Source organism: Sinohyriopsis cumingii, unplaced genomic scaffold (genome assembly GCF_028554795.1).
Source record: "Sinohyriopsis cumingii isolate HCF-2022 unplaced genomic scaffold, ASM2855479v2 utg003054l, whole genome shotgun sequence".
NCBI classification, from domain to species: Eukaryota; Metazoa; Mollusca; class Bivalvia; order Unionida; family Unionidae; genus Sinohyriopsis; species Sinohyriopsis cumingii.
Genome location: NW_028316380.1, coordinates 47,578 through 177,414, shown reverse-complemented (window position 1 = coordinate 177,414; position 129,837 = coordinate 47,578). Strand labels below are relative to the sequence as shown.

The window sequence follows — 129,837 nt, the reverse complement described above, 5'->3', positions numbered from 1 at the left end:
AAAATCAATAGCTTTCATTCCTAGTTGTTTGCAATCGCTATTGCTTTTGGGCTATCCTTCTAAATAGACCTTGAACAACACAACCGATTTCATCTCCGTAAGTTGCTTTATAGTTCGGTAGTCGTGAATTAACTACTCTAACCATGATTGGTCCACGTTGAGCAGCGTGTATAATCATTTTATTTATTACTTATTTGTCTAATCACTGTGATAATCATCAGCAATTTTATCAATGAAAGAACGATAAACATTCATATCCATAATACCATTAGTAAATAATCTTCGACAAATATCAGATATTTCTTTAATGATTTCCGGCGAATTATTTCCAGCACGTTTTCCTCCAGTCAGAATTTCTAATCTATCTACGTCAAAAAGAATATTGTTAGGACAAGCAATAAGGCCGCTTCCTTGAGTAGAAAACCATTCCCTGTAACACCGGGAGGATCTTCTTCTTCAGCATGTTTTGCAGCTGATAGTAGTGATTCAAATACATCTTCTTTTTGTATTTTTACTTCACGCTTAAAATCAAGGAAATGCGAGTCATTATCTTTGACAAGTTTATTATCAGATATGGAATATGTATCTTTAACCCAATCATCTTCACTCTTCCAATAATCAATATATCTGGGTTTTACATGCCTTTCTATTTGACTATATCCCCGCGAGGCAGTTTTTACTAATTCATCGTATCTTAAATTCGAGATACTGTTAAAACGTAAATTTATTTTTAATATCAATTATTTCTGACTGTTTTTCTTTAGGAGATTGTGGTTGTTTATGTTGTGGCCGAGGAATTCGTAACCCTGGAGAATGTGGCTGGTTTTGTTCGCGTTCTATTTGTTGCTGCGGTTGAGGAAGTCCAAAAGAAGGTTCTTGCTGGGTAGGTTGTGGTGGGGAAGGGTTTTGTTGAGAAAGTTGTTCCCTTGTGTTATCATAAAGTCTTTTTATTTCACTAACAAAATTTCTATATTTTAGGTCATCGTCTCTAGCTTGTTTTTTGTTGTAATATATGCGATATACCCACTTAACGAAATTATCATCGTTTACAGCAGCATATTTTGGTTTTAAAAATCTACTTTTATCAAAAAGAGCATCAAGAGTCAGCCAAGGCATATCTTTCTGTTTAATTTCTTTAAGTTGTTCAATAACACCTTCCCTAATTTTTTTAATCAATTCAACATTTTCTTTTTCTACTTTAGGTTTGGGTGCAAGGTCTTCCCTTATTTTACTAAGACCTTCAAGTATTTCTTCACCTTTGTCCGGAGGAGGAGGAGACTGAGCAGCAACTATTGCGGCTGGAAGTTCTTTTAAAAGTTTTTGTTGTTTTCTTAGTATATTTAGCAGTCTGTTCTAACGTTGGACGAAGACTTTTAGTAACTGCTGCAGCTTTTTCAGTTGCTTCTGTAATAGGTTTAAATAATTGTTTCTTATCTTTGGCAAAATCTACCTGAGATTCTTAACGTTCCTGAAGTTTTCATCTAACAGAATCACTCACGAAGAGGAAGAAATTTTTTGATTGCTTCTAATCTTTCTCGAGCTAATCTGCTGTATAAGACTAAGTACCTGGTGTCATTTATTAATATAATAATGATCTAATTATAGCAGGAGAGAGGGTGCGACCTCGATAAAACGTCCGGTGGGTAAACGAAAACACACATACAAATTTAGAAAAACACAAACGACACAAGATAAAGTAACAGAAAATCTAACCCAATTAGAGAAATTCTCGGTTTTAGTTAGAGACTTCAGTTAGTGACCTTATTTTTTTTTTGCATGAGGTTTTAGTTTTCAAAATAACGTTTCAGCAAAATGTCTGTTCACCCTCTCTGCTGCTTTACCACTTGTGTAGAGGCAAAACCTTATCGATCTCTGTAGGATGTAAGGTGAAAGGTCAAGATCACAGAAGGTGATATTGTGATTCTGCTATCTCCGTTTTAACTACAATATTAATATCATTTATATCCGCCCGTCATGAGCAGTATATTGTGATGCTTGTGCAGCTAACCATCGGATCCATCTATCATTCCCGCACAGTAATTCATCTTCTCTACTACCTACCGCTAACAACGTTTGCAAATAGCTAGCACATTGGGTAAAGAAGAAAATGTATAAATTTTCTGTCAACAATTCGACGTTCAAAGTCATTCTGACTACATGCTTTTAGTACATATTACTATATAAATAACAAATATTATATATACAATGACTCAAATAAGGAATCAGTGCAAGTGGTTGATGATAGGGTCTTCAGCTCCTTGTAACAAATCTAGCGTAAATGAATTCTGCGGGCAGCATTTGCAAAGCGTGCGTCGAGGAAGTCTTGGTCCAAAGCCTTGTTTACGGTGTGGTGTTGGAGTTAGAAGGAAAACGCAGTTGTGTGTGCAATGTTGTGGTAAAAGATATAGAGAACTATAGCGGTATTATGATAAAAAATAACAACCCCGACTCTGTCAAGGACTCTGCTCTTGACAAAACTATAAGAAACCCTGAAGATTATATAGCTAGATTTGAAGACAAATTATAATTTAGACAAAAAATATTATATATAATGCAGCAAAAAGAATTTGTCAGGCATCCTATCATCAAGAATTATGAAGTATCTCGTGATGGTGTAATCCGACATTGTCAGCGGAAAAGGCCAGTTGGTGTTGTTAATAACACTGATTATCTATTGTTCACCGCCGAAAAGGGGAAAAATTATCTCTCTCATAAATTTATATACGAATTTTCTTTGGGGTGTTCATAGATGGTCTTGTGATCGATCATATTGACTCGGATAAAAAAATTCTTTGAATAACTCACAAGCTTTTATACAGAGCAAGAATTCTGCACGTGGTAATACTGGAAAATGCAGAACAGTTACAAAGAAGACAGTTAGATCTGTAAATATTGAGACGGCGAAGAAATAATATTTCAGTCAATGTATGCAGCTGGCAAGTATTTCAGTATTAACCTCCGCGCGGTGCAATATGTTGCAGATAAATACAAAAATCGGCCTTTTCGCAGAAGAATGAACAATGGATTTCGTTTTACTATGTTCCAATAGTGAATAGTATTAGATACGGACAACGTCCTTGATAAAAAATCTACAGAGATAACTCCGTCAGGCTAAGTTTTTTCCGGTAGATTAATTAAGCAGTTATCTCGTTTGTTACTCAGTAAATATTTTTTCATGTTATTGTAGCAGTCGCGATCATACAATTTAAATGTCTACGTGATAATTGATAGAAAAATGTTCTTCAGTAATCTAGAGGATGCGTTTTACACAATTGTATTATATCACATGGTTGATAAATATAATTTAAAGATATATTATATACTATATAATGAACTATGAAAATATCAATGATATTATTTCTGCAATACAAAAATTAGAAAAAGACGGCATAAAAATATCTGATGAACTAAATCCTGAAAAAATTATATCTGATTTTGAAATATTATAGGAACGTAAATACGAAGGTGGATACACACTACCATCAGAATACAAGTTTGTGAAGCGAATTCAGAATTCCGTGTTTCAATCGTTGGCTACAGTAAAAGAAACTGAAGTGAGGGAATTCATCGCTCTCTCGCAATAGAAAAAAATAGATTAGAATTGTCTCGTGAATATGAGGTAAAAAGACAATCAAAACAGGCATAAGACAATTAAGAAAAATTATGTCAAAACTGTCAGTGGTAATGAAAATGAAAGTTAGAGTCATTCGTGGAAATGGAAGTGAAAGTATGTCAGATTTTAGTCTTTTTTCACTAGTCGATTTGTCAGTAAAAAAATATCCACCCCAATAACTTTATCAAGGACGGGATTATTATTTATTTTTTAATGTTTTTAATGTGTATCACGCGTCAGTGGCATTTTTAAAGTATGTGCTGTTCTTTTTGTCCTTGATAAGGGGAGACAACACTTTACGATTAAAAATCCTCGAAAATTGTAGATTTTTAAGATTAAAAATTATTAAGATTTCACTTATAAATTCAGACTCAGAGTCTCTCCACGAAGATCAATCAAATTATTGCTGTGGTCAGTTAGTTTGAAATTTATTCTTGATAATAACGGATTATGACATCGTAGATAGACCGAATTGATGGGTTCTTGTACAGTGAGAGATTCAGGTGTAAAAGTATACAGAATATATCCTTGCTGCGCCTGATTTGATATTTCTGTGTTTGTCTGATAGCTGCCATCAATTACGTCACAGACAAGATTGACCGCGATCACAGAGGTTATATTTACAATTCCCGGAGAAATATGACGGCCTTGTCCGTGTTGTCCATTGTTGTATCTGAGAAAGTTATCCTGCTGCGGTGTTATCATTCTCTGTTCAGCGAGTATTTTAGGGAAATATTCATCGATGATATCGTTGACGGATTTTTTTAACTCATCTGCGTTATATCCAGGAAAATTAAAATTCGGTAGATCAGCTTCAGTTATTGTATGTTCATCGAGAAAATATTGTTTGTACTGACTACGGGACTTGATTACCGTTTGTACAATGCTTTGAACATTTTTAAAGTCAAATACAATTTGATTTAATATTTCTGTTTGTATAATGATTCCATCCTTCGCATTTGTCAGGTCAAAAAGATACTCGGTGAATAATTGGCGTAATTGTTTTCGTTGCGTTTCATGTTCACTATTAATATCATCAAAGGTGATCCTTATGTCTTTCTCAATATACGGCCTTTTTGGTGTTCCATACAACCACCATATTTCACTAAAGTGAGGTTGTAATACACCATCTCCGGATTAGCTTCTATAACTTTCCACAACGGATTGTTTTGGTAATTTAGAGTATAACTCCAGTACGAGTAATTCGCTGAAGTAAAATCACCCCGCGTTGATTCTAGTATTGGTGCAGGAAGTGGTGGAACAACTAAGGCCATCCTAGCACTGATCTGATCGATGACTGATAGATATCAACGGCGTAATCCGGACAAATTATTTATATCGTGGCGGACAGTGTGGTTCGTGTACTGTTATGGCTATCTTGGATTCTTTCCCGGTGATATTTTTTATTCTACGCTGAAATTCATCATTGATTTGTTCGATTTGATAGCTTCCCGTGGGTATTCCAACAACTACCCAGTCGGGTGTACCACTTTTTTTTTTATTATTTGCAAATATCAACAAATTATTCGATTGTAGACCGCCGAATGATCTTGACCTGATATTTGGCCAACTGTAGTATACTCGCAACTGCGCAAGGACGATTTCTTTTACTGGAATCGCAGTTGGAAAATTAGTACTTAATTCAAGGTTGGCTGAGCTTACTGACATCATCGTGGTTTTCAGCGGACTTGTATTTGAGACTATCTGCTGAATTAGTTCTATCATTATTTAAATTTCCATTTTTCAAATGGCGGTTTTCTAAATCAATTACTTCATTGTATGTCTTAACCATTATATCAAATTCAGAATCTGATATCGTCCTATCGTCAAGGCATGATGATATCAACGACAACAATGTAGCGATGGTAGCCGATGATGAAACATATATCGTTGCTACTGCTACCGTTAATGGGTGTAAGCGCTGATAACACTAACCCGGTGGACGGAACGAGTGTGGATACAGAGTATACAATAACATGAATGACGCGTCTTCGGTATTTTTTTGCTTTCGTTGTATACTTGTCAACGATGGTTTTTAGTGCTGTTTGACATTCACGTACTTGATCATATCTAAATGTTTGAACGTCCATTATATTTTACACGGTAACCAATTGAGGCGTTTCAGCAACAAATTCCAGACACCACCAGCAAGATGTTGCGGTTAATTTCTTATCAGGTGCTTCCAGTATAAATGTTTCTTCATCTCCGCTATTTAACACAATAGACACAATTCCGGAAAACTTATCGGTTGAATGATGCCACTGATATGTAATGTATATAATAAATTTTGCAGCGCTGAGCACAGACAACCTTTATACACCAGTGACTTCCGCGGTATGTTTGATCGTATTATTTTGCTGTGACCATGTTGATAATCCCGATGACACTGTGTATACTATATTGGCAATTTGTTTGTGGGGAATTTTAAACAGATTCATTTAGTTAACGATATCAGGAATTCCACTTACGACATCTTCTAGTATCTTTTTTTATCGTTTCAATGCTCGTCTTGACATCAGAGAACTTCACGTCAGCGGTCAACGGGGTGCCAAAGAAATCATCTGCGATTTCATTAAGTTTTTTAAAGTTTCTACGGAGATTTGTAAACGTAATTACGTGAACATCATACTCGGCCCGCAACGTGGATAATTTACCATCAACGATGCTGTAGTTAACGTCTACATATTTTTTCTTGCGGCATCTTCGTCGGATGTTGGATCTCTTAGCACGACTATTTTATTTCCGTTCATGCTGAGTTCACCTGTCATTGTTTCGTCGGTATTCTTCAAACGATTAGCAACGCTTCGTACAATTTCATTTCTGATTTTCGATATGGATATACTTGAGTCTTTGATTTTTCCGTCGCTGGTAAAGACAGGAATGTTATCCGTGGTAACACCGAGAACTCTGCGAACTATATCACTCCATTTGTTATTACTCGTTTTTAAAACGCCGTATTTATCCTGAAAAACAACAACTTCATCTTGGTCAACTCCAGCCACGTTCATAATATCAGCGAGTTCATCCTTTGTCATGTATTTTGACAGATCTATTTCGTCGAATTCTTTTTTACTCGCGGTAATATCACCGAGGAATCTTCTGTAAATATCTACCATTATTCATAAACGACGCACTTGTATAATTATACGCAACTTTGTGACGTGGTAATGATGGCGTCGCTGATATAGCAAAGTGTACAGCAATTGCTTCACGACCGCATATTGGTGGATCGGTTAATTGTTGTGTTGGTAGTGTTGAGTACCAGGGTTTACGTGAAGCGGTGTGATATAGTTGATAAATTCCTGCGGTGGAGCTAACCGTATGAGTCAAAATAAATGATTCCACGAGGATCAATTGCGTATGCTACCCAGTGTGTTCCATGTCCAGTGCTGTTATCGAGATTAATAATACCCGTCTCGGTACTGTTTAGTCGTTGCGGTAACTGATCGCGCATAAAAACACCTGTGGAGTTTTTTACTTTTAGCTGCTTAGCAGCATCAAGTAAACCAAAATTTGACATAGATGCAAAACCGCTGGTTTTCAACGAAGTATTCCTGGAAGTCTCAGACACTTTTCCTCGAGGATAAGTTTCTGGAAGTATTAAGCCCTGTCCCGTTGTTTTTTTTTAATGTCATTCCAGCAGCTGTTCCAACAGCACCTAACGCGGCCTCTTTTTGAACAGCTGGAGCTGCAGCAGCTATCAGTTCTGGTATTGCCGCGAGGAGTGGAAATATACAACTGGTCTTAACTGCGTCGCTGATGGCTCCAGCGGAAAGTTCAAGTCGTATTCCAGTTCTGGATAGTTTGGCTTTATCGAGATGTTTAAGTTGACGCGTTGTCAACGATAGATTATTTTGACCGCCTGGAATCTGACTGTTTTAGCGTTATTGTGGTTCCTGTTTTTTTACTGACGCGGATTGTAGTTTTTTAATCTGGCCAGGAGTCAGACTGACACTAACATGATGGTAAGACATTTATGATTATACTGTATTTTTAAATCACACATTTTCAACTCGTGTGTCAACGATTTTCATTCTGCCACCAGCGCCTTCAAGCAACATTTCTTTGTCACTGAATATATCCGCGATTGCTCTAGCACCAGCACCAATAGCTCGTATACGAGCTCGGAAGTGTATATCAACGACAGATTGCCTGAATAAATCAAGATGTTCAAGCGAAAAGTAATAAATCAGATACAGTGTTGTAAAATCGTGCTAAGATATCTGTAAACCAGTATAGATGTTTTGAACACGTCCCATATACGACATTAATCGATGATATGCACGTGCAACATGATTCTGCTCAAAATTCAGCAGTATTTCTTCAGATGGTTCTTGATGTCGGGTTATCCTTAAAGCAACTTCAGAAACTCCAAGTGCGTCAAATACCATTGGATTTCCTCATTGCTTGTCTACTCTTGCATTTGCCTGAAGCGCGATAAATATATGTCGAGGTGCCGTCACTCCCTGCTGTGATGATATTTGCCATGTAAACATCCCAGCGGCGTTAACGGGGTCACTATCTGTGGTAATTGTAAACCATGATAACATCGATTTACCACCTGTGTTCATGAAAGAAAGTAATCACTGTTCTTCAGCAAGCGATGAAGTCATTGCTGGCATCCACAGTGACATATTTGCTAGTGTTACTTTACCATCATCAACTTCAGCAGGATGCCATATCGCATCGTTGTCAGTGGACTTTCTAACAAGTACTACTGTGTGTTTAGCGCCGAATATAACCTTTCTAACATCTCTGCAAAATCCAAAAATATCAGTCAGTGGAATTGCGCATGAAAACTCATCGGCTTTTAACATTGCTCGACGTGCAGCAAAACCAAGTTGAATTCTGAATTAACACTTATGACCACAGGCCCTACATCTGCATCATCGGCGGGGGCACTGTGCTTGTTTGGTCGTTTTATAGTATATTGATTACCATTAGGGAAGTCAGCTGTGTCTTTTGCAAACATTATTGTTGGACCGGACGATTTCGTATAGTCGTCGGAGTATCTTGCAAGACCAAGTATCGTCGTGGCAACATCGACATTTTCAAGACATGATTCAATATCCTTTCCATCAGTCGAGTATGTGGCTCTGTTAAATAATGCCATTATGCCATTGTTAACAAAACCAACTTGATCGTTATCTCCGTATGCTGTATCATCTGCTTTTGTGAGTATGCCTTCAACTTCGATAAATGCTACAAAAGATAGGAAATATCTACTTGTATCCTGAACTTGTAATTCAATTCTTCCCCTTGCGTTTGGTGTGCGTGCATCATAAGAATAATACTGATAATCATGTACAGACTCGTCTTTGGGAACTGGTGCGTCCTTGTTAAATGCTGTGTCGGATATGCGCTTGAACATTTTTATTATAGTTGTTATCGTCTAACACGAAGACCACTTCCCGCTATCAAACTTGCAGTTATATTTTTTTTCTATTTCTTTGGCGGAAGGTACACCAGCCAACTCTGCTAGTTTTTGATTTGCGGCTTGATTTATTACTTTACTGACATTTGCGGGCATAATTTCAGTGCTGGGTAAGTTTACTGGTGGTTGTGCTTGAACCACTTGCGGTGAACCTCCTTGACGTTTACGTATTAATCGTGCTATTCTGTCTTTGATTGCCGAAAACGCCTTACCAACGTTGCTGATTGCACCAGGAGCTTTTTCACGAATAACGTCGATAACTTTCATTGATAATTGTTTCGCGATTTGTGCTGCTTTGGGAGCCATCCTTGCAAATAATCATTGAACAACATCGACAAGTCCATCCCCGTAATACGCGCTATAAACAGGTAATCGTGAGTTTACTACTCTGACCATCTTGGGTCTGCGGTGAGAGTCATGTATGATCATCTTATTTGTTAGTTATTCGTTTAATCGCTGTAGTAGCCGTCCGCGATTTCATCAATGAGAGATCGATAAACATTAATATCCATGATACCGCCTTGAAATAATCGTCGACAAATATCAGCTGCTTCATTAAAATATTCTACTGAATTGTTACCGGCTCGTTTCCCTTTTATAAGAATTCTAGTCGTTGCACGTCATCGAGAGTATTGTTAGGACATGGAGTAAGACCACTTCCTCGAGTAATAAAACCATTTCCTGTAGGTGCATCGTGAAATTCTCCTTCTTCTTCAGCTGGATAGTACATTTCTTCTTCTTGTTGCAGAGGTGGAGGAAGTTGATAGGAAGGCTCTTGATGTGGAGTTTTTCGTCCTTGTTTTCTTTTTGTCGTTGTTGCTTTTGTTGTCGTTGTTGTTCTTGTTTCCGGCACCATTCCTTTCGTTGCATTTCATCATATCGGTCTACTCCTGTTATATACGTTTTATAATACACGACCTGTTTGTCTATCTGATTAACATTCTGGTTTATTTTATACACCCAATCCATCCATGTGGTGCGACTTACACCTTTAACGTGTTCTAATAATAACTTGCAGCAGCAAACGCACCAGGTTTGATTATATCATCAGGTTTCACTAGTTGAAATTTTTTATTGTTTCTATACCGCCTTCAGTAAATTTCTCCGTGAAACCAATTCTCATTACCTTTTTTTGGTTCTTCAAGTTGAGGAGGTGGTTGAGGTGGAGGTTGAGGTGGAAGTTGAGCTGCAGCTTTATCAGCTGGAAGATCTCGTAAAATCTTTTTTTTTTTAGTTCTTTCTGCTGTTTTTTTCAGTAGCCGTTACTATTTTTGCAGTATACTTTGTGATAGGCTTAAATAATTGTTCTGTACCTTCTGAATATTCAGTTTGGTATTATTGACGCGCTTGTAGTTTTTGTTTAACAGCATCTCTCAACGGAAGATATTTCTTAATCGCTTCTAGTCGTTCTCGAGCTATTCTAGCTGTGTAAGATTCCTGCGCTGGTGGCATTATTTGTTATATTTTTATTTTAATTAACAGCGGCAATGAGGGTGTTGTCTCGCCCCACACAGTCACTGCCACGATTTTTCTTTTGCGATTTTCAGGAAGACTTATTCTTGAGATTCGAGAGTGAGTCAGTTAGAATTTTTGCGATTTTCAGAGGAAGGCTTATTTTGCGATTTGACAGATAAGTCAATTAGAGGCTGTTCACCCTCTCTGCTGCTACACCCATACAGGATGAACCCTCTCAAACAGGAATACTTGAAAAAAATCAATATTTGCTCGAGAATGATTTTTTAGACCCCATATAAAACTTTCTTTATGTGCACTGATTAAGGGAAGACGAATAGTGTGACAGATTCATTTCCATTACCAAGAATCGATGACTATATTGAAAAGATCGGAAATGCCAAGTATGTCACGAAATTTGACCTTCTGAAAGGATTTTGGCAAATTCCACTAACGGAAAGGGGAAAGGAAATTTCGGCATTCGTGACTCCAGATGGACTTTACCAATATAAAGTAATGCCGTTTGGGATGAAAGGTTTGCCAAGTACTTTTCAATGTCTCGTGGATATGATTACATTTGGTCTAGACAATTGTGGTGCTTACATCGATGATGTAAAACGACACATGGAAATAACATTTAGCAACAATTCGGAAATTATTTGACAGACTCACAGATGCAAGTTTGACAATTTATCCAAAAGTGAGTTCTGTCGTGCTAGTGTAATTTTTATAGGACACAACGTGCGACATGGACAAGTTAAACCAATAGATGCTAAGGTCAAGGCTATCTCTGAATTCCCTGTGCCTGATAATAAAAAGCAACTGATGCGATTTTTAGGTATGGCCGGATACTATCGGAAATATTGTTCCAATTTTTCTATTATTGCTGAACCATTGACGAATTTATTGAGTAAGAAAAACAAGTTCCATTGGACTGAAACATGTCAGGAGTCTTTTGATAAGTTAAAAGCCATACATAAAAGCGCGCCAGTTCTTACAGCTCCAAATTTCAGCCAATCATTTAAACTGTCTGTTGATGCACGTGTTGTTGGGGTTGGAGCAGTTTTGATTCAAGAAGACTAAAATAGCATTGATCATCTAGTGTGCTATTGTTTCTAAGAAATTAAATAAGCACCATAAATACCTAATAATAGAAACACTGTTTCTATTTTTGACTTAGTTGCCCACCTTGATTCAGAAATCACCGAGAGAAGTAAACAACTTTTGATTTTTATTTTATTCTCGGAGTAAAATGATTGGTTTTTATCAAGGTCATACTGCGAGTACGTGATTTTATTTGTAAACAGACTCTATTTTGCAATTCTGGGTTTTCCAAAATTGCGCAGTATTCAGGTTTTATACCGATGTCTATAGAGAAATTAATTAGTTGGTTTTTTACACTGGAAGTGTTTGTGACCAGTTTGGAGTTGTATTTTAATTTTTATTCAGAGCATTTGGATTCTATAAGATTATTTTTTTCCGGGAAATAGTTGAGTGTTCATACATAATTCTTGGACAAAGACATTTATTTAAATTTTATTCGGAAATTCTAAAGCCGGAATATTATTGTTTGTGAATCAGCAAAGAACTGTAGACTTTTGAACACCACACTGACTTTAGTATACGTCATCGCCTTCCATTTTGCATTTTTCGTCGGGACTAGAACTTGAATTCATTAAAACATTTCATTACTAGGACTTCTAAAATTTAATTCGTGGATTATTCTTGGATTATTTTCGGATTTGATTCTTTAAACAGCAAGTTCTTTTTTTTCATTTTTACAGTGCTTTTCCAGGGAAATAAATTATTTGCTAAATTTTTCAAAGCTTGTTGTTTTCACTCTTTCTTTTGTTACTGTTGATTAAAGCCTAAACACGTAACATAAGATTTGTTACAATACTGATTGAAAAGCATGTTTAGATCTGATCAAACTATTTGACATTTTAATAATAACAAAACCTGAAGCAGCCTGCTCAGTTTGAATTGACTAAATTACCTTTGTCATAGAACTGGACAAGTTATACGAATCCGGAAGGGACGCAGTTATCAACCAAGCATTGATGCACATGGAATTGGGTCACAATTAATACTTCCAGTTCAGTACCCACGAATGTAGTTCTAGTCTATTTTTAGAACATTTTTTCCTCTCTCATTTTGGTGGTGATAGAAGAGTTTTATTTATGCAATTTTGGTAGGGATTTAAAGGTAACTGTTTATTCTTGATAATATGAGCTCAGAGTGTTGTTGTCTGTGTGTATTTCGGCGACAGTGCACAGTGAGTAATAAGGCCTTGGTGATGATCCGGAAGTGAAATCTGTGTTCTGTTTATATGCTGCTATGTTGACAGTCCAGCATCTCAAAAAAGAGCAGGTCAACCTTTGACGAGAACTTCACCGTGCAGTCATCTTTGAAGGTATTTTAGATTAACATATGATTTATATTGATTGTCACACAGTGGAAAGGTCAGTACTGAGAAACAAATGCAGAGAACTTATAGTAAAATTAATTGTGTTCTATGTCCACATGGGGCCCAAGAGTATGATGTACATTGATACTTCCATGCCCCCTCCCCCAAACACAACAGACACTTTTATACGTATATTATGTGTATCTGAACAGTTCTTTATGAATTTGCAACACAATTTCATATTTGATTCAAACGTATGATGTATATTCTAAATTATTTAATTTGCATTTTATTTCTTTGAAATAACCAATGCCTTCCAATCCGATGTTTTTCAAACAAAATAAGTATGTTATGCTACACAGACAAATAAGAATTAGGGTACATTAAAATTAATTATTTTAGTTAATTGGTCTTTAGACTTTCAAGATGAAATTAATATTACATAATTATACTGAACGTATCTGGTTTATTGCACCTAGAGGTAAGTGATTTTGTGACAAATATTGTGAACTGATGATAAGATAGATGGAGCTGATTTAGTAGGATTCTTGGTATCCAATCGAATTCTTTTTCCATAAAAGTATTACATGTTTTTAATTTTAAAAAAACAAAGAAGAAGAAAAACGTGACAATCGCAAGCAAAATGACCCGCCGCAGTTTTAAACACGAACCAAATTAGAAAAAGAATCGTCTCTAGGTAAATTGCATTCTGTTGCAAGAATAATAACAATATAATGCGAATGCCAGTAAAATAAAACATTTTCTTTCTTATCCCCATTTTATGTACTGACTAGAGAAAATAATTACTAAACTCTGTCGGGAAGAGGCAAATGAAGTGCCATGTTTTCCGCATCAATCCAACTTTCGAATGTTGAGAGAGAGAGAGAGAGAGAGAGAGAGAGAGACAGACAGACAGACAGAGAGAAAGACACAGAGAGAGACTTGAAAATATGTTCAGAAAATGCTTCCTGAAACATGCTGTTTGATTGGCCAACTTTTGCACAAGTCCCAGCCGTACACGTTTGTCATGGCTTTGTCAATAGATTTATCTCTTTGCATATTCATCCACAGCGTTATTTCATTTAATTCGTTGGGACATAGATAACACAACGTGGCGGATATGAAACTTAACATTACAGCATGTCATACCCATTTTATTAAAATGGAGTCATATCTATTCGATCATGTTCCATTTTACATTAAACTAGGCCAAATAGTCAGACGATTCACACAACAGTTGAAAAATGCCGGTACTTATCAAAGTATTCGTCCAAAGAAATACTTACATGATGCAACAAACATAATATTTCTTTTAAGACAACCAACTGTCTCCCTAACTCTCAATCCCCTATGTGGGTGAGCCCTTGTCTTATTACGATTTGTGCTGCTATTGCAGACTCAAATTATATATTTTAAACCAATATTAATAATTATCATAAGTATTTAAGATAATCTACATGTTATTACATTTCCATTTATATTGTGTATTACACAGATAATCTATGTAGTCATAATGTTATTTGTCATTTTTTTGGTTAATGTTTATTGAAGGATCCGTAGGCCTAACGGCATCTTCTTCCCCTACTCACACAGGGGCTGGTATCGTAGCTTACAATTGACCTGTCATACATGTACTATATAATAACTAATAATAGTTATTATAGGCTATAGTACTTGTATGACAGGTCATTTGTAAGCAACGATACGAGTCCCTGTGTACTCACACACCCAACCTCGTCCTCACAGTAACAATCACCAACCTATCCCAGATATTTTTAAGTGATTCAATTTTTGTTTAAAGCAAATAATAATAATAATAATAATAATAACGCAACTCTGAATATAACCAATATGCATATCAAGACATTGGCTAGTATTAATAACTTATTTTCAGGGTCCATATTTGTCTTCACTATTAAAATGCAGGAGAGAGAGAGAGAGAGAGAGAGAGAGAGAGAGAGAGAGATTCGTTCTAAGGCTAAGGGAAATACATGTACCAGGCTGAGTCGAAATCTGCTAGCAGAACTAAGTTATCTGAACATTAAACTCATGGGCAACAACTCTGATTTCAGGAACGGTGACCTTGACATTGAAACGTGAATAGACATTGTAAAAAATAACAATTTAAGTAACAAATAAATAAAAACCTAATTCAGCTCATAGTTGCAGCATAAATGCTCCTATTAAAAGAAACAACTTCCAACATTCATTTTTTTTTACATATGATATCCAGCAAAATGGCTACGTTTCGTGTATGAAAAGAATGCACGTTCTAGCTGCATTTTGCTTAATACATTTTGTCTATCTGATCTATATAAAAAACAATGTTTTTTATGGTGCAACATATTATATGTATGTTCAATGACTGGATCATACACGGCAACGCCATTTCTCGGCAAGATATGATATATATGGCAGCCAATATAACTGGTGGAGGAAGAAGCCGGAAAACGGGGTAAAAACCACTGGAAGGTAATGGCAGCTTTCTCACATGCCCACATTGGCCAGGCCCGAGACTTGAACCCACGCTGATAGAGGTGAGATAACAGTGATCAGTGCCCGAGAAGGATTGAGTAGGGGGCTTTAAAACTTACGAAATATAAAATGCAGCAGCCTAATGTTAAGCAGTCTGCATTCCAAATGAATTACCATTTTGAACGTCATCGTACACAGGGCCAGCCCTTGGATGTGCGGAGCCCAAGGCAGCAAGCGATGAGCTCGGGGCCCCAAGCAAACAAACCGCATTGCTGAGTTGAATTTCTGAAAGCGAGGGGCCCAAGCTGGCAGCCTCGTTCGCCTTGCCCTAGGGCCGGCCCTGATCGTACACTAATAATAATTTATAAAATCATAAGCCGAACGAAGGGTCACATGAAAATAAATCCTGATGTGGGAACTGTAATATTTTACAAAAATGTACTAAGCGATGGGGAGTCGATAAGAACACATACGGTAATCCTCACCTGACACGGTTATCTGAAAGCAAACAGGTGTGATATATATGAAGGACTCCGCAAAGGAACGATATCTTTGATAGAGAACTTCCCTGCAGTGGTTATCGTCAGACACACCGGGATGGCATCTATTCCTCCGCCCATCAAAGAACCCGAGATCAAATATACCCAGGTAACAATTTATTTTTTAAACCTTAGAAATAAGTGCATTTTCAACACGTCCAAATCCATTGTTCCATGCTTTCTGTTAGGCCTTGCTGGAACCCGTCTAATGTGGAGTAGAAGCGACTACATAAATGAACTACGGGGTACAAATCAAACTGAGTAGGAAGGGAACTAAATCATGTGGGATGGTTACTTAAAATGATCGAAATAAAAGTCAACATTATCGAATCTACGAAGTCTAATTAACAAAAAATGTTCGACAGCAGGACATACTACAAACCCATACAGCCCCCACCCCAGCCGAAGTGTCATACACTAAAAACCCGCAACTATCTTGGTGGGCGTTTTGAACTGGAAATATCACCTGTTATCAAGTACGATTGGGAGCCTAGCGGAACAAGGGTGAGGGTGGGGAGATGGGATCCAGGATATTTTTCTAACTTTTTCCCCAAAATATATATAATTAGTTCTTTTTTTTCCCCTCTAAAAAATCAGATGAAGAGTATTTTTTTTCTGGAAGCTGATTGGAAACCTGCCCCACCCTCCGAAAAAAGAAGGGTTGGTCCGTTAGAGACGCACGTGTCAGACCCCTGGTTTTAGTTTCTGCGCTTGGGTCAGGTTTTCGGCACATTGTATACATCCTGTTATAAATGTGCTCGGAATGATGAATCTTGGTGGGAGGATGTAGATCGAGAAGTACTATACTGAGGGTTACTTTAACCCATTTTTCACGCCTCATTGACTTTGTTTAATTTTGTGCTTGATTTATTTTCTGAAGATCAAGGCAGAATGGTGCAACTTAGGGATAAGGGCCAGCATTATGAATAATGTACCTTCATCGTAAAAGTAGGTCACTGTGACCCATATTTCATGCTTCACTGACGTTGGTTTCATTTTGTTTAAAGTTTATATTCCAGCATTATTTATGATATAATCATCAAACTACATGATTGTATGATTTTGTATTAGTATCAAGGTCACTGACAGATTCCACGTTTATTGGCTGAGATTAACTGTCTGTATTTAGCTCAGGACCAAATAATAAAAAAATTACTTTTCTATCTATTAAACCTAGAGTCACGAAACTTTTTGATTAGATGAATGCTCATGACAATACAAAAAGTAGGTCACTGTGATCTATATTTCAGGTTTTGCTGACGAGTCTAAGTTGTTTTTAAACTGTTTATGCCTAAATAATGAAATACGATGATAATGTCTGTTAGTACCAGTTAGTTACTTTGAGATACATATACCATGTTACATGCTTAGTTTAAGATTTATGCGTTTAGTTCATGGTCAAAAATTTGCTTTCTACATACAAACTATCCTATCTAGAACCATGACACTTGATAAGCAATAATGATTCGTTTGAGAAGTATGTCATTATTACGTTCACAGACTTAGGTTATAATTTTATGTTTGATTTTAATTTATCAGGCACTGTTCGTACCTGAATAGTGCGATTGGTGGTCAAATGCATCTCTATTAGTAGGGGCCCCGAGTGGCCGAGTGGTCTAAAGCGCTCTCCGTTACGGATCACTGCCATCTCACCTCTGTCTGCGGCGGTTCGAGTCTAGGATTCAGCCAATGTGGGTATGTGAGAAAGCTTGCCAGTAGCTTCTCGTGGGTCGGTGGTTCTTTCTGGGGTTTTCCCGGGTTCTTCCTCCACCATTAATACTGGCCGCCATGTATAGCCTATCATGTGCTGAAAAATGGCGTTAAGCCCCAAAACAACAACAACAACAACAACATCTCTATTAGTACCACACCCTGCAACACAAGAAGCTACTCGCAGCCTATAATTTATGTTTTACGAACCTTCAGGGCCGGATTAAGCCATTCCAAGGCCCTGAGTACTGAAAATATTATGGTGCCCACACACCCACCCACCCCGCCCTTCCTACAAAATGCGAAAGTCAAACAAAAAAAAAATATTAAAAGCTAAAAAGGTGGAAAAATACCAGTGTTGCCACCATTTCCAAATCAAAATACTCGTACGTGCAGATCGATATGGTCATATACAATTTATTCATTTGTATCATCAACAACTTTTTTTCTTCTTCTGGTGCCCCTGTTGGGTTGGTGCCCCAAACACGTGCTTAGTGTGCTTAATAGGTAATCCGGCCCTGCTGGCTTTGAATAAGATTGCGTTTAGTTCATAACCATACGAGTCTTTAGCATGACATATGCATACTAGCCTAACTAGAATAATAAAACTTAGGGGATGCATTATGACAAGTACTATGGCAAAAAGGGTCTGTGAAATACTTCATGATCCAATGACTTTCTTGAAATTATGTGTATACGATTTATTGCATTTATTGGATGCTGTCTCTGGATCATGAACTTGATAACTGGACACATCTCTATTAGTACTACTCACATGACTGTATGCTTTGGTAACAAAGGTTAAGTTTTTTATTTGCATGTAGGTCATAATTACATCGATTTTACATGCAATACATATTTTTTAGCGTGCACAGAAGTACCTTTCTGAACAGAGTAGATGGAAGAAGTAATAAATTTTGATTATTCAATGGTCAAATGACCATATTATTGACAGTAGATTATACTCTGTCCCGAAGTACCATCAGCAGATTAAATGGAGTTTGTACACGAGGATGAATATTGGAATTAGGTAAATAAACGAGGCATATTATTTATGTGATACCTTGAGTGAAGGGCTAATTAATGTAATTACTGATGCATGTATTCAGGGCCTGATTAAGGCCTTCAGGGGCCGTACGCACTGAAAATATTATGGTACCCCACCCCCTTCCTACAAAACGTGAAGCTTAAAAAAATATTAAAAGCTAAATGGTCGAAATGGTCATATATAATTCATTCAATGTATCATCAACAATTAATTTGAATTTGTTCTGGTGCCCCTGTTGGGCTGGTGCCCTAAGCGGATGCTTAGTTTGCTTACTGGGTAATCTATCACTGGTTGTGTTGTAGGCTATCACATTAAAGATACACGAAGCATGTGACTTTCACCCAGTAAAAAGTGGACAATAGTAATATCTGCTGAAGAATATTTGATAAACAATGTTTGTTTTTTAAAAATTTATTTTCACCAACTTAATAAAGTATCTCTACTCTCTACTTTCATGGCAAAGAAAATATTCTTTGTATTGTAATATTTCAATTACGCCTATGTGTGTGTGTGTATGTATGTATGTATGTATGTATGTATGTATGTATGTACGTACGTACGTACGTAGGCAAGCAGGCATGGATGGATGGATGTGTGTGTGTGTGTATAGTGGCGGAGTGGTCTAAGTCGTTCCTCTTTAGAGATCACTGACACCACATCTGTTCGTGTGGGGCAGCTCAGGTGACCTAAAGGTGGTTAGAGCGACCGCCTCGGATAATGAAGGTCGCGTGTACCAACACCGGCCGAGTCATACCAACGACTTATACAAATGATACTAGCAGCTACCTCATGGCGCTCGGCATTAACAGGGTAGTGTTTTGACTGGTTACAGAATAATGTGACTGGGTGGAACATGACGCTACATGTCTGCGGCATGATGCCCTATGATGATAAACTGCATCACTGCAATCATCGTAGCAATATGGCTCCCATTGATAAAGCTACGTTAAAATACAATCTCTCTCTCTCTCTCTCTCTCTCTCTCTCTCTCTCTCTCTCTCAATGTTACTTTAGTTTGTCTGTCTGCCTGATTTGGGTTTTTAACATAGCTTTAACAAATTTTCAGTCATGTCGCTACGATGTCTGCAGTGACAGTTTATAGTGATGTCTAGCCATGCCGCATACATATAGCATGATGTCCCACCCAGTCACATTATCCTCAAACCAGGCCGTCCAGTCCTAGCACTAAACTCTTAATGCTGAGCGCCTAGCGAGGCAGCTGTAAGTACCAGTTTATAAGTCTTTGGTATGACTCGGCCTGGGTTCAAACTCGCGACGTCACGCATCCGAGGCGGACGCTCTAACCACTAGGCCACCTGAGCGGTCACTTTTGTTTCAATTTATTTTCTGCGGGATAATTAATATTTACATTGGAGACGATCAAGCTTAGTAGCCGTTAGCTAAAATCGAACTAAATGATTTATATAAGTTGTTTTTATATCGCAATCCATTTTCCTGTCTTTTGACTATTTATCACTTTTAAAAACCACCAATAATCGAAAATATTACATCAAACAAATGATACATCCAACAATTATTTGTTAAAATTTCCATCGATCGTGTTTATAAACTCATGTTTGATTTCATCGGCGAGTAATGCTCCCATGGTATACCTATGCAAACACAGTGATATTAAAAATTCAATAACCGTAAATTTGTGAGTGCTGATGATCAAACCTATGTTTATCAGTATAAGTGCAACCTGGTTGACCGCTTGTATGCAGAGGAAACCGTATGAACCGTAGCATGGATCTACATGTGTTTGAAACATGACAAAGAGTTAGGTGTTAATTTTAGTAATCAGTGTTCCAAACTCAAGTCTGTTAAAGGACTGAAAAATCATCAATAAAACGATGTCTCTATTTTTTTTCTTCAGTTACAACTAAAATAAGCTATCAAAAGATTCTTTTTATTAAAATCTAACTTTCATTATCAACCAATCCTGGTCAGGCAAACCACTGTATACTCTATTTTCGTCCATTTCCAGACTAGTTCCTATTTTTCATGCCATTAGTACCGTGAGTCATGCAACATCTGGACTTGGGTCACAAATATTTCTCCTATTATAGTCTCTACATTTGTTTCTCAGATCTGAACTTTCCACTGTGTGCAAATTATAATAAACCATATGTTAATCGAAAATAACCTCCAGAGATGAATTCATGGTGAAGTTCTTATGGGTTATCCGGCATTTCTTGGACAGGCTGGACTGTAAAAAAAAATCAAAAAAAATCACAGATTTCACTTCCAGATCACCATTACTGCTTCATTACTCACTCTGCACTGTCGCCAAAATACACTTAGACAACTAAATCATAATACCAAATTCTAAATAATAAACAATTGCCTTTAAACCAATACCAATAATGCCTAAATCTAACTCTTGTATCACCATCAAAAGTGAGAGGAAAAATGTTCGAGAACTAGACTGGGGTTACATTTGTGGGTACTGAACCGGAAGTAATACATGTGACCGCGTCCATCTACTCCAGTTGATGTTTTTTTCTTTTATACAACTTGAAACAGTTGTCAAGCTAGCCTCTCCCCAATGTAAAAAACTTAATGCTACTTTATGTTTCTTTCTAACACTTCTGTGGTGCTAGATATAAAAAAAAAACAGAAGTATCGTGATTCAAAATAAAATCCCCCCCCCCCCAATAAATTATCGGTCCTTCACACTCCTGGTAATCTGCTTGTGTTCGGTGTGTGGCAGATTTACCTCTACCAGTCCTGATTCTGAGCCATTTTATTATACTTCACTTCGTTGTAACTATCTATGTACAACCATTAAAAGACAATTTTGCTCAGAAGGGTAGATTTTGTAGCAAGACGACATTAGCGAAACCATTGAAATCCAACAGAACCTGTCATTAATGTCTGAAATAGATTCATTGCGTAGCCGTGAATGCTGATGGTCTGTTATAGATCGGACTAAGCTGTCTTATTAAATACTAGTTCATCACCAAGTAAAAGTACTGTAGTCACCTAATGCTTTAATATGTTGTCATCGTAATACTTGCAACTGAAAGGGAGATGACGAAAATTGCATACTATAGCCTCACTTGATGCATAGCACCATTGATATTGAACGGCGGCGAGATAGTGTCACGAAATGTTTGTGTTTTTATATTTCGTTTAAGCAAGCAATTTACTGTTTAAACAATTCAATATATTGTTTACAGGAAATAATATCTTATCTAAACAAAATATGTTCTATTGTACCTGATGAAGCCGTGCGTGTGAATAAATCCATAAATATGTATGAAATATTTTACAAGGCAATGGACGTGCCAGCCTCTCGCTAAACAGATCAGATATTTCTAAAACTTATTTGCCCACCACGAGACTGCTCTTACTTTTGTCAAAGCTGATAATGTCTATTGATATGTCACATTAAGCATTTAATTTTGGGGCATATCTTCCTGGCAAATTAAGCGTCTTGTACCATATTTTCTGAGTATATTTTCTCCCTTGCTGATTTTCAACTTAAGACTGGACTGATAGCATGTTTTGAACAAGAGGACGATATTTATTTTAATGCAAAATTTAACTTTCAAATGTCACCAAAAGTCAACCAAAATTTTACCTCAGTAATGGTCATGGTTGTCGTCCGTTCTGATAAAGGTTTGCATTTAAACGATATCCCATTCTTGATTTAAAACAAATGATTATGGTTATAAATTTCGTCAGTAAAATGTATCACAATCAGACAACGCAGCGCGTATCTACTAACATAGGCTTAATTTTAACTCAGAATGACTTAGACGTGTCTATTGTTAAAATTCAAAAACTTTTTGGTATCAACATTGATCAACATCTACATGGAATTGATCACATATGAGCAGTGGTAGTCAAAATAATATGTATGTTAAAATTGCGGTCGAGACTTCTACTTCCCCAATCACTTTAATTTAATATATATATATATATATATATATATATATATATATATATATATATATATATATATATATATATATATATATATATATATATATATATATATATATATATATATATATATCTTACCACTGATTGTCTACGGCTGTACCATATGGGGAAAAAAAATCCAATTATAATCTGTCCAGAATCGATAAACTCCAGAAAAGGTCAGACCGAACATTACTGAAATTTCCTTTTATGACTCCCTCAAATGTTTCGTTTTCACGTCTGCAATAGCTAACCATAAAAAAAAGGTATTCATTATATTAAAGGAATCATAGCATATGAGTCTTTGACCGATCTTTCTCCAGATTATATATGTAATCTAATTGAACTAAGATCATCAAATGCTGAGCGTAATCTCCAGTCGACGACTAAGAACGATCTCTAGATTCCGTGGCAGAAAATCGACCATTACAAAAGTTCATTCACTTGTATCAGCATCTACTGTATGAAATTCTTTACTCCTGAGGATATGTAAGTCGAATTCCTTGCTTCTTTTAAAATATCATTAAAGGAATTATTTCCTGACCAGCTTGAATAACTTAGTATAACCTCTGAACAGAAAACTTTATCATTATATCCATAAATAATATGTCCGGGTCTTATACGATGTGTGTGTGTGTATATATATATATATATATATATATATATATATATATATATATATATATATATATATATATATATATATATATATATATATATATATATATATATATACGACTTAGCTTGTGCTGAAATGTATGTGCCTGTGTTATATAGAATATTATTCATATATACATATGTTTCCAGTGCCGGATTAAGCTAGTGCAGGGCCTGTAACATATCCTATAAAGGGGCCATAAATTTTTAAAAATAAACATAAATATTAAAACACATAAATTTTTAACTTGCAAGGTAAAGTAATTGTATTTTGTTCATTTGATATACAGCCAGATAATACGACAAATATGTCTGACATTTCAGCAATAGTATTATTTACATGTAGGTAATCGATAGCTTGAAAGCATTTTGTGCGGGACCCTTGAAACTGCAGGGCCCGTAGCATATGCTCCTTTGGCTACTAGGATAATCCGGCACTGAATGTTTCTCAGTATAGTCACACATACTCAGTCATGTTAAATATGTATGAATGAGTGTGCAACGATACCTGAATATGTGTATGATTTATGATTTATAATAATAATCATCATCATAATAATAATAATAATAATAATAATAATAATAATAATAATAATAATTATTATTATTATTATTATTATTATTATTATTATTGGTGATTCGTACAGGACATTCAGATTAACTGAAATCAAAATGGATGCATCCTAAACTAATGGCTCTACACAATCTAAGAATGTTTTTGAAAGTACAACATTTTCCACACATTTATAAGAGGGTTGAGGGCATCAAACTTCCTAAATAGTCTTTAAAATGTTGTATGTATCGGTTACAACAGTAAAATTGATGTTCTGTGGATTTTCCACCAGCAGGAAATCTCCGAATCTGTAGACGGCGAATAAACAACATACTCAGAAATCGTAACCGTAATTCCCAAGCAAAACGTAACCAGAGGTGATGACAACCACCAGCAACTACGCTTGCGAAAACTCGGCACATTTTAATCCCAGATTCAGAGGAAAAAGAATAACAATGATGGCTTCCTTATTTCGGCCGACTTTGTAAAGAAACAAGAAATCGGCACACTTAAAAGAATCCAAAGTCCGTTTCTGGGATTAGCTTGCTTTGTAATAAAATTACCTTTGTATTTGATATCTTGTCGGTCAGTTTAAGCTATGAGTTTATTGCTCGTTGCCAGTTGTGTTTATTCGCCACGCGGGCTTCAATTTGTTTGCCATATATAATCATAATTGATACAAACGGGCATTGATATTTGCTTAGTCAATATTATACTCAGCAATAACTTGCTTTAATAATACTTTTGTAACCCATGCTAGCGAAAAGATCATTATTTGCACTCACAGTGAATGCATTTTCAAATAATGATGTTTATTTGTGAGATACCGTCCTATAGTTAACCTTAATACAATGCAGTCTTGATCATGTTGAACCTTATAACGTATCATGCGTGAATGACGGGTGCCTTCAAACAGCTGGGTGATATTCCCGTCTCATTTACGATTTTGTAATCCGACGTAAGCGTTACACGCCACAGTAAGGATGCATACTCAAGCCGGCATCAGCTACATATACATAGTTCGTGGATATAATTCTTTCTTAAATAAATTTCGCATGATGAAAAAAAGAAGGAATAAATGATAACAATGCAAGGTTGGTTTCTTGCTTTTTAAAATAATTTATTTTGCTTATCTATTGTATTGTACCGTGCCGGGGGAGGGGGGATTCTCGGTGGCGAAGAAATGAATGTCTCATTTCTTTAATTCTTTTTGGAAACCTTGGTTCAGAAATGCGGTGCCTTTGTCGGTTTGCCATCGAAATGGGTGACGACCACTTTGTTTCAACACCAGTTTGAGGGCTCGCCCTAATTCACAGCTGCATTTGGAAGTCAATGGTACGACCCAGGCAAATTTGTAAAAGACGTCGATGACGAAAAACAACTATTTGTAGCCACGATTGTTGGTGGCCAAATGAGAGACATCGGCTAAATCGGCTTGCCGTTGATGATCGATGCCCTCCACTCGGGCGCGACTTCTGGAAAAAGTTTGTCGCATGGGTTTGTGTAAAGTGTACGTCGCTTGTTCTTGTACCCATCGTTGTACTTGAGGTAAACGGAGACATTTCAGACGGGTTTTGGGAGCACGATACAATTTCTGAACTCTTCCGTAACCTGCAGGATGGCCTGGATCATAGTAAATGCTGGATAATACCTTCTCCATTTTTAATAAGTCATCCACTCTTCGCTGATGGTACTTTGGATTGAGTGAAATGGTGTTTTGGAAACGGCTTTACGTTTCCGATGTGCTACTGTAGTAAATGTCGAGGGAAGTGGTGGATGTGGTTATGGGATGGCTTCTTTTTCACTTTCCATTCTTTCTTTGTGTTTTTTGCCGGAGGAGGAGTGGACATCATCTTTTTAACCCAAGCTATAAGTTCTTCTCGTTGGGAGTAGGGGAAGGGGTCAACAAGGACACTGAAATCTTACTAGGAATGGGAATTGCTGACGGTGTTTGAAGACTTATTGTACCTCTTATTCCTCAGGCATTCGTGGCACTACGTCTGTCTTGACCGCGGAGGGTGGTGACTGGTGGTGGTGGCGAAGATGGACTTTTCGTCAGGGTTTTAAAATCTTTCAGATTTGGCAGAGCTGTTTCGTCTAGAGCTATCTGGTGAAAGAGTTGCAACCTTTGCAACAGCTGACCGTACCTTTCAATTTTTCTGTTTCGGACAAATCGTTGTGATCCATTAGCGATTGCAATCCGTGTTGTAACTGGGACCTCTCTGTCGAATGAGGATTGGGAGGCAAATGAGGGTTAGTTTGTACTTGCCAACGATGGTATTCCATCAATCGTTTGTAAGGCAATAAAGGCAGTTTTCGTCCTTCCATCGGATTTCAATGGTCACGTCTGAGATCTTTTGCTCAAGAGGTCCTTTTTATCTTCTTGATCCTTTATTTTTATCTTGCTCCCATGAGTCCTCCCAGCATTGTTCTCATTACTGGTTTCAGCATGGGTCCTAACAACATGAGCAAAATTCATACGCGTTGTACCAACATCCTCTTCTTTTGACGGATGTGTATTTTCTTTTGGACCATTTGGTGAAGAACGTGTCCATGCTTGGCTAAGCATTCGTTCTGATGTGGAGACAAAGGTATCGTATCTTTCAAGACATTCTGGCAAGATTCACGCATAGTATCTACGACGTCTTTGGAGGCTGTTAGAATGAGATGTTTTCGCATGGGTGAAGGAGCTTTAGTCAGGATAGACAACATGTCTCAGTGTTTGGCTAAACGAGGAGTTAGTCCTTTCCTTTTCTTTCCTTTTTTAGCCAGAGAGTGGTGTGAACTTCTTTTAGCGGACATCTTTGGGTGTTCAGGATCACAAAAACACTGATCCCCATCCTTTACCGCTGGTCTTGTTTATACTGGAATTCGTCGCCACCGATTGTCTTTACGACGAATTACCTTGATGACAGGCATCACACGTCGTGGAGGTGTTCGCAACGGATTAAATCGGGACAGTTCTTGATTGGACAAATCCAATAAACCCTGTAACGTGTCCGATCTCTCTTGGACTTTAATTTTGGTGGCAGATACTTTGTGAGCAGCAGGCACTTCAGCTAAAGAGGAGGAGGGTGTCATCGCTAGAGGAAAAGATCTTGGAGACGCGGGTTGCCAGTGTTTGATCAAATGAGGAAAATCTGGTGTAAATTGGGCTTGGCTGGCATCACTAGCAACGGAGAAGTGGAAGAACCTTAGACTACAGCTGGAGACGCGATAACCTTCGCTGTATGTCGTGGCCTCTTGCGGAGAGAAGCCGTTTTCTGTGGTCTTTTTTTGGGTGGGTGCTTTTCTTTCTCTTTTTCTTTAGGCTTATCTTTTTGTGTTGCTGTGACCTTGTCTTGACACCACCGCTCTTTTTCTTCTTCTGAGTGTGTTTGGCTTTCTTGGAAGTGGCTTTTTTCTTGGGGAGGACTTCAGGGACATTGGGAGCGAATGATGAAACCTCCTAGAGAATCGCTACATCCAGGTTCAAAGTGATTTGCTTTTCATTTTGAATGTCGATGCGGAGATCGGCCAGTTGCGTCAAGGCTACTTTGTTTCTCTCAAAAAAGCGTTTGGTTTGATGTGGAATGTGAATGATGCCTTGCAGTAATGACGTGCTGTCACCGTAAACCATCGTAAGACTTCTTTGAGACTGGCTACTAAGAAAAGAACACGTATTTGTGAATTTTTTTCGCGACTGATGCCGTACAAGGCACGAATCAATTTGACGGGAAGATGAGACTGAAGGGACGTCATGTTGACGCTGTGAGACAAACACAAAGTGTCCGAGGTTTTTATAGATTTTTTTGTTGTTGATGTTAAGTCGACGAAGGGGCGTGTACACGACATGACCTTCGTCTTGGAACCACTTGTGAAACAAATGGGTACGAAAAAGCAAATAATCTGGGTTATTAGGTTTTAAATCCACGAGTAAATAGGCGTGTGGGTTTGAGTAGCATCGTTGTGCGCATGAGTCAGACAAGGCGTTCCTAACTGTTTGGCTAAGACTTGCACTTGCGATTTATCTTTAGGGCTTTTAAACAATACCACTTAATGAGCATTGAGACTGATGGTGCGATGGGCTTTACTTTGTTGAAATAAATTTTGAGTTGTGTAAATGACACTGGCATTACGATGATGTCCTTGTGTGCGTAAACAACTGTTTAATTTCTTCGTCTTCTCCTAACATGTCGGCGAAGATGACCAGATGGGTTTGACTGGGGTCAGACGACGATCCCGTCGTCTTCGCCAGGAATGTCTTCCACAAACATAATGAAATCGCCTTGACTTTCTCGCAAGAGATTTACGCCGATTACAACTCTTTTCAACACCACACGATCCGTTGAAGTTGACGATCGATCAAATGATTATGTTTATATTCGATCAAACGTTTGACAAATTCGGTTTTGCCTGAACCGCTAGGTCCGGCAATTAACATGTTAAAGGGATGGCGAAAATAAAAGGGCTCCCAACTAGCACAATCGAAGTGTTCGTGGATGACTTTGGAGGCGGAGAAAGAGGGAGCAGAGACAGCAGAGATAGCCATAGTGCAGGGACTGCCACTTTTGACACGAAGACAGACAAGATACGAATTTTATACTTTTTTTTAGCACATTTCACCTTTCCCTTCTCTGTGATTAGTATATTTATTTATTTTTTCTTCTTCCTGTGTGTGGATAGTAGATAATGGGTTTGTATACATGCGCGTACGTTTGGTGTGGATAGTAGTGTGTGAATAGTAGAGTGTGTGTTTGTATGCGTGCAAGCACGTTTGTGTGGATATTATATTTGTGGTTTATTTTCTTCCCTTCTTCCCATGTGTGGATAGTAGATTTTGGGGTTTGTGTGCGTGCGTGTACGTTTATAATGATAGTAGATATTGATTTTTTTATTGTAAATATTGGGGTATTTTTTATGGTAGATATTGAGTTTTTTTAACCTTCGCTTCTGTGTGGATAGTATATTTGGGGTAAGTTTTTTTCTCTTCCTGTGTTTGTGTGTGTGCATGTGTGTATTTGTTATTTGTATGCGTTCGCGTACTTAGTGTGTATAGCTGATGTTTTTTTTTTCTCCTTCCTTTTTGTGTGGATAGTATATTTAGGGTTTGTTTTTTTCCTCTTCCCTTGTTGTGTGTGTGTTTGTGTGTGTGTGTGTATATGCGCCCGTATGTTTGTGTCTTTATGTATTGTCCTTGTTTGTCTCTATAAAACTCCCTTTATCTCTATCAAATACAATTCACCTACCTACTTACCTACCTAGAGTAGCGTGTATTCAGGTCATCTACTTGCAACACTGTTGCTATTATTCCATAGTGTTCAGTACAGTGACGTCATTGAAGCTGGAAATTTTGAGACTATCCATATAGACTTGGGTTTTTCCACAGGTATATCTATAAATATATACTATGGTTTTTAAACGGGAACGTCACACAAGTTGAGGCTATAAATAGATAGTGGATTTCCCCAAAGGACTTTCCCACAAGTTGTACCTATAAATAGATAGTGGGATTTCATATTAATTTCAACAAGTTATATCTATAAATAGATACATGGGTGTTTATCCACGATCGTCACACAAGTTGATACTATAAATAGTTACAAGGTTTATCTATTTTAGTCTAAACAAATGTAACCTAATGTTCGGGAATATGTTTAGTCTCCTTTAAATTCTGGGACAATTTCGTCATTTTAGCGTTACTTTTAGTAACGTCCATTTTGGCGTAAGTCTTTTCCTTGATTATAGCTATTTATAGCATCATTACAATTATGCAAAGTTTAAGTTTATTTGTTAGGAGTATTAGTGAACAGTGTGAAATAGTTTTGAGATATTTTCATCCCGTGTATTTTGAATTTTTATGATTTTCTCATCTTGTGTTTGTTATATTAACACCGCCAACATAATTTCAGGTCAAGGTAATGCTTTATATATAAATCTCAGGCTTGTACTAGTTAGTATATGCCTGTTTCTGTCTCTGTTGTGTTTGTCCCATCCATGTTCAAGTCCCTTGGTGTTCATCAATCTATGTCTATATGTTGTCTATGTCTATATCTCTTTTGTATTTGTCTTTCCCCAGAGTAGCGCGTATTCAGGTCAGCCCCTTACTACATCATTACCACGTCAGTACCCTGACGTCACCTCTCATGTTCCATTCATATTGTCCCTATACAATAGTCCCACTTTCCTTTGACGCTGTACGGGTCCAATATTCCAAATGTTCAATTCCCATTGAGGCTAGAGTTGCCCAATGTCATCTGAAAAGTCTTGAGACTAGAGTTGCCCAGGGGGTCTGTAATGTGTTTTCCCATTGAGGCTAGGGTACCCCATTTAACTACTCACGTTTGAACAATATATGTGGCCAGTGACCTCTAAGTATTTGTCCTTTGCTCATGTACACAGGTTTACTGCTTGTTATGCATATACTACCCTGCCAAGGCCAGGACACTGACGTTGATGTGCATCTGTCAGTACCAAGCTCTTATAACAAGAGGGTCACTGTGACATGTATTATATCTTGTACTAGCTTGGATAACTTACATTGAGCTTGGAATGATCACATGAGATTTTTGTATGCTATGTGCATATTATGATACCTTGGATAATTCAAATTCATTACATCCTTAATTGCAAAATGAGACCGCTCCGGTGGCCTAAATGGTTGGAACGTCCGCCTCGGATGCGGGAGGTCGCAGGTTCATACCGAGTCATACCAAACAAAGATTTTTTTAAAAAAAACATGGTACTAGCAGATTTAAGAGGTTAGTTTTAGGCTGGTGTCAGGATAATGTGACTGGGTGAAAAATGATCCTACATGTCTGAGGCATGATGCCCCATTGCTAGACTTCACTATAAACTGCCACACTGCAGACATCGTGGTGATATGACCAAAACTACGTTAAAACTCTTAGTCACACACACACACGCAAAACGAAATGTGACCTATATTTTCTATTCATTATAGCATCAAGGTCGCACGACCTACGCTACGAGATAATCCCTTGGTATTTAAGTTTAGAAATGTCTTATAACAAGACAAAGAGTGCAGTCATTCTTTATTTACAAATATATATATATATATATATATATATATATATATATATATATATATATATATATATATATATATATATATATATATATATATATATATATATATGTGTGTGTGTGTGTGTGTGTGTGTGTGTGTGTGTGTGTGTGTGTTCGTTTTTTACTTATATATGTTTGCCTTTTCTTACTACAGTGATAGAATTTCAAAGACCGGTGGATATAGTGAACATAGTGAACACACACACACACACACAGAGGGTAACCGTAGAATTAATTTCAGTTGGGGGTGGGCATGTAGTGGTCACCTGTTAAGTTTTACGGGTGTAGGCCAAAAGTTGTTTACAGGTGAAATCCGGGTCATTGGGGTTGGAGTGGGTACTTGCCAACCCACCCCACTTGCCTCTATGTGCGGGCACACATGCATCCACATACTCACACACACACACACACACACACTCTCTCTCTCTCTCATTCTTTAACAAAAAACAAGTTAACATGGGCGCCCACAAATAAGGGCAAGAGGGTGGGATTTCACCTCTAAACATGTTTTGGCCTACAGCCGTAATACGTAATAGCAGACCATTACATATTCCCCCCACCCCCACGTTTGAAAATAATTATACGGTCGCCCCTGCATGATATACAAGATATAAGGAACAAATACTGTCTTTTTCGTCCAAATCATGGGGCAAAAAGTATGTATGTATGTATGTATGTATGTATGTATGTATGTATGAATGTATGTATAGGCCAAAAGATGTTTAGAGGTGAAATCCCGGGGATTGGGGTTGGAGTGGGCACTTACCAACCCCACCCCACTTGCCTCTATGTCCGGGCACCCATGACTTCACTCTCTCTCTCTCTTAGTCTCTAACAAAAAAAAAAGTTAACATGGGTGCCCGCAAATAGGAACAAGAGGGTGGGAGTTCACCTCTAAACATGCTTTGGCCTACAGCCGTAATACGTAATTTCAGACCACTACATATCCCCCCCCCCCCCCGAAAATAATTCTGCGGTCGCCCCTGCATGGTATACAAGATATAAGGAACAAATACTGTCTTCTTTTTCGTCCAAATCATGGGGCAAAAGGTATGTATGTATGTATGTATGTATGTATGTATGTATGTATGTATGTATGTATATGTGTATGTATAGGCCAAAAGATGTTTAGAGGTGAAATGAGGGGATTGGGTTGCAGTGGGCACTTGCCAACCACACTCCACTTGCCTCTATGTGCGGGCACCCATGCACTCCCTCTTTCTCTCTGTCTCTCTCTCTCTGTCTCTCTCCCTCTCTCTCTTATTCTTTAACAAAAAAACAAGTTAACATGGGCGCCCGCATATAGGGGCAAGACGGTGGGATTTCACCTCTAAAAATGTTTTGGCCTACAGCCGTAATAGCAGACCACTACATGTCACGTTTACCCCGACCCAGAGTAGCCCAGCTTGAAACATGTATAATCAAGGTAATTCTGACAAGCCATTGTTTGATGTTAAACATTGCCGAAGGCTAGCACTAATCCCTTACGTAAGATTGCCGTGGCTAGAAGTGGAGAGCCAGACCTAGGAGCTGCGAGGCCGCCAGATAGCCAATTATCACCTGGATGTGGAAATGTTTGTCCAGATCAAAAGAAGTTGCCTGAAGAAGTGGGAGTGTCTTAACTTTTTCCCTGCAGACAGATAGCCAGGTTGAACTGGCCGCTAAGACGATTGGACAGGGTCACAGCGCCACCCAATCAGAATCGAGATAGGGGAGAGACCCTGATTTGGGTAGAATAATATCTCCGCGTCTTGCGGCAAGAATTAGTTCGCTAAGAGAAATTACCCAGAGGAGGTTAGCGTAACTCCGAATAGCCATTCTTTATTGGCGGGAAAATCTTAGAACAGGAAATTCTAAGTACAGACAGCTTCAAATAAGGGAGCTTTGAGGGACAGACCAGTTACAGTTTGGTCCCGTAGTCTCAGACAGAGAGACGGAGGAAAGGAGAAGAAAGGAGAGAAGTCAGGAGAAGTTGAAGTCTAGGAGGAAAAGGAGAGAGAAGGGAGGAAGAGGAAATTGGAAGCGAAATTGGAGGAGGAGATAGTCGAGAGGGAAACGGAGTCGAAGGGGGTGTTGGAGGAACGGAAGGAAGGAAGGAATTAGCGGGAAACAAAGAGATGAGTAGACGCAAGGACAGGGGAAAATCGAACTCACACTGTAAATCACGGGATGAATTAGGCTGTCACTTGGTCGAGGGAAAGACGGGTGATTGAGGGTTTATCGTTTTAAATTGTCGAATTAATTAAATTGTTATTAATTGAATTTCATCTTCGTGTTCTCTATAATTTAGCCGTCGGCATTGCTGACTGGGGACTCAGAGCCGTAAATCTACCTCGTCACTAATTTAACTTTCTAACCCCACGAGCCAGGGGGGAACTTTCATCATAATTTAATTAATATATATTGGAAGAACCCCACCCCAATGCGTGCAAACGTCACAGTGGGCGCTTCGTCCGGGATTTGAATTACACATACATATTATTTTACGACCTAAAGTTTATTTGTTAGGAGTATTAGTGAACAGTGTGAAATAGTTTTGAGATATTTTCATCCCGTGTATTTTGAATTTTTATGATTTTCTCATCTTGTGTTTGTTATATTTGATATTTGCATGTTTGGTAGATCTTTAATTACTTGCAGTAATTGTGAAGCAAATATCGAGGAAATATCTTACCTGAACGAAATTAGTTGCTGTCGACAGGTAAGAATTTGGCTGGGAACTTGTAATATCTGTCCATTGTTAGTAAGGTCGAGACAAGGTATCACTTCCTATTAGTATAACAATATGGCTACAGAAAGGCAAATGATCAAGGAGTACCGTGCCATGGGTTCGGAAAATCTCGGATACGAGGGAGATCGCCTGGCAGCATTTGGAAGAAAGAATCAAGGAATGGAAGGCAGAAAAAGCAGCGGACCGAGAGCAAGAGCTGGCCAAGATAGCAGCTAACCGAGAGCTGGAGCTGGCCAAGATAGCAGCGGACCGAGAAACCCAGAAAGAGCTTGAGCTGGCCAGACTCGCTCACGCTCTCGAAATGGAAAAGGTAAGGGTAGCAGTTAGGGACGACGCCAGTACGAGTTCTGGAGGGACCGGACGACCTTTCATCGACCACTGAATGGTCCAGATAAATATGCCGCGGTTCAACGATAAGGAGGAGTCTATCGACGATTTTCTAGTGCAGTTTGAGAAACTCGCTCACGCTCATAAAATTCCTGAGCAACATTGGGCGATTAATGTCTCAGCCTTTTTGCAAGGTGCAGCTCGTGAAGTCTACCACGGCTTAGCTACAGACGATGCTGACGACTATAATGCGCTCAAGAAGGCCCTTCTTTGCCATTATCGGCTGACCGCCGAAACGTACCGTAAACTTTTTCGGGACTCAACGAAAAAGGCAACGGAGACCCACTCTCAATTCCGCAATCGTGTTCGTGGGTTATTTGAGAAGTGGATGAAGATGGCCGAAGTCGAACGATCGTACGACGGGCTACGCGAGGTTATACTCAAGGAACATGTCCTGAGTACTTACCGTCGCGAGTTGACAGTCTTTCTAGCAGAGAGAGAGCACCGGACGCTCGAAGAGATCGCTAGCATCTCGGAGCGATACAAGCAGGCATACTTGAAGAGTGGAGGATCCGGGGGTGCGGACCGACCCCGACCCACTGAGTCACGCCGTGTGGTTAAGGTAGAGTCGGTTGTCCGTAACCGTCAGGGCGACGGGAGGGCCGGAGGGGGATCTACAGGTAAGGGTGCCAACCATAGACCTGGACAGGCCTCACCCACGAAAGCGGGACTTGCAGGTCGGCGAGGGCCGCCAACGTGTTACAACTGCAAGCGCCCGGGGCATATTGCCAGGGACTGTCCCAAGGGCAGGCAGACCCAGGTGAATGCCGTCGCTAGGAAGGAGTGCGAGCCGGAGGCAAGCTGTAAACCAGCAAACCTTGCGTCTGCTACTGTCAACGGAGAATGTGCCACCATCTTGTATGACACTGGGTGTAGCGTCCCAGCCCTTGTCGACAAGAAGTACGTTAAGCCCGAGGATTACACAGGGGAGGTAATCGAAGTTCAGTACGCGAACGGCACTCGTGACTCATTGTCAGTGGCTGTCATTGACCTCGATTCACCGTACGTGAAGGGGAAAATTGAAACTGCGTGCTTAGATGGTCTATCACATGAAGTCATACTGGGATGTCTTTATGTGTTGCCACAACCGAACCCCGAAACCTGCACACCGATGCCGGTGAGTGCTGTGGAAACCAGGTCCAAGAGTCGACAGACGAAAGCGAGGCCGATGAAAGTTATATCGACGCAGGTAACGTTCTTCCGGCCGAGTTGAGGAAGCTGTAACAGGAAGACGCAACTCTGGCGCAGTTGCACAAACACGCTGCAGCAGGAATAGAGAAAAAAACTCCGAATGGCGCGGTGAAGTTCGCGTACAAGAAAGGGATCTTGTATCGCCACGCCAGGACTGGTAACGAACGCTTTAAGCAAGTCGTCGTGCCAAAGGAGAAGCGAGGTGAAGTGTTGAAACTCGCGCACGAGAGTCTCATGGGTGGACACATGGTAATTGCCAAGACGCGTGACCGTCTTGTCAAAGAATTCTACTGGCCAGGGGTCCAGGGAGACGTTAAGCGGTTCTGCCTCTCCTGTGACAAGTGTCAGAGAATGGCACCGAAAACGGATCATCGACCCGTCCCCTTCGGGAGTACGCCCCTTATCGATGAACCATTTAGGTGTGTCGCGATGGATTTGATCGGACCGATAAAACCCGCATCGTCGCACGGAAATCGGTATATTTTAACGGTCGTAGATTACGCTACGCGCTATCCGGAGGCCGTCGCGTTGCGTAATATTGATTCGGAAACCGTCGCGGAAGCGCTGTTTGGTATTTGGTCAAGAGTCGGAGTACCCGACGAGATCCTGACCGATCAAGGGACGCAATTCATGAGTCGTGTGATGGCGGAGGTGAACCGACTGATGTTAATTAAGCACCTCACGACTACACCGTATCACCCCCAATGTAACGGACTGGTCGAACGGTTTAACGGGACCCTAAAGAACACGCTCAAGAAGCTGTGCGAAGGCCGCCTCAAGGATTGGGATCGGTATATTCCTGCCATGCTTTTCGCATACCGGGAAGTACCACAAGCGAATTTAGGGTTCTCTCCCTTTGAACTCTTGTACGGGAGGACCGTACGTGGCCCAATCGCCGTACTGAGACAACTGTGGACAGACGATCACGCTCTGGAGGAGGTACGCACTACCTACCAGTACGTCGTGGACTTGCGCAACAAACTGGAGGAAGTTTGTTCCCTCGCACATGAGAACCTCAAGCGAGTGAAGGCGCGTCAGGCGAAGAATTACAACAAGCGCGCAAAACCATGCCAGTATGAAGTAGGGGACAAGGTGTTGTTGTTGTTACCCCAAGAACACAACAAGTTGCAAGTTTCCTGTAGAGGTCCGTACGTTGTCACCGAGAAGGTCGGAGGTCAAACATATCGGATACGGTTACCAACGAAGGAGAAATTGTACCATGCTAATCTCCTCAAGAGATACCGGGAAAGAGAGACAGTCAGCGATTTTGTTATCGCCACGATAGTCACCGAGGACGTCGAAGGCGATGTGGAAGGTGCCAACACTATCCCGAGCTGTCCGTTAACGAGGGCTGAGACACCCTCAGACGTGGAGTGCGACCCCATGTTGACTACGGTACAGCGGGAAGAGATTGATACGTTGCTGGCCGGGTATTCCGATGTGCTTACGGAAATACCGGGAGAACGTCGCTTGTCGAGTTCGGGTTAAAGCTGGTGGACGACCTGCCAGTCCAGCGGAAACCCTACCCCTTGCCCCATGCAAAACGACAAGTCGTAAGGGAGGAGATCGAGCAGATGATTGCTCTGGGAGTAATCGAACCCGCCGACTCTCCGTACAGCTCTCCGGTAGTCCTAGTGCAGAAGAAGGACGGCACCCATCGGTTTTATGTCGACTACTAGAAGCTAAATCAGGTAACAGAATTTCAAGTCGAAATGCTACCTGACCCGGAACATATTTTCGCTTCTGTCTCGAAAGCGAAATATTTCTCCAAGCTGGATTTGTCCAAAGGCTATTGGCAAATTCCGGTAAGGGAGGAGGATAGGGCAAAGCTCGCTTTTGCTGCTCCCGACGGGACCTACCAATGGTTCGTCATGCCGTTCGGGGTACAGAACGCTCCCAGCATCTTTACTAGGATAATGCGGAAGTTGTTAGAACCCTTGCGCGATAGGGGTGTCCACAACTTCATGGATGACCTCTTGTTAGCCACAGAGACGTGGGGTGATCACCTCACTCTGTTAGCTGACGTTTTGGAGCGGCTACGTCAGGCGGGATTGACAGCTCGCCCTTCCAAATGTCACCTTGGGTTCCGGACATTGGACTATTTGGGACATACCCTGAGCCAAGGCACGCTGTCCCCAGAGAAGTCGAAGGTGGAACAGCTGAGAAACGCTGCACGGCCCACCACGAAAACTGAGGTGAGGTCATTCCTGGGATTGGCCAGGTATTACCGGAGGTATGTGGCCAATTTCAGCGCGATTGCGGGGCCGTTGTCTGACCTAACCAAGAAACGGGCCCCGAGTAAGGTTATTTGGACAGATGCGTGTGAACATGCTTTCCAAACGCTGAAGGATAGACTTATATCCGACGCAGTTGTCCGTCTACCGGATCTGGCAAAAGACTTCGTTCTTCGCACCGACGCATGTGACACGGGACTGGGAGCAGTACTACTGAAGGAGCACGATGAGACGCTTTTTCCTGTCGCGTACGGCAGTCGGAAGTTGTCTGCTGCCGAGAAGAACTACTCCGTATCGGAGAGAGAATGCCTCGGAATCGTGTTCGGAATATCACGGTTCTATCGGTACTTATACGGGTGGAAGTTCATATTGGAGACCGACCACCAACCACTCGCCTATCTCGCGCAGACGAAATTGTCGAATGGACGATTGATGCGATGGTCGCTGTTCTTACAGCAGTACCAGATGCAGATCAGATACGTGAAAGGAACTGAGAACGTAGGAGCCGATTTCATGAGCAGGAGCGCTGAAATGGTATAGATCGCTGTGTTTATAAATATATTCATGTTCGTACTCAATGTGTAGTGTCGCGATGATTTTGTTCTTTATTTAGTGTACTAATGCCTTTGCATTTGAAATAATTTTGAGGGAATAAAATCCCGATTTTATTCTCAAGCGTGGGGGTGGGGTGGGGGTGTCACGTTTACCCCGACCCAGAGTAGCCCAGTTTGAAACATGTATAATCAAGGTAATTCTGACAAGCCATTGTTTGATGTTAAACATTGCCGAAGGCTAACACTAATCCCTTACGTAAGATTGCCGTGGTTAGAAGTGGAGAGAAAGACCTAGGAGCTGCGAGGCCGCCAGATAGCCAATTATCACCTAGATGTGGAAACGTTTGTCCAGATCAAAAGAAGTTGCCCGAAGAAGTGGGAGTGTCTTAACTTTTTTCCTGCAGACAGACAGCCAGGTTGAACTGGCCGCTAAGACGATTGGACAGGGTCACAGCGCCACCCAATCAGAATCGAGATAGGGGAGAGACCCTGATTTGGGTAGAATAATATCTCCGCGTCTTGCGGCAAGAATTAGTTCGCTAAGAGAAATTACCCAGAGGAGGTTAGCGTAACTCCGAATAGCCATTCGTTATTGGCGGGAAAATCTTGGAACAGGAAATTCTAAGTACAGACAGCTTCAAATAAGGGAGCTTTGAGGGACAGACCAGTTACAGTTTGGTCCCGTAGTCTCAGACAGAGAGACGGAGGAAAGGAGAAGAAAGGAGAGAAGTCAGGAGAAGTTGAAGTCTAGGAGGAAAAGGAGAGAGAAGGGAGGAAGAGGAAATTGGAAGCGAAATTGGAGGAGGAGATAGTCGAGAGGGAAACGGAGTCGAAGGGGGTGTTGGAGGAACGGAAGGAAGGAAGGAATTAGCGGGAAAGAAAGAGATGAGTAGACGCAAGGACAGGGGAAAATCGAACTCACACTGTAAATCACGGGATGAATTAGGCTGTCACTTGGTCGAGGGAAAGACGGGTGATTGAGGGTTTATCGTTTTTAATTGTCCAGTTAATTAAATTGTTATTAATTGGATTTCATCTTCATGTTCTCTATAATTTAGCCGTCGGCATTGCTTACTGGGGACTCAGAGCTGTAAATCTACCTCGTCACTAATTTAACTTTCTAACCCCACGAGCCAAGGGGGAACTTTCATCATAATTTAATTAATATATATTGGAAGAACCCCACCCCAATGCGTGCAAACGTCACACCCCCCTTCAAAATAATTCTGCGGTCGCCCCTGCATGATATACAAGATATAAGGAACAAATACTGTATTCTTTTTCGTCCAAATCATGGGGGAAAAAGTATGTATGTATGTATGTATGGGCGAAAAGGTGTTTAGAGGTGAAATCCGGGGAATTGGGGTTGAAGTGGACACTTGCCAACCACACCCCACTTGCCTCTATATGCGGGCACCCATGCACTCCCTCTCTCTCTCTCTGTGTATATCTCTATCTTATTCTTTAACAAAAAACAAGTTAACATGGGCGCCCGCAAATAGGGGCAAGATGATGGGATTTCACCTCTAAACATGTTTTGGCCTACAGCCGTAATACGTAATAGCAGACCACTACATACCCCCCCCCCTTGAAAATAAGTATGCGGTCGCCCCTGCATGATATACAAGATATAAGGAACAAATACTGTCTTTTTCGTCCAAATCATGGGGCAAAAAGTATGTATGTATGTATGTATGTATGTATGTATGTATGTATAGGCCAAAATATGTTTAGAGGTGAAATCCGGTGGATTGGGGTTGGAGTGGGCACTTGCCAACCCCACCCCCACTTGCCTCTGTGCGGACACCCATGCACTCTCTCTCTCTCTCTCTCTCTTATTATTCTTTAACAAAAAAAAACAAGTTAACATGGGCGCCGGCAAATAGGGGCAAGAGGGTGGGATTTCACCGCTAAACGTGTTTTGGCATACAGCCGTAATACGTAATGGCAGACCACTACATATCCCCCTCCCCCTTGAAAATAATTATGCGGTCGTCCCTGCATGATATACAAGATATAAGGAACAAATACTGTCTTCTTTTTCGTCTAAATCATGGGGCAAAAAGTATGTATGTATAGGATGCCTCCCACCTCTGATATTGTGCCATTTTTTAAAATTCTTTCTTTTATATTAGTGACTGAATTTTTGAAAGGCATATGATTTCTCCTACGCTTAAAGGGAGGTGTAAAACTGGTTCATGACTGGTTGTTAAACTCGACAGTGTATTCTTGTTCTGGAAAATATACGGTAAAGGACAGCCTTGATTCACTAACATTATTTGTCTACTGACTGCAAGCTACAGCGCTGCAGCGCTCCGAAGGGTTGATAGATATATATCACTGTAGCTGCAACGTGGCTCTTAGCTGATTCCTGCTCGGGTTTATCTGCCAGAACATCAAGATGTCCTCCATTCCTCAGCCGATCAAAAACCCTGAGATTAAATACACACAGGTAACAGTTGACGGTCGTAAGAGATTTTATGCCGACTCGTCGAAATGGCTCTCTTTTCTAACGTTTTACGAATTTGAGATTGGGTAACATTTAGTCATCCAGGGAATTGATGTGCATTTGATTAATTTAGAACCATTTTGACTAGGAGTTTTTCAATTAAAGAAAAAATAGTATCATGCGTGAACTTTCTAATATACCACACAACAACCCGCCGCCACAGGGGCTCGTATCGTGCTTACAATTTACCTGTCATACATGTATGTATGACAGGTCAAGTGTAAGCAACGATACGAGCCCCTTTGCACGCCTCGTGAAGAACGAGATCATTCAGACGACACGTAAGGGGCCGACCATTTATATTTTCTGTTGATTTCTTTTAGGTTTGGGGGTGGTAAAGGGAATTAGGGCACCCAAGTAGCGTAATATACATATATTTAATTATATACATTATATTAGTTGAAAAAAAATTAATTAAATTGAGGTAAAGGATAAACAAGGCCAGATTCAAAAGCCAACTCATGGATGCTGACGACTAAATCTGTGTTCTTAAAGTAATCACCGTCCATCCGGGGTCGTCCCACCTAGGGTACCCGGATACACCACTGTCGAAACAAAACGATATAATATATGTTTATGAAACTTGCTATGGTACCGACCGTTTAATTTTGGGGGCTTATGGAGGCCAGAAATTTTGCACAGGGGATGCCTGTAGACTTTGAGATCAAAGACCACAGTTTAATTACGGGAAGAAGAAAAATGGTTACAAGAAAATTAAAATTCTTCAGCAGCGACACGTGCCAAACTTTGTACAGGTCATGAACATGGGGTAAGGTTTGGTTTCGTGCTTTACATCACAGCAGCACAAGTACGGGTAGGTTATTTAGTGCTGTGGCAATTAGTGTTACCCATGGACACACTATGATAGCCAACCCACGCTGATCTGATCGTAGGATCAGAATGCTCACCCTTAAGGTCGTGAGTCTGGTTGGCTGACCACAGAGCTACTGCATCTCCACATGGGGTATAGAAAAAGCTAATTGATTCTGAGATCGAATGATTCAAAGGCAGTGTTGCTTTTACTGAAATAAAAATGGATTGTGCATAATAAATTTGTTCTAGACCATGTACATTGAGCAAAGTTTGTGCTTGCAGTTAGATATGGAAGAGACCGATTGATTAGGGGGTAGAAAACGTCAAGGTCACTTTTGGTCAAAGAATTTTGGGTTTTGGGGAATAATTTTTGTTCTATAGTTAGTTCTTTGACCAAAATTTGTGGATGGCTTGCATGCGGTGTAATAAAGAAGCCTATAGACTATGGGGTAGAAAGGTCAGCAGTCATGATCAGAGTAAATCTTATAATAAAAAAATAGCCTCAGCACATTCAGTTTTATTCAGAATTACATACCTTGCCCATTAGTCCAAGTCATTGAGACTACATGGTCACTAATCCCCAGTCAATTGTGTCCTACTGTGAGTTCCATTAAGGAGTCTGTTATACTGTGGCAGGTAGATAATGAGCCATTGTGGCTTGTTGGTCCCTCTCACCCAATAATTATACATTGGGCAGGTAGATAATGGACCATTCACTGTATTCTTGTTTCACTGGAGGCATGTTGGTCTTTCTCACTATGTAATTTATACATCAGGCTGGCAGATAATGGGGCGTTCACTGTATGGCTTGTTGGTCTCTCTCACCATATAATTTATACCTCAGGCTGGCAGATAATGGGGCATTCACTGTATGGCTTGCTGGTCTCTCTCACCATATAATTTATACATCAGGCTGGCAGATAATGGGGCATTCACTGTATGGCTTGCTGGTCTCTCTCACCCTATGATGTATACATCAGGCTGGCAGATAATGGGACATTCACTGCATGGTTTGTTGGTCTCTCTCACCCTATAATGTATACATCAGGCTGGCAGATAATGGGACATTCACTGTATGGTTTGTTGGTCTCTCTCACCCTATAATGTATACATCAGGCTGGCAGATAATGGGACATTCGACATTCACTGTATGGCTTGTTGGTCTCTCTCACCCTATAATGTATACATAAGATGAACCATGTATTAGTACTGGAGTTAGTGAATGAAGTATTGACCATCATTGCTCCAAGTTGTGAGTAAATTACTCAAAATTATGACCATAAGTTCTAATTGGCAAGTAAATTTTGCATAACAGTCACTGGCTGGTGACCAAACAAAAGATGCAATCTCATTGATATCAATCACGGGTATGTATCATTGCTTACAGTCTACCTATTAGTCATAAATGACATTGCTATAAAAACTACAAGAGAAGACACTTCTCATATGACCTATTTAAGAATCAATACTGATATTTTAAGCTACATTTTGCATAGTGTAATTTTGTGACCAAATGTTTATCAGTGGCAACTTTAGTTTTAAGTTGGTAGCCATTCTGTGAACAATACATTAGACTGACCTGTAGACTAGTCTGAGTTTCTTCTGACCCTTGCCACCCAATTTTTGATATTTGGACATTTATTTTGGGGTGTAGGGTCAGAGTCCATTCCCTATCAAAAAGTTGGAATTCGCCAACACCATTTGGTGTTGGCATGGGTAGCCGTTTTACTAGCCGGCCAAGCAAACTTGAATGACCTGTCATCAAAATATACCTGGATGAAATTGATAGTAACATGATTTTTTTTCTACACCCCAACATAAATGCCCAAATATAAAAAATGGGGTGACAAGGGTCAGAGGAAACGCGGACTACCTGTTGACCTGATCACACATTAGAATATTACAGTTAGTGAATGAAGTATTGACTGTGTATTAGAATACTACAGTTAGTGAATGAAGTATTGACTGTGTATTAGAATATTACAGTTAGTGAATGAAGTATTGACTGTGTATTAGAATATTACAGTTAGTGAATGAAGTATTTACCATGTATTAGAATATTACAGTTAGCGAATGAAGTATTTACTGTATATTAGAATATTACAGTTAGTGAATGAAGTATTTACCATGTATTAGAATATTACAGTTAGTGAATGAAGTATTTACCATGTATTAGAATATTACAGTTAGTGAATGAAGTATTTACCATGTATTAGAATATTACAGTTAGTGAATGAAGTATTGACTGTGTATTAGAATATTACAGTTAGTGAATGAAGTATTTACCATGTATTAGAATATTACAGTTAGCGAATGAAGTATTTACTGTATATTAGAATATTACAGTTAGTGAATGAAGTATTTACCATGTATTAGAATATTACAGTTAGTGAATAAGTATTGACTGTGTATTAGAATACTACAGTTAGTGAATAAGTATTGACTGTGTATTAGAATATTACAGTTAGGGAATGAAGTATGTACTGTGTATTAGAATATTACAGTTAGTGAATGAAGTATTGACTGTGTATTAGGATATTACAGTTAGTGAATGAAGTATTGACTATTAGAATATTACAGTTAGTGAATGAAGTATTGACTGTGTATTAGAATATTACAGTTAGTGAATGAAGTATGTACTGTGTATTAGAATATTACAGTTAGTGAATGAAGTATTGACTGTGTATTAGAATATTACAGTTAGTGAATGAAGTATTGACTGTGTATTAGAATATTACAGTTAGTGAATGAAGTATTGACTGTGTATTAGGATATTACAGTTAGTGAATGAAGTATTGACTGTGTATTAGAATATTACAGTTAGTGAATGAAGTATTGACTGTGTATTAGGATATTACAGTTAGTGAATAAGTATTGACTGTGTATTAGAATATTACAGTTAGTGAATAAGTATTGACTGTGTATTAGAATATTACAGTTAGTGAATGAAGTATTTACCATGTATTATAATATTACAGTTAGCGAATGAAGTATTTACCATGTATTAGAATATTACAGTTAGTGAATGAAGTATTTACCATGTATTAGAATATTACAGTTAATGAATGAAGTATTGACTGTGTATTAGAATAGTACAGTTAGTGAATAAGTATTGACTGTGTATTAGGATATTACAGTTAGTGAATAAGTAATGACTGTGTATTAGAATATTACAGTTAGTGAATAAGTATTGACTGTGTATTAGGATACTACAGTTAGTGAATAAGTATTGACTGTGTATTAGGATATTACAGTTAGTGAATGAAGTATTGACTGTGTATTAGAATACTACAGTTAGTGAATGAAGTATTTACTATGTATTAGAATATTTACAGTTAGTGAATGAAGTATTGACTGTGTATTAGAATAGTACAGTTAGTGAATAAGTATTGACTGTGTATTAGGATATTACAGTTAGTGAATGAAGTATTGACTGTGTATTAGAATATTACAGTTAGTGAATAAGTATTGACTGTGTATTAGAATACTACAGTTAGTGAATGAAGTATTGACTGTGTATTAGGATATTACAGTTAGTGAATGAAGTATTGACTGTGTATTAGAATATTACAGTTAGTGAATGAAGTATTGACTGTGTATTAGAATATTACAGTTAGTGAATGAAGTATTGACTGTGTATTAGAATATTACAGTTAGTGAATGAAGTATTGACTGTGTATTAGGATATTACAGTTAGTGAATGAAGTATTGACTATTAGAACATTACAGTTAGTGAATGAAGTATTTACCATGTATTAGAATATTACAGTTAGTGAATGAAGTATTTACCATGTATTAGAATATTACAGTTAGTGAATGAAGTATTTACCATGTATTAGAATATTACAGTTAGTGAATGAAGTATTGACTGTGTATTAGAATACTACAGTTAGTGAATAAGTATTGACTGTGTATTAGGATATTACAGTTAGTGAATGAAGTATTGACTATTAGAATATTACAGTTAGTGAAGGAAGTATTTACTGTATATTAGGATATTACAGTTAGTGAATAAGTATTGACTGTGTATTAGGATATTACAGTTAGTGAATGAAGTATTGACTGTGTATTAGAATATTACAGTTAGTGAATAAGTATTGACTGTGTATTAGAATATTACAGTTAGTGAATGAAGTATTGACTGTGTATTAGAATATTACAGTTAGTGAATGAAGTATTTACCATGTATTAGAATATTACAGTTAGCGAATGAAGTATTTACCATGTATTAGAATATTACAGTTAGTGAATAAGTATTGACTGTGTATTAGAATACTACAGTTAGTGAATGAAGTATTTACCATGTATTAGAATATTACAGTTAGTGAATGAAGTATTGACTGTGTATTAGAATAGTACGGTTAGTGAATAAGTATTGACTGTGTATTAGAATACTACAGTTAGTGAATAAGTATTGACTGTGTATTAGGATATTACAGTTAGTGAATGAAGTATTGACTGTGTATTAGAATAGTACAGTTAGTGAATAAGTATTGACTGTGTATTAGGATATTACAGTTAGTGAATAAGTATTGACTGTGTATTAGAATATTACAGTTAGTGAATGAAGTATTGACTGTGTATTAGGATATTACAGTTAGTGAATGAAGTATTTACCATGTATTAGAATATTACAGTTAGTGAATGAAGTATTTACCATGTATTAGAATATTACAGTTAGTGAATGAAGTATTGACTGTGTATTAGAATACTACAGTTAGTGAATAAGTATTGACTGTGTATTAGGATATTACAGTTAGTGAATAAGTATTGACTATTAGAATTTTACAGTTAGTGAATGAAGTATTTACTGTATATTAGGATATTACAGTTAGTGAATAAGTATTGACTGTGTATTAGGATATTACAGTTAGTGAATGAAGTATTTACCATGTATTAGAATATTACAGTTAGCGAATGAAGTATTTACCATGTATTAGAATATTACAGTTAGTGAATGAAGTATTTACCATGTATTAGAATATTACAGTTAATGAATGAAGTATTGACTGTGTATTAGAATTGTACAGTTAGTGAATAAGTATTGACTGTGTATTAGGATATTACAGTTAGTGAATAAGTATTGACTGTGTATTAGGATATTACAGTTAGTGAATGAAGTATTGACTGTGTATTAGAATACTACAGTTAGTGAATGAAGTATTGACTGTGTATTAGTATACTACAGTTAGTGAATGAAGTATTTACCATGTATTAGAATAGTACAGTTAGTGAATAAGTATTGACTGTGTATTAGGATACTACAGTTAGTGAATAAATATTGACTGTGTATTAGGATATTACAGTTAGTGAATAAGTATTGACTGTGTATTAGAATATTACAGTTAGTGAATAAGTATTCACTGTGTATTAGGATACTACAGTTAGTGAATAAGTATTGACTGTGTATTAGGATATTACAGTTAGTGAATGAAGTATTGACTGTGTATTAGAATACTACAGTTAGTGAATGAAGTATTTACCATGTATTAGAATATTACAGTTAGTGAATGAAGTATTGACTGTGTATTAGAATAGTACAGTTAGTGAATAAGTATTGACTGTGTATTAGGATATTACAGTTAGTGAATGAAGTATTGACTGTGTATTAGAATATTACAGTTAGTGAATAAGTATTGACTGTGTATTAGAATATTACAGTTAGTGAATGAAGTATTGACTGTGTATTAGGATATTACAGTTAGTGAATGAAGTATTTACTGTGTATTAGGATATTACAGTTAGTGAATGAAGTATTGACTGTGTATTAGGATATTACAGTTAGTGAATGAAGTATTGACTGTGTATTAGAATATTACAGTTAGTGAATAAGTATTGACTGTGTATTAGGATATTACAGTTAGTGAATGAAGTATTGACTATTAGAACATTACAGTTAGTGAATGAAGTATTTACCATGTATTAGAATATTACAGTTAGTGAATGAAGTATTTACCATGTATTAGAATATTACAGTTAGTGAATGAAGTATTTACCATGTATTAGAATATTACAGTTAGTGAATAAGTATTGACTGTGTATTAGGATATTACAGTTAGTGAATGAAGTATTTACTGTATATTAGGATATTACAGTTAGTGAATGAAGTATTGACTGTGTATTAGAATATTACAGTTAGTGAATGAAGTATTGACTGTGTATTAGGATATTACAGTTAGTGAATGAAGTATTGACTATTAGAATATTACAGTTAGTGAATGATGTATGTACTGTGTATTAGAATATTACAGTTAGTGAATGAAGTATGTACTGTGTATTAGAATATTACAGTTAGTGAATGAAGTATTGACTGTGTATTAGGATATTACAGTTAGTGAATGAAGTATTGACTATTAGAACATTACAGTTAGTGAATGAAGTATTTACCATGTATTAGAATATTACAGTTAGTGAATGAAGTATTTACCATGTATTAGAATATTACAGTTAGTGAATGAAGTATTGACTGTGTATTAGAATACTACAGTTAGTGAATAAATATTGACTGTGTATTAGGATATTACAGTTAGTGAATAAAGTATTTACTGTGTATTAGGATATTACAGTTAGTGAATGAAGTATTGACTATTAGAATATTACAGTTAGTGAATGAAGTATGTACTGTGTATTAGAATATTACAGTTAGTGAATGAAGTATGTACTGTGTATTAGAATATTACAGTTAGTGAATGAAGTATTGACTGTGTATTAGAATACTACAGTTAGTGAATGAAGTATTGACTGTGTATTAGAATATTACAGTTAGTGAATGAAGTATTGACTGTGTATTAGAATACTACAGTTAGTGAATGAAGTATTTACCATGTATTAGAATATTACAGTTAGTGAATGAAGTATTTACCATATATTAGAATATTACAGTTAGTGAATGAAGTATTGACTGTGTATTAGAATACTACAGTTAGTGAATAAGTATTGACTGTGTATTAGGATATTACAGTTAGTGAATGAAGTATTTACTGTATATTAGGATATTACAGTTAGTGAATAAAGTATTTACTGTGTATTAGGATATTACAGTTAGTGAATAAGTATTGACTGTGTATTAGGATATTACAGTTAGTGAATAAAGTATTTACTGTGTATTAGGATATTACAGTTAGTGAATGAAGTATTGACTATTAGAATATTACAGTTAGGGAATGAAGTATGTACTGTGTATTAGAATATTACAGTTAGTGAATGAAGTATGTACTGTGTATTAGAATATTACAGTTAGTGAATGAAGTATTGACTGTGTATTAGAATACTACAGTTAGTGAATGAAGTATTGACTGTGTATTAGAATATTACAGTTAGTGAATGAAGTATTGACTGTGTATTAGAATACTACAGTTAGTGAATGAAGTATTGACTGTGTATTAGAATATTACAGTTAGTGAATAAGTATTGACTGTGTATTAGAATACTACAGTTAGTGAATAAGTATTGACTGTGTATTAGGATATTACAGTTAGTGAATAAGTATTGACTGTGTATTAGGATATTACAGTTAGTGAATGAAGTATTGACTGTGTATTAGAATACTACAGTTAGTGAATAAGTATTGACTGTGTATTAGGATATTACAGTTAGTGAATAAGTATTGACTGTGTATTAGGATATTACAGTTAGTGAATAAAGTATTTACTGTGTATTAGGATATTACAGTTAGTGAATGAAGTATTGACTATTAGAATATTACAGTTATGGAATGAAGTATGTATTGTGTATTAGAATATTACAGTTAGTGAATGAAGTATGTACTGTGTATTAGAATATTACAGTTAGTGAATGAAGTATTGACTGTGTATTAGAATACTACAGTTAGTGAATGAAGTATTGACTGTGTATTAGAATATTACAGTTAGTGAATGAAGTATTGACTGTGTATTAGAATACTACAGTTAGTGAATGAAGTATTGACTGTGTATTAGAATATTACAGTTAGTGAATAAGTATTGACTGTGTATTAGAATACTACAGTTAGTGAATAAGTATTGACTGTGTATTAGGATATTACAGTTAGTGAATGAAGTATTTACTGTGTATTAGAATATTGCAGTTAGTGAATAAAGTATGGTATCGACCACATACATATTAGAATATTACAATTAGTGAATGAAGTAACAAGTATGCATGTAATATATGATCTTGATTTAAACAAACAAAATATAAAGTGCTACACATTTGACAGATACAGTATGGAATACATCATGTAAAATGAAGTTAATGAACAATATGAAAGTCATATATTGCATTTAACTGTTATGTTATAAAAATGAAGAAAACAAATCATTTTGTTATTAATATGACCAAATAAAGATAAGGTCAAAAAGTGTAGTCTCATTTTTTAAAAGTGCTATATCACAGTTTGGTGCCGTATCACTTTTGTCACTATAGTGAACAGTACCTGACAATTTTTGGTAGTTGAGCAATAGTCCTACCTTCTGGATATATGCCAGGACTTGTATTGACCGTATCAAGGACATAAACTGCATTGCTTGAGATTGCGGTGTTTGCATGACTCTTAACTAAAGCACTCTTTCATAATCAGCTGTCACTGTTTACATGTACATGACCACTTAACATCAGATAAACACTCCAATCATGGTAGCCTAGAATTAGGACTGCATTCTAATGACATGGAAGAATGGCAACCAGTCTAGAAATGGGTGAACAAGAAAGGGAGCATACTCTAGGGTTTGGCTGACCAGGTTTGTTTGATAGTGAAAATTAGAATTTAGTAAAATGAATCCTGAGAGCTTATTATAGTTGTAACTGAAAAAATAGAGACATTGTTTTGCTGATAGAATTTCAGTCCTTTTACAGGCTTGAGTTTGGAATACTAATAACTGGTATTAAAACCTGACTGTGCAGAATTCAAAACATGTTTCAAACACATGTAGATCCAAAAAATGCCATGGCTCATGTGGTTTTCTCAACACAGAAGCTGTCATCAAAGATATGTATATACTGATAGATTTGATCCTTGGCATTTAGAGATTTAAAACTATTCAGTTTTAAAGACATGGTGTTTACATAGTTTTTTATGGGAGTTTAATTAGTATGCGTCATATAGAGAACAACAGCCCCACAGTTGTTCCACATATGCACATACAATTACCTTTACTATAAATGCAAAATTGCAGTTCTATTTGTAGATAACAAGCAAAACGAATACCTAATGTATACTTCTCAGTGACTTTCAGTGGGATGCTATTACTAAACAGTAAACACAGTTTTAGATATGACAACTGTTGCCATAAAGGGGTGTGTGGTTGCAGTGTCTAGAGTATGTAGATTTGACTATGCTAGGTGGAGTGTTTTACACATTGGTTAATATCATGGGAATCAGATGTCAAAAGGTCATACAATATACCAATTATTGAGAGCTTACAATAAGCAATGTGATATTTCCAAGCTTTGTTTTTAAAACATGCTTCAGATGCCCCAGTGCTAGACAATAAACTGCCACACTGCAGTTATCATGGCAATATGTAACACCCCACTCCCCTTAAAATGTTGTGTGTCCCCCAGATTTTAAAGGATTTCAGAGTTCCCTGCCTTTGGGATCCTTGGTGCAAGACTGTACTTGTTTTGCTTCTATGTGAACAAAAGTTTTGCAGATTTAGTTCTTTCAGTGAGTTTGGAAACTGCTCCGGTGGCCTAGAGGTTAGAGCATCCACCTCAGATGTGGGAGGTTGTGGGTTCGATCCCCGGCCAACTCATACCAAAGACTTACAAAAATTGTGCTAACAGCTACCTCGCTTGGTGCTCAGCATTAAGAGGTTAGTGTTAGGACTGGTCAGCCTGGTATCAGGATAATGTGACTGGGTGGGACATCATGCTAATGTCTGTGGCATGATGCCCCAGTGCTAGACATCACTGTAAACTCCACACTGCAGACATCGTAGCGATATGACTGAAAAATTGTTTAAAGCTACATTAAAAATCCAAATCACACACGCACTAAGTTTGAAGAAAAAACCCAAACTATGCTCACAAACTTACAAGGGTGATATGTTGGAAACAACATTTCTGGGAATTAGCATTAAATTAGTATTTTCACTTTACGAACTTGAGAAAATGATTGCTGTTTATTGTAATTAAAAGAATGCATAGATTGAAGGACTACTATACATAATCACTTATAAGTTAAGTCCCACTGCAAACTGCACAGACCCAGATCTGATGTTTCATAGTGCAGTTTGTTAGGATTAATCAATGAAACAAACACCATAGACCCAGATCTGCTGGGACATTATGTGATAGCAGATCAGGTCGGTATTTTATGTACTTAGACTCGAAAGTGAGTATATGATGGTAATAGTTAATTTTAATTTTTTTTTTTTACTCATTTTGAAATTTCTTCTTTTATCAGATATTCATCAACAATGAATGGGTGAATTCTGCAAGTGGAAAGGTGTTTCCGACCATCAATCCATCAACAGGAAAGAAAATCTGTGATGTCCAGGAGGGAGACAAGGTGTGATAATAATGGATCAAACACTTTATTACAGGTGTTCATATGTAAAGTGTATATCACATATGAGATTGATGAAGCAAGTAGAATAATAAATGCATTTAGCTGTTTGCAGCATGTGGCCTGTTGTTTTGTATAGTATTCAACAAGTTCAGATATTTTATATCTGATGGACCTGTGTTTGAGATTTTGGATTATCCCATAAATATATGTACTTAAAATATGCAGCATTCTTGGATGTTATATATCACCTTTTAGCATATACTGTATGTACTCAGTTATAAGTCCAGCCCAACTGCAAATTGCACAGATCCAGAGCTGCTGTTGTATAAAATGCCAGCAGATCTGTGTCTGTGAACTTTGTTAGAAGATATCGGTATAACAAACAACAAAGACCTGGATTTGCTGACATATTATGCAGTGTCTGATTAGGATCTATGTTGTTTGCAGTTGTACTAGTCTTTTAAGTAAGCATATATGGTATGGTATGTACAGTAATATTCCTTGGTGTTATATTTCACAATTTGTTATAGGCCTCCAATTTGATTTCTTTATGATATTTATAGATTTTATGTGACAACTACCAAAGTTGTGTTGTATTTAACTTTTCATGGGTGCTCATTTCGTATGAAATATTTGAAACAAAATCAGTAATACATTGTTATGGAACCCTTTATTTCATCATGGTATTTGAAGTTTGTGCAGATAATTACAAATTGTCATTCACTATGGCTACCAACAAAATTGTGAATAAACCATCACCAGCCTTTTTATAACTGCCTAATTCAAACATACCTCATTTTTGTCAAGCCCATGTTAGTGACAACTACTACTGGGGTGTTGATTAAGGTTTTGAATAAAGTTCCCTTTATTTGGCTATTTAAAGTTTATGCAAATAATTATAACATGTCATCCAATATGGCCACCATCAAAATTCTGAATGAACCATTTCCAGCCTTTAATAGCTGCCTAATTAAAACATACCTCATATTTGTTGAGCCCACATTAGTGGAAACTGAGACTTGGGTGTTTGTAAATGTTTTAGTTAATGTTTTTCTTCAATGCTTTCATCATGGACTTGACAGGCATATCTTGGTTTTGTTATTTGTCCTGAGCAGTATTAACTTAATGACTTGTTTTAATGTCAGAAACAGTCATTAATACCCAGAAATTTGATTCAGAATTACGAAACTCAAAACTTGTAATGAAAGTCATATATTTGTAAAATTCACCTCTCCCTTGATAACTCGTGCACAGTGGGGTCCACAAACATAGACCGCACTGTAAGCGAGGTGCAAGTTACTGAGGGACCTCCAAAAATTGAAATAAAATCTCTTTGACATCGAGAAAACTTTGGGGGGGGGGGCATTAGAGAACTGGGCTGTTTAATGACTGAATCCTCATTTTACAATCACGGTGATAATAATTTTTAATAATGTGCTTTTTCTAATGAAGTTGTTCGTTATTCTGTTTAAATAAGAAGAAAATTCTCTCAAAATATCCAACATATGAAAGCGCGTTCCAACTGGTTTGAACAACCATCACGTGTATGCGAAAAATCTGTGTATTACGTCACTGCTTTTTGTTTTCTTATGAGTCTGGTTCCCGTAGTGGTATTTAATGGTATCTTGCCAAATCTATAGTCCAAAATTTGGGAACTAGACTAACTGTTGATACACCACCAAACAAGATTCCTTTTTTATTCAAAAACGTGGGTATGTGGGAAAGCCTGCCAGTAGCTTCTCGTGGGTCAATGGTTCTTCCCTGGGTTTTCCAGGGTTCTTCCTCTACCAGTTATACTGGCCGCCATGTATAGCCTATCTTGTGCTGAAAAATGGCATTAAACCCTAGAACAACAATCAAAAACATGCGACATTCATTTCGTGACACGTCTACGTCGAAACTCGATTTTTTTTATTGTTCAGTTAGTACAATGTTAATGTCGTGATTTCATTGGAAGTAATAATGACATTTCTTATTATCCCCGTGGATATCTCCAAATGCCAGTTCAAGATTTCTCTGAAACTTGCTTGCCCACAATGGTCCGGATCTGTGAAATCAAGCTCTTTATTTTATGAAGTATTCTTTCACTTTGCCTTGTTATCTTTGATCACAGTTATGAAAGAGTCAGTTAATTTAAGGTAGTTTCTATTACATACACAATAACGTTTATTACAGTGTTCGATTGATCAAATGAAGTGAGTTCCCCCGACATACGACCGAGGCCGCTAGATTTTAAGTTAGTCAGATTTTTGTGCCTTTTAACTTTGTCAAGTGAAATTTGCATTTCAGTTTGAATTTGGTTTAATTGTAATCTCATAAATGTAATGTGCCCTTTTGTTTTCTTACATTAAAAGTATCTATCAACCATCACAGCTGCCTGTGAGTGTTTCATGAAAACTGAATTAAGTACCTGTACCAAGTATGTTTTGAACTTTGAATGGCAGACATGTTGGTTGCATTGTTGCAATCATTTAAAAGTTAACTTAAATTATATTATCAGATTAATTAGTCTTTTGTATCAACTCAAGTAAATGGAGTAGAATTTAAAAAAAAGCTAAAAGGCATGCAAGAGTTGAAAAGCATGCAAATGCTATCTGTGTAAGAGCTAGCAGTCATATTAGTGTGACAAGTCAACTCATTTTCTTTGACTAATCAAACACTGTAAATACTTGAAACTTAATTTAAGTATCTAACTGTAATGACTGGTTTATCATTCTCATTTGCAAATGTAACCAGTGGAAAAACCAAGTAAAAGTTATACTAGGTGCAGTTTTGCACATAGAGCGCAGTCTCACTGGTTTCCAACAATTTTTTATCTCATGTCCCCCAAACTTTTTCCCCTCTATGCTCTCCTGGGCATGCATTTTGTCTAAAAATGTATTTAAAAAATACCCTTGCAGCTTTTCATTAGTGGATATCCACCAATGTCTCTCTTAGCACTAGAAATATCCTGTATCGCAGTTGGTGATAGAACTGTAAGATGACAGTGAATATATCTTTTAAAACAATATATCTGGTAATGTAATTATTCAAAATTTTGGTAGCCAGCTGTATTACAACTTGAAGTGTTTGACAGCCATTATGGTAATGTATTTTCGATGTTAAAGAAGTCACCCCCAACTGTGAGGAAGATTCAGTTTATTTTGAGGTCGACAGCAACAACTAAATTTATGCAGATACATGATTTGTCATATAAATAACAATTTGTTAGTTTGTACTGAAATAAAGAAAATTGTTTTATTCTAAATCTTCAACGACCCAAGAATGTATCCACATTTGCATGCAAAAAGCAGTGATACAGTGCACAATTTTTTAATTGGTACATATGTGGTGTATGTTAACACCACTTGGAGAAACATTCAGTAAGGGTAACTTGTACATTAAAGGGAAGAACTTCATTTGGATAAGCTATTTCTTGACAGTTATTCCCAACACAATTATTAGAGGTCCCTCTTTGGAACATCAAACCTATTATTGGACAGGAATAAAAACTCCACAAGCTTGCTTTGGAACATCAAACCTATTATTGACCAGGGATGAAAACTCCACAAGCATGCTTTGGAACATCAAACCTATTATTGACCAGGGATGAAAACTCCACAAGCTTGCTTTGGAACATCAAGACTCATTATTGTAGAGTGGCATCCTTCATGCATAACAAATTGTTGAGACGAGGTAATGTTCCACTCATGAATACATGATCCATACATATCTTCTGACTGGTAAATCATGCCCAGAGTATGCACATTGCCAGTGTCCATTGACTGCAGTGTCCATTGACTGTAAAGCACATTCTTTTTTTTTTTTTGGCACACTCATTTGTGAACTTGTGATGATGAAACACTAGAAATAAAATCTTGGACCTTTTTAATGAATGCAGTCTATAGAACAGATCTTGACTATATTTTACAAACTTTTTTATCTTTCTGTTTCCTTAATAGTTCATTAGCAGATAAATATTGTGTATTGTTAGCCTCATTGCTGCCATCGATTTGCTGGATCAGACTGGAAATAAATATTTTTGGTTCTTTTGACTACAATGCACCCTCTCCAAAGAATAAGAAAATAGGTATAAAAGTGCATGTCATACATATGAAACTATGGTGCATATATACATTCATATTGAAAAATTTCACTGGTTGCCCAGAATAACAAATCAGGATATCAGCTTGATCAGAGCATTATAAGGTTGCCCAGAATATCAAATCAGGATATCAGCTTGATCTGAGCATTCTAAAGTTGCCCAGAATATCAAATCAGGATATCAGCTTGATCTGAGCATTTTAAGGTTGCCCAGAATATCAAATCAGGATATCAGCTTAATCAGAGCATTCTAAAGTTGCCCAGAATATCAAATCAGGATATCAGCTTGATCTGAGCATTCTAAAGTTGCCCAGAATATCAAATCAGGATATCAGCTTGATCTGAACATTCTAAAGTTGCCCAGAATATCAAATCAGGATATCAGCTTGATCTGAGCATTCTAAGGTTTCCCAGATTTGATCTTTGTTGTTGAGTTTCTAATAGTATGACCTAAAGTCTGGGTCTCTGCCATTTGTACTCGGGGGGTGTTTTTGTTATGTAAGAGTAATGTTAAGGGATTTGCTGCTTCATTTTGTTATAATCATGGTATTATCTCACATGTAATTTTCCCCTAGGCTGATGTAGACAAAGCAGTAGCAGCTGCCAAGGAGGCCTTCAAATTTGGCTCAGAATGGCGCAGGATGGATGCCAGCAAGAGGGGGAAGATCCTCTTTAAATTAGCTGACCTCATGGAAAGAGACCTGGTCTATCTGGCTGTAAGGAATATTTGTTTTTTCTAGATAGTATTAATTGACATGATATCATTCTGATTTCTATTATCCCAGATGAAACATTTTGTGTTATATGAAACAGGCTGAGAAATGGCTGACTGCAAGTTTTTCCACTAGCTGTGGTACCTTGATTTAGATTCATACCCTCACTATAAGGACCTTCATTATAACACCATTCCTGTAGTAAGGCAGACATGGTCATCAATCCCATTTCATTATGTTGTAGTGAAATCATTTATACATGTATAATGTACTTCATTATATCAGGCACTCATACTACAAGTAGCATACTCTTTGGCTCCCTTTGACATCATTACAATGATGTAGTGCTGTATTAGTCAGGTAAATTGGTTACTGTGACATCCATTTTATGAGCAGTTTTACAGATTATGAGATGTGTCCATTTTTTGATTATCATGCTTCCCAATAACCACTAATGCAGTTTAAAGTCTGTATTTCACTATTAATTCTGATAATTTGCCTCATGCCATACCTACTTCTGCTTTCTGGCGTCATTTCTTTGTGATTAAAATAGCTTTAAATGATGTCAAGCAAATGTACATCATATACAAACATTATTTTTCTACTGTAGTGTTAGTGACACTGACAGGTGAAGAAATTGTCTTTAAATAGGGATTTTGTTTTATAATTAGAATACAGATATTTTTTGTATTATTGGTTGACATTTATGTGTTGGATATACCATATAGGAACAGGGTATTAGGCAGTACCTTAAACAGAACATAAATGCACCAGGACTGGGATACAAATTTCATTTGGACTTGCAGCCAGAATAAATGGTTTTATCATGGTATGCATCACATCATAGAGTACTTTCTGCATATGAACATCAACCCATAGACATCATTTTGGCTTCCCTTTCAACTCTAGTAAAATAATTTTAAATGGAATCTTAAAATGCTCCCTGTACAAAATACATTTCTGCCTTGAAGGTCCCTGGTTCTTACCTCCAGATTTTGGTACTAGACCTTCTGTTTTGTGGAGAAATATGATCCAAGGCTTCATTTTAAAATTCTTTAAATGTGTTTAGTAAAGAGCATTTTTTATCAAGCCAGAGATAAGAAGGATCACAAAATCAAAATGTTTAAGCTAATGTATTTATTGTAACTGACTATAATGTAGTTTTGGTGCTAAAAGTTTGAAAATTTGAAGTCTTTCAGTTCATGATAAAAAAAATTGAAATGATTCATTACACACCCACTGCTTACAGAGGCAGTATCTTGATTTGGTCCTGTCTCTCCATCCTTCTGTATGTTGGTCCTGTCTGTCCATCCTTCTGTATGTTGGTCCTGCCAACTTGTCTGTCCATCTGAAGAAGATTGTAAGCAAGAATGCACATACACCACTTAATGTAGACAAATAAAATTTGCCAAGCATATTTGTATGCATATTTACAGGACCTTTTAGAATTCCTGGTCATAGGAGTTTTTTTTTTTTTTTTTTTTTGTTGCATTTTTAAACTTGAGGTAACGAAATGAAAATTGGTAGGAAAATATATTTGTATGTAGACTGCCTGATTTGATTGTCAAGCATTTATAGCAGTTTTAATGACAGTAATACAGTGCCTGCTATTCTTACATAGCTATCTCATTTCTTGGTGTTAGTTTGCAGTTCAAAGTGAAAATTATCTCCTCCAGTTAGCAAAACACAGTCCCAGTCTGATGTAATCATTACTTTCATTCATTCAGAATATCATACTTTTTCCTTGGACATCATTTGTAAAACATGTGTCTTTGGGTGCTAGAGATTTGTCAGTAATCTAAGTGTCTTGTGCCACCAGAAATATCCATGTTGCATTTTGACTGACCTTTAATCTCAAGTACTTGTGCTTTTAGTTCTTTATTTGTGTCCTTTTGTGAAATTTAATTAATTTTTGATCTTGTACACACATTAGTTTTGCTGCCATAGATTTAATCTATGTTGATATGTGTTAGGGTTAGTTTTATCTTGCCATTGTTGTTTTTGTTTGTTTTTTTGGCATTTTCTTTCAGCCTTGTAACAGTGTCACAGTAACTTGGCAAGTGTGGTCATAACAGGACATCATGAGACACAACCAACTAAGTGTGGGTGATTAGAATGATGTCCCTTTTGTGCTTTGTGGGCATACAAAATAATGGGATCTTGTTAGGAGCCATTGCTCCTACAGGAGTAAGAAGATGGAAACTTCTTCCTCTTCATTGATTGATCCCACCATTCCATGCGAAGGATCATTTGGCACATCCTGATGCAAGGAAGTTGCCTATTCATTTATCGGGGGGGGGGGGGGGGAATCAAAGAAGCTTCTAGGAAATTCTGACACCCCTAGTAAGCCCTGCTCTTTTGGTGTAAGGAAATAGTGGTCTTCTTGGCCCTGTTCACCAAAGATTTGTAAATTGGCTCATATTCCTGATTTATTTATGCATGAATTTTAAGTCTTTCACGTAATGATCTGTATATTTGTATATCTTTAAATGATGTTGGATAATCATATATTTCCTTCTTTTCCTTGTTTTTTAGAGTTTGGAGACTTTGGACAATGGAAAGCCTTACAAGAGTGCATTGGGGGACATTATGTTTTCCATCCATGTGATACGATACTATGCTGGCTGGGCAGATAAGGTTCATGGCAAAACCATTCCGGTCGGTCAGTGAACTATTTCATATAAAAATATAGGTCATTTTAAGCTCCTGCCAGATAAGCTATCAATGGGTACTTGGGTACCTGCCCATTCATAATTAATTACTCAGGTAATAATATTTTATTCATGTAAAAAACAAACATGTTTCCAAGTTCAGATAAATATTATGTCTGGTGATGTCATGGGTTCAGTTCGAGGCTCATATCATGTGACTATTGGCTGCTGGACATTTATCCATCATAGAACTTCATCTGCTGATCTTATATTTTCAACATGTATGATCATCTGGGTATGTTTGTTGAAGTTTCCTTATTTATATTTTTAGTAACTGTACATGACACGTTTCCAAGAAAACAGACAAGTTTCTTGATTTTGAAGCTAAGCGTCATAGATTTATTATAGTTTGGTACACACTTAAATAGCAGACCAGTCTATATTGGAAAAAGAATGGCACCAAATACTAAGTGAAACGGGCTTCCTCAATGTGGCTTTTGGATGCTTTATGACTTAAAAATGTTAGAGGAGAGGATTTTGTTAAACTGAAGAATATGTTGCATCAGGAATAGGACAAATCAACTTTGTTTCAACTCCATACCTTAAAAAAGGTTTACATGGATTTAGACCAAATTTGTAATGAATCTTGGTAACTTGAAGTCCTAGTCAAATCAGTTTTCACTTATTTCCTTCTAAATTCAACTAAGTTATGTGGACTCCCCAGTTCAAGCTAAAACTTTACTCTCATATCTTTCACCAAGGTTTCTGTGGTTATTCTATACTGATAGGAGCAGCCATGTTTTTTCCAGACACATTATAGTTTAAAAATATTAATTTCAGTTTTTGTCTCAGCTTTAAAAAACAGTATTACTTTCTCACTGCAGCATTAGCAGAGATGTATAATTTATTAATGTCAGCATAATGTCTGATGGCTTGGTTTAAGGGAGGGGATGGCATTAATGGCACTGCAACACATTGTAGGTTGTGTTATTCTGAGGGACACATAGTAAAGTGTCTTGCCTGAAGACACCACAGTGTCTGATACAGTTGTGGAACTTAGACTGTTTTAGTAATGATTCTACAGTTTTCCATCTGGCCAGCAGGCACCTGCAATATATAGCCATAATTCCATTGCAGTGATGGATTTGTGTTCAAAAGTACCTCTCTAAGACAGCCACCCCTTTAATGTGGCCAGTGGCCAGCATTTTAGTACAGTAACTGCAAGAGGCCACATTATATGTTGTACAGATATAAATCTCAGGATTATCTGTTGGTTCCTAAATTCAACACATTGACATTTGTTCTGTCATGCTGATAAAGTAACTTTTAATCCATGCAAAGACGCATGTAATCTAGTTATCCCTACTGTTGTGTGTTCCTTAGATGTCAGGTTGTGTCTTGTTGATAATTACTGGCTATTATTACTACCAGTAGTTATGAATATGACAAAAGTTAACCACTGTTTGCATGGTATTGTTCAGCTCAAATCAGCATGATGACTGTTTGCCAGTCTAGAAAAGATGGTATGTTAGCTAATGTAGCTTCTATCTCTTAGGTTACAAAATGTACTTGAAAGGGTACTAGACTAAATCTTGTTGATCACATGACAAGCTCACTTCCTTTGAAGGGGGCCCCGAGTGGCCGAGTGGTCTAAAGCGCTCTTCGTTACGGATCACTGCCATCTCACCTCTGTCTGCGGCGGTTCGAGTCTAAGATTCAGCCAATGTGGGCATGTGAGAAAGCTTGCCAGTAGCTTCTCGTGGGTCGGTGGTTCTTTCCGGGGTTTTCCGGGTTCTTCCTCCACCATTAATACTGGTCGCCATGTATAGCCTATCGTGCTGAAAAATGGCGTTAAACCCCACAACAACAACAACAACTTCCTTTGAAGACACTGAGCATCTTGTGTAGTAATGTTGAATTGCCAGTGTAGACATAAGTTGTTGTCAAAAGTGCAAAATGTCATCAGTCATTCTCAGTTTAGAAGGAAAAGTGAAATGAATTCAATAAAATGAAAAGAGGGCAAGTCATTTGATCACTTGCGAGAAATTTGATGTTAGAAAGATTCAAACAGACATCATTTAAAATACATTCTTCTGCAGTGGGAAAACAGAATCGACAAAATGTGATACTTTCAGCCACATGTTTGTGCCCTGATGGCTAACTTTTAAAGATGATTTTGCACCTCAGTTTATAATTATTCTAATTTTTTTTAAATAACATTGATATTAATTAATCACATTGATTCCATAACATTCCTCTGACTTTTTTAAGGAAAATATCAAATATTTTAAAGTAATGCCTTCATATGAAATATGTAGTTATTACTCACACCTGTCTGATCCCCTTCTAGAATGTTACCTCTTTTTTGAGGCCACCTTTCTCAGAAGAAATGACTTAATTAGAGGGGGACCACTGTAGCTGGATTTATCTCCTTTTTGTTGGATCTTTGCAATTAAGGTTTGTAACAATTCAGAGTTCAAAGAAATTGGAAAACTGCACCCACCCCCAATTTTTTTTTAAAATTCAGAATATAGGTCACAACTATCTTTGTTTCAGATGGAAACTACTTCTGCTACACGAGACATGAACCTGTTGGAATATGTGGACAGATCATACCTGTAAGTGAGCTCTCATAATAATATTTAAATAAGTGTGTCAACAATGCTTGCAGCAGTTGCGTCTTAATATCAAATTAAAAAATTACAAAATTGCTTTAATGGCTCTGAAATCTAGTCAGGTCATCCACATACGAGTACAAAACCCTCACATTGTATACCAATGAAATTGTATTTGCATTTTGGTACTCGTATGTGGATGACCTGACTAGATTTCAGGGCCATTAAAGCAATTTTGTAATATTATCATAAATTTTAAACTTTTTGGACTTGTACATTTTGATTCTCAGTGGCTGGGGGTAGAGTGAGACAAATATTATAGAAACTTATTTTTGTTGGTAAAGTAGTTCATTTTTATAAATTAACAATTATTCCACAGCTGGAAATGATGCGAGATGAATGATGTAGTGACAACTTTTATCTCTTTTGAAATGTTGAGAAAGAATGTTATACAAGTTGAATAATTGTAATAACAGTCCTGTGAAAGAAAATTAAAAAGTCAATGAAAATTACAAGTGACATCGGGAAATTTACATGTGACTAAATTTATGCAATATTTTTTTTAGCTTGAGAAAGCTTTTGATGTTTATGTTTGTGATTTGTAAAGTTTATTTTCCAATTATTTATTCCATTATGTAAGATTGCATTATTAAGATTTGTGACTATGTTAAAAAAATTGCACAAAATGAATCACATGGAGTTATTTACACATTAGCATCTAATAATAATGTTGTGCTAGAATAGTATCAAATTGTTATTAAGACCATTTTTGATTGATAGTAACTTTCATTTCATGATAAATTTTATATTTTAGTGGAACTATCCATTGGTGATGTTTTCTTGGAAGATAGCTCCAGCCCTAGCACTGGGAAATGTGGTTTTGGTCAAGCCGGCAGAGCAAACTCCTCTCTCAGCCATCTATGCAGCTTCCCTATGTAAAGAGGTACAATTCAGAATTTTCTTTCCACCTAAAGTATTTATTAAATAACACATTATTGTTACTGCTCATATTTTTTCTATGGAATTGCAGAAGAATAAATGATCTAAATTTTCATGTGTTCAGATCTTAGGGTTGAAGGGACAAAGTAAATATGTGTAATAACAGATTTGAATGATACGCTTAAAATGTCAAAAACAATGTAAAAATTAGACAGAAAATTCAGCAGCATGTACCATATTTACTCATATTTAGTCCAAGTGCAAACTGCACAGACCCAAAGATGCTGTCTGGTAATGTGCAGCAGATCTGGATTTTTTAGGAGTAATTAGTCAAGCAAACAACACAGACCTTGTTCTGCTGGTGAATTATGCAACAGCAGATCAGAGTCTATGTTTTTTGCAGTTGGACTCAACTTATAAGTGTGTGGACACACACACACACACACACACACACACACACACAGACACACACACACACACACACACACTGTGTGTGTGACATGATGATTGGGGTCCATAGGACCAGATTCTGTTATGTACCAGACTGTGTTATAATCTTCCAAGACAGCTGCAAAAGGTTATGCATGTACCCAAAAAATGGGGTGGGTGGGTAATAAAAGCGGGTGCAAAACTTTGTGCTTTTGATTAAATGAAGGCAAAACTATTCTGAAATACGTATATTGACAACTTAAACTTTCTAGTACAATCCATAATATGTGAAGTACTGTACAAGTATATGAAAAATCCTTGAAATTGAGTATAGGTTACATGTTATAAAATTCATGAATCAGTCACATTGTCTTAGAAAACAAAACTAACATATATAAAAAACGGTAGTCCTCATTTGATCTATATCCCATTGTCACTAAACAATTCACTATCATATTGTTGCCAGTAGCACATGTCTGTAGTTGTTTACATGCTACATGTACATGTACTTAAATTAGCCTAGATTTGAGCTGAGGCTACCCACATGATGAGGCTGTTCATAGTGTAATGAAAACATTTGAACAAATTACAAAACTTAATCTGTGCAGAATGCCCCATCTACAGTTAAATTAATTTGAAGGCCAGATATCTACGTTTTAAAAAGACTGGAAATTTAATTTGCATTTTATGCCACCAATGGTATTGACCATAAGCATAAGCTTTTTTCCTGCAAAAATGAAACTTTTATGGTACAATAAACATGTTCCAATCTCTTTGGAAAATGCAACAATCCATCAGATTCCATTGCTTTCATTAAGTTTGGTGCTGACTGGCTTTGATGAAAGGTGCTCTGTTTTATTGAAGATTGTAGTCGGCTTTCTTTGATGAAGAGTGATGTGTTATTGAAGTCACTGCTAAAGGACAGCTTTGGAAGACCAAAAAAATGCCAGTTTGTTTTTACTGTGGCAACATAAGATAATTGTAGAACATTGATTGAGACTGAAATTTGTTCATTTGGTTAGTACTTATAGGGAACAATTGGTGCCTCATACATAATCAGTTTTCTTCGATGTTTGAGCTGAAACTATTCTTTTTGTTACATTTTTTAAAAAAATTATGTAGCCATTATTGGTCAATTGTAGCAGTTACTATTCTTGCCTTCATAGGTTGGTCAGTTGTAGCTAGTCTGGTAGCATGACTATTTGAGTGTACCATAGGATACAACATAGGAGTGTATCATAGGAATATTAGGGAAAAAAAGTCTACTACCACCCAAATCCAGCCCTCTGGAAAAGAAAGAAGAAAACAAATAAAATTTCTGTCTTTAGACATAATGACAAAGGGAAATAACTCTTGCCAGTTACCTCCCAAAAGCCATGCTAGATGGCCAACAGTATATCCAATGTTTACCAGTTATAATCTTTTCATTGAATGGCAAATAAATTTTATGAATGGGCACAAAGTCTGGAATAAAGTGAAGCAATACTTTTATGTCAGACCTATTTCCTGTTGCATTGGTTTTAAAATTAGGATATTCAGGTTTTTTTTTAATTGCCCCTCGAGACCCCATTGGGGGAGGACCCCTAAACCCCCATTTCAAACTTTCAACTTTTTGGGGGGAATACCAAAATTATGTTTGTGTGTTGCTCTGCCATAAAACACAAAAACAATCTAATAATTGCCTAGATTGCAGTTCTAAAAGAGGGTTAGGTGTTAGAATACCAGATTGACAGAGACTTTTGATAAAGAAACTGTCATTGTATTTTTTTCTGATTTCAACTTGTTTGATTTTAAATCCATTTTAAAAAAGGTTTGTGTTGTCCTCATGAGGCCAAAATTTGCATGTTAATATGACCTTTTGTACAGGTGGAATATCAATAACAAGATTTTCAATATGGCCACCATGGTATTTGTCTGCAGTATTAATGGCATCTATGCTCCATCTGCAGAGTCGGCTTTATTTCTTCTGTTAATTTTTCTTTAAAGAGTGCAGGTGGACATGTGTTAGAAGAAATGTGGTTGATTGCAGATCTTTCACAAGTTAAAATAGTTTCTTTATATATATTTTAGGCAGGATTTCCCCCTGGCGTTGTTAATGTTGTACCAGGATATGGCCCAACAGCAGGTGCAGCTATCACTGGACATCCTGATGTCAACAAAGTGGCCTTCACAGGATCTACCGAGGTAGTAATCAACATTGTTGCTGCTTAGGAGTACAAGTGATGTCATTTCCATGTTTTTCATAACCTTGATGCAAATTAAGCCTTTAGCTGTGCAGAGCAATTGTTTATAGTTCCGATTTTGCTCATTTTCTTTGATCCAATGCATAATGTGACTTGTGTTATAGGATTTTTGCAGACATGTTGCTCAGAAACGTATCTCATTCTTGTTGTCAGTGAGAAACAAATGCCATCAGAAATGTTATGTATAATATGCAGGTTTATATGTAGGAATTAGAGAGGTTCCAATAAACGAAAAATCTGATTGCAGACAAAGCCCTGTTATGTCATGCAGTAATGGTTGAAGCTGTAGTTTTCAAGTGGAAAATTGCTGAAAAATCAAAGTAATTTTTTCATATTTTTCTCAAAAACCCCCACAAAGAACATTTGTTTTAGAAAGTTCAGAAATTCTAATCCTTCTGAGGCTGGTGGTTATTCTTTGCAAATTCAGGCTTGGTCTTTTGTTTGAGAAAAAAGTATTGGCTAATATGTTGGAGAAAAGAATGAGTATGGTAGTCAATTGATATATGGTGTGACTTGACGATGTTCCATTTTTAATATCATAATGTATGACTTCCATAACAAACGTGTCCTGTGAATTTTTCCATTTTTAATTGAGTATGAATTAATTTTTGTGGATTTTAGGCAGTTACATCGAACAGTAATCTGCCAAGAGAGACAATCATATTCCCATTTCCATTCTGTACTTTCAGAAATATCATTTTTTATTTTCAAGAAAATTTATATATATTCTTGCTTATAAGTCAAGTCTGACAGCAAACTACACAGAGCCAGGTCTGTTGTCACATAATGTGTTGGGAGATCTTGGTATATTGGTTGCTGTTAAGCATTTTATTTAAGGTATGACTTTTTAAGACATAAAATTTAATTGGAAAAAATAAACATTATAAAAACATTAATCTGCCAAGAGAGACAATCATATTCCCATTTCCATTCTGTACTTTCAGAAATATCATTTTTTATTTTCAAGAAAATTTATATACATTCTTGCTTATAAACATATAAAACATATAAACATTATAAAAATTAGATGGAATCTTGAGACGTGCACAGCAATAATCACCTACGACCACTATGGTTCTGGGTAGTTTCCACAGGGGCTTGTGGCTTGTATATCCTGGACTCCAGATCCAGTGGGTTGTCGGTTCAAACCATGTCTAGACCAGTCTGGGTCATTGGCATTGGTGTGTCTGGGCAAGGTACTTAACTTATATTGCCTCTGCACTAAATCATCTTTACGATGCTGATGTGTCATTAATTGATTAGTTAATCTGGTCCCAGATTTTAATCCTTGTTTTATTCAGCATATGATTTGTCCATCTGAGGTTGGAGATTATCCTGTTTCTTTTCTCATCATACACCAAGAGCAGGTGAGTATATGATTTGAAAACTTGTGCAATCAGTATCAGATACGGAAAATTCTTTTTCTAAGACTAAACTAAATGTGAAGAAATTAAGGTTTGATATACAGTATCTGTGTTTTTAAAATGTTCCAGATTGGCCAACTGATCATGCAAGCTTCAGGAGCATCCAACCTGAAGAGGGTCACACTGGAGCTGGGAGGAAAAAGTCCCAATGTCATCTTTGCAGATGCAGACAGTATGTTTTGTTACGTAGATTACCATATTTAAAGAGTGTAATTTTGGAAAAATATCATGATGTTAAAATTCATCATAAAAGTGCACACCGACTGTTATATATATGGTTTCCATCATGTGTATTGTAATGTAATTCCATCAGCACTAGAAGAATTAGCTTATTTTGTCTATGCTGGGATTACTTGACCTTTTTTAAATGAGTTTTCATTTTCTCTTACCTGGTAAGGATAAATACAGCCTATATAATGTGTGAGATCCAGTTTGTAGACCAATTTAAGTTGAGAGATAACAAGAAATCGGACACACATGGTAGGTTGAGAGGTAACAAGAAATCAGACATACATGGTAGTACAGTGGAACCCTGCTATAATACAATAATTGGGGTCCAAAAAATTGGATTGCATTAATAGCGTGATCGCCTTAATGTGGGGTATTACAGTATTTTTTTTTTTCAGAGAACAACGCCTAGGCACATATATGTTTATTCATGTCTAATGTACATCATGAATAGGGTATCAACATCATTTACAGTCGTGCCATCATGGCATGCAATTCATCCATAATGCATGTAATTCCATTGAAAAATTGCACACAGATTTAACATATTCACTAATTTTGTCACAGATCATTGTGTCTGAATTCAGTGTCTAATATATAACATGAACAGAATAATAACACCATTTACTTACCATCTGATATCATACCGTTGTGGCATGCAGTTAATCCATGTTATTCCATTGCAAAAATTGCATACATATTTAAACTATTCAGTAATTTTGTCACTGATCATTATATGTCTGAATTCAATGGGAAAAATTAACAGCAAAATTAGGTTAAGAATGATGAAGCACATGTATGGTTCATTACGTTCCAGGGTCTATGAACAATGTCTACAAATTTCATACTGCTAAAATTGTATCATGTGTGTTTCTGTGTACCTTTATCCATTGTAAATTCCGAATAATTAACACTTTTATGCCTATTCATTTGAATCATTACAGTAAGAATAATTAAAAAAAACAATACATGCTTTCAGCGTGCATATAACTTTTACTTCAGATTTTGTGAATATCGAAAGAAACGTGTAAAAAATACTTTTATAAAGATTTTTAAGCTGAACACTTGTACAGTTTCATACCCTTTCAATTTCCAGCTAATAAAGTGGACATAATTTACTGGTCAACTGATTGTGTCTAATAACATCGTCAAGCCCAGTAAACATGTTGGCGGCTTTTGTATTTTGATGTTTATTAAATTGTGAGAATCTTTTATCAACCACTGCATTGTCTGCTGCTTGGTAGTATATGCAGTTAAAGAAGAAACGCATGTTGGCTATTGTTTGAGCAATGATTGTATACAGAATTAATTGAAGACAATCACAAAGATGATTTACTGGCTTTACTCATGGTGATAAGTAACATTTCTGATAATTTTTATTTTGGCATAACACTTAAGAACCTGGTGAAATTGTTAAATTTCAGAAGCCATGCCAGGATCGTATTATATTCGAATTCATATGCAAACTCTTCCCCAAATGATAATAAACATTTTACACATTATTTCTCGTACTTTAAAAATAATATTTTTGAGGGTGTGAGAAAAATACATATACATGTAATTTCAGGAACCACACCATGATCATATTATATTCGAATTCATACATGGTATCTTCCCCAAAATAATAATAAATTTTTTTTAACACTATTTCACATACTTTAAAAATAAATATTTTTCAGGGTACAGTAAAAATACACGTACATGTATTTAAAATTTCAGGAACCATGCCACAATCGTATTGTATTCTAATTCATTCATGATCTCTTTCCCAAAATGATCATAAAGTTTGTATACACTATTTCACGTATTTTGAATAAAAAATATTTTATCATTTGTGGATGAATATATGAAATTTCAGGAGCCATGCCATAACTGCATTATATCTGAATTTGTGTTATCGCATGGCGCATTATAATAGGGTCACACTGTACATGTAAATTACATGAAAATCATGCTGTTTTGGATTGATTTTACCTTTCTGCCCATGCAGCGAACTGGTATCAAGACATGTTTGTAATAATGGACTTTTTAATGTTTAATGCAAGTTTAAACCAAGATAGAGGGGTGTACAGCTATTAGGTTAATGGATAAGGTTGCATTTAGTTGGTATTTGATAACTGTCATATTTCACATACAGCAAATCATCAAGTCTTGAAAATCTTTAGAAATCGACTGCCCTCTCTGGCAAGGACTAAATAGCAGAATAAATTCTTACACAAGCAGATATCATGGAAATATAAAGTTCGATGTTGTTAACAAAGTAAATTCATTGTTGTGGAAGGTAGTTTTCTGTGACTTTTTGAAAACCAGTTATAAGTAATTACAAATTGAAACCAGTCTGCTCTCCCTCTGGTAGGCATTTAACAGTACTAATGAGTAAGAGTGAAGTGCTTGTGTGACCTTGATAAAACAAATGGAAAATAAACATCTATAAGAAAAATATGGACTTCAGTGAACGTAGTTGGCAATATTCTGGACATTTTCAAATCAACTCTTGCCCAATTGAGCATGGTGAGTCATTGGACTGCCATAAATAAATTTTCACTAGCCATTTTTATTTGCATGAGTGAATTTTCAACCCTGAACCTGTATTATAGTGTATGTCAGTGTGATCATGTGTGTGCATTTATTCAAATTAAATATTAATTGTTGTTCTAAAATATAATACTAAAATAGTTTAGCCAGTGTCTGTTCAGGCCTGATCTTTGAAAGCTCTGTACCTTAAATGTCAGAAAAAGAAATTGCAGACAAAAATGATTGAACCGTATGGATGTTTACAATGGTTGTCTGGTACTAAACTGAGTCAGGAAAAGATGACGTTTGACCTATCATAACAGATAATAGGATAGTACACACTTGTTTTCAACCCATGCAGCTTTCGATGTGACATCACAGTGCATGATATTCGGTCCAGTTTGTACCGGATCACACTATTAGGATGACTTCATCCAAAAATGTCTACATTATTTAACATTGATATTGGCGCATGTACTTCTCAGGATATGTCAATAATGACCTTCCAAAGGAATATTGATGTATGTGGATCAAGATGTGTGAATAATTACCATTTAAAGTTATGCGTAATCAAATTCTGAATACTTTACCTTGTGGCATCTAGGGCAATATATTGACAATAGCATAATAATCAGAACATCTAGAGCAATATATTGACAATAGCAGTATATCATAACTGGTATAGCAGAAGCTATCAGAGTGTTTAAAAATAATGATGTTTTGAAAAAAAATGGGGATATAAGGCTACGTTTCACCATGTTTTCTTTCAACCCTTATTTCTTATGCATTGATATGAATTTGGTCATGGAGTCCACAGTAGTAATGCATTTTACATTGAATTGTGTTATAACAGGGTGCATTATAACAGGGAGAGAGAACTGCATGTAAATCGGATGGAAACATCAAATAATGCTTCAATGAGATTGTGATAGTGGCACCCAAAAGTATTTATGAGGTGAATGGCTACAAGGCCCATCATTAGAATTATACAGGTTCACTATACCACATTATAAAAAGGGATAGCTGTTCTTTGTTAGAAATATATATGTACATGTTCTAAACATGGCTCCTACAGGTCCTGGAATCCTAGAAAAGTTTTGGAATTTAAACATAAATTTCTTTCAGGGACCTTGTAAAGACATGGAAGTTCTCAAAACCTTGTACAGTTTTATAAAAGTTGTTGAATTTCTGACATTGAATTTGAAAAAAGTTGATAACTGCTAATTTCACAGATTCTCAAGCACCAATTATGCATGACACAATTACGATCAAAAAAGAGTTCCATTTCACATAACAATAGCAAGTAGATCTTCCTAATTTCCATTTTGTTCCATTCGAAAATTCCTCAGGTCAGCCGCACTGCTTCATGTAAAATTTACGTATTGAAAATATGTCATTCGTCTGTTACTTTTCATTGATTAATGTCTTTCTTTATATTAATTTACTTGACAATGAAATATTTTGTTGTCCTTGAGTTTGTGCAATCGCCCTGTAAAAGTTTTGGAAAAGTAATGGTTTTTGTTTTTCTTCAGTCTGCAGGAACTAAATGCACATATTTCAAATCAGTCATGTTAACTTTATTATTCGTAATTCATTACTGATTTCAAAACTGTCACTAATTGCCTTGAGGGCGGAAAATGTTTTAAATCATTTTTGCTCCAATGTATGTGGACTATATAGTAAACACACGCATTGTAATTGCTTTGTTTCAGTTGACATTGCAGTGGAACATGCCCATGAAGCAGTAATGACCAACATGGGTCAATGCTGTGTTGCCGGTTCCAGAACATTTGTACAGGAAGATATCTATGATGAATTTGTGAAGAAAAGTGTAGAAAGAGCCAAGAAAAGGACTGTGGGAGACCCATGGGACTTGAGTATTGAACAAGGGCCACAGGTTTTTATATTTGAATTATTTTTCTTTTGTTCTTTTTTTCACTATATGTTTAAGTTTGTATTCCTTTCATGCAGGGTGTTTATACAGTCTTAGGAGCAATAATTCAGCATTCAGATTTTTTAAAATCATAAATTAGGGCCTGACATTTTTATTTGTGCTCAATATTGACCTTAAACAAGTTGAATATCAAGCACCACCATCCAAGTGGAACACACTGTGGATAATACACTTCTGTGCATGCCAGGATTAGTAGTTACTGATCACAGATAATGTTTTTTCTCAGGATTTCATGGGTTTAGAAGCTTTTCTGGATATCCAAGAGTTCCTACTGTATATACACATTTGCTTTCGAGAGCTTATGCTAGATCTAATCACAACGCCCTGGTTTTCTGAGTCATCTAAGGCACTCACCTATATAGATCACTGACATCTCACCTCTTTCTGCATGGGTTCGAGTATGAAAAATCTTGCCGGTAGCTTCCTGTGGGTCAGTGGTTTTTCCCCATGATTTCCTGGTTTCCTCCTCCACCAGATATACTGGCCACCATGTATAGCCTATCATGTGTGGAAAAATGGTATTAAGCCCACAGCACAACAGGTCTAATCACACAATGCACATAAAGTCTTTAGAATTTTGAAGTTGAAAATTCACTTGATTGCAACTGGATGTGAAGCATTTCTGTATTGTCTCTCTTTAAGATTCACAGCATATCAGTTTCCACCTATAAATAGGGTATTAGTGGAATATATTCCATCCAGTTGTAACTTAATTGCAGTATTCTTTGCTGACCCTTAACATGCTAATACATGCTGGACATATTCTGCAGTTTATTGGTTCAGATTGTGTGCTTGAGCTATTTTGCAAATGCTTTACAAGTTGTACGTGTAAAGAAACGATAGCATTTGCTGCAAATGTTCTGCAGATACCTGCCACAAATATTATGCAAATACCTGCAAATATTTTGCAAAGAAGATGCGGCCATATTTATCCTTTACAGTCCCTTTGTTACAGAATCCAGCTACAAGTAATCTGAAAACATTATGTAAGGGCTCCACTGCACATACTTTGCCAACATACATAGTTGGACTTGAATATAACATTGTCTCAACCTCACGTCACCCAGTGAGCATGACAAGAAATGCCCTGAAAGAAGTAATGCCCAGAAATACTCGTCAGTCTTTATATAATGTTTACATATAAGTGGCTGTCAGTATGTTCCAGTTTAGAACAGTCTCAAAGACTTCCATTTCAATGAGAATTTGTGAAATGGTTCCAGCACATAGAGCCTTATTTTATTGGAAATATTATGGTGTTACATTTAGGCTCTTACAAAATGTAACAAGAACAGAGTGAAGACAACAAGCTTTGTAAAATGTAACAAATAATTTATTTCCACAGAAAAACCAGGTAAAAACGAGAAAAAAGAACTTATGGTTCTATGAATCAAATAAAAAATAATCCAAGAATAATCCAAGAATTAAAAAATAGAAGTCCTAGTAATAAAAAGTCCTAATGAAACTGAGTTTGACTGCTGATGAAATCCAAAATGGAAGGCGATGACATGCTGTGGTCAGCATTGTACTGATGTGTCAGCAGTTCTTTGTTGAATCGCACAAAATAATATTCCAGTGTTTAAACTCTGTGTAAATTTCAATAACTGTCCTTTTCTAAGAATTAATTTAGTACACAAGTATTTCCAGAAAAAAATAATCTCTTGGAATCCAAATAATTTGAAGAAAACAAAATAAATATCCCAAAAAACTGGTCACAACATAAAACACTTTGACTTCTCAAGTGTTTTGGCAAGAATAACTATTATTTCTCAATACATCAATAATAAATCTAGCTATGACGCAAAACAGATGCCCAGATGTGGGTCAATCCACAGGAAAAACCTAATTGATACATGTTATGTGTCACGTACTCCAAGTATGGCCTCGATTTCACTTTATGAATCTTACTCAGAGAAAGGATAAAAAGAATTTTTTAACAAGTTGTTTACTTCAACTCTCACTGATTTCCAAATCAAGGTCAGGGTCTAGGTCAGCATTAGATACAAAGTTTTCTATTATTAATTGTTTATGAAAAACAGTCAGGTCAAATAGAACTGAACTGAATTTCTAGAAAATGACAATAGCATGTAATGGAATAAATAAAAAAAAACTAACAAACAATTAAATTAAATATACATAACAATGGTATTATTGTAGCTGCCACATTAAAATTGTTAATTGAAATAAAAGTATGAAATGGTGAGATTAAACAAAATGTGTTATAACCACTAACTTAATATATTCTTTCAAACGTGTCTGCTTTTGCAGGATCTATTATAATTATGTCAGTCTGGTACAGTCGGTATTAAGTTTGAAAGCATGACAGTTATGTTTCTGAAAACCACAAAAACGTGTTGCAGCCATTTATGTTCACTGGAAACAGAAGTGCAGATGTATCTTTGCTTAAAGTACCTGGCTTATAATTCTAGAAAGATCCAGAACATTGGTGTTTAAACATAAATATCTTGAGTCCATAAGACAGAAATTATTCTCAGGGATTTCAGTTAAAAGAATATATGGCACTAAACTAAATTTTGTACTATATATACTTCCCTATAAGTTGAATCCAACTGCAAACTGCACAGACCCAGATCTGCTCTTCAGCTAATGCATCAGCAGATATCAGTTCATGCAGTTTGTTAGGGGTAATGTATGAAACAAAACACATGGCCCCTCCTCCGATGGTGCATTATGTGACGGTAGATCTGGGTCTAAGTGGTTTGCAGTTGGACTTGTAGTATGCAAGTATTGATGGTGTGTTCTTCATTACAAAATGAAATATTTATACTTTAAAATAATTTATGAAGTAATTGCATGTGTTATGTATATTTGTTTGTTTGTTAGTTGTATTTTTTTTAAAAAAAGTATTTCATTATATGCTATAAGTTTATTCAGAACATTAATCATTAGGACTTGTGTCTCTAATTCTAGGGTTATTCGGGATTTAATTCACAATACCAGAAGTTCCATCTTTTACAATTTCACTTTGTATGCTAAGGAAATTATTTGTTGAATTTTAGAAAGCTTGTTGCTTCTCTCTTTTCTTTTCTTTTACTTGTTTTAAGGCCAAAGAGTTGTAGTATATGTCAGAAGGCACGAATAATTGTAGCAAATGTATTATACATAGCTCATCTGGCGTTTTTAATTTTGGGTATTTAAAATATTCTTATATTTATTGTTTTATATTATTCATATAGTATCAGTAATTGTTTTTTTTGTTGGAAAATCAAATAGCATCATCAGCATATCACAGTTAAGATTTAGCTTGCCTTTTCTATTCATTTGTTTCATTTATTTATAAGACATTTAGATTAAATAGAGGTTATGGAAGCACATTAATTTGGTAATAAAAAAATGTTCAAGGATAGTAAAAATGGTCAGGGCTGTTCATTTAAAAATACATTCCACACAGGGAAGGCAGTTTTTTTTTAAACTATATGCCAGGGTACTTTAATTTTAAGGAGTTTATATTAAAATTATAAGAAAATTCTAAATTACATGTATGGGTTAGTACCCAACATTACGAGTGCCTTCTCTGGATCACATGTATATTTTACTGGAACAGCCCTTGTTGATTTTCTTGATTAATTCATGCAAAACTAAGTAATTCATGAAGTACCTTTAACTGTTACTCACTATTAGTTCTTCTGGTAACCTTAATTTCATCTAAATAAATTTAAGGAGGGTATATTATATTTGGTATTGTGTCTTAACATGAGTTGCTGATAAGCAAGATTTCTAGTCCAGGGTGCGAGTAGACATCGGGTTCAGAATGTCTTCACATTCATTAATTTAGTTATTTTAAAAGTCAGAGTCTGTGTTTGTAAAGTAATTTTAGTTTAATAAATGTTCATATCCTTGTATAAATAAAAACGTTGTAAAAATAATCAGCTGAAGATGGTTACTTGCCAACATTTAATATTACTAAGTAACTATTTGTTATTTTGCTGCCTAACATTGGTGTTTGTGAATTGTTTGTATATCACTTGTGCAAAGAATTTGCAAATAACTTCCAGACTCTGATAGGGCCCTGGCTAGACAGGTGCTTTAAGGTGCTTGTCTTTATGGATCACTCACAGATGTCACCTTTGTCCATGTTAGTTTGAGTCTCAGCTCAAGCATTGTGGGTATGTGAAAAAGCTTGCCATTGGCTGCCTGACAGTTGATCATTCTTCATGGGTCTTACTGGATTTTTCCTCCATCAAATATACTGGCTGCCATGTAAAGCCTAGCATGTGCTGAAAAATGGATTAGACCCACAAAACCAAACCAAACCAGACTGTGATAACCCATTTTGGGAAATTATGCAACTGTTTGCAGAAGGGTGAACTTGTGACTTATTAGTGTGATGAACTCAAAATCAGTGTGTTATAGGTTGTAAAGTGCGGAACAATCCAGGTTGACTTGCAAGGGCAATACACTTTGCATCTTTACATTGATGCTAAATACACTTTCATGTGCTGATGTGAATTAAACACCATTATTTGACCTACATTTCTATTCTGTACAGGTAGATGAGGAGCAGTTTAAGAAGGTCTTGAACTACATTAAGATAGGTCAGGAGGAAGGGGCCAAGTTGGAATGTGGGGGTCAACGCAAGGGAGAGGAGGGCTATTTTATTGAGCCCGCTGTCTTCTCGTGTGTCACCGACTCGATGAAAATTGCCAAGGAAGAGGTATATGCATAGATTGTGTTGCTTGCACTCCCAAGTCAGTAAAGGCAGGACAAGTAGTGATCACAGTATTACACTCCCACACTATAAAGCCCTTCATTATAACACAGTCTCACTATAAGGCAGAACACTATGGCTCCCATTTACAGTATTAACTTTATATAGAATCATAAGGTATATTACTATTATTGGGAATTGATGATAATATAAAATGTGATATGTTTGCCAGTGGCAACAAATAAATCCTGTTTTTAAGGTTTGAAGACATTTTACATTTTTTAATATGGTGTCTAAGAACAAATGGGTAACAGTATGTGACCATGAATTAAAACAAGCAATTTTTTCTATTTCTCTGTATAGGGTAATGAATGATAAACAGACATTACTTAGCTTTTTTGCCTATTTGATACATGTCAGTCTACCAGAAAACATGCCCTAACATATTTTAGAGCCATGATTTTATGTCATTTTCAATGAGAAATACCTTATTAGTAATCTGTCAATCTACTGTTTAACCTTTGGATCATAAGTGATTGTTAATGTCTACCTTACAAATGTATGCAGTCTTTATTTCTTTGTAAAAAAGAAATGAAAACAAACTTAACAAAAATTATTACAAGGTTATAATTCTGCAGGTATTTATGATAGAAAAATGCATCAGGGTTAAGATAAACTGTATAAATAAGAATGAAAAAAAAATAATTAAGAGATAGAGATACTTATTTGATCAAAATACCTCTGTTTAATGGCTAAAGTGAATCCTGCTTCTGATCAAATGGCATATAAATAGATGCTAAGTATATGTCTGTCTGTAATCTGCATACTGGAAATACATCTAGTATATCACATTAAAAGGGCACCACCTATCACTGACAAACTTTCTGAAGATGGAAAGACCATTAAGTTAATGTGTATCGATAATGTACCATTTTGTAGGCTGTATATTGTGAATTGTAAGGATACACGGAACAGGTGTATCATTTCACCCCTCGTCCCAGATATGATGTATATTCATTTTTCTTTATATACAAGTGTATCTCATGATCAGATTGCATCAGATACAGTTCTGATAATGCTAGCATTATGATTGTCAACAACAATTTGGTTTGGACCAGGATTCACTCAGAGATTCCAGCAGAGATGTTTGAACACCAGTACCATCCAGTCTTTTTTGAGTGCAGTGATGAATACTAATGACAGTTGCACACCCCCTATTGAGCTAATTTGAGAGTAGCAAAGACTGGATTACTATTCCATTTGTACATTTACATTGGGATAATGGACCACTGCTAATGTTGATCCCTGATTGAATGTTTTAATTTTTTTTAAATATTAGGAACTTAATCTTTGTTATCTTTGCATGCTGCAAATTTGACCTTTATCACATATAAATAATGCATTTTTGCCATGAAATGTGTAATGTTAAGGCAAATTGTCAGCCATAATACCTTGTGGATTTTCTAAATTCCTTCTCAAAAATACTTTGGGGAAGTGATACACCACAAGTCATTAAGGCCCAAACATGTTCTAATTGGGCATAATGTCAGAGGCATTAATTCACTAATCAAGTTATATGCCATTTTATTGAATTGAATATGTTTTGTTGGTTATGTGATAAATATATTATATCTGTTTTCTATGAAATTTATGAAAACTTGTAGAACATCATTTGTTTACTCATTAGGCATGGAAAACATGGAAATTTGTCAGCGCTATACATTTCAATTGAAATGTGTACTTACTGTATGTACTCACATGTTAGTCAGATCCAACTGAAAACAACACAGACCCAGATCTGTTGCATAATGCACTGGCAGATCAGGGTCTGTGTTGATTGCTCTTCTTATTACTCCTAACAAACTGCACTGACCCAGATCTGCCAGTACATTATGTGATGGCAGATATGGGTCTTTGCAGTTTGCAGTTGGACTCATAAGCAAGTATGTATGGTATCCTGATCTGCCATTATGAAATGCACTGGCAGATCAGGGTCTGTGTTGTTTGTTCTGCTGAAATCTCCAAACAAACTGCATAGAATCAGATCTGCTGGAACCGGCACACTATATGATGGCAGATTTGAATCTATGCAGTTTGCAGCAAGTATTTATGGTATGTTAGACTCTGTACTTACTATTATTTTATAGAATGAAAAAATTTATGTTGGGGTTAGAACAGGGACAAGAAAATTACAGTTGAGGGGTTACATTTTTTATCATCAGCAAGTTTCTACAGAAGAAAAACTTAGACTTAGATTTCCTTGTCCTGGTACCAACAGCCTACACTAATTCATTTTTATTATTCATTGGTTATGCCAAGAGACAAGAAAAATAATTGTTCTTTTTGTTCATCCCCATATCGTTGCCTGCTATGATTAATTGTGGAAGTAGTAATAGATTCACTACAGAAAGGGCATGATAACTATCCATATTTAAATTGTGTATCTCTTATGGAATGACGCTGATAAATGCTGAGTGACATGGACAGACTTGTCTGTGTCACATCATGTCAAATTGACCAGGAATTTTCTTCTCATGGAATTGGTATGGCATCATGTTACATTGACAATGCATTATGTTCCTACTGACTGGGTATGACATCATGTCACATTAACCAAATATTATTTTCCTACTGACTAGGTATGACATCATGTCACATTAACTAGGTATTATTTTCCTTCTGACTGGGTATGATGTTATGTCACATTGGCCAAATATTATTTTCCTACTGACTGGATGTTACATCATGTCACATTAAATAGGTATTATTTTCCTTCTGACTGGTTAAGATGTTATGTCACATTGGCCAAATATTATTTTCCTACTGACTGGGTGTTACTTTTGTCACATTGACCAGGTATTTTTTTCCTACTGGGTATGGCATCATGTCACATTGACCAGGTATCCTACTGACTATATGATATCATGTCACAATAACTAGGTATTATCTTTTTTCTGACTGGGTATGACATCATGTCACATTGATACGGTTTTATTTTTATTCTGACTGGGTGTGACATCATGTCAAATTGATTAGGTATTATTTTCCTTCTGACTGGTTATAACATCATATCACATTGAACAGGTATTATTTTCCTTCTGACTAGGTATGACATCATGTCAAGTTAGCTAGGTATTATTTTCCATCTGACTGGGTATGACATCATGTCACATTGACAAGATATTATTTTCCTACTGACTGAGTATGGCATCATGTCACATTGACAAGGTTTTATTTTTATTCTGACTGGGTATGACATAATGTCAAATTAGCTATGTATTATTTTCCATCTGACTGGGTATGATATGTCACCTTGAACAGGTATTATTTTCCTTCTGACTGGGTATGACATCATGTCTTATTGACAAGGTATTATTTTCCTACTGACTATGACATCATGTCACATTGACAAGGTATTATTTTCCTTCTTACTGGGTATGACATCATGTTGTATTAACTAGGTATTATTTTTCTTCTGACTGAGTATGACATCATGTCATATTGACCAGGTATTTTCCTTCTGACTGGGTATGACATCATTCCTCATTAAGTAGGTATTATTTTCCTTCTGGCTGGGTATGACATCATGTCACACTGACAAGGTATTATTTTCCTTCTGACTGGGTATGGCATCATGTCACATTGACAAGGTATTATTTTCCTTCTGACTGGGTATGACATCATGTCACATTGACCAGGTATCATTTTCCTACTGACTGGGTATGATCTCATGTACAACATCTGCATGACAGATTAATGAAAACTAAACATGCATTTGTTAGCAGTAGGGAGTGCTGAAAATTGTGATGTCATACAAGTTCATTTTAGCATATTTATGATTTCATAAATCCATCATTTGATGAGTGACTCAAGACTACCAGTGCAGTGCAGCCGAACCAAGACAAGACAGTTTAAGAATCATAATTGGCAATATTTCTACAGGGAAATTGGGAAAAGTTTGGAGGAATGATATTTTCTTCCTAACTGTGAAATGTCCTTGAATTTCACAAATATTGATGAAAGTCAGGAAGAATCTGGGAATTTTCCGCCACCATTTGACACCCAAACAATCACGTAATTGAGTCATAACTAAACTGATCGTGAGTTAAATTTATCGAGTTCTAACCAAAATATTCAGAGGATGCAGTATGGATCATTTGGGTTCTTGCAATAAACATATATGCTGAGTCAATCCAAACACTCTGTGGATTATATTCATCTAGTAGATTTTTTTTTTCAGTCACCTCGATATCCTTATCTTTCCTTACATCGAAGGTATGAAAACCAGGCTAGCATCATAAGAGGCCACCATGGTGGTGGCAAAGCATAGCTGCTTACCGGATATCCTAGCAAACTTAAACGTTGTTAAATCGAGTCATACATGCGTGAAGTCGATATGAAAATTACTTATTTTCTCAGAAATTGCAAGTATTAAAATCATCATGTCTTTAATTTGCAGAAAGACAAGATAAAACTATGGCATTGATGAAATGTGACCTGGTATTTGCATTGCTGGTCGCATGAGTACCCAATTTTCACAACCCACATTTGCAAATGTTGTAGAGACAAAAAATTCAAAAAATATTAAATGAAAGTCCTATACTGTTTGTAATAAAAATACAAAATTGAAAGAACACAAAATTCTGCATATTTATTCCAAGAACAACTTCAGGAATTTTGTTGTATCATGTTATTACCACATTGACATGTGCTCTCTGCTTGATGAATCAGGCTGGCCAGATTGCTGTGACAGCCACAAGCTCCTTGTCTTTGTTCTCAGAATAAATATGTTGAGAATTATATGTTCTTTCTGGTTTCTACAAAAGGTACTGACTTTCATTTAATGTAATTGAATTTCTGTACAACATTAAGAAGAAGTGTGTTGTTCATATCACACGACTATTGAACTTCCAATGGCTTAATTTGAGATTTATGAAGTCATGTGACTAGTAAATGGCAAGTACTGGGTCAGGTTTCATCTATGCCATATTTTCGTCTACTATGTCAGCAGATTAAAGACATAACAATTATAATGCTTGCCATTTCTGAGAAAATATATCATTTTCCTATCAATTTCATATAGGTATGAGTTGATATAACATAAGTTTAAATTTGCTAGGCCCACTGGTAAGAAACTACCATATGCTGCTACCGCACAGTGGCAGCAAATTCCAAATTTTTTGTATGCAGTTGCAATGACCCCACACCCCAACATAAATGTCCAAATGTGAAAAATGGGGTGAGAATGTTCGGAAGAAATCTGGATTAGAAAATGGACTTCTATTCGTTTTAAGCCAAATTTTTGTCCAAAATGTCAAAGTCGATTTTACAGAAAATTCAGCCCTTATTTATACAGTATATAATTTTGAAGGTCTTTTGTCAAAATTTAAGTCACTCCTTTTAAAAATGTTTTTTAAATGACGGATTTTTAACTAGATTGTCTTAAGGAGATTAGGTTGTTTGAAAAATCTTGTTTGGGATTTTATTGGCACAGATAAATTCAGGGTTAAACTCTTTTCCTTACAAGACAAGATTCTAATTCTTTGCATTTATTGTTGTTTTTTTATATTCTGTAATAGGAAATGTTTACTTTGTATAAGATGCATATATATATATATATATATATATATATATATATATATATATATATATATATATATATATTACTTTAGAATTCTTTAGAATTAAAGGTTTGAAAGGAAACAAAACTAATTTATGTTCATTATGTTGTTTCCACTTAGCAACTTAATGCAGGTCAACAAAGTAAAGTTGGAATTTTTATTCTGTAAATTGAAATGACTTTACATGCCAATTTATAGGAATATAATCAAACTTGCTTCATGTGATACATTTTGTGCTTTTGTACATGATCATCCTTTCTGACTTAGTAATGGTTAAATGTGAACCTTGATAAAAATTTATTTCATCCTGGAAAAACCCTGGAAATTTATCTTTTAGGAAAGCGTGGGAACCATGTCATATGGATAAGAAAATAATCCTCCTATAGCATGAAGTTATGAGCTGATAATTTTTTGCCGAGACCCTCAGTTTATCTGAAATTTCTGTGTTAAATTTATTTTTATTTTTGTTGTTGATGGTGGCAGTGTTGTTTTTGTTTCATCATTACAAAGTCCAAGGTGAATGTTTTTAGGTTCACCTGTGACTCAGTTCATCATTTTTTCGGTTGTTCAGTGTGACTTATCCCATTCTAGATATATGATTTTGAAATCATTTCAGATTTTTGGCCCAGTACAACAGTTGATCAAGTTCAAGGATATAAATGAAGTGATTGAACGAGCCAATGACACTTTCTATGGTTTGGGTGCTGCCATCTTCACCAATGACATTAACAAGGCCATGATGTTTACACAGGCTGTTAAGGCAGGAACTGTCTGGTAGGTGTCACTTATCTTTTGATAACAGTGAAGACCTATGTGAAATTTGTTGTGCAGTATTTTGTGTATGATAGGCCCCAGCAGACAGCATAATAAAAAATTTCAACAAAACGTGAGTGAAAATCTAAATAGGATGTGTGAGGGCTGTTCCAGTAACGTATACATGGGACCCATGGAAGGCACTTTCAATATAGAATAATCACCCATAGATGCATTTAGATTTTTTTATTGTTTTCATATGAACTCTTTGGGTAATCGGAGTACCCTTGCATATATTTTTTAAAAAAGTGCCTTCCCCGGGTACTATGCATGTTTAAATAGAGTAGCCCTGAGCAGATATTTACCAGAAATTAGTAAAATTGTGGAGTCAGCATATCTTGAAGATTGGGCTCATGATTAGTCAAATACAATATAGGGTTAGGTGTGTGCTTCACAAGTTCTCTAAAAACTCTAAAACTCTATTTAAACAAATACCCATTAAATTGTGTGTTTTTATCGACCATAGTTACCAAACATTTTGACACTTCACTAGAATATTTACATAGGGAAGGTGAGAAATATTTTATTATTATAGTGTGTATGTGCAACATTATGTAAAGAACACAGAATTCAGATTCTTGTAACACTCAGTAACATTGGGCTTATGAGTCTCTCTAAACAGAGAAAATATTTACAAAATATTTGTGAATTAACTCCAGGAAATTGTCCTGTTTTTGACATTTGCTATGAAAAAAAAATAATGAAGAAGAAAATATTTTGCATATTCAACATATTACTTTCATGTAATTTGCATCTTTCTTCCACTTTGAATCCAACATATCAACCTGTTTCTACTTATAGAACTTGCACTACACATCTGAATTGTTCTAACAAAGCCTTTCCCTATATAGAGAGATGTACATGGCAGTTTTTCACAGTCTCATAATTATCCCTAAAATTTACACAAGTAATTGAAAATTTCAGCCATTCTTGTATTTTGAGAACAGTTTTTCTTCCAACGTTTGGACAATATAAGACCACATGTTTATACAACTAGGTCCCATTTCGTGACTTTCAAAAAGCAGATTATCTTTGTCGACTGGAGAAATGGGTAGGGAAGGATCATGCAATTTACATTCTTGATAATGATGGGATATTTTTCAGCACTAAGCATGCAAATTACATGAACATTATTATTTGTATTTCTTGAGTAGACAACTCCAAAGATAGTATCGTTAGGTAACTCTAGTTCAGCATATAATACCGTATATTTCCATAAGACCATGGGACCAGACAAATCCTTCCAATATAATACAATATTTTTCGATGGGACTAGCCCAATGAATCTGTGGAAGGTAGTAATCCTAGGTAACTCTAGTTCATCATAAAATACCATATCTGTGTCATGATAAGACCAAGGGACCATCCCAGTAAAATTGTCAATATAATACCATATTTCTTCCATGATAAGACCAAGGGACTAGCCCAATAAATCTTATAAATATAATGTCAGATTTCTCCCATGATAATATCATACCTCTCATGACAATATCAGACGTCTCCCATGATAAGACCAAATATATTAGCCCAATAAATCTGTCAGATGTAGCGTCTCTAGGTGACTCTTCTTCAGCGTATAATACCATATTTATGTCTTGCTAAGACCTATGATCAGCCCAGTAAATCTGTTACAGTTATGAGCAGTTGCTCTGCATTGTATTGTTGTCATTACAATGACCCAAATACTTCCAAATTATTTAACATAAAACTGTTGTTCAGATTGAGTTTCTATGTGTATCTATACATATTTGTATCAAATGAGGCAAAGTGTCAAACATAAAAAGTCATTGGCCAAGGGTTTTATTCAGTAAACATGCTACTTTTGGTTCTGAGACAGGTTGATTGAATGCCTGTGGTACAACTAAAACATGCCTCTGTAGCTAAATTTTGAATTGTTGGCCTAAAAATGACCAATTGTAGAAGTATCAATCACACCTACATTCTCTGTCCACCATAAACTGGCTTCACATGTAGGCTATGCACGATATATAGCACTTTAGCTGTGATAATTAACAGCTCTTATGGTCATTTGAGCAATACAGGACCAGCAGAGATTTTAAATTAAAAAAAATCTTATAAATGACTGATTTCAGGATGGAAAAAGATGATTAAGGAAGAATAATTACTATAAATTTGTTGTATTATATCATCAAAGTTTATATAGAGATATATAGAGACATTTCATTATGCAAAGGAAGGAACAAGTCCACAATCAAATCCATTTGGAAATGTTTATAGTTATCAAATGATAACAAGGAAATTTATTGTGTCATATTGTTGTAGTTGTCTTCTGGTACTTGCCTAGTAAGATATTTTAACAGAGCCAACATTATTGGAGAAATAAGACATAGCAGCCACTTTCCAACAGTGACAGTAGGTAGCAGCAGTTTCTGCTAATATTTCGGTTAAAGTTGTTCCGTTGTGTATATTTGTTCAACCCCTTGGGATGAGTAATTATAAAGTAAAGAGAGTTCATTCAGTGACACACTCACTCACCTTTTTGACCTTGAAGTCAAGTTTACCTGGTTTTCAGCAGTGCGTGGAGTGGGGGCTCATGCATGAAGGTCATGGCCTTAGTCATATTACTATATACCAAAGGGCAATGAGTTTTGAAAGCAATGTGTGGAGTGGTGGCTCATGCATGAAGGTCGTGGCCTTAGTCATATTACTATATACCAAAGGGCAATGAGTATTGAAAGCAATACTTTTAAGCTCGCCTGTACAGAGTACATGAGAGCATAGTGATGTAGACTGCAATTTTGTTTTTAAGATTTTGATTATAGCTCATTAGAAGGAACTTTTCTTTTAAAAATTGCTCCTAAATGTGAAATAACATGTGCGTTGATCTGAACTTTCAACCCCATTTTACTAATTTTTCACAATACAGTTTATGGGGAAATGTTTGAAAGTTCAAGTTTAAGGTTTGCTCTAGGTAGAAAATAGGTTAAAGTTAGTTTTTATGGAAATACATTTAACAAATAGCTGCATTTCTTTCTTTCTGTCAGTCCATCATGATTTCATTTCTGTTTTATAACTTTGAAGCCCTTTGTGATTAAAAGGTGTCACAAATCACATTTGGGGGTGCTATTTTCAAAGTCAAGGTCACAGCTCAGTATGTTGTGTTTCCTTTTGCTATATAGCTTTAAAGCCAGTTGAGATTGTGCGATGAAAATTGGTATCCCTGTACATCATCTTTATTAGGTGGGTCTGGTGTCATATCGGGGCTCTAATCAAAACCATCACTTGGTCATTTCTGTCAGGGCATGAAAAAAACATTGGAACTGGTTGCAGGAATACACATCAATTTGGTGTGTTTGGTGATTCACCTCTGGCATAGTGCACCAGGTCTGTTATGATATCAAACATCGAAAATGTTCCAAATGTTATGATATCAAACATCGAAAATGTTCCAAATGTGAGTTTGTCTCCTTCTGCTACCATTTTGTTACATATGAATGAAAGTAGATCAAAGTATTGTTCTCAATGGCAACAAATTACATCCGAGGTTTCTTTCTCTGCGTGAGAGAAAAAAAGGATGAGGACATTTCAATTAATTGGGGTTTGTATCATAAAGGCCAAGGCCATGACTCCTTTTCAAAAATTTTCCATCACACCTTCCCTTCTGCTCTGTAATTTTAGTGTCATTTGATATTACTGGAGAAAACTTTGTCTACTTGTACTTCATCTTGAGTTCCATTTCAAACTTTGTCTACTTGTACATCGTCTTGAGTTCCATTTCAAACTTTGTCTACTTGTACATCGTTTTGAGTTTCATTTCAAACGTTGTCTTCTTGTGCATCGTCTTGAGTTCCATTTCAAACTTTGTCTACTTGTACATCGTCTTGAGTTCCGTTTCAGTCTGTTGTTGTTGTAGGGTTTAACGCCATTTTTCAGCACAAGATAGGCTGTGCATGGTGGCCAGTATAATTGGTGGAGGAAGAACCCTGGAAAACCCTGGGAAGAACCACCGACCCATGAGAAGCTACCGGCAGGCTTTCTCATGTACCAACGTTAGCTGAGCCTGAGACTCAAACTCATGCAGACAGAGGTGAGATGGCAGTGATCGGTAACAGTGAGCGCTTTAGACCACTTGGCCAGTAATTTCAGAATATGTGTGTGTATATATGTATATATTTATATTTAAGATGTGTTGTGAACCCTCCTGGGGTTCCTATCTTGAGAATCATAGTCTTGATAAATAGATGAAGCTTGGTATACTTGTCATTTAAAGACCCAGCAAAAAGCCCCCAACACACATGCACACACACACACACACATTTTCTTACTGATACACTCCTGGTAATTCAGCTTGAATACTGTAGGAAAATCTTGTACATGTGACTGTTGTATTTAAACCATTTTTGAGCAGACAACAAAAGATGTATAAAATAATTCCAGTCCACATGTACACAGTACGAGTTAGCATTCAGTTATGGATAATAAGAAACAAAAAGAACTGCATTTAAGTTACTGTACTTACCGTCTATACTTGCTTTTAAGTCGAGTCAATCTGCAGAAAAAACAAAGATCCTGATCTGCTATTACATAATACTCCTGCAGATCATGGTCTGCGTTGTTTATTCTATAGTCTACTCCTAACAGACTGCAGAAACCCAGATCTGCTGGCACATTATGTGATGGCAGCTCTAGGTCTGTGCACTTTGCTGTTGGGCTCATCTTATAGCAAGTGTGTGTGGTATTGAAAATGAAATGGCAAATAGTAAAATGATCTATGAAAATTATGCATTATATTCAAGTGAAGCTAGAAAAAAGTACTTGTATAAAATAAATTGTATTTATATTTGTATCTGCAATTATTATTGACTTAAGATTAACTGCAGTCATAATCCATCTGAAAAAATAATCTGATTAAAGCATAGATAAATTGCATGTATATACACTAATTACAGTATGTACACACTTCATTGATTTTCAGACAAAACCACCAAATAAACATGTCAGTCCAGTCTACTGGACAGGTGGACATAAATATTTCTCACATAAATGAACCCAAATTTCAGAAATACTCTAATCCAGCATTCTCAAAGCCACATGTAATGAGAATAGAGCTTAACTTGAATCATTTTTAGTGGCATTTAAAGGTCCACTGATACAGTGGGTTGATCTTCACTGGTGATGTCTTCTTTTTCTTTTCCTAGTCTCAGGAACCTGAACCACATACCATATGTATTTCCTTATAAGTCTACTCCAACTGCAAACTGCACAGACTTATACCTGCCATTGTATAATGCTTTGGCAGATCTGTATGGATACAGTTGGACTCGTCTTATAAGTGATCATATAGTCAGCTGTGTATAACTTCATAGCATGTTTTGTGAGATTCTTTAACACCTACATATAAATTTGGTCCATGTATGTAATTTGACATGCTAGCATCATCACATGAAAACATCACATGTACCACTTTGTTGGTTGACTTGATTATATAAGGTAACAAGTTGTAATGCATATATTGCATGTGAGTGTTTTGAATCTCACACCATGTGGTAACAGTTGGTGAAACTTTCTTCTTTCTGGTGTGTTTACACAAGTATACACTCACATATCAGTCATGCTTAGCTGCAAACAACATAATGTGCCAGCAGATCATGGTCTGTTTGGTTTGTTCTACTGATTACTCCTAAATAAATTCATAGACCCAGATTAGCCAGTGCATTCTGCAATGGCAGATCTCGGTCTGTGCAGTTTGCAGTTGGACTTGACTTATAAGTGAGTATATAGAGCATTCTCTTTGTGCTTAAGATATAAGATGCATTTAAGCTCTGATTATTGGAGCAGGGTGTAAAGCATTCTCTTTTTTCTTCACATATGGTTCCTATATTGCTAAAATGAGCCTTTATACATGTATTTCTATACTTTGATGGAATTTCTTGTCTTTTCTTTTGTCGTGTATATGTTCTTTTTTTTCCTTCAACATTCACCTAAAACAACAGCTTTAATATAAATATGTCCTTTGAAGAAAAAATGTAGAAATGTGATAGTATTTGGGGCCACTTTAATTAGTTGGGGGAATTTGCAGTTGACTTTTGGGAAAAAAGAGAAAGTGCAGGTTGTTATTGTTAGAATGTTTATGATGTAACATGTATACATTGCCCTTTCATTTCAGGGTGAATTGCTACAATGCAGTCAATGTCCAGTCTCCATTTGGAGGTTTCAAGATGTCAGGCATTGGTAGAGAACTGTAAGTTCTTCAATTCATCAGTAGTTTTCAGATCCAGTCATATTTACCTCCCCTGTGTAAAGGAGTCTGCCATCTTATCAAACGCTTCTCACAGCTCATTTTCTTTCAGAATAAATTACTGCACTTTGATGTTTTGACCCCTAGATCATCTAAGCCTTAGTTCTTCATTTCCACAGCTTAGTAGGCAAGAACTTTGATTGGTTTGTTCTTTTGTTCTGTATGCATGCATTGAAATGCCTTCAAGAGTGAGCGTAAAGGAAACATAGTAAATGTGAAGATTCAGACACAAACACTGTGATGTCTTCTGCATGTTTTGATGTCTGCCAATGTGCTAACATATGACATCATTAGCTATGTTACCAAAGACATAAAAGAACAGGTCATAGAAAATGTCACATAAATTAAGTGTCCAAAAGCTATTAAAGAATGGTTTTCTCCAGGTGGCGTTGAAAATAACACCTGATAATGTTTCTCCTTTGAATACATTCACCAATCACATTACATTAGGAATATTAGCCTGCTACATTGGAAATCCAGCCCTACTAAAAGACAAAAATGGTCTTGTCTGTCTCATATAGACAATAACTCTTGTACATTACCTCCCTTGCCACCACCAGGTGTTGCCAGTTTTTAGCTTCGCTGCTGTACTGGTAACATTGTACAGTAAAACCTGTCTTGAGAGACCTCTGCTATGAGAGACCACCTGTTTTGAGAGACCAAGATCTCCATGCACAGCTTTATTGATTATATAGTGTTATTACCTGTTATGAGAGACCACCTGTCTTGAGAGACCAATATTTTTGGCAGAAGAGGTGGTCTTTCAAGACAGGTTCTACTGTACAGGGTATCATTCAACAATCCAAACCAGTTTTGTTCTAAGTCCTTTTGGATTTATTGTGTGGATTAATCATTCTGCTGCAGGTTGAATACATTCTTTTTTACAGTTTCTGCCAATTTAAGTGATTTAGCACTTTTAAGGACTTTGTCCTTTTAAGCTCTTTCACCCACACTATCATTGACCTTTGCAAGGACATTATGAGTTAGTGTGACTATTTTTGCTTGCTCCATTTGTAACAGTTGGTTTTAGTGAGTTATTTGCATGCTGCATTGCTAATTTATGCTTTGTTTTTCCTTTCTATATGTCATTTCACTAGAAAGGTCAACTAAATATATGAAATATATTCCCCACAACCACCCTCCGTGTCACAAAAATCTTTCCATTTTGCTTATTGTGACATATTTTATTAGTTCAGAGTTCTCCCCTTTGGCCGTAACATCAACCCTTGGCTTTTACCAAGATTATGGATTGTGTCATCAACATCATCTCAAACAGTTCCAGTGTATCTGGATGATATCCTCCAGAAACACATGGTAAATTCTATCCTACCCCAAGGCAGGAACTATCTCCTCTCCATTTAGATTATCTTGGCTTTCTAGTGAACTGGGAAAAGTCTGACCTCCATCCCAGAATTTTGGCCATCTGGGCATGGAATTTTTAACCAACCAGAATCTGGTGCAACTTCCTCATGTTCACAAGTCTGTTTCCAACAGGACTCCTCTGTTTATTCCATGTAGCAGTGGACCTGATCCTGCTTAGTAGTCTTTTTACATGCCCCTTATAAATAACATTGCAAGCACAAAGACACCACTTTTCAAATCCCTTTGATGAAACAGTCATGATCACATACAAGATTTGATCATTCCTGTATCAGTGGCTCAACCCAGATTGGCTGACCATGGGAATCCCAGTGGAGAAGTCCCAAGTGGAAATAACGGTATGTACCAACGCCAATGTACACAGTTGGGTTGCCCAACTTAACTAGCGTCAACAGCACGTGGGAACCAGGGAAATAGCCTCTACAGATCAGCATCTTAGAAATTAAGGATGTCTTCAAGCCTTTCACTTCTGAAAAGATCAACTCTCAGGCAAAACAGTCCTTACTGGGTCTGGCAACTCTGTGGTGGTGACTATCTCCTCAAACAGGGATGCACCAAATCGTGCAATCTGTGTGTTCTGATTTAGCAGTTTCTATAGTGGTGCAGCACTCTCCATTTCAGCATATGAAACAGACATGCTCCCATCAGACTCGGCGTCTTGGTTGACACTCTATCTAGGAGATGTCAAGTCCTTCACATGGAATATTCTCAACATCAATCAGTCTTCACTCAGACTTTTTGTGCTTTTTAGGGGAATCTGATGATCAACCTTTCGTTACAAGGTGGATTCATGTGTTGTCCACCTTCATCTCTCCAGTCCCAGACCAAGAAAGTTGGGCCATGGATGCACTGTCAATCAATTGGGAGGGTTGTGGGCATTTGCCAACCCTCCCACTGTCCTGATAGTGAAAATAAGTTACAGGGTCAGATTCACAAGATGATTCTGATAGCCCCTCTCAGATGGGACAAGTCCTAAATCACCGATCTACTCAGTAGGATAGATGTACCCAGGAAGATTTGGGGCAACCCACAGGATAACACCCCTCAGACCCTTGCTTCATGGCTGAAATGGGTTGTACACTCAGTGTACTCTGATGTCTCACCAGATTAGAAATCACCTCACAAAGATTACAGCAAGAAGCTTCAGGTTATCTCTGCGAACCTCACATTTGAATTAACATTTTGATCCAAGATACAATAGAAGCTGTTGGCTGGCATGCAGAGTTGTTATCTCATAGACTTAGTTTTGCAGATGAATAATTTACATCTGGTTGGTATTATGGTGGCAGCACAGATGGCCACCAGACACAATTAGATCAATCAAGACAGCCTGTTAGCTTCAATGGATTCGTCGGTGAAATTTTGTATGTAAAAAGATTTCAGTACTCATCTTAATCATATGTAAGGGTCACAGGTCAAGTGACCCCAGGCTGTGTTGCTTATGTAATTAGGAGAATGGGTTATCGTTCACATAGGGAGTCAACCATCAATCTCTAGAAAGATAATCAAAATAGAGGTCAGATGATCTGCACCCCCTCCCTGTATTACTTATTCTCCGAATGTAATGTGATTGGGGAACAGATTCAAAGGAGAAAGCAAATTATATTTCTCTGAGAATATTTACCGAGTCACTTTACTAAAAAACCCTCCCAACTACCCCGCCATGCGAGCATCCTCATTAGTATATCGTTCAGCTAAAAACTAGTGACACCTAGTAGTGACAATGAAAGGTAATGGGCAAGAGTTATTGTACATTGCCTATATGAGACAAGAAAATATTATTTTCATCTTTTAGTAGGACAGGATTCGCAAGGTAGCAGGCTGATAATTTCTAAAATAATGGGATTGGGTAACTATTTTCAGAGAAACAATTTATTTTCAAAATTTGCTTTCAGCCATCAACAAAATATGTGCACTTTGAATTTAAATGTTAATTCCCTGAACTTTAAATAAATAAAGGAGAAATTATTCAGTTTCCTTTGCTCTATTTCTTATGTTGCTATTACTGAAGAGACATAATTGAATTGTTGCAATGTCAGTGAGGTTATTAATAAATAATATCAAAAAGCATGATGACAGTTAAAAACAGCTAATATTAATTCTGTATGTTTTATTAGCATGCGACAGAAAAGACCGAGGATATTTCGAGTCTGTGAATTCAATAATAAATGAAGTTTAAGCTGAGAGAACTTTAGTACAATGATTGGTGTGAAACTACTGTATTTTAAGTTGTAAATCTTTTTTAAATTGATCATGTCAGATGAAATTTTGTTCAAAGATAATTCATGAAGTACAACAAAAAATTGGTTTTGTTTTGCAGTGGAGAGTATGGATTACAGCAGTACTCTGAAGTAAAGAATGTAAGTATGAAAGCAACTTTTAATTGATACTTGGAGGCTGTTTTCAAAAGTACTTGAATTGTATTTATTAATCTACACGGAGTTTAATTAGTTCATGACTTTGATAGAAATAAATGTTGTTAACAAAATTATACTCTTGATCAAGATATTTTTAGAATTACAGTACTAAACTTCATGTAACAGGTTACTCAAGAAAATCTAATTTTTCTGAATAAAGTTATTTAAAACAAACAAACAAATGAACAAAAAGAAGTTACCACTAACATTAACATTGTCTCCCATTAAAAGGCTGAAGGACTGGTCTCTGGTAATGAGTCAGTAGATGTCTCTAAGTCAGTAAAACGGTCAGAATCTTTCTTGAACTTGACATCTAAGATCTTGTTAAATATGATTCATGTGAGCTGGCATGATTAAAACCTAAAAGAATTATGAGTGTTTTTTTTTTAACAAGCTATTAAAACTGTAAGTCAGTCATTGACCAGAAGATTGTAAAATGGCTATGATAAATTGGTCAGGGGTCATAACTCTGTAAAATGCTTTAAAAATTGGGACATCATCAAACTTTTGAGATGTTGCAGAGGAGAATTTTGTTATCAAGCTGATGTTTGTGGGAGGCAGAACATAAAAATCAGTCATTGGTTTGGTTTTAAAAAATTCTTTTGCTTTTACTTCTTTATGCTGAATTCTCAATTCTTTGCATGAATCATTGTGATGTTAAGACGTTTGCCAACCCCTTTTACCTTGGCTAGTTTTTTCCATTTATGTATCTTTTAAAAACTCTTGATAGACTATCATTATACTTAAGTTGGCATGAATCATAATGAAAGTAACATTATGAAGCCAAGACAATTCATTCAGTGACACACATGTGCTTCTTTTATCTCTGGGTCAGGGTCACTTTAATGGAAAATTTTATTCATGTTTTTAATTAAAAAAAAGCTTCATGGGCTATAACTTAAAGAAATACATGCATTAAATTTTCATTAAATAACTCATCCAGGTGTTTGGTATGATGAAACCTCTTAGTAAATTTGGTTGAAATCTGATAATAAATGCAGAATCTATGTGTTTACCAGGTTGTTGATAAGCAGTGTTTAGGCAAGTCAGTCAAGGGTGATAACTCTAAAAAAAATTAGTAGAATGTGCTCATCATCAAACCTGACAGGTTTTGTGAGATAAAGCTTTGCAGCAAATGTAGTTCAAAACTAGTAATAGATGCAGATGCTATAGTTAGAAGGCAAAACAATGGACAGATGGTCAAAGAGCAATTCTATATCTGCTTGCCTTAATGGCAGAAGGCAGAACAATGGACAGATGGTCAAAGAGCAATTCTGTATCTGCTTGCCTTAATGGCAGAAGGCAGAACAATGGACAGATGGTCAAAGAGCAATTCTATATCTGCTTGCCTTAATGGCAGAAGGCAGAACAATGGACAGATGGTCAAAGAGCAATTCTGTATCTGCTTGCCTTAATGGCAGAAGGCAGAACAATGGACAGATGGTCAAAGAGCAATTCTATATCTGCTTGCCTTAATGGCAGAAGGCAGAACAATGGACAGATGGTCAAAGAGCAATTCTATATCTGCTTGCCTTAATGGCAGAAGGCAAAACAATGGACAGATGGTCAAAGAGCAATTCTATATCTGCTTGCCTTAATGGCAGAAGGCAAAACAATGGACAGATGGTCAAAGAGCAATTCTATATCTGCTTGCCTTAATGGCATGAGACAATTTATCATTATAGCCATTATTGTGCTGAAGTGGAGTAAAATGCTAATATAAATATTTATTTAGTTATATAATTTATATATATTTATGAATTTAAATTTACTGCTTGGAAGGATCAATTTGAGCATAAGCAGAAAAATATGTATTTTCTAACTGTGACTTTGTATAGAGAGTGAAAGGGACAGGAACTACCTTTAATGGTGTACATATTTCATTTTTTTAAATTTTACTCTTAAAAGTAAACATCTTTGTAAAATAACTATTATTGTACTCATCCTGTGCAGTGTTCCTTAAAACTATGTACAAACTAGCTTCTCCTTGAAAATTTCTAAAGTTCTTTGAGTTTATGCAGACATTTGTTCAGTTTGTAAAACTTATGGTTTTTCTTTTGTTTCTCTATATGTGTGCTAAGTTTAAGTAACTTTAATAGATTTCAACCAAGATGTGTGATTTTAGGATTTAGCTATGGGGTGGGGGTGCATTTATGAACGTTTTAGGACTATATCTCTCTAAACTTTATAATTAGGGGCCTTGGATGGCTGAGTAGTCTAAAGCACTCACCTTTTATTAATTTCTGCCATTATATCACCTCTGTTCATATGGGTTCTAATCTCAGGATCGGCCAAAGTTAGTATATCAGAAAGCTTTCCGGTACTTTCCTATGTGTTGGGTTGGTGGTTCTTACCAGGGTTTTCCTGGGATCTTTCTCCACCAGTTAGGCAAGCCACCATGATGGCCTCTCTTGTGCTGAAAAATGGCATTAAGCCCACAGCCACAACTTTGTAAATAGAACCGGTTTATCATCCAAGTTTAATCTTACTTTTGCTTAAAAAAATCACAAAGAACTTGCACATAGAATTTTGTTTTGCTGGTTAATTCCTAATAGCTACTTGAAAGTCTTGTTTTACCTTTTTGTGTTTCAGGTTGTGATCAAGATTCCCCAGAAAAATTCATAGGAAGATAGCTTCAGAAGATTTGTTTAGCAGATTGATTCACGGCCAAGCAGATTCATGTCATAGTGGATGATTGATTACTTCTTAACGATTATATTTATCTTGCCAGGAATGCTTGATATAGATCAGGAGTATTGTATACAGGTATTGGCTTTGATTTACATGGAAATACCAGGAAAGTACATTCACAGTATTGGCAATGCTTTTCTAATATTTTTGAAAATGTTCTGTCAGTTATTTTTGCAAAAGCAACTCATTTTTATGCATAGGAAAGTCTTTATCTATGTTTCTGTCTCTTATGTTAAAATTAGAACTTGTCATGTTCGTATTGGAAATCCATTTAAAAGATATCCTTCCATTTTTACTGCTGTACATTTTATTATTATCCATAAATGAGTTGCTCATTTCTTTTTGTTGTTGAAGAGGATTATTTGTTATTGCTTTTAATTTTAATTACCATGGTCATTACAGAGAGTTTTTAAATTGTTTTAGCTAATTGTTATGGACTAAATAGGTGTTACAAAAGAATAAACAAAACGATTATGGACAGCAGTTCTTGTTATTTTTGATGTACTCTTTCTCTCTCATGAACACAATACAGTTAGACTTGTCAACAGCAGCCATCTATGGGAAAGGGTCAAACTGACTTATGTACACAGGTGATCTCTGCATGCACATTCACCTTTCAGACTTATTTCTTTTACAAATTACATGCACAACATAAAATTATTATTATTATTATTATTACTGCAAGTATCATTGCTGGTCAGCTGTTTCATTGTGGGAAGGCACATAGCTCCTGTTTTCTTGGCAATGATGTGTTAAAAGTTCCATTAATATCACAAACATGTATTACTGTTGTTATTACATGTATTAGTAAGTTATGCAATAAGTATGATATCCTGTTAAAAGAATTCACCATATAATTTTATCATTCATAAATTCTGGTGAAAAATGGTTTCATTCATGGTCTTTGTTTTTTCTTCATGTAGTACACACATGCTATTCTAAACATGGCAAACACGTAGCTAACTCAGCAAATTGTATGTTGGAGTCTACTGTCTACTCAGAAGTAACATACCAAGGTCAACCCAATGACTAACAAGGTCACCTTCATTCAATTAACTTTGATGCTCTACAAGTTGGAAACACTCTTCCCATAATGTATTTACTATCAAATGTGCATGAGTTTTCATCTTCAATTCTGTGTTCTTACAGAATCTGGCACAGTGTTCCTTAAAAATTTTGAACCAACAGAATATTTTAACTGAAATAAATACCATAGTGTTGAGCCAGTATCGAATGTCAGATTAAAGAGAATAACCTAATGCACAGGCCTTTAAAACTCTTGTCAGTGTGGAAAGACAATGTCAGTATATCTGAGAAAAAAATGCAATATTTTTCATTTTATAAAAAGGTGTCTAACATATAAAATGGATTATACATATCTGTAAAGTTTTCTTTTCTTCATTTTATCTTGGATTTACATTTTCTTACTACAATGATAGAGTGTCAAAGGCTTGTGCTTATATGCCTGTTATCATTTTTATCTCAAACATGGATGGGTACTTAAACAAGATCTGGTATGCAAATTGTGACTTGGACCACAATTAAGTATTTGCATTCAGATTTATGACAACTTTTCCATGCTATTATAATACTGTAGCAGGGATTTTTTTACTTGCAATAATTACAATCTGCTTAACCGAAAGAAATTAGAATTTTTCACATTATAATTAATACACAGGAAAAGCTTGCCACCATCTTGATCTTCATACAGTTACCAAAGATACAAGTCGATAAAACTGCAAACAATAAAAACCTTGATATGCCATCACATGTGCCAGCAGATCAGGGTCAATGTTATTTGTTATACTGATTACTCCTAACAAGCTGCATAGACCCAGATCTACTGCATTATGCAATGATAGACATGATTTGTCAGCAAGTATTTATGGTGCTATGCAGTAAACACTGATAAAAATTATTGAATATATCAAATTCGATCAACAAAAGCTAATTTGGGGTAAAAGTTAGTTCTATATTAATCTGTTCTAATAAATGTATCTAGTACACTGATCGATGCATCCCTCTCGTCAATGAATTCCTAATAATTGTGCTTTATTTAAAAAATAACAATGGAGAGATTAGTCAATTTAAAGTTACACTGACAGAATTGAGGATGGTTAATATAAGCAACATAAGACCTGTTTATATCTCAGATTACATGTATAACCCTAAAATTTGCCTTTTTTGGAGAAAAAAAAATGTTTCATTTCCAGAGTTGATAAACACGAGTGGCAAACCATTGTTTGGTTAGGAAACACCTGCCTACTGTCCACGGAAAGCAGGTGACCATTTAATAACACTACTGATAAAATTTGATGTGGTGATTGATTTAGTTTTGTGGGCTTTGATGTAGTTATTCAGCACATGATAGGCTATACATAGTGGCCAGTATGTTTGGACAAAGAACCCAGGGAGAAACACCAACCTACAGGAAGCTACAGGCAAGCTTTGTCTCATACGAATGGTGGTAGAACCAAGACTCAAACTCATGTTGACAGAGGTGTGTTAGTGATCTCTGAAGGCAAGCGCCTTCGACCACTTGGACACCCTCTGATGATGGGAAATGGGAATGGCCATTGAGACCAGGAGACCACTAAATGAAGGCAACATTAAGGCAGATTAGATTGTATAATAAACCGAACATTGTCTATCGTGGACCAAAAACATTCACTGTCTTGTACTACTTTTTATTTTGCTTTTAAATTTTGTTAATTGCTCCTTAGATAGATCACAGATATTTGCTGTTGCATGTAAAACGAGTCTCAAAGTGGTTTTATTCAGTGATTGGTTAAATCAACAAACAGATGGATGATGGATTTGGATAGATGAGTGTGTGGGTTTAAGCACTGAACATTCAACATTACAGAAAGTTGGAAATCGTCAGTTTGTATTGGATACAAAAAAATATATATATATTTACTTTAATAATGTCTCAAAATGTTTGCCAAACGAGGTATAAACCTTGTTTTATTATCAAAAAGGAAGGTTTTCAGTAAATTGGTTTTCTCGGAGAATACCTCCCAATCATATTAACATTGTAAAATAACCTCCACTACCTCTGAATCCAGTCCTTTGCCCTGCAAGGTGGCTACTTACATCCTGGTTATTTACCAGTTTAAGCTTGAGCACAACAAACAACAGGATGCTCACCTCGGCGGGAAAGGGTGAGATGGATTGATAGTAATATGATTAGGTAAGTATTCTTAGAAAAATGTAATTATATTTCTCTTTCTCCATTGAAGACATTACCCAATCACATTAACTTTAGGTGAATAGGTATGAAGGAGTAAGACATCCATGAGCATCCAACCTCTACTTCACCCCTAGAAGCACAATGGCTGCCCTACTGAAATGATGAACCTCTAATGTCATGGCAGCATGACTGAAGGAATAGAAAATGACCATTATTTCCCAGAGATTGATGTGAAAAGCCTTCTCTTGTACCATCCACTTTACACTGACTGTTGAGAAGCACAGTAGAAGGCATGCCCCCCAACCCGACAGACTGGCATATGTAAAGACTGACTTTCAGCTCGGAGGCTTCCAAAGGTATTCCTGCCTTGCCATTGAAGCAGGGCATGCTTGATTTCAGTCTAGATCATAATTTGGTGACCTGAACGACCCAAGATCAGATGCCACTGTGGTAAAAGGACCATATGCAGAGGTCGCATATAAATGTGGCCCAAACCACAGTAGGGTGAGTTGAAAAGAATCTCGAGCCATAACGCATGTCATGGTGGATAATGCATAGATAATACTGTCAATGCATTTGGAGAGAGGACAAACCATGCTAACTTAGAAACTACAAACTTAGATGAACAAAATGATGAGATGGGACAAGGTCCTACTTTTCCATATTGACTACCCACCCTAAACTGGAGGGAGAGAAGAGTCCATATCCTGAACTAAAACCACGTTTCTGCATAACATCATCCATGTACGCCACTGTCACTGTAGAGGAGGACATCCTGAAGTGGGATATGGTGCAGTCCAATCTTTTGTGTGAAGCCCAAAGAGCTGTACTTGAGGCTAAATGGATGACCTGTAATTTCGTACACGTCTTTGTGGCAGTTGAAGCAGCAGGGGGGGCGAATCCGACATTTTGTCCAATCGTTATTTTGCTTAATTAATACTTTCTGCAACTCAACGATCTAGTGTCGTCAGCGCCTGGTAAAAAAAAAACGACGTCGTCGTTGGGGGATCGTCCAATCGTCATTTGGTTTAATTAACACCTTCTGCGCGTCGATCCCCAGCGTCGTCAGCGTCCGGTAAGCACAGCGACGACCGCGTCGATGTCATCGCCCCCCCTGCTGCTAAGGAGTTATTTACAATGAAAATTATTTACAACTAACCGAATATTTGGTCAAGTCCGATACGATATCGTGTCCGAGGATCATGTAAATTTATCGTTACGAATCCATGTGGGGTCGACTGAGCATGACTAAAAAAGTTTCGAAAAACATTGAAGTCCATGTCACCGCCGCACCATGTCTGCCAAATATTTCGTAGCGTGTGTGTATCAACGCCGTTGAATACAGCAAGAATATTACAGTTGTCTCTGATTACTTTTGGAATCTGAGTATACCATTGAGTGACATATATCACGTCAGTGTTTTTATGCCTGCCTCTGGAAAATATCCTAGCTGGGTTTTTTTGATTGTCTAACATAACATCATCGTACACGACTAGATTGTTAACGTCGCCATCAATATCATCAATGCCCGGTGCATCATTGATATCTGTAATAAACTCGATGACATTTTTTTTAGCGATCGCTGATGCATTCTCGTTGAAATCTTTCAACACCTCGTAGCATCGTTGATCATCTACGCTAGGAGCAACCAAATACAACTTATCCCACTTCATCCATCTCATTATTAAATTGAGTAACAATTGCGTCTTGCCAGATCCAGATGGTCCGATGATAATCATCCGGATCGAGTTTGGTAACGCTGCAACATGCTTAACTGGTTCTCTTGTTTTAGTCGCCGAAAAATCAATTATATTCATATCTCTATACATAAATTGTGGATCTATATTGTGTGAAGTGTAGAGTACGTACTGGCACAAATGATATGACAACCGCTACAACAAGAAATAACAGATCGGCCCTTACTGGTAAGTGTGCACAATGCGGTACAAAGAAATTTAGATTTATTTCTATTAAACCCGGGCATGTTTTAAAAAAAGCGAGGAGGTGATATTGCAGCCAGGTTATCAAAACTCCCCGGAACACCGTGGGCAAAGTATCCAGGAGAAAAGCACCTCCCAGGATATAGCTACTGTGGCCCCGGAACACGATTAGATATCAGACTCGATGATCAAAATCAACCCAAACCCGGTGAGTACCCAATAAATGCTATCGATAAGGCGTGTCATGCTCATGATGTTGCTTACAAAAGTAGCGATCTGCAACAGCGCCATATCGCGGACGTAAAATTAATTCACGCGTTAAATGCTATTCCTGATAAATCCGTCAAAGAAAAATTAGCCTCATGGTTGGTAAAATCGGCTATGAAAGGTAAATTAATGGTGGGCGCTGGTAATTAATAACAACATGGAATCCATCTATTATTCTCCGAGAGGATACTGGAAGGGGAAGGCCGCAATTGGTAAGCTTGCAAGCGCTGCAAAGGTAACAAAGGCCACTGCGGCTAATTGGTTATCCAAACAGGCTATATGGTAAATCTATCTACCACCGCCTAAACAAATCAACTTCTCGCGCTTTGATGTCAGCGTACCTAATGAAGTTCATCAGGCTGATATACTATTTCTGCCGCATGACAACGGTTACAAATACGCGCTAACCGTAGTTGATGTTGCGAGTCGATACAAACAAGCGGAGCCGTTAAAAACAAAGTCAGCAACTGAAGTAGCCGCTGCGTTTGAAAGAATTTATCAAAGAGGTCCTCTGCGCTGGCCAAATCTATTACAAGTTGATCCTGGTAGTGAATTTCGCGGCGCTGTTTTATCAACGCTGAAACATCATAGCGTCGCGATACGACGAGGTCATACTGCGCTACATCGTGATCAGGCAATTGTTGAACGATTCAATCGGACTCTCGCTGAACGGTTATTTGGATATCAATACGCGAAGGAATTCATCCAAGAAAAACGATCTCGTGAATGGGTTAAAAGGTTGCCAGGCGTAATTGCAGCGTTAAATAACGAGATTACCCGAGCAATTAACATGAAGCCCAGCGACGCGATTAAATACGAGTATATACCCGGAAAATCAAAAATAAATAGCGTTTCCAAGCCGATTCTCGGCGATGTTACCGTGAGATATCTGTATGAACCAGGAGAGCTTGAAGGCGGTAAAAAAAGGGCTACCGATCCTATTTGGAGTGTTACCACACATAACATATCAACGATAACACGATCAACTGGCAGACCACCGATCTACAGACTGGATTCAACTGCTCCTCAGCGCGGATTTACACGCGAGCAACTACAAGTGATACCTGACGATACTCAATTACCCCCGCGTGGTCTTAACTAGCGCCGTTGCGTCTATTGCACTCAAGACAGGTCAACCTCACATTGTTTTTAACATGACCGAGACTGTTATCGATTCTGTCCACGGTAAATTGGCGAGCGTCTTTATCCGAATAACGCCAGCGCATTACACAATTACAACTCGCGCAGTGATTATTCTGTTGTTGTCGTAACGCAATTATTAATTCGGCATCAATATCAAAACGCCGCTGTTTTTTTTTATCCTGTTGGGGGTAACCCGAGAGTTTTCTATTAATGACGCTTGCATCGATGATGTCGTTGTCGTTGGTGACTCCGTCACTGACTTCGTCAATAACAATTCTTCGAAGCTGATTTATCCTTCGTACTCGGGACACTGCAAGATAGACTAGATTTGACCATTCGATGCGATTATCAACCATCCAAACAATTGTGTCCGTGATGGTTAGTCCCTGCGAGGAATGTATTGTTGCGTATCCTAGCGTCCACGGGGATTTATCAGCACGTAGCGCGTCCTCGACGACGCTGATATCAACGAGCACGATATCATTCAGCACGAGAATTTGTTTTTCTGTCCGGCCCGGGATTTCAACTTCAATGTTCTGCCGCCGTGTGTCCGCGGGTGTATAACATAACGGCACTGGGCGCGTTGGAAACTTTTCCTTATGAAACGTAAACAACCTCCGCTGAAGTGTGTCTCTGACTATCTTTCTACTCGCTACAATCAAATCGTTTGGTTTCCATGTTTCCCAGAATTCATTTAACGGCGTTTCCGGAATCACCTCGCGGATTATTTCACATTGAATTCTATCCGGCTGTAATCTGATTAATTTCTTAACCTCGCGCAGTTGTTCATCAAGTGCTCGGTAATCAGTATCGGTTTCTTCATAATAGTCCACAAACCCGCTCAACCAATCATGTGGGCCCTCGCCGACAAATGGTGGTGGTTGGCCATGGTCGCCACACATGATCACCGCTGTATTCGCGCGCAGCAACCACTCAAGAAACATTTGTAAAACATCTAACGAAACAGTACATATCTCATCCCAGATGATAACCTCAGGAATAAATTTTTCACCCATTCGATCAGGAGTCCACTCACCGCCGCTGTATCGAAAAAAGCTGTGATAAGTAACGGCGTCAACATTTCGTTGTTTTATCTCTCGCGCTAGTCTATGGGTCGGTGTAAGCACGATTATACTTGCCCGCGTTCGAAATAATTCAATTGCCCGAGTCGTCTTTCCCGACCCGCCACAGCCGCTTAAATAAACTGTTTTGTGTCTACAAATTGGATCAGAACACGGTGGTGCATTAGACCATTCTGACAATTTATCACCGCGTAAGTAGTTGTTCTCAACGGTGACATCTGCTGACGGGGAATAATCGCGTCGTATTTCATTTTTAATTCTCCATGTACCCCAACTCTCGTCCGGACTAGTAAACTCGGCTACGTTTCCCTTATACTTTACGTCAATATAAAATGAATCAACGGCTACTCTAACCGCGGTATCGGGGAATCTATTTATCATCGAGAATAAATTGATAGCGGCATAACCCAGCATAGACGCCCTCAAATGTGGATACGCCGGGCTGTCTCCATCGCTGTAGGTAACAACTGTACCCAACCTCGTTCCATTGGACAAGAAAGCTGTTTTGCAGTTCACGTATCTATTTTTTGCCACTGCGTCCTTGATTACGAAATCATATTCTGCGTCATCTATAATCAGCCGTGAGCAATATCGTTTGTAGTCGTGGTTTTTTCCACCTTGTGTGAACTTACCAATTATTCTTCTACCGAGATCTTTTGCCTCGCGGTTTCGTTGGTTAAATATCCTCCTGGACCATTCGATGATATATTCCTCGTCGGCATCAATGTCTTTTCTGGACTCGTCAATTATGCTATCTAGACGCTCCGGTTCTGGTAACCAGACTTCAGTCTGTGCCCGGTATGATATAATCGCGTCACTGACAATCAACGAAACTAGCATGCTACAATCAATCATATACCGTAGCAGCGCTATTGGCAGCCACTTCTTTTCAGCCATGTGTCTACCGATCCAAATATAGCAACAGCGATGGAGTCCTGCCGCGAATTCAAATGATACTATGCGAGCGAATCCGGTTAAATCAAAATCAGGCAGTGGTCCATTAATAGCAACACGAGTCATTTCATGACTGGGGTGTCCAAATCGTCTAAAGTACTCAGCGGCGGATCCATACACGAGAAAACTCGCTGGATAACAGGCAACCATATCAACCGAGATCATAGCGTCGCGGTTGTATTCAGTGTTCCATAGTCCACCGTGATAGTATTCCAAACAACTGGATTGTACATCCGGCAGAAATTCCTTGCGCGTTGGTCTCCACGCATTTTTCCTTGCTGCAACATGAGCTACAACCGATGGAATCGTAAAACAATTTGTTAGCAGTTGTTCATCATGCTCTTCAAATTCCATGGCGGTTTTTTTCATCCTGTTGTGAAATGCTTCAGTGCGATATAATTCGCCGTTTGGTCTTACAAACTGATCAAAGGTATCCGCATCGTTTTCAGCGCTGCGAAGTAACCACACTGATACAGGGTCGTTTTTACACAAGTAGGCAATAGCATCAAATAGTTTCCTCTCCGCGAGAAAACCATCCCGGGAGAATTCTTCGGGTATATACTTTACTGTTCTATCCCGTGGAAATATTGTGATCGCGGGCGTCCATGCGTGTTCGTTATGATCAATAATTTTGATTGGGGCCCCATTTGATTTATACTTCGATTCGTATAATACTTCACCGGTTATCGTTGTAACGGTTATTGGAAATCTCAACGACGTTTCTAATCTCGCTATGTCGCTGATGGTTGCTCCACGCTCTTTTACGGTTAGTTCCCACTGGTTGATTTTGCTACGTCGTAAATCAGTCAATTTGTTTCCTCGACATGCATTTGTAAAATGCTCTATTACTCGTTCTGCTACACAATTTATCCCCGTTGACTGTTTCATCGGTTTCAGTTTTCTGATATCAGGTTTCTTATTTAACGGGTATATTCCATAAACAACTGCTGTTTCAGGATACGCTCGTTCATAGTATGGTCTGTCAATTCCGGTTAACAACCCCGGCTTGGAGTCGCGGCTGACAATGACTGTTTTCTTGTCGCTGAGAACTGGTTCAAATTTATCACGTATGATCCAATCGCCTGATTCCACCCGGACAATGAATTTTACTCTGAAGAAATACCTTTTACCGTCAAGTTGTGATATTATCGTTGCTGCGCGGTTGTCGTTCATGGTAGCATCAACAACACCATCAATTCGAAATGTTGACCAACTATGAGATGCACCATCACGTTTGAATTCATTGATACAATCGCGTATTTTACTCAACAGGGTTTTATCGTTTATTAACGCTTTTGGTGTGTCCTTGAGGACTCTATCGAGATTGAACTTAATATTTTTCCAGGGCTTAATTACTGCTAATCTCTCAAACTCATCCATATAATTAAAACAAGTATTTAAATAAAAGAATATAGTATAATGAATAAATGCAAATGACTGATGATTGGGTCGATAACCCCGTGCAATAAATCATGTAGAGGTGAATTCTGCGGGTATCATTTACAAAGCGTTCGTAATGGTTCTCTTGGCCCCCTCCCGTGCTTGGTTTGTCACGTTGGTGTAAGAGGAAAATCGCAGTTGTGTATCAATTGTGGCGGAAAGCGATACAGAGAGTTAAAGCGTTATTACGATAAACGAATAAAAAACGCCGTCATCGACCCCACCGCCGACTCCGTCAAAGACAAAATCATCAAAATCCCCCAAGACTATGTTGAAAGATTTATAATTAAACCAAATAATAAATTAGACAAGTAGTATTATTATATAAATGGACCAAGAATTTCAGCCGCATCCCCTGCTCGTCAATTACGAGGCATCTTGCGACGGCATTGTTAGAAACCGCAGACTAAAAAAACCGGTTGGATGGAAAAACAATCACGGGTATTTAATGTTTACTGCTGGAGGGAAAAAATATTTCTGTCACAGAATCATCTATGAATGTTTCCACGAATTGATCAATGACGGTCTCGTTATTGATCACATTGATGGATGTCCTCAAAATAACAGACTGTGTAATCTGCAAGCTATCTCTCAGAGTGAAAATATTAAAAAAGGCCAGACTGGTAAGTACTCAAAAGCAGCAAGGGGCGTCAAATCATTTGATACATCAACGCACGAGGAAAAAATATTTCGCTCTATGAATGCGGCTGGTAAATACTTCGATATTTGTAGTAAATCAGTTCGAGATGTTGCGGAGAATATAACTAAAACAGCGATCTCAAAAAAGACGGGTCACAGAATTCGATTTTCATATATAACATCAAAGGGAGATAACTCGTTTTGTGATAGCGTCGCATGACAAGAGTTACGTCCCTTGAAGTCCAATTAATGTTGCGATTAATTAATCATTTTACGATGAAAACTAATGAAATACACGCTGTTATCTAACAGCTGTATTCTTTTTTTTAATGTTTTATTTGAGTATTTGGTTTCATTTAAATGGCGTGAAACACCATTAATAAGTATTTAAGGGTTTAACGATTCAAGGGAATTCAAATTAACACACACCTTGTGACTGACGCCGCTGTATTAGTCACTTTATATATAAGATGACTCGTTATAAGCCTGGGGCTTTCGAAAGCCAATTCAACTAATCAAAACTAACCCACGCTCTTGACCCGGGCGTGTGGTTGTCTTTTGTTCACAATCATGCAACCGGGTTAATTTAATTGGGTTGCTTTTGATTGGTTGAATTGGCCGTAGAGTTCCGCCCCGCCGTTTTATGTTTGTGCTGTCTTGTGCCGTCCCATCATCCATCAATCATTTCATTGTAAATATATTCATCCTTAATTAAGTACATGTAGTGATGTCCCCTAAGCATATCTTCTGGGCGGTCTACGATGACGTTTGTCACCCTAGGCCTCCCTCCCGGAGATGTATGTTTTGGGGTTCCCTTGGGCTCAGATGGATGCGAAGGCACCCAAGGGGTTCCAAGATGTGAATGTCCTTAATTAAGTATATGTATATGCCTGTAATCTGCCACAACACTCGAGTGGAGATTTACGGCATTGTACTGTCCATGTATGCCTGCAATCTGCCACAACACTCGAGTGGAGATTTACGGCATTGTACTGTCCATGTATGCCTGCAATCTGCCACAACACTCGAGTACAAAAAACGTCAAAAATGACCCCCAATAATTTTATTAAACTTTAAACTTAAATTTTATTAAAATTTTTGATATTAGAAATAAGATGTTTATAAGAATATGGATTCCCAAGACATCAATAATATATTAACTGAGATTTCAAAATTAAAAAATCAAGGAATTGTATTATCTGATACAGCGAGGAAATATTATCCGATTATGAGGCTATAAACGAACAATCGAAGCGAGGGCGTTTTACGCTAGCCCGCGAGTATTCTTTTATAAAACGATTACAACATACAATTAATGAGAACCTGTATGGCAATGACGTAAGCGTATTCATTGGGTTATTCACTGCCGTTGAAACAATAGGAAAAAAACTCGGGCAGCTTTATGAAAAACGCCGCGAGATCTCTAGTAAGATTAAAAACATTAGGAGGATCATAGACGAAACCCCTGTGGGGAGCCTCAGCTTGAAGTTACCTGTGCACACGTCGCGTGACGAAGTCGGCATACCAATGTAACATTATATATATGTGATGTACACAATGACACGATATATTTCTGCCACCATGGAAAGACCCGGCGGAAAATTTTATTTGAAATTGCGGATCAATTTACAATAATGGTAGGTGAATCACTTACTACTCGGCTAGCCAGAGAGCGGCTAGCAGCGCTTAGAAAGTTTATACCGTTACGAGACAGAGTGAGAGAGAAACTTCAAACGCGACAACAAATGCAAACTGATTTTGCTGTTGGAAGTGAACAGTTATTTGCCCCGGTAACTAAAGCGACTAAGGATGTTACGGCGGTAACTGTACCCGTTCTTGGTGCGCTTGAAAAGATAGCGACAGAGACAAAACAAACAAAAAGGTCTTTAGAAACACTTCCTGCAAAAATAGCGGCTGCTACAACACGGAGGCCACCACCACTCGCTATAACGGAACCACAAGACCCTTATGTTACAATGGCCGACGAGGAAGAACTAGGCGCTACTGCGAAAGAACCAGAAGAAGAAATACCAGAAGAAGAAATACCAGAAGAAGAAATACCGGAAGAAAAAGAGGGGAATATACCCCGTATTGTACTCAAGAAGAGCACAATAGATCAAATTAGAGGCTTCAGCAACAGGGAAGAATTAATTAATTTTGCTGCCAACAATTTTGCTAAGAAAACACGAGATAAGAAGCATATCAATAGCGGTTACGAGAAAAATATAAAGTCGTTAAAGGACTGGGCAAGAATAGTGTATTTAGCAAGTAAACATAAAGATGCATTACCACATCGTAGTAAATCCGATTACGACGCATTCCACAAGGAAGTTAAGAGTAGAACACCAAAAAAAGGAAAAGGATACTCTGTTGGTAAAGAATCCTACGGCGTTACCTGCCCTAATAGTGTTCTCAGTGATATATCACGGCTGGAAGTACTAATCGGAGGAAAACGAGCCGGAAATAACTCTACGGAAATAATCAATGAGGCCGCTGATATTTGCAAGCGGTTATTTACAGGCGGTATTATGGACATTAATGCATATCGAACGCTCATAGACGAACTCGTGGATGATTAATTGGAAAACTGGTGTTTTTAATAAGGATGATCATACACTACAACCACGATAAACCAGTACTCGTCTACGTGGTAAACTCGCGATTGCCTGTTTACCGCGCGTACTATGGAGATGGTCTCGGTAGCACCATTGCGGGGTTATTTACAAGAATGGCTCCAAAAGTAGCGCCGTTAGCCAAACAATTAGGAATGAAGGCTATTGATGTTATTCGTGATAAGGGTATTAGTGCCATTGGAGATGTTGCCGGAAAGGCGCTTTCAGCCGCGCGGAACAAACTAATGTCATTGGTGAAATCCAAGAGATTTTCAAAAAGAAAACAGAAACCACCGGTAATGCCATCAACGACAGTGATGCCTGCAAATGTCAGTAAAGTAATAAATAACGCCGTGGAAGAAAAATTAGAGTCGTTGGCGACGACTCCGTCGTTGGCGACTTCGCCATCCGCCGATGCGGCAACCAACGCGCTCATGAACGCGATAGCGGGAAGTGGTCTACGACGAAAAAATCGCAATTGAAAACATCAACATGATAAATAATAGAATGTTTGCGCGAACCGCTGATCCCGCGTTTGATATGGACGTCCCAGTGCGCAGGGATGATTCTGTCCGTGATTATCAATTTTATTCTTATTATGCAGCGCAACCTGACCTACGATCGCGAATTGAACTTCAGGTCCAAGATACCAGTAAATACTTTCTGCCGTGTGAAGCGTTTATCGAAATCGAGGGAGAACTCGTGACAAATGCCGCCGATAATGCACCATACGCAGATGACCATCGTGTTCGAGTTGGCTTCGTCAACAACGGTATCATGGCGTTATTTGAGAGCGCCAGATATCTTATTGACGGGCGAGAAATTGAATCAATAGAACGCGAGGTTGATGTTGCAACGACGATAATTGGGTTAGCGAGATACTCGGATGATTATACAAGATCGGCGGGTCCATCTATAATGTTCGCAAAGGACACCACTAATAACGCTGACCATCTTCAGTACATCAACGTGCTGGTGGAAAGAGATACCGCAACTAACCCACAGGCTGAAGCAGCCAATCCAGACCGCAGAGCAAGACCAGACGCTGAGTTCAATATTATAAAAAGTCTTAACGATAATTACAATATGGGATTCGCAACACGAGTAGGGATGTTGCAAGGACCACGCCGAAAGTTTTCATGCGCGATTCCACTCCATCACATATTTGGATTCTGCAGAAATGTCAGGAAGGTTATCTATGGGGCCAAGCACACAATCGCGCTGACGCGAAGGGGCGATGATAACAATGCAATATGGCGTGCTGCTGGCGTCGCTGCCGGTAAAGTCATTTTAACTAAAATAGCATTGTGGATGCCGGTACTGACTCCATCAGTTACCACGGAAGCACGATTGTTAGCATTTATGGAACAGGGAGGGAAATCGTTGTTGAGTTGGCTAGCGGTAACAACTGATGCTAAAGAGGATAACGTCGCCGATACGTTTACATGGCACTTGGCATCAAAACAGGGTGTTTCAGCCCCGCGTCATATATTCATAGCGCTACAGAATAGGGAACGATTGGGCAGTCAAGAACGCAGCCATATGATATTTGATCAATTAGGAGTCAGGGATGTTTCGCTGAGAATAAACGGACAACAGGAACCATCCGAGGACATACAGCTTAATTACGGCGACAACCATATCGCACGTGTGTACCATCGATTGCTGTCGTATATGGGTCGTGATCAAAACGTCGACACTGGTTTGCAAATATCACAACTTGATTTTAAAAACCTGTATCCGATTTATTATTTTTCGCTGGAACATCTTCATTTAACGAGACAATCCGTCGTTGATATACACTTTCGAGCTCGTATAGCCCCGGGTGGTGTTAATTATAGAGCGGTTGCTGTCATTCTCAGTGATAAATCAATGCTGCTAGAAGGTGTTGGTGGACGAATGAGAATCGTTGATGCGCCAGTGGAAAACATGTAATTGAAAGCACAAAACGCGTTTACAATAAATGTCGTATAGTGTCGTCAGTGTAGAGTTGACTGATGGTCAAGTCAAGAAATTACGATCAAAGTCGGCTAAACAATGCGGAACCACAATAACGCTGAAGCCGTCGCAGATGGCGGGTGGTAATCATAAGATATCGTTGACGGCGCGTCAAATAAAACATTTCAATGATGCGATGAAGAATAAATAGGGTGTTCAAATAGATTTTTCAGCCGCAGCAATTAAAAACATGGAAAAGACCGGTGGGATATTTCCGCTGTTAGCTGCGATTCCAGCGTTGATTGCCGCGGCGGCCCCAGCAGTGGCTAAGGCGGCGGCGTTAGGAGCCGTTGGTACCGCGGCGGGGATGGCATTGAAGAAGGCAACCGGGAAAGGCTACAAAAAAAAAACGACCCGTAGCCGGAAAGGGTCTAAGACTACCGGGGACCCCGTATTCATGGTACTCGGGAAAGGGTCTAAGACTACCGGGGACCGTTTATTAACGCAGGAGTCTATGACTCCAATGTCTAATTTTGATTTAATAGACGCCGCAAACGCGCTAGCGATAAAAAACTTCAGGGGTGTTTTTATGAGAGATCAATTACCGGCGGCACCAAGGAATATTGAAACCGGCATAATTAACCTCGATGGGTCCTCTGGAGCGGGAACTCATTGGGTTGCATACGCTATTGATCCGCGTGCGATCGTCTATTTTGATTCATACGGGTTAGCCCCGCCGAAAGAGTTCATGCGGTATATCCGGGCGTGTTCAGCCCGGGTTTTTTATTCCACGCTGCCAACACAGCAATTAAGTGACCCACCGATATGTGGCCGCGAGGTATTGAACGTACTCGCGGCGATTTCATCATCGCGGAAACCACCTCATGTGGTTGTAAACGAATACACTAGTGGGGTCGTAGAAGCTCAACGGATTTTAGAGAATAACATTTACAATAATAATGATTGATATCTGGGGGCGACCGGTTTCGGCGCTGAAAGAATCCACGGAAACGGCCGCCGCCGACATAAAAAAACTAATTGAGGATGAAATCGCTGATACGTTGAATCTAACAAGTGTTGACCCGGGCGAAATAGTTGTATTTCAAGACCGCCAGGGTAAATTGAAATCCGGTAATGTGTCACTGAATGACGTTTTAATACGACAGCGTGATGCCGCCGAAGACACTATCGCGTTGTATACCAGCGACGGACGACTCAAACCGGGTGAATCCATCTTGACGATAAATGGAAAAATAAGTACACTTGGCGACAATTATATAACCATGTCGAATTCGTTAAAAGGTTTACGTGGTGAATTTAACTTGCAGGAAATTCATTTCAAGGCTAACGCATTTCGCCGATGTGCAACACATTGTCGATAGTTTTTTTCGGGGACCCCCGACGGCAACCGAACCGAATTTTGTAATAATAAAAAATGCTATTTCGGAGCTTATGGCGCTGTCGGCCAATTTACTCCCGTTGCGAAAAAATGTTAACAGGATCGATGACAACTTTGATAAATTCTTTGGTAAAAAAAATACCAAGCCGGATGAGATTACAATAACTATAAATGATATCACTGCGTATGGACAGGAAATAAAAACAATCAAAACTGATGTTGCAACAAACAAAAGGAGTGTAGACGCGCATGAACGGGAAATAGAAATAATCGGCGCTAATGTTGCAACGATCATAAATAATGTAGACTCGCATGGACGGAAAATAGAAACAATCAAAACTGATGTTACAACGATCATAAATAATATGGACGCGCATACACAGGAAATAGGAACAATCAAAACTGATATTGAAGCGAACAAAAAGGGTGCGGACGCGCATACACAGGAAATAGGAACAATCAAAACCGATATTGAAGCGAACAAAAAAAATGTAGACGCGTATTGGCGGGGAATAGGATTAATTAAAACTGATGTTGCAGCGAATAAAAAAGGTATAGACGTGCATACATATGAAATAGAAACAATCAAACTTGATGTTGCAGCGAACAAAAAAAGTATGACCGAGACTACACGGGAAATAGAAACAATCAAAACTAATGTTGCAGCAAACAAGAATAATATAGACGCGAATTTGCGGAGAATAGAAATAATCAGAACTGATGTTGAAGCGATTAAAGACGGGCTACCGAGAGTAGCAGAGCAATTCGAAAAAATAAAAACCCCTCATGAGAACATCATCAACACAGTATACACAATTCGGCATGGATCATTCGATTGGACTCCTACACAGAATACAGTAAATATCACCGCAACTGTTAAGGGCATTTATCGACTGACACTGGTTTCAATGATGCAGTTTAATATATTATCGTCGAGTTCATCCGGGTTTAACAATACAATATCAACAATTATAGACAAGAACGCAACTGAACTGTTTACAATTTATGCCGTTGATAGAAATCTAACCAGGGCAAACATTACATGGTATGTGGAATTTGTAGCGAATCTAAGTAATTAAAAACACTAGCTCTTTTAAAATAAAAATGACCACCAAGGAAATTGAATCAGAGGTATCACCGACGTCACATCAATATCGATTCGATACCGCAAAAGAATTTTCCGCGAACTTGAAAACGCTTTCCGAACAATACCGTGCAAAAATAAAAAAATACCGCCGAAAAATAACCGCCATCGACGCGGTCGTGTACTCGGTGTCGGGTATAGTGGCCGGTACCGGCGTCGTTTTATCCACGGTGACCACGATAGCCCCGATCGCTGTTCCAATCGCCGTCTCCGCGATGACAACAATTGCTGGAGTCGCCAACGCAATCACTAGGAAGATATCATCGTGTTTTCAGAAAAAACTCAACGAGTATACAGTAAAACATCAAATAGTATCCGACGCGTACTCGAAATTATCCGGGTTGATCTCGTTGTCAATTGATAATTTGTTCGTATCCGATGTTGAATTCTCCACGATGGTCCAGTTGTATAGCTCCGCGATGTCAAAAATCGAGGATTTTCAACTGGAAGCCGGAACCACTTCAATGGGCTCTGGTTGTTGAAATTAGACACTAAAGACAACGAATAATAATAATGTCGCTGAACCCCGAAGGGTTTCAATTACTTCAGCGGATCGCGGAGAACACCACTCCGGTACAAACAAGTATGATATCGATAACGTCAACGAAACCCGAATTCAGTGTGAACTTCCCATCGCCGGTTCCAGTGAAGGAAATAGCGCTGGCAAAATTGCGAATATATCACAGTTGGCCTAATATCCGAGCGGACGCATTTAACGGACAACAACCTAATAACTCGCTGGTTTTTGCACGGACAAATAAACCCGATGGGACCCCAGACTGGGAGGAGGTTACAATACCAACTGGGTCATACCAAATAGAACAAATCAATAAAGAATTTCAACGCAGGATAAAATCGATCACAGGAAAGGAATCAAAAATCGCTATTACGGTTCATGAACCGACGTTATCGTCGACGATTGAAATAAGCACACCGGGGTATATGGTTGATATTTATAACAGTTCAATAAGAACCATACTAGGATGGCCTGAGAATCCACCTCATAAAACCCCCGCGGACAAGCAATCGTATCATGAGATTAATCCCAATTATCAAAATAAATTGTATAATATGAAAAACGCGTTATTACCCAGTATATTTGCATTTCAAGACAGGAATAACATGCAATGGTATTTTCAGCATGGGGAAACTCCTAAATTGCACACCACATTCGTAATTAGTTTAAAGAATATCACTGATATGTTTGCCGAAATTAATCATTATTACCAATTACAACTAGAACAGCTACGAGAGACAAAAGCACAAAAACACGTTGAGGTGTTAAATCAACTTATATCAGACATGGAATGTATCAATGAACGAATCGTTAAAGTAATATCCGATAGCAGCGATGATAATAAACAAAAATTCCTAACCGAGTATAATATCACAGAAGCCGATTTACCTGATTTCAAGTTTCCAGGATACAACGCGCCAGAACTAAGAAAGTCTCTTAATGATTTTATCAGTTCATCAACTCATATCCTCAGACACGATAACGGAGATGATGGTAGGCATATTGCTCCATACAACGTAAATATCGCATCGGTGATAGCAATTAATCTAGTGTGTGATGCTATCGAAGGGAGTTACCAGGTGGATACCAAGCAATCAAATCAAGCTCAACAGGGGTATATCCTTTATTCATTTTCACCAACAGCCCCTCCGGGATTTTTAATCGTTGAGAGTCCGATTAATCCGGTCTATATGCGATGCCATGATCGGTTTTTAACGAGAATTAATTTTAGACTTACCGATCAGTCAAATAACCTAACTGATCTACAAGAGGAGGAGTTAGTGATCACTCTGTTTGTAAGATCATAAAGACTTTCATTGTAAATAACCACTTAGCAGCGGGGGGGGGGGGGGGGGGCGATGACATCGACGCGGTCGTCGCTGTGCTTACCGGACGCTGACGACGCTGGGGATCGACGCGCAGAAGGTGTTAATTAAACCAAATGACGATTGGACGATCCCCCAACGACGACGTCGTTTTTTTTTACCAGGCGCTGACGACACTAGATCGTTGAGTTGCAGAAAGTATTAATTAAGCAAAATAACGATTGGACAAAATGTCGGATTCGCCCCCCCCCCCCTGCTGCTGTTGAAGCAAAGACACTTGTAAGATCCTTTGTCAATAGGTACAGATAAAGACTGCATTTGACATCTGCACTGACAGCCAAATGGCTCAAATCATTGACTGGTTTTAAATGGCAGGATAATTTGGCCTGTGACAGTTGGGGCAATCATTCCCCTATAATTTGCCTGGCAACAAAATGGTTGCTGTTGACGAGAAGTACCCTTGCAGTCTTTTTGGTTACAATCATCCCCTCTCTCATACAACCAAATAACGAGGTAGGGGCATGCAAAGTATGCTTATGTGGCAACTCTTGTGACAGCTGCTTTCTTGCTTCAATGTGACCCACAAAAGAGAAGGGGAGAAACTAAAAAAGGTTTGCTGCATGGTGAGTTTTGAGAACCCTACCAGTGAGATAGTCTCCTTAACAAGGTAGCAGGGAGTTCATCATGTAGTGAGTTCCCCCGTTGAATAACTTGGCAGTACAGCAGTTAGACAATAGGTCGCTAGAGACACTATGTCAGATTGGGAGAAATTCAACACAAGATTCTTTACCACTTCTAAAATGGCATGAAACCAATGTCTGTCCACCTTATAAAAGAGAAGGTTCAACATGTTAATGGCAATTATTTCTCACCAATGTGATAGAGAAACAAATAACTTCAAAAGATGATTTTACAGACAACAATTAGGGCAAGAAAACTTACCTCACTCATGAAAAAATGGCTAGGAAAGCAAAATTGCCAGCTTTGGCTTCTAAACACATTAAAACTCAAGTGTGAGAAAATATATCAAAAACTAATAGAAAACAATGTTCCAGACACATATCACTGGCCACAAAATTCCTAACTCTCAACAACTACTGAAAAGTTAGTATCAACCAGAAATGTGTTATGTCAAACCTGTTTTCTTCTAACTGTTCAACATCCCCATTGCACCTCAGTTGAATCAAGATGTAGATACAATCAGAAATGACAAACCATGTACTTACCAATCAGAAGGAATCAGTTATCTGTCCACATGCTATTCCATCAGCAGATTTTCCTGTAGGATGTCCTTGCACTACTAGCAGCAATACTTACCATATTTCCAAGACAGAAAATCTTTTTTTTCCAAGAAACCATGAACTTGAAAGTTCAGCACATGGTTTTCTGCTAGGGACTGTTTGGAGGGTCTTTTATACATGGGGGTAATTTTACAATTAATATCACTTAGAGGCATAGCCAACCAGTGAAGACAGAATGTACTCACACATGCCCTATTTCAATGGCTCTAAGGCCATGCACAGGGAAAAGCAGAGGTTATTTCCTAATGTTAATGTAATTGGGTAATGTATTCAACAGAGCAATTTATCTACCTTAATACATGCAGTAATGGGTTATTGTAATTTAATATTACTTAAAATGACGATCTTATATTCAGTATGAAATTTTACTGACTTTTTGGCATCATACTTTTATATAGTCTTCCATACATAAGCTGCATAGCAGTGAAACATGGGAGGATATATACACATCCAATAATAGAAAAATAGAAGAAACCCAACAGCAAATCTGTAGGACACAAAGTTAATACTGGTGTACACACAATAATCAAGTCACCTTGATGCTTTTTGAAATAGTTTGTAAATTCTGAAAAATGTAAGTAACCTTATGACGGATTTCATGTTGTAAATGAATCAGTTTATTGAAAATACTAGTTGTTCCATATCATTGCAACATTTTGGTTTTCAAACCTGTCTGTATCTCTGAGTGCCATGGTCATGCTAAACCATTGTTTTGGTAGGTCTTAATGAGAAAATCACACCAATATGAAACAATTTTATTACTGTGAATTCATTTTTTGTCCTGGCATTGCAACTTTATGTAAGTTTTGTTGTTCTCACAAAACACAAATAAACCGAACTATCCCTGACAACAACTTTAAATCCACCCACAAGAAAATGAATGCAGCTGATGGACATTGCATAATCACATGTGCATGCCGACTGATATCACATGTTGTAATGTAAATGTGTTGCATCCTGTGCCACTTAAATTGTTATGATTGCTAAGATTTTTATGGTAAAACAGTTTCATTGTTTTGAAAATAAAATCTCAGCAAATCCGAAATTTAAATTGTTAGGAAAATGTAATAGTTGTATACCAAATAAGCTGAAAATGAAACTTTTGCAGATGGCATGTCTATAAGTATTGTACTGTCATGTGCTGCTATTGTAAAGTTGGAAAATATGTATTTTAAAAAGTTCAGTATTGGAAACTGATGCAGGGATGGTAAACGTTATGTTCAACTGAAAAATTTGTAAAGTACATGTCAACCTTATTTACCTCTAGTACAGTTGTACAAACTTGAGTTCCAAACCCTATGCAGCTCAATGGCTTGCTGCTGTCTCACAACTGACAATTCTCAGGATTTGTTTCGATTTCGCATAACAGTAATTCTGTCCCTTCCTGCTTTTATTTTATTCCCAAGAATCTGAACATTCATTTTTATTTTTCTTTACTGATTATCATCACTTTTTATGGGGCTTATTTTCCATTTCATCTTCAACATTGCTTGCTGGACGCCAATTTTTAAAACTAATATTATCAACTGTTTGATCATGCAGATGCTTTGCAATAAAAAAATATGTAAAAAAATATGTTCAGTTTAAAGTGTCTGAGGTACTACTGCAAAGTCAGTCTCATTCTCTAACTCTACAAAGTTTGTCTGGTTGCTACTGAACATAATATGAAACCTAGATCCAAATCAATCATGGACTAGACAATTATCCGAATTTTACTGCAATAATCACATTTCTGTAGTTTTTGCTTTAATTCCACAAGTTTGTATTTTAAGGATTATTTTTGTAAGATTTATGACAAAATCATAAAGGTTGGCATGTCTGTGTTAGTGCAAGATACTACAATTAAACACAGGCTTGTCTGGTTCAATTTTTATTCTTTTTAACAATAAATGAAAACCAAAACTTGATCACAGAGGCTGATTAATATGCCATTAATATACATAAATAATATATACAACACAAACAAGGTTAAGATTAAGTTCTGTATATACTCGCATAAAAATATGAATGAGATCAATTTCCCATTTCTTTGGCATAAACTGTCACTACACCTGACATTTTAAATTACCAAACAATTTATAATCTTTCTACACTTAAAAGAACATGTCTTTCAAGTTAAAGAATGTCAGAAAATTGTTGTTATGCTTGATATTAATCTGTTTACAAAAATATATAGTAAGTAAAACTATCTAAAAGAAAGAGTCCCTCGAAGGGACTTATGCTCTACTGGGTAAAAAGAATTTCCAAGAATTCAATACCATTTCTTCCTTTCAAGTGGCAACTGTTGAAACCATCTCTTTGCAATAAGAAGAATTTTCAACTGGCTGCTGTGGTGCACATATTGGATGTCAGCTTGGCACCATTTTCATTTAGGACAAATCGGACATCATTAAAAGTCTTATGATGAAAACCCCATGTCATAATGATCATCATCCATTCAGTGGGAACAGTGACAATACGATTTTGAAAATGGTCATCATGGTAGACATGTTGGATGTATGACTGGCACCATTTTCTTTTATAACTAACTTTGTATCACAAGAAGTCTGGTCCAAACCCGAATTTTATATGAGCATCCATGCAGGAAAAATAGCAATAACAGGATTTTCAAGATGACTGCTGTGGTGGCCATACTGGACACCAGATAGGTACCATTTTCATTCAAGACCAACTAACATCATAAGTCTTTTAGTGAAAACCTCATGTTAATATTACCACCCACTTAGGAGGAGTAGCATTAAGATTGTCAAAATCAACAGTTGGCAGCTATATTGAACATCAGATTGGTATCTGAAGTCTAGTGAAAACCCCATGTTAATGACTATCCATTCATGAGGAGTAACGATAGTAAGATTTTCAAGATGGCCATTGAGGTGGCCATACTGGATGTCTGAGCAGTACCATTTTGATTTATTATCAACTGGACTATGTGATGAATGTGTGTTTATCAAGTTTCATGGCTGCTCCAAGTAGATGAAGGAACAGCAATAACAAACTTGTGCAAAGAGACATAATGAATGGACAACAGACAAAAGACCACCCCACCAGTAGAGCTAGAAACATGTAAGTTAAATAATTATTCTTAAATACATGGGTTAAAATAGCAAGTTTAAAATATTTACACTGTAATAAGTCATCATACACAGAAATAAGAAGCCGGCCACAATTTACATGTCCCTGAGCTGTTGGAGAAACGGTGTTCTACACATCTAGATCTATCCATATACAAAATTAAATTCCTTTATGGCCAACTGTACTTAAAAAAACTTACCACACAAAATGCATTAAAACTGAAGTTAATCTTGGGTAAGAATAAACTATGTAGAGCTTATGTCAAGGCAAACTAAACCAAAATTATAATGGATATCACATGGTGCTAGCTTTTATGGCAGCAAACACTTAAATCTCTCTTATTTTTCTTAAGCTAGCTGTCTCCACTTTGTTGCAAAATGTATATATATATGATCCCCAAGTCCGACTAGATGTCCTTTCTTATTTGGTGAGAAAAACAAATTCATTTTAAAAAGGAGCATGAAATAAACTCCATCTAAATGGAAAAATCCAGACCACCCTTGATAACACTGTACCAGTCTCTTAATCATCTCGAAAGCAATCATATATTGAGTACTTGTATATTCGCATGAAAATTGGGTCCAATTGCAAAACAACAAAAACTATGATCTGCTGCCGCATAATGTGCTAGTAGATCAGTGTCTATGTCATTTATTATACTGATTACTTCTAGCGAACTGCATAGGCCCTGATCTGCCAGTGCATTATGCCACAGTAGATCTGGGTCTATGCAGTTTGCAGTTGGAAACAACTTGTATGTGAGCATATACAGCAGTACTCATTATTAATCAGGTTGTGAGCACATAGTTGCCAATCACAAATTGGCTGATCGTTGAACCCATGTTTTGATTATCTGATGAGCAATGGCTTGTTTTGGTGGGATGAAGAATCCCTGCGGATGCTGATGTGTCATCATCTGAACCACTTCTGGCCTTGTGAACCATTTGACATACTCCAATTCATCCTCGTCAACCTGGATTGTAAAAGTAGCATAGAGTTTATAAAGTATAGCATTTTTTACTTTCTGTGAAATCGTTATCAACTTTCATGTGGTTTCTGCAAACTACAAATATAAAGACTGAACAAAAATTATTCTCCTTCTGGAAACAACTAGATTCCTTCCAAATTCCATATATAGAAGTACCAATGAAAATACCAATTCTTGCAAAACCATGAAAATCATCACTTTATACATCAATTATATAATACTATAGTTCATTCAGCTAAGCACTGTGAATGGTATCTGTAGCTCAGTAAATTCTTGCATGAGCATCTCGAAATGTACCTGAAATAACCCAATTCGTCTAGAGCAAAAATAATTTCAATACAATTTTTATCAACATATTTTGCAACACCACTCATTCTATACATGCTGATAAAGTGTGGTCAGTGTACATGTATTCTGTCATGTTGTTGCTGGAAGTATGGGAAAATCCATTTTTGATATTGGACTGAGCAATAATGGGAGCCGTTGCATGCTAATAGTAAACAAACATGGTCTACTCAGTCAAATCATACCATAACCAGACATTAAGTCTAGGTATTTTCAACAGATTTATGAAAACTAGGTGATGTTTGTTTACCAGTGGCATCTGAAATGAAATTTTCTGTAACTCCAGAACCAAGATCATAGCTTATATGCACACAGACCTTTCTACTAGCATGTATCATGTATCAAATGCAAGGTGTTGCCCTGTATGTTGATACAAATTGCGTTTAAATTACTCCTACATGAAAAAAATCAGGTAATTTTTTCTACATTTCAAGATGCTCACCTGAAATTATTACTGAGATACTGAGATGGGGGTCATTTGCAGAGGTGAATACACTATAACTAACTATACTTGTACAAGGAAATGTAAACTCATGTGAGGTGAAAGAATCAATTGAATTTGGATATTTTAGGCCATCTACCCTTTCATACATCAGCAACTGGGATCAAAGCTGAGACTACAAAGGTACAAAGCAAACACATTATCACTGCACTGTCCAAGTCTCACATGTGGAATCTGCAGTCATAATAATAGTTATGTGAGACTTGATGTTACACTATATAAAATAAAATTTTCTTTTTGAATATGTTTGTTTCCCATCTGCACTAGTAAAGTTTATATGATGCACCATGAAAAACCAGAGTGTAATCAGCAATGACACAGCCTGCCTCTACTTTCACTAGCCACTGTAAGCAATATCTATAAATAATAAATAAATAAAATAAATATAAAAAAAAAATATAAATAAATTCTAATTAAAGTGCTCATGTCACCTTTTCCAAGTAAATATGTTTTGCAGCCTTCTTTCTTTACAGTTAAACTTTTAATTATTTTAAAATTTAAAATTTTCGATGTTTTAATTGGCATTATATGAATAGCAATGTGCTGTCATTTTGTGAAACCATCTACTTACCGATCCACCCAATGTTACAGGCTTAAAAGAATATAATAAAAACAATCTTGTCTATCATACCAAAGTAGAAGAAATAAGTTGATAATAAAAAGATTAATGTCATCTGTGTTTTCATTTTTTAAAACCATTTTCTAAAAATCCACTTGAAAAGCTGTTATTATTGTCCACCCCTAGAAGTCAGATGTTACTGGGTGAACGTTACAGGTTTTGAGTAACTCTGGAGTAACAGCCGACAATAAATAGTTCATGCATCAATAATTACCTTGATTAACCATAGGTGAGGTCTCGTATGAAAAACATGCAGTCCACTCATCTAATTCTTGTACTCATTCACAAGAACAATACATAGTTAACATGGTAGTATATAGAAAAATGTACAGTCATTAGTATAGAGTATGTCGTTTAGATTTTGTATGTAGCTTTGACAATGTTTCAGTCATACTGCTACAATGTCTGCAGTGTGACAGTTTATAGTGATGTCGAGCACTGGGGAATCATATTGCAGGCATGCAGCATGATGTCCCACCCAGTCACATTATTCTGACACCAGGCCAACCAGTCCTAACACTAACATCTTAATGCTGAGCGCCAAGTGGGGCAGCTGTTAGTACCATTTTTGTATGTCTTTGGTATGACTCGGGTGGGGATCAAACCCATGACCTCCCACATCCGAGGTGGATGCTCTAACCAATAGGCCACCAGAGTGGTCATTAATATAGAAAGTTTACCAATGAATGAACATATTTATTCCTACTTCCAACTGCCATGGTCACAAAGGCCTTCTAAGTAGTTGGGATGTACATAGGTCTAACATGGATGAATCAGTGTGATAAAAAGCACAAATATATAACTCGTGTTAATATAGCATAAAATGTAGGCCACTGTGACTGTCTTCAGTTTTAAGGGTTTTGTACCAACAGAGATGCATGCAATTATCAACTTTTGTAACTGGAACATCCACAGCACCCAAAAAACTAATTTGTTCTAATAAAAAAATGTGTCTTCACAAATACTTACCCAATTATAATACCTTAGGAGAACTACCACTACCTCACAAATCCAGACCCCCAGGCTAAAAGCTAAGTTATCTGCCCATCTAGGTGTCAGTTGGGCAGAGTGATCTTCACTTTGTACAGGGATTGGCACCAAATCCCATGAATATACCAGTTACTACTGAAGTGGACGGCAGTAGTTCCTGGGGGCTCTGTATCATGTTCAGTGCATATATTTAGCCTTTGGTCACAGCTCTTTCAGCTACAATGCAGCTCATATCAGTTGATCCTCAACCTAAATGCATTCAGTCATATCTGTTATGCTCTTGAGTTTTAAGGGAATATAATAACAGGTCCAAATGCTGTTAGTTGTGAAGACTGCAGTGTGGACTTGAGAGAAACATGATTTCATGTCCCACTCAAACAGTTTTCATAAGTTCTGTGATTTGCCAACAACAGACTACAAATAAAAGACTCATTATATTTTGGATGATTTTGCATGTTATTTTCATTTCCTTCTCAATCTCTTGGCAGCAAGAACATCTCAGACCTCCAAAATTCAACCAACTAGGTTTGGTCTCTATGTTCAAGTACGAAGGTGTTCCCAAGAAAAGAGATTGGAATTCATACGCTGCTAAGTTCTATGCCTCTTTGAAGCAATCCATCTGCTATATTCTGTATTCATTTGCCGGCTGAGTTTTGCCCATTGCGGCAGAGGACATTTTAGTCCTTGGTCACTTCATTGGGTTTTCATAACACTAATTAAATGGACAAAGTGGAGACCGAAATTTGACAATTGGACCAACTCTCTCAATCAGGAACCATTTGAGGCTGCATCATGAAGGCACTTTAGACATTCATCAATGATACCTCTGCAAATACATCCCCTGGCAGTTACGATCGCTATGGATGTGAACACAGAGGGCTGTAGGGAGCAAGTTTTGAAAGCCTGTCATTTGTGGCTAGTGAACCTACATGGGAATTAAGTTCTCATTCTGCCCCATAATTTCAAGTACTCAGAATTCTGTTTTCTTGTTTGGTATTTTCTAAAGTGGTGTCCTCAAGAACAATCCAGGTTTCAGCTTGACATAGCCAAGGCTGGCTAATAAATTGGCAGACCCATATTTCTGAGAGAGTTGGTCCAACTGTCAAGATTTGGTTTCCACTTGGACCATGTCTCACCCATGGTCTAAATCTGCAAGACAAAACATAGCAGATCCAATATATATTTAGTGGAGTGAGTTTCCTGCTTGGATCTTGTAAGAAACCATGCAGATTTATCCACTATGACAAACACCTGCTGAGGGGTGCATGTGACCTGTACAGGTAGAAAAATATCATCAGTATTAATAATTAGAAGTGGATGCTAAATACACAATTCGAGTTGCAAATGACCTGAAGGGATGTGAACTTGACTGCCTGTCCAGGAAGAAGCACTGGAGTGTCACAGTATTTACATGGACCAACTGGAAAACAACAAAAATATATTCTAGTAACACCTTACTCATAGGAAGGTCATTTGTTTAGATGCCAATAGAGATAAAAAGCACTCAAGCATCGCTTATAGTAACAATGCATGAGCTGGAGGCTACTGAGTAAGCCATGTATAGAAAACTGACCTGTACCTGTCCAACCCAAGAGGAAGCTATATAGTAATATAAACAAGTTTTCTATATTACACACAAAAACCTGCACATAAAAAAAGAAACTGAAACTCTATATAACATAGGTGCTATAACATTCATAATGGGACAATTTACCTGTAGGAAAAGGTCCATGATGTCCTCTACAGGTAAACTTAATAGCTAACAGATGACCTGATGACGGCAAAGAAGCATCGGTATATAATATCAGTTCACAATACTACCCGCAGGAAGGCTCTTAATGATGGTCTGTACAGGAACAACAGTGCAGCTTGGCACCCAGATGCTAAATGCATTGGTATGGAAAACTTACCTGTATGTATCTGGTCATAGCAGAAATTATACACACATTAAGAGTTTTTTTATAGGTCACCACAGTCTTGCATGCGCATATAAATTAAAACTAAAGCCAGAACTATTGTGATGTCACACAGGCTACTGGCGCAAGTAAGTAAATAACAGCAGGTGATGGCAAAGTGCTTTAATGTAAAGGCAGAACTTTAACATCATAGGAAGAAAGAAAAGTTGGAAATATAGAATGAGTATACTTCCCTTTTAAGTGAGAACTCCACCAACTTGTGAGTGAGTGTAGAACTTCCAGAAACTTGGTATAGGATTTTTGTGATGTCCCTCTTGATGAGAGTGTGTTACTTGGCACAAGCAGAATTAGTAACTGAACTGATATATTCTTAGAATTTGTCACCAATCCCTGTACCAAGGGGAGATCACTCTGCCTGACCACCACCTTGGTGGGCAAATAACTTTTAGCTTTCTTTAGCTAAAACTTTTTCACCTGGGAGGGCTGGATTTGCAAGGTAGTAGTAGTTCAAATAACATCTTATGACTCGGTAATTATTCAAAGAAGAAATAAACTTTTAACACAAAATTTAAGCAACGTCACTGAGCACGAAATATAGGTCACAGAGACTTCTTTTGGCAAAAAGGATATAAAACTTGCCCAGATGCATCCACTCACCAAGTTTTATGATTCTAGGTAGAATATGCACATAACATGCCCAAAACTAGAATGGTCATGAACTAAATGCAAATACAAAACCAAAGACAGTAGAAGATGAAATACAAGTCACAATGAGCCTCTTTTGTTGTAAGAGTGTGGTAACAAAAGAGATGCATATCTTCATCAATTCCATGATTACATTATGAACAATAGTGAGAAATGAACATCAAATAGAAAATTCTACCCAAGTCTGTGAAGCATAAAATATGGTCAATATTGACTACTAATGAATGAGGTAGTACTCATAAAGATGCATCCCCAAGTTTCAAGATTTTATTTAGGATAGTATGCACAGAGTGTGCTGATAAAATCTTTGTGGTTATGAGCTAAATGTAACAACTTAATTTAAGCCTATAAAGTATTAAATGCTGGTCACAGTGACCTTTTTAGTATGGGTGTAGTACTACAAGGAATACACATAATGTACGTAATCATCTAGTTTAAGAAATACAGCAATAACTGCAATAAAGGTGAATTTGAACCAAAGTCAGTGAAATGTGAAATATGGCTCTGAGTGACCTACCTTTAAGATAAGAATGTAGTACTTGTCAAGATGCATCCCCTCATCAAGTTTCATGATTCTAGGTATAACAGTATTTATATAGTGTTCAAAATAGCTGAGAAAACACTAAAACTTAATCAGGAATGTACACCTGGTGTATATGATGAAGAGGTGTGCTAAGAATTGTATATTGTCACTCTACACATTAAATTTTTCTGAAATACAGTTCTTAAATTTAATTTTTTTTCTTACTCTAAAGCTAGGGAATCTACACCAACATGACACTGGTTGAACATTCTGAGACATCAGGAGTCATAATATATAGAAAAATAATTTGTGAAAAATATTGAAGAATCAGGAAGACTTACATTCTCCCCACCCATAAGTAATGTTATGAAATATGTTTCAGCTCTATTCTCATAATAAAGACATCATTTTAAAAAATATTATCCTTGCTTTATGTCTGTGCATATTCAATAATTTTTAGATCATACCAGGTCTTTTATTTTTGTAGTCGTTGCATAAGCTATACAACCCAGCATGAGGGATGCTGGGAAGGGCCAGGGTTGACTAGAATGGTACTCTATTTTCTCCACAATCACACCCGTTTCTTCTTCTGTTTCTCTGTGACAGGTGTCTTCAATTGTCTCACCTGAAATTTGATGTACACTTTTTAAAAAAATTTGTTTACAAATGCATTTGTAATTAAACTTTTGATTCTTTTTATTACCTGAAGACAAGAAATTGTCTTGATTGACAAAAACTACACATAATTCTATGTCTTGCCTCAGCTGTGCTAGTAAAGGAACATAAAACACTAGAGCAAAATAAACAGTCGCTTTAACCTACTTTTCATTGGTGATCATTTAGGTATTAGACAATAAAAGCAATTCTTTTAGTAAATTGTGTTTCAGAATATTCATCCAATCACATTAACATTAAGAAAATAAACTCCACTATCTCAAAGATCCAGTCCTCCCCAAAAGACAAAACTTTGTCGTTTTGATCTTTTTACCACATCGATGAAGGAAATAAACTCTTATCCATTACCTTCCCTTGGCCACCATTAGGTAGCACCAGTTATAAGCTGAATGATATATCAACTTATAATGCACAGATTAGTGGCGAGGTTGGGAGTGTTTTTATCATAATGTGATTGGGTAAATATTCTCAAAAACAAAATTTTCTGAATATCAACTGTCTCCTTTGAATACAATCCTTGATCACATTACCATCAAAATAGGTAAAAGAAGGAGAGATTGCAAAACATTCCATCCCTACCATGAGCACCAGCTGTGTGAACAATGGCTGGATCCCCAATATGATGGTAGCCCACAACTTTATATGACTGTGATTAGAATTACTTAACCTTTCTACAAAAACTTTTACGGACACATCCAGTGAAAGCACTAAACAACTGCCCATAAGGAAGCTGTGCTGATGTCAACTGGGTCCCCAGTGGTTATCTGGGTAGCACTAAACAACTGCCCATAAGGAAGCTGTGCTGATGTCAACTGGGTCCCCAGTGGTTATCTGGGTAGCCAATGCAACAACCAGATTCAAATCTTGTCTGCTGAAGCTAAATCCCAGAAATAAAAACATGATAAGGTTGACCATGCACACTAGTCAACAGCTTCTGTTATGTCTCAGACTGAAACATTACATTCAAAAGCTAGGCAGAGAATGCAACTATGATCTTTTGAGACTTAAGAGTATGTTGAACATATCATTCACTTCAGCCATGATGATAGCGCTCAGGAGTGATATCCTCTTTCCTGGTCTTCAGGTATGATGATAGGACTCAGGGGTGATATCCTCTTTCCTGGCCTTCAGGCATGATGATAGGGCTCAGGAGTGATATCCACTTTCCTGGCCTTCAGCCATGATGATAGGGCTCAGAGGTGATATCCTCTTTCCTGGTCTTCAGGTATGATGATAGGGCTCAGGAGTGATATCCCCTTTCCTGGCCTTCAGGCATGATGATATGGCTCAGGAGTGATATCCTCTTTCCTGGTCTTCAGGTATGATGATAGGACTCAGGGGTGATATCCTCTTTCCTGGCCTTCAGGCATGATGATAGGGCTCAGGAGTGATATCCCCTTTCCTGGCCTTCAGCCATGATGATAGGGCTCAGAGGTGATATCCTCTTTCCTGGCTTTCAGCCACGATAATAGGGCACAGGGGTTATATCCTTTTTCCTGGCCTTGAGCCATGATGATAGGGCTCAGGGGTGATATCCTCTTTCCTGGCCTTCAGCCATGATGATACGGTTCAGGGGTGATATCCTCTTTCCTGGCCTTCAGCCATGATGATAGGGCTCAGGGGTGATATCTTCTTTCCTGGCCTTCAACCATGATGATAGGGCTCAGGAGTGATATCCTCTTTCCTGGCCTTCAGCCATGATGATAGGGCTCAGGGGTGATATCCTCTTTCCTGGCCTTCACTGAAAGAAAAAATGTTTCTTGTTCCAAGGCTTTTTCTTTGTGTGCTTCAAGTAATGCTTGAAGGCATGGACAGGGCCATGTATAGTTTCTTTTCTCAACATCTAACAAAGAGAGGGTGCATATCGTAGAAATACAGTTCAATTCAAATACTTAATATTAGATCTGGAAGGACTGTCACTGTGACCAAATTTCAGCAGTTGTGAGAAGCAGTCATTAAGTTTAATGTAACCATCAAGTTCAATGTCTGTAAATCAAATAGTCTGAACACAAATGTAGCTAGGTGTAGAACTTAACCCTATTCGAAAACATGCTCAGAAGATATTCATTTGTGTAGTTTTCATCTATACTAACTGGCTGGAAGTGTGGATGGTTAAGAAATGACTGACAATAAATACCCAAAACATCAGATTCAATCCTTGACAACATCTCATGAAAATGTGCTTTAAAAAGTAAAACTGATTCTGACCTTGAGCTCAAGATAATAGGGGTGAGTGAATATATTGTAGAATGAATGGTCTTATTTTCATAATGGTTAATGCCAAGAATAAGAATCTATCAAGAGGTTTGGGATATATATGCTAGTGAAATTGTCAGTTAAACCAAAATATTTTTTGGCATAATTTGAATTAGATTTGGACACCTCAGAAATTAAACTGGTATCATGATATGACATTTAACATGTGAAAATACTGAAAATATGAAATGGGTTAAAAAACATTTAAATTAATAAAGTTTTTTTTAGTTATACACCACTAGGTATATTTTCTGAGTCAGTTAAATGAACCCTGATTAAAAAATTGTCAGTTAATTCAAATTAATGGAGGTCTAAAGCAAACAGCTATCTCGACTATTTATTCCCTTAGACATCAGAACTCAAGCCCATTCGACAAGCTTCTCCTTTTTACGTTCCCACATAATTTACTAGCATCTGGAGATGATGACCATTCAGAAAATCACTGGCAAAATTCAATGATTACCTGGCTCCATGAAACCAGCCAGACATGACAACATTTTGGCAGGAAAGGCTTTCTTCCTTCCCAAAAGACACTGTTTCCCGTCAGGGGAGACAACCAACATTATCACAGAAGGGTCAGCCCTGGGATGACAGGTGTTATGTACACCTGTGAAAGAAAAAAGAAAGAAAAAAATCAATTTAAAGCCATCATCATAGTGTATGAGCAAGAAATGAGTCACTTCTGAAATATTTCAATAGTTCTTTTTCAGTGACATCATTATCTGTACAAGAAAATTAAAAGCAAGCTCTGACGATAAGGGATTTCCATTACCAATTTGCTAATTTAAATTTATTTTTTAAAAATAAAATAAAAACTAGAACTTTAAGTCTACCTACACTGAAAAATGGATTCATTGTTGGAATTAAGTTAACATTACTTATTTTAAAATACAGTTTATTTCCAAAGATGGTATTACA

At 37.2% G+C, this 129,837-nt stretch overlaps 2 protein-coding genes across 6 annotated transcripts in view; one reads left to right on the top strand and one right to left on the bottom strand.

Annotated features, from left to right (window-relative positions):
• Positions 1-15,884: 15,884 nt before the first annotated feature.
• On the top strand, positions 15,885-95,914 carry LOC149769903 (retinal dehydrogenase 2-like). 3 transcript variants are annotated; one of them, XM_089949674.1, is made up of 14 exons: positions 15,885-16,029; positions 51,690-51,794; positions 56,453-56,593; positions 59,126-59,252; positions 61,798-61,859; positions 62,671-62,799; positions 65,295-65,408; positions 66,961-67,063; positions 71,346-71,530; positions 76,095-76,259; positions 82,491-82,648; positions 88,815-88,889; positions 92,647-92,686; positions 95,336-95,914. In XM_089949674.1, exons 1-14 carry the CDS (start codon positions 15,979-15,981, stop codon positions 95,366-95,368), a joined length of 1,488 nt encoding a protein of 495 aa, XP_089805800.1. In that variant the 5' UTR covers positions 15,885-15,978; the 3' UTR covers positions 95,369-95,914. The 3 variants fall into 3 exon arrangements, with proteins under 3 accessions (XP_089805800.1, XP_089805799.1, XP_089805802.1); XM_089949673.1 differs by lacking the exon at positions 15,885-16,029 and adding an exon at positions 40,279-40,435; XM_089949676.1 differs by lacking the exons at positions 15,885-16,029; positions 92,647-92,686; positions 95,336-95,914 and adding an exon at positions 40,279-40,435 and having other exon boundaries at positions 88,815-88,893.
• A 21,155-nt stretch (positions 95,915-117,069) lies between these two features.
• The window catches only part of LOC149769902 (NAD-capped RNA hydrolase NUDT12-like), a 24,134-nt gene continuing 11,366 nt past the window's right edge, over positions 117,070-129,837 (bottom strand). For 2 of the 3 annotated variants that reach the window (XM_089949677.1, XM_089949678.1), the window contains exons 5-7: positions 129,383-129,526; positions 126,456-126,613; positions 117,070-120,373 (exon numbers count right to left, since the gene is read on the bottom strand). In XM_089949677.1, the coding sequence (XP_089805803.1) occupies positions 120,215-120,373; positions 126,456-126,613; positions 129,383-129,526 (461 nt within the window). In that variant the 3' untranslated portion in view covers positions 117,070-120,214. Of the gene's footprint in view, positions 120,374-126,455; positions 126,614-128,041; positions 128,405-129,382; positions 129,527-129,837 lie in introns of those variants that run through there. The other variant, XM_089949679.1, reaches the window with a different exon arrangement.

What these genes read in the sequence shown, in the direction of transcription:
- LOC149769903 (XM_089949674.1), top strand. Translation starts at nt 15,979, where the DNA reads ATGGCATCTATTCCTCCGCCCATCAAAGAACCCGAGATCAAATATACC. An exon ending in CCTTCACAGGATCTACCGAG is followed by an intron (nt 65,409 to 66,960) that starts GTAGTAATCAAC and finishes AAAATGTTCCAG; the next exon opens with ATTGGCCAACTGATCATGCA. An exon ending in GTTAAGGCAGGAACTGTCTG is followed by an intron (nt 82,649 to 88,814) that starts GTAGGTGTCACT and finishes CTTTCATTTCAG; the next exon opens with GGTGAATTGCTACAATGCAG.